Source organism: Symphalangus syndactylus, chromosome X, assembly GCF_028878055.3.
Source record: "Symphalangus syndactylus isolate Jambi chromosome X, NHGRI_mSymSyn1-v2.1_pri, whole genome shotgun sequence".
Taxonomy (NCBI): Eukaryota; Metazoa; Chordata; class Mammalia; order Primates; family Hylobatidae; genus Symphalangus; species Symphalangus syndactylus.
In genome coordinates, this window is record NC_072447.2 from 147,077,415 (window position 1) to 147,221,593 (window position 144,179).

The window sequence follows — 144,179 nt, forward strand, 5'->3', positions numbered from 1 at the left end:
TCTAGCTATGAAAGTCCTAGATGGCATCTTCCTCTAGCAGAAAGTTGTTTCATCTACATGGAAAATCTTTTGTCTATTGTAGCAGCTGTTGTCAGTGGTTTTAGCTAGATCTTCTGGATAACTTGTTGCAGCTTCCACCTCAGCACTTGTTAGGTCACCTTGCACTTTAATGTTATGAAGACAGCTTCTTTCCTTAAACTTCTGAAAAAAAAAAGTCCGCTAGTTTCAAAGCTTTCTTTTGCAGCTTCCTCACGTCTCCCAGTTTTCATAGAATTGAAGAGCCTTAGAGCCTTACTGTGAATTGGGCTTTGGCTTATGGGTATGTTGTGACTCATTTGAACTTCTATTCAGACCACTCAAACTTTCTCCATATCAGCAATAAGGCTGCTTTGCTTTTTTATCATTTATGTTTGCTGAAGTAGGACTTCCAATTTTCTTCGAGACCTTTCCCTTTGCATTCACAACTTGGCTAGCTGGCCACAGGTCCAGCTTTGGGCCTATCTTGACTTTCAAGATGCCTGCTTCTAAGCCTAATAATTTCTCATTTTTTATTTTAAATGAGACATGTGTGACTTTTTCTTTTCACTTGAACACTTAGAGACCATTATAGGGTTATTAGTTGGCTTAATTTAAATATCGTTGTGTTTCAGAAAATAGGGAGGCCCAAGGAGAGGGAGAGATATGGAGAATGGTCAGCTGAGCAGCCAGAGCACACAACATTTGTTAAGTTTGCTGCTTATATGGGCGCAGTTCATGATGCTCAAAAACAACTATAAAAGTAACATTAAAGATCACTGATCACAGATCACCATAACAGATATAATAATAAAAAAAATCTTTGAAATATTATGAGAATTACCAAAATGTGACACAGAGACATGAAGTGAGCATACTCTGTTGGGAAAATGGTGCCTATAGCCTTGCTCAATGTAGGATTACTGCAAACATTCAATTGGTAAAAAAAAAAAGTGACATGTGAGAAGCATCACAATGCAAAGCACAATAAAATAAGATATGGCTATATACATAATTTCAGTACATTAATTCATTTATTCCTCAAAGTGATTGTATTGGAAAGGTACTACTTGTGTTCCCACTTTGCAGATGAAGAGACTGAAGCATGAAGAGATTAAGCCACTTGTCCAAAGCCTCACTTAGTAAGTAGAAGAGATGAAGTTTAAAATACTACCTATAGTACCCCTTAACTTGTTACCTTTATTTCTGTCCTTTTTCCCCCACTGAGATGAGTGTGCATTATATTTCCTCAACTGTACTCAGATCTCTTTGATGTTTCGAGATTCTTTTTACTTTTGTACCTGGTGCCTAGAAAAGTATTATTGTGACATACATAGTTTGGGGAATAAAGTGATTATTTTTTAATGTCAAATATTTCCTTACTTACAAAAGAAACCTTGCATCGGTTTGGATGTGAGAAGTGTATATACTCCAAAATAGTGGTGTAAAGTATCTATCCATTACCACACCATTAAACCAGATGCTGATCTTGATGGAGAGAAGACACACAATGTTGTGGCGGTAGAGAAAAGCCTGCAGCAATGTGTAATGATTTCCAGTGCTACAAAGAAAATATTTGAAAAAAGCAAGGCTATTTTTATAAGTTAAATATTGCCAAAAACTCTGAATATAAAAGATATATTTTTTAAAAATACCTATGCAAAGACTTTGAGTTTTCTCTCTTAAAGGCATAATAGGAATAGCAAACCACAGGACGTAAGTGCAATACAAGACACTTAAATAAAGATGCAGTCTCTAACAGAAGTCTTTCCACAGCCAACCTAGTTAAAATTATTAGCAATCGCTGAATCAGAAGAAATTGTAGGTGACAAAGAGAACTCGTCTACTACCAGTTGTTGAGTTTGTGGCATATAAGTATATATTTTAAACTGAATAGTTTTTATTCTACAGTGGCGTTTTAGCTCTTCACATAAGGTTTTTGTTTGTTTCATTGGTTGGTTTTTTTGTTTCTTTTGTTATCTTTCCAATGACTCAAGTTCAAAAGAGCACTTCAATCATGTCAAGTATAAATTACTGAACTGGAGTGGCGGTGGTGGTCCTGCCTGAGGAATGAAGTCAGATGCTAGGGACCAGACAGCAAAACCAAGGAAACCATGGCACTTTCAGAATTTGCTTCTTTACCAGAGAATGTAACATGTTACCTTGATAGTCAAGAGTCAATCAGTGCTTGGTAACTAGACTTGTAGAAACTCTCTAACTGACCCTTACATTGTAGCTCATTGTTCTGGTCGCTAGCTAACATAATATATCATTCGAAACAACTTGTAATGGAAGTTGTGGTTGGAGTTAATGTCTCTTTCTACTGCTTTATTTGACAAAAAATTTTAAGCAACAAGGAAAAAGCATTGTGTTATTTATTTAAGTAGATAATAATAAGAGCTAACATTTTGTTTGAAAGTACAGATTTTATGTATCAAATGAATTAATAGCACATTCCCTTAAAATAAATTCTGTGGTTCCAGATAATGAATGAGATAGCCAGAAATAGGTTAGTGTCTTGCCCAAGGCCATTCTGTAGTCAGTGACAACCACAGCTTTGACACTTTGCCCTAAGAACTGTCTCTAAATATGCATTTGTGATCTTTAATAAAAGTCAAATTGCTGGAGAAGAAAACCTGTGCCTATTTCAAGATACTGAAACAATTAAATTAAAAAAAAATCTGCCAGATTCTTCATTTAGAACATCCAAACCTATGTTTATACCCAAAACGTATTGTTAACATTTAGTGGCATGACATTTTGTAATCTATAGGAATATATTGTGATCATGGTAAGAACATGGAGTAAATTTTCACAGTAATTACTCAATAAGTGCAGCTAGAATGCTTTCTAGTTTTTAAAAGTCAAGGTAAGACTTTTTGTTGAATTTTTATTGAACAGTAATATCATCTAAGGCATTTAGCTCAATAGCTCGATTAAGGTGAAAGGGAGACTTATACACTGGATACAGTCCCAAGTTTAGTTAACTTTAGCGTCTACACAAATATCTCACCACATCACCTGAGGCGCTTTTAAGAAAGACACTCCCGGCCAGGTGCGGTGGCTCACGCCTGTAATCCCAGCACTTTGGGAGGCCGAGGCGGGTGGATCACGAGGTCAGGAGATCGAGACCATGGTGAAACCCCGTCTCTACTAAAAATACAAAAAAAATTAGCCGGGCACGGTGGCAGGTGCCTGTAGTCCCAGCTACTCAGGAGGCTGAGGCAGGAGAATGGCGTTAACCCGGGAGGTGGAGCTTGCAGTGAGCTGAGATCGCACCACTGCATTCCAGCCTGGGCGACAGAGCAAGACTCTGTCTCAAAAAAAAAAAAAAAAAAAAAAAGATATTCCCATACCACTTCCTTGACCTAGTAAATCAGCACTTCCATGGGAAGGATATAGGAATATATAAACTTACAAAGCTCTTCCACAGCCAGCATCTCCATATTTAGATTATTCCTAGTTTTCAATAAGTTGATTATTAATTGATTGTAGTTGACTATAGAGTTCTACATGGGAGATGCAAACTACCCTTCCTGCTGAAAGACCACGTAAAAGGTAAGTCTGAGGTGTCACATTCACTTTGACTATGGGAGGAGACTACGGCAAAGTCTTCATGGGAAAAGAAAAAAGTCATTCTTTCTCTTTGTTTTCGAACAGTATGGTATAGTGGTTATAAGCGTAGACTCAAGGACCAGGCTAGTTTGGATCAAATTCTGCCTTTGAACCCTACTAGCCAGCCAGAGGACAATCCAGTGAACGTCTCTGTGCCACACTGTTTCCATTTTATAAATGGTAACTAACATTTTATTTGAAAGTACAGACAAGGATAGTACCTATTTCCTAGGGTTATAATGTGGCTCTCATTAAAATTCTTTATATGTTCCAAGTACTTACAAATATTATATTAGGTTCTGGTGTATAGCATTCATAATTTCGAGAAGTATATATATGTATATATACAAACACATATATATGCATATATATGCATGCACATATTTTCTATATAATAGGTTGTATCTATCATTCCCACTCTTGAAATAAGAAACTTTATGCAAATAAATTGTTTTTCTCATGTTACTCTAAAGTTTCATGGAAGACATGATAGTAAACACAAACATCCTGCCTTCTAGCCTTTTTCTCTCTCTGATATACACATGGCTTTCCTTTATTTCCAATTCAACATCTTTTTGGACTATGAGTTGTTACTATATAGACTATGTAGACTATAGACCGTAAGAACAATAAATTAAGTTGTTTCGTACATAACTTTTACTAGTATATACTGAAGCTCAGCTCATATTTTTCTGCCCCATAAAATAATGGCCATCATATGCAAACCCTTAGTTTGTTAGAAACATGAAGGAAAAGAGTTATATCCGGAAGGTATCAAAGAAATCCAGGAATGTATAAGTTTGTTACAAGATTTTAAAATGTCATTATTTTTCACTTTACAAAGTGAGATGCTCAAATACCAATAAAGAACATACAAAGGGGTACCTCAAACCCAGCTTCGCAACCATTAGCTGGCCACCTATCTCCAATTTATTGGAACTTGAGAGGCTGAAAGTAGAGTTGGCAATAAAAGGAAGTGAATGTCCTGCCCCTGAACTGTGTCATGGGGGGAGTCAGTCAAGGGCTGCTTCTCTGTCACCATAAGCCTTGTAAGGGGAGCTTCAGAGAACTGTATATACATCCTCTGGATACTGAAGAGCACAGGAGATCAGTTTTCAGCACAGGCCAAGAAAATATAAAGGTGAGAGGCTGTGATCAGCCGCTTGAGGTGTTAGGAATTTAGCAAAACCACATTAGGAGCTGTATTTCAACCTATGTTTGGGTCAATAATGTGTAAAGTTTTCTCTTAGACCCAATGTGGGTCATGTAAGCGAGACAAATAGTCTGAAGACATTTCAACTTCTCCCTAAAAAGACTTCCTGAAGGGACAAGGTGACTTTCAGGAGTTCTGGGGGCTGCAGATAAAACACAAATGGCCAGCCAAATACACACACATACTCATACACATACACATACACATACACATACACTCACACACACTTTGTTTTGCATGTATTTGGCCTGGTTCTCAGGAAATTCAGGCAAATATTCAAACTTGGCATTTTGGAAAAACATACCAATAACCAATATACCTAAAACATAAAGGTAGCTTTGATCACCCTCCAAATCCAGAGAGCTGCTTTAAACATATGTTATAACCAGAGGAAAATATTATCAGATTACATTAATGATGTTTATCTCTTCTTACCTCTCCTCTCTCCTCTTCCTCCAAACCTAGAGTGATCAAAAATTGAAATATATAATGAGGACTTGTCAGAGCAGGGAAGAAAAAGAATCAGCAGAGTCAAAACAAGAAACAAGTAGATTATTCTCCTCTGATTATTACTTAAAACATCCAGCCATAAGCCACTCTATCCTTGAGGAAGGGAGAAGCTTTAACATTAAAGACTGGAGTTCTGAATATTATAGAGGGCCAAATATTTCAATTAATAAAAGGTGACTATTAGGGATTGAAATAATTTGTCACTAGCACATCTACCCCAAGGAATGCCTAAAGGAAATTCTTTAATGAGAAGGGGAATTATAAAGGAAGGAATCTTGGAGAATCAGAAAGGAAAAAAGGACAATGGAAAGATGAGAAATATACGTAGTGTTTTTGAATTATATTTGATGATTGAAATAAAAATTGTAACATCATCTTATAATAAAGACATCAATATTTAAAAGTAGGAAAGGTGCAAGGGCCTAAGTGGAGGTAAGATTTTCACACTTCACTCAAGGTGGTAAAATGTTGATACTATTAGATTGTGATAAGCCACATATGTATACTATAATACATGCAGCAACCAGTATCAAAGAGACACACTCAAAAACACTCCGAAAAATCTAGATGGAACCCTTAAAAATGCTCAAGTAACCCGTAGGTGAGCAAGAAAATAAAAGAACGATAATAAAGAGAGGAAAAACATAAAACAAACATAAAATGGCAGAATTAAGCCCTAAAATATAATTACCTTAAATGTAAGTGGTCTAAATGCAATAATTGAAAGGCAGAAATCGATAGAGTGGATTTAAAACAAGAAATACCATGCAACTACATGCTGTTAAAAAGAAACTCACAGCAAACTAAACAATCTAGGTGGGTTGAACGTAAAGGGATGGCAATGATATAGCATATAAACATATTAATCACACAAATGAGAGTAGCTGTATTAATATCAGATGAAATAGACATCAGTGCAAAAAAAAAATCACTGCAAACAAAAAGGGATCCTCACAGATCCTCTTTACCTGACTGGTGGATCCACGATCTCACTGCTGTTTTAGTTGCTACCTCTCCCAGCTACTCTCCTCTCCACAGAGAAATGCTTTCAGGTGGACAGAAGCTGCTTTTTCCAGTAGATTAGGCACCTGTAATCACCACTACCACCGATACTTGAGGAGGAGCCCTCAGCAAAAGCCTGGATGACTTGGGGTACAAAAGCCTTCCCCATGGACATAAGGTAGGGCCAATTCTGTGGCACCATTTTGATTTAGAGATTCCCACTGGATCATTGAAAGGGAAACCCCAGTTGAGATTGCATTCTCACTTAGCTCTTTCTTCTGCCCTCTCCTGCTTTCTCATTCTTGTTTTCCTGAGAGCTCTCCCCCGGTCAATCAGTAAACACAATTCTACCCCAGGTGCTCCTTCTAGGCACTCTCAACCTAAGGCAGTTGGTACTCTAATTTGTCCTGGGAAGACATTAAGGATGGGAATCTAGTGCTGGATCACTGCTTGTTTGGCTGGCACTAAGAACGTCATCAGGACCTCCTGTGACTGTCATGGGCATGTCCTTAACCTTGGAAAAATAAACTTCTAAAATGATTGGGACCTGTTTCAGTTTTTTTTTTTTTTTTTGGTTTACAATTGTCATTTTTGCTTTAAAATGGTAACCAAATGCCTGGATTTTGTCATTATATTTTCTCTTTAAATTATGAACAACCATCCAGATCCATGTTTTTTTATCATTGCTATTTCTCCTAAATGCCAGAGATATTGTCAGAGACGATGCATTTTCTTCCACCTTTATCTTTACCTTGTTTACAACAGGTGAAAGTCCTAACAATTGCACTGCTACCACATGGCAGCAACTAACAGTACTCCACTATAACAACATTTCAAGACATAGACAATACAATGCAATATACATAGAAACAATGAAATGTTAAAAAGTGGGATATGATGTTAAGGTGTAGAATTTGTGTTAGTGTTCTTTTTGCTTGCTTGTTTTTGCAACAAACAAGCAAAACAAGCTGTTGTTAACAGCTAAAAAAAATTAGTTATAAGATAGCATTTTCAAGCCTCAAGGTCATCTCAAACCAAAACACAAACAAAGGATACACAAAATAAAAGGCAAGAAAATAAATTATATTGCAAGAAAAATCACTTTTACAAAAAAAAAAAAGACAGGAAAGAAAAAAGAGAAGACCACAGAACAATCAGACAACAAATAACCAAATGGAAAGAGTATTTACTTATCAATAATAGCATTGAATGTAAATAAATTAGACCCTCCAATCAAAACTCACAGAGTGGCTGAGTCGATCAAAAAGCAAGACCCATTAATCTGTTGCCTACAGAAAACACACCTCAACGATAAAGCTGAGTGAACTCATTTTTGACCATGGTGCCAAAAACAAACAGTGGGAAAAAGACTCTTCAAATAATAGTGCTGGGAGCACTGGCTATCTATATGCAGGAGAATGAAACTAGGCCCCTATCTCTAGCCATTACAAAAATCAAATCAAAATAATTTAAAGACTTAAGTAAGTCTAAGGCCTCGAACTATGAAACTTCTACAAGAAAGCTAGAAGAAGATCCCCACAAGATGAGTCTTTGGAAAATTTTTTTGAGTAATACCCCACAAGCACAGATAACCAAAGCAAAAATGAACGAATGAGATTACATAAAGTTAAAAAGCTTCTGCACAGCAAAGGATACAATCAACAAAGTAAAGGAACAATTTACAGACCGGGAGAAAATTTCTGCAAACTACCCATTTGACAAGTTATTAATAACAAGAATATATCTAAAGCTCAAACAACTGTATAGGAAAAAATCTAATGATCTGATTTTTAAAACGGGCAACCAATTTGAATATACGTTTCTCAAAAGAAAACATACCAATGGTAAACAGACACATGAAAAGGTGCCCTACATCAAATATCAATGGAGAATTGCAAATAAAAAATACAGTGAGATATCTTCTCACCCCAGTTAAAATGGCATATATCCAGAAGACAGTCAAAATGATTTAAAGACTTAAATCTAAGGCCTCGAACTATGAAACTATTACAAGAAAGCAAATACTGGCAAGGATGTGGAGAAAAGGGAATCTTCATATACTTTTGGTGGGAATGTAAATTAGTACAATCACTAAGGAGAACAGTTTGGAGGTTCCTCAAAAAAAATGAAAAATAGAGCTATCATAAGATCCAGCAATCCCACTCCTGGGTATGTACTAAAAAGAAAGGAAGTCGGTATATTAAAGAGATGGCTGTACTCCTGTGTTTATTACAGCACTATTCACAATAGCCAAGATATGGAAGCAACCTACTGTCAATTAACAGGTGAATAGATAAAGAAAATGCGGTACATATGAACAATGTAGTACTCTTCAGACATAAGTAGAATGAGATTTTGTCATTGGCAACAACATGGATAGATGTGGATGCCATTATAATTAAACTAAGCTAGGCACAGAAAGACAAATATTGCATGTTCTTACTTATTGGTGGAATCCAAAAATCAAAACAATTGAACTCATGGACACAGAGAGTAGAAGGATGGTTAGCAGAGGCTTCGAAGGGTAGTAGGGTTTGGGGTAGAGGTGGGAATGGTGAGTGGGTACAAAAACAAAAAAATTATAAGACCTACTATTTGATAGCACAACAGGGTAACTATAGTCAACAATAATTTAATTGGACATTTAAAAATAACTAAAAGTGTATAATTGGATTGTTTATGACACAAATGATAAATTCTTGAGGATTTGGATACCCCATTTTCCATGTTATTATCATTATGCATTTCATGCCTGTATCAAAACATCTCATGTACCCCATAAATATATACATCTACTATGTAGCCACAGAAATTAAAAATTAAAAGAGTATCACAAGAGACAAACACAAGATATTTCGAGAACAGACATATAATCCCTAATATAAGAATAAAGTCTAAGCCAAGAGAGAAAAAATTAAATAAACATATGAACATTAGGCACTAGTGTTCAAGTAAGATAAGGAAATTGCTGGAAGCAAACAAAAGCCTTAATTGGCAAATTGAAGAATGTCACTGAGTGAAGAGTTGATTAAAACACTCACACAGACTTTTGAATACTAGAATAATATGTCTCAATTTCAGGAATAAAGATGAAATCGTACAGCTCTTCAAAAGGAGAAAAAAAAAGAAATCAAACTAGCACCAGACTTGTCATCAGCAACACTGACAGAGGACAGAGTATGTCTAAGAAAACAATTGGAATAAGATGTATATACTGCTAAGAAAAAGCATTACGACCCAAGAATCTTGTATTCAGCTGAGATTTCCACTCACCTGTTGGGGTTATAGATAGATATTTGTAGGATTTTAATCATTCAGAAATATTTGTAGATCAATTTAGTGATTCAGAGAATATATCACATAAATAAATTTTTTGAGAAAAATACATGAGAAATTACTCTAACCCAAACTGGCCTGTGGGCACCATTGGGCCAGCCATCTGCTTTTGTTAATAAACTTTTATTGGAACACAGCCACATCAATTTGTTTCCATATGGCTACTTTCACAATACAACTGCATAGCCAAACAGTTGCAACAGAGAGCACGTGGCCCACAAAATCTAAAATATTTAGTATCTGGCCCTATACAAAATGTTTTCTGACTCCTAGTCTAAACAAATGACAGACAAATTAAAAATAAGAATTATCAGGGTAGAAGAAGATGAAGCAAAGATGAAATTGTGATTCTCAATTATACGAAAATAAGTTTATATTCCACCCACTAGAACCTTTTAGTTTATACATAATCTAAAATTTACATATATATGTGTATACATACATATATATACACACATTCATATATAGTCACACACAATGTGCATACACATACACATATACATGTGCTTATGCATTTGGTTCTACTTTCATTTCCAGTGTTTATCACTTTTCCTTTCTTTGCTGCAATTTCTGTTTTGAGGGCCAATTCTTTCTTCAATTATCTATAATGTCACATTTATCCCTGGGTGATAAGGAGGCAACACAACCACACACTTTTCTGTCTGTATATGAACAGCTGTCCAGTGAGCGACCACTGACAAACTTGAAAGAAGTGACATAATTCACGACTGATTATTATGCACGACTTTGTATTTATGTAATGATATGTGAACTGAAGGGTTATTAGTGAAGTTGTATTTTATGCAATTACTTTCAGTTAGTATATCATGGTGACTGATATTTGAACTATGTTGTTGGGGAACTAGAATTATTTAAATAAAACCATGATAACCAAAAACTGTGCATATCGGAACTGTGAAAATTGTTAATTTGTGACTAAAATTATTAACCATATCAGCAAAATCTAGATGTTGGAAGTAAGAATTGAAAGCATTTTGTAGATCTTAAAGATAGTATGTTCATAGGGTTCCAGTGGGCGAAAGAGAGCCTCAATTTCATATAATTGAAAAATATATGTTAGATTATTCAGTTCAGGAAAGGAAAAATAACAATCACTGAGATGGAAAAACAAGGTTAAATTTTCAAACAAATAAGATAGAAAGGGAAATAATTGGTTATTATTATGAGGTCAATTGGTGCATTTATTTTACAGCTATCTCTAGCTCACTTTCTTACCTTCTTCAGAGCCTTGCTCAAATGTCACTTTATCAATAAGGACTTCCCTGCAATGACATATAATTGAAACCCTAATACCTTAGTTCAGGCTGTCATAACAAAATAATATACATTTCATGGCTTACAAATAACCAAGATTTACTTCTCACAGTTCTGGAAACTGGGAGTTCAAGATCAAGATGCTAGCATGGACAGGTTCTGATGAGGAGTACCTTTTAAGTTGCTGACTGCCAACTTCTTATAACATCACGTGGCAGGGGAGTGGGAGATCTTTCTGGGGTTCCTTTTCATAAAGGCACTGATCTCAGTCATGAGGGCCCCACCCTCATCACCTGATGGTATCCTAAAAAATCACTTCCTAATATCATCACCTCAGGGGTTAGGGTGACAACATGAATTTTTGGTGGGAAACAGATATTTAACACATAACACCTAAGCCTCAGTATATTCATCTATCAATTTTGGAAAACTACCACAGAATATCTCTTGGGGATTAAATGAGCTAATATATACAAAATCTCAGCATAGTATCAGGCATATATTAAATTCCTAATAGAATCAGTTCCCTCTAGGAATTTCTTTCTAACCCTTTTCTATGTGGCCATGATTTCAACACAGAGTTCACAGAATTCACAATATTGTTTTCTGTGAATGAGAAAAACACGTTAAGATATCATTAATAAAATCTCTGCCAGGGCAATTTGCACTTTAGAATAGGAAATCGGGGGAGAGAGCAATGCTTAGCCAAAATAACTGAATGTCTATTAGTGGAAGTCGATGTGTATTCATCTGTGAGTTTGTGGAGACATCTTTGATTAAGTGTTCTCAACCCAGCCTCAAGCTCTCTATTCAAGCATCTACTCGTGATCCATGCTGCTTTCCTGTATGAAGTACTAGGAAGAGGGAGAACAGGCTGGGTGCGTAGGCTCACTCCTGTAATCCCAGCACTTTGGGAGGCTGAGGCAGGCCGATCATTTGAGGTCAGGAGTTCAGGACCAGCCTGGCCAACATAGTAAAACACTGTCTCTACTAAAAATACAAAAATTACCCGGGCGTGGTGGCAGGCGCCTCTAATCCCAGCTACTCAGGAGGCTGAGGCAGGAGAATCCAGGAGGCGGAGGTTGCAGTGAGCCGAGATCGCGCCATTGCACTCCAGCCTGGGTGACACAGGGAGATTCCATCTCAAAAAAAAAAAAAAAAAAAGAGGGAGAACAAACAGGAGAAAAAGAAAAGAACAAAGAAACACGGCAAGGCAAGACACTGATAAATGTAGCTAATGAGAGACATAAGTAGCAGTAAAGCCATTGGTCATAAATGTTACGAGGAAATGATTTGTTCATCACTTTAGACATAACTTGTCATATATTTCTTTGGAGAAATATGTGTTTAGTGAAATTCTTTGTAAGCATGCCAAATTATGCAATTTCTGTAATTTATTATGTTCTTTTAGATTTCAATCCCATTATATTTTTAAAATCTACCCCAAGAGCAGGGAAAAGCCTCTCAATCACACATGTATATTTTTAAGGCCAAGGTCTCCAAATCCCCTTTTAACCCCAGGGTGTACATGGAGGGAATTGGGTTCTAATTTTTAAGAGTTCTCATTGGAAAGTGGGGTTTCCAAGCCTGCCCTTTGTTCCCAGTGTTGGTCTTTACTTTTAAGTGTCATGGGAATAGCAAAAGTCACATCACCATATGTATCTTGTTATATTTTATCGGATAAACTCACAGGAATAACAGTATGTATAGATTCATGTAAATGCATAGGAATTGGGCTAGAAGATGGATTAAAACTTAAATGGTTATTTTACATTTCATTTTGAATATTTTTGCGCTGTTAAAGCTATCTATAATGAGAATAATTACGTATACTATTATTGCAATTCTTTCAAAATATAATCGGAGCCATTAAATGTTTCAGAACTTATAAGAATATTTCATGAAAAAAGAATAAGGAAGGACCTCAGCAACCAAATAGCAAAACTGGTAGGTCAGCGTACTGGCAAAGGAAGAAACAAATAATCTATCCATGTTGCAGAACTAAGACCCCAAACTCCATATATATTTAGAAATAAACAACGTAATAAGTCTGATTATACAAATATTTAGGGGTAAAGGAGAATACAATACATAGCATTCAAATAATTTGATATCCATTTAGGAGGAAAAAAAAACTTTGAAGAGTACTAAAAGGAAGTAAACACACACACGGAAACACTGTGCTGTAGCTTTGTCATTTGTCCTGGGGAGAATGTACTATTATGTAGGACAATTTCGCAAATAAGAAAATGGAGCAACAGAAAAGTTAAATGATTTGCTCAAGGCCATACAGCCAGGCAATGGGGTACAAAAACTTTGAAACCAAGTTTTCACCTCTGTATTACCTTTCCCCTCGAGAAGTATACAATGTGGTATCTGCCTTCAGATGGCTAACAATCTAGTTTGAAGAACTCACAACGATGTGCTAAGTATGAGAGGAGAGACATACACAGAGTATGGAATGATTACTTTTATTTCAGCAAATCACAGATGACCAGGCATTTATCAAGCAGACAAGGATTCTACAGGCATGTCAGAAAAAAAAAAAAAGAAAAAAAAAGAAAACTAAACTAAAACATTTCCACATTATGGTTTTCCTTACAGACTGGAGCAAATAGGTAAATGTACCCCAAAATGTCTTAAGCTTTGCCAAGATTTTCTCATTGGTAATCAAGTATTAGTTGAATTGAAGTTCAACGGGAAGAAAACCTGGGAAGTTAAATTTTATGGGTTATTTCCTGAGTTCTTTACAAGGCTTTGACTTTGGGGTGGTATGGAAAAAGTTTTCTGTTACATTCTATATTCTCTCATGAACGATAATAAGAGTAATAGAACCAGGTTTCTTGGTTTCTGCCTTATGTTCCAAGCTATCTACTGGCTCAATATTCATATTCAATGGGTGCATTAATGTAAAGTCTTTTCTAGCCTGCTAAGTTAGTCGATAGGATCCAGTAGCTGCATCAGATACAAGCCCACCATTTTTCTGGTAGCTATGCCCCTAATCCAAAAAAGATTCATTGATGAAGAACTTTAATATTTCCAAATCTTTTCAATTTCCTTATGAGGATTAGGGTTATAATTATTCTACTGTGTTTTTTTCCTACCTCGATAAGATAATTTTTCCTCTGAAAACAAAGCACCCTCCAATTCTGATTATTTGACCATTGATCTCTATTACATTGCTGTGGCTGAACCTTCAGTCTGGTTTTCTATAAACTAAAATAAAGATCATGTAAGGAGGTGGTTTCTATAGGTTCAATCTAGAGAGCTGAAAAGAGAAAAAACAAATTTATACCAAGAGTAAAATGCTAATAAATATAAGACTAAGTGAGAGGGGAGCAATTAAGACCTTACTAGGCTGTGGTGTGGTTGATTGGGGGCCAACTTAATCTAATATGGGAGAAGATATTCTTTGATTATTACAAATATTTTATTTTGAATATTTGCAGCTATGTTTCTAAGTGATATAGGACTCATTTTCCTCTTTATTAAGATCTGTGTTTGATTTGTTTATCAAGTTTTATAAAATTAAATAGGGTGTATTCCCTTTTTCTATATTTTGAAATCGTGTAAGAATGGGCTTACTTTCTTTCTCTGATTATTTGGAAGAAAGCTGTTTTAGAATGTCTGTGTCTGCTGTTTCCTTTGTGGGAAGATTCTTAATTACGGATTCTTTTTTAAATGTCTCTTTTGTAAAAGTGCCATATAATTAACATATCATAAAATTCACCTATTTAAAGTGTACAATTTGATGAGCTTTCATGTACTCAAAAAGTTATGTAACCATCACCATTATCTAATTCCAGAATATTTTCACCACCAAAGGAAACTCTGCACATATTAGTAGTCACTTTCCATTCCTGCATTTACCCCACCACTGCTCAGTCCCTAGCAACCACTAATCTGCTTTCTGACTCCGTGGATTTGCCTAGTGTTGACATTTGAAATAAATGGAATTGTGCGATATGTGGCCATTTGTGTTTGGTTTCTTTCACGTAGCATAACATTTTCAAAATTCACTCATGTTGTAAAATATACTAGTACTTTAGTCTTTTTGACATTTAAATGATATTCCATTGAAGGCATACACGTGAGCTTTTTATACTTTATAGAGCATGGATAATGCTGTCGTGAATACTTTTGTACAAGGTTTTATATGCGCATATGCTTTTATTCCTCTAGGGTATATGCCTAGGAGTGGAATTTCTAGATTATATGGTAGCTTTATGTTTGACTTTTTGAAGAATGGTCACACTGTTTTCTACAGCAGCTGTACCATTTTCCATTTCTACCTGCAATATATGAGGCTTCTAATTTTCTCACATGCAAACACTTCTGAAATTATGTTTTTGTTTTTTGTTTTGTTATAACCAGACACGTGGATATGAAGTATTATCCTCATTGTGGATTTGCTTTTCATGCCCCTAATGACTAATGATGTTAAGTATCTTTTCATGTGCTTACTGCTGTCCATTTGTATATCCCCCTGGAGAAATGTCTATTCAAATATTCTGCCTGTTTTTATTTGGGTAGTCATTTTATTATTGATTTCTAAGTGTTCTTTACATTTTAGATAGTAATCCCTTATCAGATATATGATTCGCAAAAATTTCCACCAATTACGTGAGTCATCTTTTCGCTTTCTTGATAGTATTCTTGGAAGCAAAATGTTTTCAAATTTGATGAAGTCCCATGCAATATGTCTGTATACATGCATGCATGCCTATATGCATGTGAGTGGGTTTAATGTGCATGGGTTTCTAATGATTTTCTATATATAAGATTATTTCACCTGAAATACAGATAGCATTACATTTTTCTTTTCCATCTGGATGCTTCTTCTGCTTGCCTAATTGTCCTGCCTAAAACCACTAGTAAAATGTTGAATAGAAATGGCAAAGGTGGGCGTCTTGATCTTAGGGAGAAATCTTTCAGTCTTTGAACATTAAGAATGAAGTGAGCTGTGAGTTTTGCATAGATGCACTTTGCTCCAGCTGACAAAGTATGTTTTTCTATTCATAATATGTTAATTGTTTCACTATAGAATGCTGTTGAATTTAAAAAATGTTTCTGCAGTTAGAGGAACATGTGATTTTTTCTATTAACATATTTTATTATATTGATTCATTTTTATGTGTTGAACCAGCATGCATTTCTGTGATAAGTCCCATTTGCTCATGATAAATAATCTGTTTTATATGTTTGCTGGATTTCATTTGCTAATAAATATTTTCTGACGAATTTTATGTCTATACAGATTAAGGATACTGGCAGAAACCACCGAGTTTCTTTTCTTATGATTTCTTTGGTTTTGGTATCAGGCTAATACCGAAGATTAGATTAGATTTCACCCTAATATCAAGATGCTCACCTCTGCCATTTCTATTCAACATTTGACTAGTGGTTTTAGGCAGGACAATTAGGCAAGCAAAAGAAGCATCCAGATGGAAAAGAAAAATGTAACACTATCTGTATTTCAGGTAATCAGCTTGGAAATGCTTCTTCTCCTATTTTTTGGAATAATTGGGAAGGATTAGTGTTAATTTTTAAAAACATTTAATAGAATTCACCAGTGAAACTATCTTTTTAGAGAATTCAAAACCACAGCCCTTAAATATCTTCATTCCCTCCATCTTTGTGCTGTTATTGTCATATAACTGGTCTTTTAAACTGTATAAACCTTAAAACAGATTTTTAAAATATATCGTTCCTAGATGTGGGATTTTTGGTTGACATTTTCTGTTTGCTTTTATTTAAGCACTTTGAATTAGTTATCGCACTGCATCCTTCTGCTCTCTCTCTCTGCTGAAGAATCAAGTGTTTGTTAAAATTATCAAGGTTTCTTTGTAAGTAAAGAATATTTTTTCTCCAGCTACTTCAAAGATTTTCTCCTTGTTTTTGGCTATTGGCACTTTTACTATGATATGTCTGTGTGTGGATCTTTTTATATTCATTCTACTTGGAGTATATTGAGCTTGTTGAGTGTGTAGAATAATGTTTGTCATTCAATCTGGATTCAATCTGGTAAGATTTTGTCATTACTTCCTCAAATAGTCTCTCTCTTTCTTCTCTATCTTGTCTTTTTTGAATTCTAATTTTAAATATGTTTGCACGTCTGATGGTATACCAAAGCTTTCTGAGGCTCTATTTATTTATCTCCTCTTTTTTCTTTCTATTATATCTCAGTCTGAGTAATCTCAATTAACTATCTTCAAGTTTGTTGATTCCTTCTTTTCAAATTCTTCTGTGCTCACTAGGAATATTGTTAGAGAAGAAAATGAACATTCTGTAAACTCCCCCAAGTTGCATGACAGAAAGCTGAAGAATAAAATGACATGGTATGGATAAACTTCAATCTGAAATCTTCACATATCCGAATTTGACTCAGATATTTTTATTAATAGAAGTGCATTTCCACAGTGTTTAACTCTTGATCTGTAGCTATTAGCTTATTTCAAAGACAATAGTATTTTTGAAAGCATTAACACGACAATGTGAATAAATTAGCCTAACAATTAGTTCTGTACAGGTGGATCTCATAATTAAGAACAAATCTCATGCCTTCCGCCCAGCTATATAGCTGTCATTCTGAGCCCTGTAGTAATCATATTGGTAAAGATTCCCACAGTAAGATGGAAATATATATAACTCATAAAAAAGTCATACAAAATTTAAAGCTGGAATATAGATAGATAGATAGATAGATAGATAGATAGATGATAGATAGATAGATATTCACTCATTTTTATTGATGTGCCTTGAATCTAAATCTACTGGATGAATGTACCATGTTGAAATACCTGATCAAGCAAATGTAACAGGCATGTGCTGTGTTTATTTGCTTCAAACATTAACTTGAAACTGTGTCCTTTTTTCCTTCCCTACAAACACTTCCACTTGGATAGGGAAGAACAAAGAAGGTAGGTTTTAAATTTCTAGATTCAGGGAACATATCTGATTATGAGAATTAGAAACAGAGAGATGTGAACTGAGAAGAGAAAATACATAAACCGAAAAGTAGGAAATACAGTATTTTTAAGATAAACAGAAGAAAAACTGCGATGCCTTTTAGCATTTTTTTTTTCTTCTCTTTCAAAAGAAGTGATGGCTGTACAGTGAGAAGGAAAGACATGTGGTATTCCGGCGAAGTTTAAGAGATCAGAGGTATAGATCCCTATTGCTAATTTCATTACTAATTAAATTAACTGTTACTAATTTATCTCATGGCTGTAGTGTGTGAAAGAGTAGCCCTAAGAAACTCTCTATTACATTAACGTATGGGGAAGTCAACAGAAAGCTGAGGAAGTTATACACTTAATTCACAGGGAAAAATCCGGCTTCCTCTCCTGTTCCTTAGAGAGCTCATTTTGAAATAATAAGCAGGCAGTAGTCTTTAGCTGGGAGTGTCAGCCCTCAAAACATCATAGAGATGTGAATAGGCCACTTGTTCGGCATTGAGAAGTAGAAAACAGCTGTGTCTTTAAAAGATCATCCATTAAAGGACATCCTCCAAGAGTTCTGTTTACTATCCACATATTACCCAGTGCCACTTAAAATATCCAGCCTACGGTGCTTTTGTGAAGATGAACGACTGTAAGTTCATCAGGACTGTGTAACAGAGACCTCTAGGTCCCAGGATGAATGTTCAATTCCTCTTCCTATCAGGTAAGATGAAGAACACCTGAAAGCATCAAGACTCAATTTGCTGTTGTTGGTGAAATCGCAGGCAGATAAAGTAATTTAAAGCTAGTTTTATAAATAAAGAGATTCCATATATTAACTCCCAAGTTTTTGGGGCTGTTGCCACTGTGAATCATCATATAGGTTACAGGTACACATACATATTTCAATATTTCTCTCAAAATTATTGAGTAGATTTTTTTTACTTTTACCACATGAATTTCTAGGCATATATACTTATATACAATTACTTTATTCATTAATAGAGAAATTTTTGGCAGAAAATGTTGTGTACTTGAGGAGAGATACTTTAGTATTATGGAAAGAACATGCTAGCAGATAAGCCTGGCTTGGGCTTATGTCTAACCTTGTAATTTATTTGCTTGTAACTTGAGCAGGTATCCAGTTCTGGTTACCTCTCTTCTCCTTTTATTTCTTTTTTTTTTTTTTTTTTTTTTTTTTTTACTGTTGAAAACAATAATAGCAACTTATTGCAAACAACTTCTGTGCCAACCATATATAAGACTGTTTAACTTGTGTCAATTTACTTAATCCCCACAGAAAATCTATAAAATTGATGTTACTCAATTTTAAGATGAGAAAATAGGCTCAAAAAGTGAAGTAAATTGTCCAAAGTAAATGATTGCATTACATCTTAAGATCAGGTTTGCCTTATCCTGAAGTCCTTGTTCTGAAGTACTTGACCTTTCCAAACGTCAGTTAACTCATTGGTAAAATGGGCATAGTTGCACTCCTCACAAGGCTTTTACACATATTAAATACAAGAATGTATGAAAATATCTAGCACATAGAGAGTTTCAATAAATGTGTATTTCTTTTTACTATGTGTCTTAATCTATTTGAGCTGCTATAACAGAATACCACAGAGTTGGTGGCTTATAAACAGTACATTTATTTCTCACAAATCTAGAGGCTGTGAAATTCACAATTAAAGTGCCTGATGGTTGGGTGCCTGGTGAGAGCATACTTGCTGATTCATAGATAGCCCCTTCTTGCTGTGTGTTCACATAGTGAAAGGGGAGAGGGAGCTCCCTGAGGTCTCCTTTATGAAGGCACTAATCCCATTCATGACGACTCCTCCCTCATGACCTAATCATCTCCAAAAGGCTCCAACTCAAAGGTGAGGAATTTAACATGAGAATGTGGGAGAATCACAAACATTCAGATCGTAGTACTGTCCCCTTCCTATAGGAAATCAGTTAAATGAACATTTTGATTGGAGGGGTTTTTTTAATTTATCCAGGCAAACAAAAATGGAATTTTGAAAATTGCAACAAAATTAGCCAGGCATGGTGGCACATGCCTGTAATCCCAGCTACTCGGGAGGCTGACGCAAGAGAATCGCTTGAACCCAGGAGGTGGAGGTTGTGGTGAGCTGAGATGGCGCCATCGCACTCCAGCCTGGGCAGCAAGAGCAAAACTCCGTCTCAAAAAAAAAAAAAAAAAAAAAAAAAGAAAATTGCAGAGGGTGATACAGCTCATAACAAGCATAAGAGCACTTTACTTCCCTAGAAACCCCTTATCTAACAAGTTCAATGCTCTGGAACACAGGCAAGAGCCAAAAGTTAGTAAATAAGCCTTATAGTAGTTACAGAATAATATTAAAATGTGCAGACATTTTTATATGGCCCTCTTCTACATGACATTAGTCAGTATCATTTTATTATATTTCTATTGTTTTACTTCTTTTTTAACTTTCATTTTAAGTTTAAGGGTTTGAGTGCAGATTTGTTTTATAAGTAAAGTCATGTCATGGGGCTTTATTGTACAGATTATTTCATCACCGAGGTATGAAGCCTAGTAGCCATTAGTTATTTTTCCTGATCACCTCCCTCCTCTCACCCCCACCCTCTGTCAGGCCCCAGTGTCAGTTATTACCTCTGTGTGTCCATGTGTTCTCATTATTTAGCTCCAACTTATAAGTGAGAACATGTGGTACTTTGTTTTCTGTTCCTGTGTTAGTTTGCTAGGGATAATGGCCTGCAGCTCAATCCATGTTCCTGCAAAGGACATGGTCTTATCCTTCTTTTGTGACTACATAGTATTCCATGGTGTATACGTATCACATTTTCTTTATTCAGTCCCCACTGATGAGCATTTAGGTTGCTTTTATGTCTTTGCCATTGCAAATAGTGCTGCAATGAACATACGCATGAATGTGTCTTTATAATTGAACAATTTATATTCCTTTGGCTAAATACCCAGTAATGGGATTCCTGGGTCAAAAAGTAGTTCTGTTTTTAGGTTTTGAGGAATTGCCACACTACTTTTCACAATGGTTCTACTAATTTACACTACTACCAACAGTGTTTAAGTGGTCCTTTTGCTCCACAACCATGCTAGCACCTGTCATTGTTTGACTTTTTAGTAAAAGCCATTTTGACTGGTTTGAGATGGTATCTCATCGTGGTTTTTCTTTGCATTTCTCTGATGATCAGCGATGTTGAGCTTTTTCTTAATATGTTCGTTGGCCACATATATGTCTTGTCTTGAAAAATATTTGTTTATGTCCACTGCCCACTGTTTAAGAGCGTTGTATTCGTTGCTTTTTACACTACTATAAACAATGACCAGAGCCTGGGTAATTTATGAAGAAAAAAGTTTTAATTCACATGCAGTCCCAGAGGGCTTGGGAGGCCTCAGGAAACTTACAATCAGGTGGAAGGCAAAGGGGAAGCAAGGCACATCTTACATGGTGTCAGGAGAGAGAGAGCACTAAGGGGGAAGTGCCACTTTTAAACCATCAGATCTTGTGAGAACTCACTATCATGAAAACAGCATGGCAGAAGGCAACCCCATTATCCAATCACATCCCACCAGGTCCCTCCCTTGACATAGGGATTATAGTTTGAGATGAGATTTGGGTGGGGACACAGAGCCAAATCATATCAGGGGTTGTTTGTCCTTTCTCTTATAAATCTGTTTAAGTTCCTTACAGATGCTGAATATTAGACCTTTGTCAGATGCATAGTTTGAAAAAAAAATTTCCCATTCTATGGGTTGTCTGTTTATTCTTTTGATAGTTTCTTTTGTTGTGCAGAAGCTCTTTAGTTTAATTAAATCCCATTACTTAATTTTTGCTTTTGTTGGATTGCTTTTGTTATCTTTGTCATGAAATCTTTGCCTGTTCCTATGTCCAGAATGGTATTGCTTAAGTTGTCTTCGGGGTTTTTATAGTTTTGTGTTTTACATTTAAGTCTTTGATCCAATGTGGGTTGATTTTTGTATATAGTGTAAGGAAGTGATCCAGTTTCAATCTTCTGCATATGGCTAACCAGTTATCCTAGCACCATTTATTTAATTGAGTGTCATTTCCCCATTGTTTGTTTTTGTCAGCTTTGTAGAAGATCAGATGGTTGTAGGTATGCAGCCTTATACCTGGGCTCTCTGTTTGGTTACATTGTTCTGTGTGTCTGTTTTTGTAGCAGTATCATGCTCTTTTGGTGACTGTAGTCCTGGAATATAGTGTGAAGTCAGGTAGTGCGCTGTCTCCAGCTTTATTCTTTTTGCTTAGAATTGCTTTCACCATTTGGACTCTTTTTTGGTTCCATGTGAATTTAATTTCTTTTTCTAGTACTGTGAAGAATCTCAATGGTAGTTTAATAAAAATAGCGTTGAATCTATAAATTGCTTTGGGAAGTATGGCCATTATTACAATATTGATTCTTCCTATCCACTAGCATGGAATGTTTTTTAATTTGTTTGTGGCATCTCTGATTTCTTTGAGCAATGGTTTGCAGTTCTGACTGTAGAGATCTTCCACCTTCCTGGTTAGTTGTATTCCTAGGTATTTTATTGTTTTTATGGCAGTTGTGAATGGAATTGTTTTTCTGATTTGGATCTCAGCTTGACTGTTGTTGGTGTATAGGAGTGCTAGTCATTTTTACAGGTTGATTTTCTCTCTTGAGACTTAGCTTAAGTTATCAGCAGAAGGAGCTTTTGGGCCAAGACTATGGGATTTTCTAGATATAGAATAATGTTGTCTGGAAAGGGATATAGTTTGACTTAGTAGCTTCCTATTCAGATGCCTTTAATTTTTTTTTTCTTTTACCTGATTACTCTGTGCAAGACTTCCAATACTATGTTGAATAGGAATGGTGATCTTCATTTTTATCCATATTCTGATTTCTATTTCTGTCAGTCATTTCAGCCGTCTCAGCCTGCTTCAGAACCCTTTCTGGAGAAGTGGTGCTATCATTGGGAGAAAAGAGGTAACACTGGCTTTTTGAGTTTTCAGAGTTTTCTTATGCTGGTTCTCTCTCATCTCTGTAGGTTGATGTTCCTTAAATCTGTGAAGTTGCTGTCCTTTGAATATGTTATATCCATTTGATGACCTTGAGAATTTTATTGTGATATAAGCTGTATTCGGTTGACTGGCTTCATTTCTGGAAGATTTTAGGCAGCTAAGGCTCAGGACATAACCGTGTACTGCATGCTCTGACTCTGGAAACTTGTATTGGGCTCCAATTTTTTTCTCTGGCTCCCTGAGTTTAGAAACCCACTGTGATGGGGATGCTGAAGAGCTGTCAGACTTCTGGTCAAGCACTCTGATGGGTTGTGCTGGGCAAAGAATGTTGTAGGGTGGTGGTAGCAGGATTGATTCTTGTTCACACATGCCAGCAGCAGTGACAGCCTCATAGTGGCAGGGTGCATGCTCATTGGCTGCAGCAGAGTTGAGCGGATGCTGGGGTTCCTGCCTCTGTGCAGGTGTTCAAAACAGCAAAGGAGGCAACACAGCTGGGGGGAGGCAGTGGGGACTCCTATTGGTGACTGTGTGTCCTGTGTGCTTGTGGTGGTGTTAGTAGCGAAGCAGGTCACTGGCAAATGCAGATCTGTGTGCATCCTCTGTGAATATTTATGCAGGCAAGGGTGACAGCCCAGGATAGGGGAGGTTCCATTGTTTTCTTTGTCTAGTTTCCCTTTGGCTGCAATGTTGGCACTGGGTGGAGACATTGGCGGGGGCAGTTCTGGTGGCCTTTGTGCCTGCCTTTGTTCTTGTTCACACACGCCAGCAGCAGTGGCAGCATCATTGTGGCAGAGTGCACACTCATTGGCTGCAGCAGGGTGCCAGCAGATGCTGGAGTTCCCGTCTCTGCGCAGGTGTTCACAGGAGCAATGGAGGCAGCACAAATTCAACGTGGCCAAACTCCATGTTTTGAAAAAACAATGTATAATAAGACTACTCAGTTTTTTAATAAGTTACTAATATGGTTTGGATGTACCCCTGCCCAACCACACCTTAAATTGCAATAATTCTGACATGGCAACAGTGGGGCCAGGTGGAGATAACTGAATCATGGGGGCAGTTTCCCCCATACTGTACTCCTGGTAGTAATTAAGTCTCACAAGATCTGATGGTTTTATAAATGGGAGTTCCCCTGCACAAGCTCTCTTGCCTGCCTCCATGTAAGACATGACTTTGCTCCTTATGTGCCATCCACCATGATTGTGAGGCCTCCCCAGTCATGTGGAACAGTGGGTCAATTAAAGCTCTTTTCTTTATAAATTACCCAGTCTTGGCTGCATCTTTATTAGCAGTGTGAAAACAGACTAATACAGTAAATTGGTATGAGTAAAGTGGGATGCTGCTGTAAAGATACCCCAAAATGTGGAAGTGACTTTGGAACTGGGTAACAGGCAGAGGTTGGAACAGTTTGGAGGGCTCAGAAGAGGGCAGGAAAATGTGGGAAAGTTTGGAACTTCCTAAAGACTTGTTGAATGGCTTTGGCCAAAATGCTGATAGTGATATGGACAATAAAGTCCACGCTGAGGTGGTCTTGGATGGAGATGAGGAACTTTTTGGGAACTGGAGCAAAGATGACTCTTGCTATGTTTTAGCAAAGAGACTGGTGGCATTTTGCCCCTGCTCCAGATATTTATGGAAATTTGAACTTGGAAGAAATAATTTAGGGTATCTGGCAGAAGAATTTTCTAAGCAGCAAAGCATTGAAGAGGTGACTTGGGTACTGTTAAAAGCATTCAGTTTTATGTATTCACAAAGATGTGGTTTGGAATTGAAACGTATGTTTAAAAGGGAAGCAGAGCATAAAAGTTTAGAAAATTGGCAACCTGACAATGCAGTAGAAAAGAAAAACCCATTATCTGAGGACAAATTCAAGAGAGCTACAGAAATTTGCATAAGTAACTAGGAGCCAAATGTTAATTGCCAAGACAATGGGGAAAATATCTCCAGGGCACTCAGAAGTCTTCAAGGCCATCCCTCTAATCACAAGCTAGGAGGTATAGAAGGAAAAAATGGTTTCGAGGGCTGAGCCCATGGCCTTGCTGCTTTGTGCAGTCTCAGGACTTGGTGCCCTGTGTCCCAGCCATAGCTAAAAGGGGCCAATGTAGAGCTCAGGCCGTTGCTTCAGAGGGTGCAAGGCCCAAGCTTTGGCAGCTTACACTTGGTATTGGGCCTGTGGGTACACAGAAGTCAAGAACTGAGGTTGGGGAAGCTCCGCCTGGATTTCAGAGGACATATGGAAATGCCTATATGTATAGGCAGAATTCTGCTGCAAAGGCAGAGCCCTCATTTTAACATCTCTGTTAGGGCAGTGCAGAAGGGAAATGTGGGGTGCAACCTCCACATACAGTCCCCACTGGAGCACTGCCTAGTGGAGCTGTGAGAAGAGGGCCACTGTCCTCGAGACACCAGAATGGTAGATCCACCCACAGCTTGCTATTATTATGGTGGATCTATAATGGTAGATCTGTGCACCTGGAAAAGCCACAGACACTCAATGCCAGCCAGTGAAAGCAGCCAGGAGGGGGGCTGTACCCTGCAAAGCCAAAGGGGCATAACTTCCCAACACTATGGGAACCCACCTCTTATATCAGCATGACCTGGATGTGAGAATTGGAGTCAAAGGAGATCATTTTGGAGCTTTAGGATTCGACTGCCCTGCTAGATTTTGGACTTGCATTGGGCCTGTAGTTCCTTAGTTTTGGACAATTTCTCCCATTTGAAACAGGTGCATTCACCCAATGCCTATACCCTCATTGCATCTAGGTAGTAACTAACTTGTTTTTGATTTTACAGGATCATAGGCGAAGGGACATGCCTTGTCTCAGATGAGACTTTGGACTGTGGACTTTTGAGTTAATGCTAATACAGGTTAAGACTTTGGAGGACTGTTGCGAAGGCATGATTGGTTTTGAAATGTGAAGTCATGAGATTTGGGAGGGGCCAGGAGTGGAATAATATGTTTTGGCTGTGTCTCTACCCAAATCTCACCTTGAATTGTAATAATCTCCATGTATCAATGGTGGGGCTAGGTGGAGATAACTGAATCACGTGGGTGGTTTCCCTCATACTGTTCTCATGGTAGTGAATAATTCTCACAAGATCTGATGATTTTATAAATGGGAGTTCCCCTGCACAAGCTCTCTTGCCTGCTGCCATGTAAGATGTGACTTTGCTCCTCATTGACCTTCACCATGATTGTGAGGACTCCCTAGCCATGTGGAACTGTGAGTCTATTAAGCCTCTTTCCTTTATCAATTACCCAGTCTCAGATATGTTTTTTTTAGCAGAATGAGAACAGACTAATACAGTTACAAAATCTGAGATAAGGGTTACCCATAAGATTAGTAGCAGACTCATCAATGACTTCGAGAGTTCTTATGTTTTGACTCATCTATTTAATAAGGCAAGAATAAATATTATAAGATTTATTTCTTAAAATTCTGTGAAGTAGTTAAAACAAATTATTGACACTTAATAGGGCAAGTTTAACTTATCTGCAAAATTTAGCTAATCACAAATACATATTTTCCAGCCATGTGATTCAGGGAATATTTTCAAGCTTCACTATGGAAAATCACTCTATTATTAATCTAACATTGTATTAAATTGACAATTTCTGGGGCTGTATTTGACAGATCATTGGCATTGGCCAGGCAGGTATGACCTTAGATAAGTAAAGGAGATTTGAAACAGATTTTGAAAAGTGAATCTCAAACTGTCCTTTCCCTATAGTGTTGACCTTTACCGAGAGTTAGTTGGAAAATAAATGAGTTAATATCTGTCTTCCAACTACAGTCTGACAGCAAGTCACTGTCTTCAACATTGCTCCTGCCTGTGTGATCAATGCCATTGTCTTAAATAAGTTCCTGACTTTTACCCTATCCAGAACTTGGCTAGATTACCAGGAGGGTTGGGCAGTTCCATTTAGTTCCATCTGAATGGGGTCTTACAGCAGTGTAAGTTAGCCAGTTAGAAACTTCTCTCAGGTTGGCTCTATTGTCAACCCAGTGCTCCAGAGGACAACAGACAAACAAAAACATTAGATGTACCTACATACAGAGATCTGCCCAATCAACTGGGGACTACAGGACTGGCAGAAATGCTTGTCTCAGTTTATCTATAGGCTACCGTTTTTATCCCTTCAATTGTAATAACTAAATTAATATAACCTTATTTAAAAATATTTTGTCATTGTTACTCAGAGTTTTTAGTTTACCTAGAATAGAATTTTTTGTAAATTTAAGGATATATTTAAAATATCAACATGAAGGAAACTTTCATTTATAGCTTGCCTATAACAAACATACACACTGTCCATTTAGAAATCTTATACTAACAGATACATCAACATACACAGCAATGAAAGAAAACTACGAATTGAATACTTATCAGTGTTAAACAGATACAAAGAGGTGAGAAATATTCAAAAGTCTCATTTGTTGAAGATGAATATGCCTAAAAGATTCATGTCAAAAAACCTAAACTTATCCCGGCAGACCACTTTTCTATGTAGCTGCACTGACAGTCTTCAAAGAACTAAATGGATCAAACAGAATATGACTAAAAGGAAATGAAATTCATTATTTTGTTCAAAGGAAATGCAGAGTAAACATTACTAAAGGCAAATGTAAGGGTGTCCGTCTGAAAAGAAAGTATCATCTAATTATGCTAGTCAAGATATGAGGGAGGGGAAAACAGTGATACAATCCACTGCTGCTTTTCAGCCACATTCAGTCCTGACTGACAATAGAGAGAAGCAGTACAGATGTTTACCAGATTCCTCAGTAATGTGGCCAGCAGCACCTTTTTTTATCCCCATACACAAATAAATTCATATACTTCCAGCAAAGTGCATTCAATCAAATAATCAGGTGCTACAGTGGATGTTATGGAAAGGTAAATGTGCCACTTCAAGCAGCAAAATTTCCTTAGAAGAACCTTTTTGAAAACTGCAAGCCAGTCTGTACATTATTTATGAAGATGTACAGTGTTTTACTGGACCAGCTATTTTATATCTTGGTTCCTGAGCTTCAGCCTTTCAGTTTGTAAAATACAGTATAAATTCAGGCCAATTGAATTAATATGTCAGTATCACTTCTCCTCTGAATAGCATGCAGATTGAATATGTTGTAGTATGAGCTACCAAGAACAAGGTACTTCTCACTGGGCTTAGAACAGATTCCCATTGCCATTTACTTCTAAATTAAGATGGGGTAGAATAAGACTTAGGCAAAACGTATATACCTGCTTTAACGGCAGTAAATGTTTTTGAGCTTTAGTTACAAATAAGAACAGGGATAAACTATACCTCTGAAGGAGCATAAAACAGATAAAACTATTAATTACTTAAGCAGCCAGAAGCCACCATGAAATTTCTATAAGTGCTTTTAATCATGACTCTAGTGTAAGAGAGAAAAGAACATAAACATTTGTTTGGGCCTTGCTGTATATGTTTCAAATACTAAAGTTTCAGTGAATGGTTATCACTATCTCATTATTCCTATGACTAGTTCATTCAGTTCTTACAATCACCCTGTAAACAGGTCAGTAGGTATATTTATCAAATTTATTTTGCCATTATCTACCACAATAAGTGTACAAAGTTGTATGTACAAGGATTCACTCACACATTTATTCTGTCATTTACAAAATGATGCTCCAAATGACATGTGATCTATGCTACAATTTGAGTGATATAGATAATAGATACACTTCATACACATTTAACATTCCTAAAAAGATGATACACATGCACACACACACCATCAGGTGTGTTGTGATGTCTACTTTCCATTCTTCTAACCACCACCACAGAGGCAAACAGGAAGCCACTATTCTTATTTCTATTCCTACAATCCCTAGATTAGTTTTGCCTGGTCTTCAAATTCACGTAATTTATTTTTACAGAATGTACTCTTTTGTGTCTGGCTTCTTTCTTTCAGGATAAAACTAAGAGTAATTAGTATTGTTGTATGTGTCAGTAGCATATTCCTTAAAATTGATTAGTAGTAGTCTATTGTATAGATACACTAATGTTTGTTTATCCATTCTCCAATGGGCATTGAGGTGTTCCAGTTTGGGCCTATTATACATAATGCTGCTATAAACATTCTGATAAAAGCCTTTCTTCAGTATATGTTTTCATATATTTGAGTTAAATGTCTAAGAATAGAAGTGCTGGGCTCAACAAGTAGCTGTATGCTTAGTTTTAAAATAAATAAGTTTCCAGACTACATCCTAAAGTAGGTGTACTATTCCACATTCCCACCAGAAAAGTATAATAATTACAGGTGCCTCACATCCTGGCCAACACTTGTTAAAATAAGTCTTTTGGAATATTTCATCCCAGTCTTTGGCTTACCTCCTTTTCATTTTCTTAATGGTGAATAATAGAACTTCTAAATTTTGTAATGTCCAGCTTATAATCTGTTATTCATTTATAATTATTGTTGTATTCTGTCTAATAAATGTTTTATTAACCAAAGTAGCAAAATGTTATCTTAAAATTTACTTGTAGGAACTTTATAATGTAACTTTTACCTTAATTATGTCTAGAATTAATTTCTAGTTAATTTTTGCGTGTGGCGTGACATATGAGTGATATATCTTCCTTATGAGTATCAGTTCTTCCTAAGCCATTCCTTGAAAATACTTCCCTCTCCCTGTTGAATTGCTTTAGTGCCTTTGTCAGAAACGACTTATCCATATATGTGAGGGTCTCTTTTTGGACTTTTCTTTCTCTTTTACTTATCTATTTGTCTGTCCTTGATGTCAGTGCGTAGCTACTACTATTGCTATTTTTTTAACTACTATTGCCTTATAGTAAGTGTAATCTTAAAATCAGGTAGCAAAATTCCTCCAAGGTTGTAATCTTCCAGGATTGTGTTTTCTATTCTAGAACTTCTACATTTGCACAGCAATTTTAGCATATTCTTGGAAATTACTATAAAACAATAGATATTGGGGTTTGGATTGTCATTGATTTCAATTTATAGATGAATTTGGGGGAAATTAACATGTTAAAGATGAACCTCTAATGTGTTTATGTAGATTTCTTTTATTTTTCTGTTCAGGTTGTTGAAGTTTTGGGGTAGAGGTCTTACACATTTTTGTCCTGTTTATCCCTAAGTTCATTATTTTTTGATGCTGTTATAAATTACATTTTAAAAGATCATTAATATTTGTTTTACTGTTAGTAAAAAAGAAATGCATGCTATATTTATATATTGATCCTGTGTCCTGAAACCTTGCTGAGTCCATGTCATAGGTATCATCTTTTGAATTTGCTATACACACAATCATATTGTCTGTGGATAGTGACGGGTTTACATTATCTTGCTCAATAATCATGCCTTTTATTTTTATTATTTCCTTGTTATTTAGGCAAGGACCTTCGGTACAATTTTTAATAGATATATGAGAATATTCATTGACATTGGTGTCTGCAGTAGGCTTTTTAATGGATGCTCTTTGGAAGGTTGAGGGAATCCTCTTCTATTGCTGTATTACTGAGTGTTTTTTCATAAAAAGGTATTGGATATTAGGAATAAATGTTTGCATCTATTGCTATAATCATATACTATTTCTCGTTAATTTTGTTAATGCTATTAATCACATTGTTTAATTTTCTTTTTCTTTTTTTTTTTTTTTTGAGACGGAGTCTCCCTCTGTCCTCCAGGCTGGAGTGCAGTGGCGCAATCTCAGCTCACTGCAAGCTCCGCCTCCTGGGTTCACGTCATTCTCCTGTCTCAGCCTCCCGAGTAGCTGGGACTACACGCCCGGCTAATTTTTTGTATTTTTAGTAGAGACGGGGTTTCATCATGTTGGCCAGGATAGTCTCGACCTCTTGACCTCGTGATCCACCCGCCTCGGCCTCCCAAAGTGCTGGGATTACAGGCATGGGCCACCGCACCCGGCCCGTTTAATTTTCATATGTTACATTAACTTTAAATTCTTGGGGTAAGCTCACTTGGCCATAACTCATTATCCTTTTTTATACTGTTATATTTGGTTTACTAATATTTTGTTAAATATTTTTGCAACTGTTGTCACAAGAGATATGAGTCTGTAATTTTCTTTTCTTGTACTATTACCTTCAGGTTTGGTATTAGGGTACACTGACCTCTGTATAACAAATTGGATCTTTTTCTTTATGTAATGGAAGCGTTTGTGTAAAATGGTATTATTTTTCATATACTTGATAGAATTATGCAGTTGTGCCTTCTGGATCAGACACTTTATTATGGTAAAGGTTTGCAATTTTATAGCAGCTCATGTGTCAATTTTAATAAGAAGAGAATAATGACAGAAATATTCTCTATTTCATTTTATATGCCTAAGAAAATCTTGAAACCAAAATCTAACAATGATATTTTAGAAAAGAAAAATATAGGCCAATGACATTCATGCTCATAGATCTAAAAATTATTTTAAAATAGCATACCAAATCAGCAATAGAAAAATAAAATATATCATGACTTAGTTAGATTAATTCTAGGAAACAATTTGGCTTAACATTAAATAATATTCATCATACTAACCAGTACAAATGTAAAAATATGATTACCTCAAAAATAGAGATAAACTTATTATTTTAACCCATTTGTGGTAAGTACAAATAATTCTTAATAACCTAATAATGAAAAAGAACTGCCTTAATTTAATAAAGGGTATCTACACAAACCTAAAGATAAATATTAAATTCAACGGTTAAGTGTTGAAAGCTTTCCCTTGACATCAAGAACAAGACAAGCATGCCCACCACAATTATTTCTATTCAACATTATCTTCGAGTCATTAGCTGTAGTAATTCGTTTTCATGCTGCTGATAAAGACATACCTGAGACTGGACAATTTACATTTAAAAAAAGTTTAATGGACTTACAGTTCCATGGGGCTGGGGAGACCTCATGATTATGGCAGAAGGCAAGGAGGGGCAAGTCACGTCTCAGATGGATGGCAGGAAGCAAAGAGAGACCGAGCTTGTGCAGGGGAACTACTCTTTATAAAGTCATCAGATCTCATGAGACTTATTCACTATCACTAGAACAGCATGGGAAAATCTTGCCCCCATGAATCAATTACCTTGCACCAGCTCCCTCCCACAACATGTGGGAATTCAAGATGAGATTTGGGTGGGGACACAACCAAATGATATCATTAGTCAACACAGTAAAGTAAGGAAAAAATAGTTTAAGAATTACAATTTTTTTAAAAAGTTAATCACTTGTAAATGACATTTTTGTCTACACAGAAAACCCAAAATACTCTACAACTATATTTGTACATTTAACAAGTACATATAGCAAGTTCGGTAGATTAGCAATTTACAAAATCAACTGTATTTTTCATATCTGGCACAAACTGTTAACAAATCAGTTTTTAAAATGTAACTATTAAAAGACATCAAACATATAAAGTGGCTTGGAATAAATCTAGAAAAAGATGTGCAAAACTCTAGGTAATATTAGGAATCTTATTGAATGAAGACTTAAATAAAGGAGAGATCCACTATATTCTTGAATCGGAAGACTCAATTTTATCAACATTATCTCTCAATTAACCTAAATATTTGATGCAATTTTCATTAAGATTGCAACACATATTAGTGTATTTTCAACTAAAAAATCTAACTCTAAATCTTTAACACAATGCAAAGCATCTCAATATGAATTTTCACAAAATTCATGCATTTCTGCACTAGAAGGTACATACAGTTACACATATAGCAACACATTTTTAACGCCCCTAATTTGAAAACAACCCACATATCCGTAATATGGATAAATAGTTACATATTTGTAATTAAAATATCATATAGAGATGAAAATGAATTAACTACAGCTACAAGTAGTAATATGTTTCAATCTCACGAGCAACACTGAAGGAAAAGCAACAGAAAATTATAATTTCGTTTATATAAAAAGTAAAACTAGCTAAAACTAAACTGTATTTTAAGATGTTTGAAAAAATAGTTAAGTTAGAATAAGCAGGGAACTAATTAAACACTGTGATTTGAGAGACCAAAATAGATGTCCCCTTATTAATTAAGACTTACCCTAATGTTAAGGGAAAAAACATTACCTAAGATTAAATGGTTCAAGGCTTGGCTGGCATGGCAACTTCCTAAACTCTTACTGCTGCAAGAAAACCTACACTCTTGCTAAACTCTCTAACAATTGGAACTGTCAGGCAAATTATCAGACACCTCCTCACTCCAACTTACAACCCAGACTGCTATAACTGTACTTAAACAGGCAACCAGCCTTACATTCGTTTCTGGTAAGCAGCTTGCAGACCTCAAGCCAGTTTCAACCAGCTCATAGAGACTGTGCACAAACTGTCTGTGTCCTCTAGTTCACCTATTGATGTAAAGAGCCAAATTCCACCTCATTTCAATGCTAAAACCCCACCTCAAACTGAATATTGGATATATATTACATAAATGTTTGCCCATTGCACATGCACTTGACCACCCTCATAAATATGTATAGCCTTTCCATAAAACCTGTTGAATATGTATGACTCTATTGCATGATACAGGCCCTGTGAGGCATAGAACCCGACCCACCATTTACTTCCAAGACAGAACATCTTTGGCACACACCAGTGACTTAGTTTCCAGTTTGCAAGCTGTTTCCAGTTTGCAAGCTGATTATCATGAGTACAACTCTCCTTTCTATTACTTAGCCATCCTAGTGGTCTTTTGGACAACATCAGAAAAGTTAGGATCACAGTTATTTCTAGGACTGAAGGATTGGATTGTAATCACGGAGAGACATGCAGAGTGTTGTGATATACTACCAATGTTCCCTTTCTTGACCGGGGTAGAGGTTAAATAGATTTGCACTTTATAACTGTATTTTTTTAACTTTTATTTTAAGTTCAGGAGTACATGTGCAGGCTTGTTATATAGGTAAACTTGTGTAATAGGGGTTTGTTGTACAGATTATTTAAACACCGAGGTATTAAGCCTAGTACACGGTAGTCATTTTTCCTGATCCTCTCCCTCCTCCTATGCTCCACCCTCCAACAAGCCCTAGTGTGTATTTTCCCCCCTCTATGTGTCCATGTGTTCTCATCATTTAGCTCCATTTATATTCACTTTATAACTGCATGTTAATTTGCACTTGTGTTTTATGTATCTATCTGCTTGTATATTACATTTAAATTTAATGCAAATTGTTGTAATATTAAATATAGTTACATATATATTATTTAAGAGATAAATACATTTATATCATGAAAGAACTAATTACATTAAAAGACATACATTAATAGAAAGATAGAATGCAATAATATCACAAAGATTTATATTTTCCCTAAATTAACCTATAAATTCAATTTAATTCCAACCAACATTCCAAAAACAAATTTCTGGTGCTACTCACTGATTCCCAACTTCTATGGAAGAGGAACAGTTCAAGAATAGCTGAGACAATTCTAAAAAAAAATGGAGAGATTGTTTCTATCAGGTTTGGGATATATAATATACATCGTATAACTATAAATGATTGAGACACAATGGTATTGGTATATAAATAAAGACAAAGAACACACAGTACAACAAAAACATAAGTTAGAAATACGTCTAAACATATATGGTATTTTGATAGAAAAATTGTATGACATAGAGGCTAAACATAAAGGAATCTGCAACCAAACTGCTTTGTTTTCAAAATCGACTCTGCCATTTAATAACTATGTAGTTTGGGGCTACTTAGTTTCTCTTCTGTGCTTTAGTTTACTCAACTACATAATGGAAATAATGGTAGCATCTATCTAACGTATTATTGTTAATACATATATAAAGTATTTAAAACAGCGTCGGTATTTATTAAATGGTTATTATTTATTATGACGGTTGTTTTTTATTATTTCTATTATTAAAAATCAGTGGAAACAGAATGAATGATTCAACTAACGCTTTTACAAAAACAAGCTTTCCATAAATTAGAGCTCTAATCAAGGTAGATTAAAATGTAAACATTAGAAAAGAATCTATTAAAAAATATAGCAAATATCAAACTTTGTAATATGAAAGGAAGAGTTAAATAAAATGCAAAAACATCAAGAAAGTATATCCATGATAGAGAGTAGAATGTTCCTTCAGGAACTGGGGTAGTGAGGGATGGGGAGTGTTGGGGAGCTGTTGGTCAAAGGATACAAAGCTTCAGTTAGATAAGAAGAATAAGTTCAAGAGATCTTTCTACAACACGGTGACTATAGTTAATAACATTGTACTGTATTTTTGAAAATCACTAAGAGAGTAGATTTCAGGTGTTCTCACCACTAAAATAATTTCGTGAAATGGTGTATATGTTAATTAAGTAAATTTAGCCATTCTAATGTATGCATTTGTGTGCATATATATTTCAAAACATCATGTTGTACACAATAATCACATACAATTTTGTCTGTCAACTAGAAAGAAAATATTGATGTGTTTTACATTTAATATAACTATATTTATGTATGATAATGGACATCATAGCAAAGTCAAAAAAAACAATAGTCTTGGAGAGTGTACTCATATAACCAAGGAAATATCAGCACTCAAACCATATAAACATCTTCTACAAATCACACAGAATAAGACAATCAATCCAACAGGCAAATGCCTAAAGGACACGGGCATGAAATTCATACAACACTACAAAAGAAAACACATAGAGCTACTAAACGTATGAAAAAGTCTAGTGTTCACTAATAATCATGGAAACAAAAATTAAGCAACAGTAATATAATATTCACACATACTACATTAGGTGAAATATGATGGCTTTTTTATGAAGTGATTGAGTGTGTTGCCAAGAATGTAGGAAAATAAAATTATCCATGCCATGCTGGTGTTGTTTACGCTTTAGAGAGGAATTTGGTGATAGCTAGTATATTTGGAAATATGCATATCCTATCAACCATCAGTGTCTCACACTAGTACACGAGACAGGCAGATCAGTGTTTGTTTATTGCACTATTGTTTATGCTAACAAAAGTACCAAAAACAAATGGCTTTCAGTAAGACATTGAATAAACTGTGGTATGCATTTACAGTTAAATACTACATAGTGATTGAAACAATAATCTATCTCTCTGTCTCTCTCATATGTATGTGTATATATATGTATGTGTATATGTGTGTATCAACACAAATATACCTCAACAATTATATTGAATGTGAGAAGCAAGTTTTGGAACATATGGCATAGAAGTATACATGTCAAACAAATCATAATACTTTATATTGTCTATAAAGGTACAATATGTTATACAATGATAAAGACATGGATTAGATAGACACATCGTAAAAGTATGGTTATCTCATGGAAAGAAGGAAAATGGGAAAGAAGAGAGAAACAAAGAAGTATTCAACTTTATAACATTAATTTTCTACCTATTTTAAATCATTTCAAAATATATTTTAAAAATTAAGATGTCAACTTTGGGGAATAAAACTGAGAAATAGGGAAGAGATGTTTTATGTCTATGTCAAAAATCTTTTTGCCCTTTTTTGGTTTTTTGCTATGTTACTTTGATTAAATAAAAACTTAAGACAAGAGCAACACTGAAATTTTAGAAACAGGAATTTCTGCTTTGGCCATAATGTAGTAACAGGGATCAGCTTTGTCCTCTCACTTTAAACAACTAAAAAAAATGACAAACAAGACCAAAAAAGTACATACTGCAATATTAAATTTATATGTATTTATGGATTTAAATTTATATACATTTGAGAAAGTAATTTATAGTGACAACAGGTCACTGATAGCCTTGAGATGGGAGTGGAGGGAGGCATGGAATACAAACAGACTTGAGGAAAATTTTAGTGATGTGCAAATATTGGTCATTTTGATTGTAGTGATAATTTTGTATACATATGTCAAAACCAATCAAATTGTATAAGAATTTCAAATCATCCAAAAACTATTAACTATACTGTACCAAGCACTATGATCTACTTCTTCTCAATCATGTATGACCTTATGAAATCTTGCTGTTTTACTGCAAATCACTTATGCCAGTTTCTAATTATGTATTTATTAAACAATATGATTAATATCTGCCACTACCACTAGTCTGTAGAATCCATGATGGCAACAAGCCTGTCTTCTTTTCCTCATTATCATTTCCCAGTGCTAGTATATTGGCTGGCAAATTTCAGGTATTCAATAAATATTTACCAAAATAATACTAGCGCTGGGTTCTCCAAGATGTACAGGACACAGTCCCTGACCTCAAGAAGCTCATAATCTTAGAGGTCAAGTTTTACTGAATCCACTATTAGTAGTAAGAAGAGTAAGGTATAAAAGTGACATTTGAATTTGTCAATAAGTTAGACCTTCATGACCTTAAAAAAGAACTGTAATATGACAGATAGATACTTAGATACCTCAACTGTTAGGTTGGGAGGATGCTACTAGATTGAAATTAAGTCTACGTCTTCACTTGTGCAAAACCAAAACAGCTTTGATTGGTGATTACAATACCATAACAATTCAAAGCGGCTGCAGCATTAAGAACAGATAACTACAAGTTTGAAAGTTCAGGAGGAACTAGTTTTTGCTCCTGCATTTGTTTTCTTAAGCCTAATCTGTCACGATACTGGCACGATGTTCTCACAAATATAATGATAAAAATGGTACTGTCAAAAAAAGAACAAGTAGAAATAAAAAGTTGCCCTATCCTAATATACTTCAGAGTCAGCATAGACTGTTAGTCTATGAATAGTTGATTTCTCCATAAACACAAGAACACAGTGTATATGAAGCTTTATTTCATCATGTCATCTTGTACAAAATCCTGTCTCTGTAATTGCATTTTACATTTTTTCTGGCACTGGCTCATTTTCTATTTTTTACTATTTTTTCAACCTTTCTGGATGTATCTGTCATAACATACTAGGTTATGCTTTAGTAGCAAACATTCCTACCCCAAAATCTAAATGGCTTACATCAGAAAATATTTATCACTCACACAATATATCTCTAGAGGGTTAAATATAGCATTCTGATCCTCTATGTTGTATCAATGTCATTATTAATCAGAGGACAGGCTAATGGCACAATCGTCATTTTGAGCATTGCGGTTATCAATGACAGAAGAAAACACAAACTTTGCTTTATCATAGCACAGCTAATACTGTTTTAAAGCTTCCATGTTAAAGTGGTAAACATTGCTTCTACTCACATTCCACTGGCCACATCAAGTGATATGACCACATCTGAGTTCAATAGGGTAGGAATGTATAATCTTTCCAGAGAGGGAGACACTGGATATTGGTGAACATAAATAGAGTCTACTACACTGAATTTTCACCATGCTTAATCAGGTAAGTTTACTAAATGAGCAGTTATTATAGTTGTAAAGTAGCAAGAGGTTGTGTAGAATAAGAACTCAGGCTCTGTAGTATATCTCCTCAGGGTTAAATCCTGCCTCTGCCATTTAGTAGATGTCTGACCTTTGGCTAATTGCCCTTTCTGTACATCCAGTCTTTAATTTTGCAAAACAATGATTATAAAAATAACACCTGGCCGGGCACAGTGTCTCACGCCTGTTAATCCCAGCACTTTAGGAGGTGGAGGTGAGTGGATCGCTTGAGGTCAGGAGTTCAAGACCAGCCTGGCCAATGTGGTGAAACCCCATCTCTACTAAAACTACAAAAAAAAAAAAATAGCTTGGGGTGGTGGTGGGCGCCTGTAATTTCAGCTACTTGGGAGACTGAAGCAGGAGAATCACTTGAACCCGAGAGGCAGAGGTTGCAGTGAGCCGAGTTAGCACCACTGCACTCCAACCTGGGTGATGGAGTAAGAGTCTGTCTCAAATAAAAATAAAAATAAAATACCTGCCTTGCAGGACCATTGTTTTAATTTAGAGACCAGGTATCATACATATAGAAAACATATTTCAGATGTGATAAATGCTCAATAAATTTTCTTCCTCTTCCTCTTCCTCTCTTCCTTCTCCTCCTCCTCCTCCTCCTCCTCCTTGTTCTTCTTCTTCTTTTTCTTCCTCTAACTATTCGTGTTAGGTTATTCTCATATTGTTAAAAAGAAATACCTGAGATTGTGTAATTTACAATGAAAATATTTTAATTGCCTCAACATTTAGTAGACTGTACAGGAAGCATGATGCTGGTATCTGCTCGGCTTCTGGAGAGGCGCTGGGAAGCTTACAACCATGGGAAAAGGCGAAGCAAAGCAGGCATGTCACATGGCCAGGGCAGGATCATGAGGGAGATGGGGAAGGTGTCACACACTTTTAAATGACCAGATCTCCTGAGAAGTCACTCACTATTATGAGGACAGCAGCATGGGAATGGTGCTAAACCATTAATGAGAAACCTGCTCCCATGATTTAATCTCTTCCCACCAGGCCCTACCTCCAACATTGGGGATTATAATTCATCACGAGATTTGGGTGGGGACATACATTCAAACTATATTATTATTATTATTTCGTATCAGGTATTGGTAAACATATCTCATTTAATTTCCAAGATTCCCAACAATTCTTTGAGAGAGATATTCAGATGCTAATTTGAAAGATGAGATGGCAAAAGTTCAAGGTAATGAAGTAAAATATCTAAAGTTACACATTTGGCAAGACTACAATTTGAATACCATCCTTCCTGACTACAAACTCTTTGCTGGTTTCCACAACTTTTATCTATTTGTTGATATTCTGTTGTTCTATAGTTTTACTTGAAACAAAATTCAATTTAATATTGGTGATTTCTCCAGCTATCACATAGGTAGTGTTATCATTCTTTGCAAAATTATTTTTATGGCCAATATTTCTAAGCTCTACATTTTCACAGTTGCCATTTACAGCTTTTGGTTATAAACACACGGGACAGATTTTCTTGCCTCCAAACCTGGAGAGAGCCATGACATTTCAGGGATGGAAACTGGAAGCACCTCTCCACAGCTCCTTCTAATCAGGCACTTAGTACTCTAATGGCTTAAAAGTACACTTAGGTTTTTTTTTTTTTTTAAATGATTTTATGCATCCCTTCAATCTTTGTTATTGAGATCTCCTTATTGAATAAGTTAACTTTTACAGACATTTATTTTTTTCACACATATCAACAATATTCATTATGTTGTGTAAGGCCATAAATTTGTCTATACATATTTATTGAATATATGTATATAAATATTTATATGTTAAAACCAACTGTAACTCAATGTTGTTTTGATTGTTATCTTGTTACCATACTAGTAAAACAAATTAATCCATTTATTCATTCAGCAAATTATAAAGTAGCTACTCTGTATTTACAATGTTACATAATATATATTCCTTGCCCTCAAAGAGTTTATAATCTAGGGCAATCTAGGATTATCAACAACATAGTTATTGGAAGTGCTTGTTAAAATGTAGAACTCTGGGCTTCACCCAGATCTAGAGAATCAGAATCTCTAGGAATGGGTTTCAAGAATCTACATGTCAATAATATTCCTCAAGTAATTTTGATTTAGAATAAAGTGCACAACCTGTGGGTTAGTGTCTAATTCAAATTACATCAAAACACAAGATCAAACATTAGCACTTATAAGTGAAAAATAATTTAGTGATCTTTTGGTGTATCATAAAACTACATTTTACACATGAGAAAACTGAGATATAGAAATTAGATTGTGCAAATTTGCTTATCCTGTAGACATATCTGTATCTAGAAACTAGATCTCTTCAAATTGAAAAGAGAAAATATGTACTATTATTAAATACATTGAGAGGAGGAGGCTGAGCAAGATGGCAGAATAGGAGGCTTCACTAATCATCCCTGTCCGTACAAAGACACCAATTAAAAAACTGTCTACACGAAAAAGCACCTTTATGATAACCAAATGTCAGATAAGAACTCACAGTACCTTGCTTTAAATTTATACCACTGAAAAGTCACTGAAGAGGTTAAAAAAAAAAAACAGCCTTGAAGCACCAACATCATCCCTCACCCAGGACCCTATAGCAGGGGCATGGGGCAGAGAGCGTTTCTGTGTGCTGGGGGAGGGAAAGTGCAGCAATCATGAGGCATTAAACTCAGTGCTGTCCTGTGATAGCAGAAAGGAAAACCAGACTAAACTCAGCCTATTCCCACCCATGGAAGGAGCATTTAAACCAATCCTAGCCAGAGGGAAATGACCAATTCCAGCAGTTGGATTTTGAGTTCCTGCAAGCTTTGCCATCATGGGTCTCTAAATAAACATGAAAGATAGTGTAGGTTGCAACTCCGAGTGAGTCCTACTGCTGAACTAGGCCCAGATCCAGAGGACTTGGAGTGGGGGCGGGGTGTAACCTACTGAGACACCAGCGGGGGTGTCTAAGGAAATGCTTACATCACCTCTCTCCTAATACAAAGCTTCAGAGTCCACTTGAGGAGATGAGAGGCAAGAGTAGGGAGGACTTTGTCTTGCATCCTGCCTACCAGCTCAGCCACCACAGGATAGAAAAATGGTCAGAGTTGTGGGAACCCCTCTCAAGGCCCTAGCTCCAGGATGACATTTCTAGATACACCATAGGCCAGAGGGAACCTGGTGTATTGAAAGGAAGTGCCCATTTCTGGCAGTATTCATCTCTTGCTAACTGAAGATCCTTTGGACACTGAATAACCAGCAGTGATACCCAGGTACTACGTGGAGGGCCACGAAGAGATCCTGAGACTCGTTGGCTTCAGGTGAAACTCAGAACATTCCTATCTCTGTTAACTATGGGGCAAGACTCCATCTACTTGAGAAAAGCAGAGGAGAAAGTAAAGGAGAATTTGTGGTGCACCTTAAGTAGCAGCTTGGCAACAGAGTAGTAGAGCACCAAGTGGGCTCTTCAGGTGCCTGATTTCAGGATGTGGCTCTTGGATAGAACTTCTGGTCCCGCACTGGGCCAGCGGGGAGCCCGTTGCCCTGAAGGGTGAGTCGCAGACCAGGTAACATTTACCACAAGCCGAGTGCAGGGCCCATAGGCCTTAGGGGGACCATCAGTGGTGGTCTGACAAGACTCCTCATGGGCCTGTGGTGGCAGTGGCCACAGATGAGGCTCCTAAGCCTTTGGAACAGGGAGGTAAGAGTAGGAAGAACTGCATCTTGTGGTTTGAGTTCCAGCTCAGCTGCAGTGCCATAGAACAGCAAGTAGACTTCTAAGGTTTTTGACATGAGTCCTTGGCTCCTGGACAGCACCTCTGGAACTACCCTGTGCCTGGGGAAACTCACCACCCTGAAGGGAAGGACATAAGCCTGTCTGGCTGTGTCACCTGCTGAATTTAGAGCTTCAGGGCTGTGGGCAAACATATACAATAGCCAGGTAATAGTTCAAGCAAACATTAGGCAAGACCCAGTGTTGTGCTCACTTTAGGTCTGACCCAGAACAGCCATAGTGGGGCTGGTCGCATAGGTGGTTATGTCACATCACCCTAAACTTCAGGAGGCTCAAAAACAGAGAGGGAGAGAGACTCTGTTTGGGAGAAAGTAAAAGAAGAGAAAAAGAGTCCTTGCTTGGTAGTCCAGAGAATTCTCCCAGATCTTGTCCAAGATTATCAAGGTGATATCTTCAAATGTCTGCAAGAACCACAGCATTACTGGGCTTGAGGTGCCACCTAAAGGACATACAGCTTTGATCACAATATTCAAGTGCTTTTGAATATCTGGAAAGCCTTCCAAAGAAGGACAAGTACAAACAAGCCCAGACTGTGAAAAATGCAATGAATACCTAAATCTTCACTTCCCAGACACAGATGAACCCCTGGAGGTATCAAAAGACCAGTAAAACATGACCTCACCAAATGAACTAAACAAGGCACCAGGGACCATTCCTGGAGAAACAGAGCTATGTGACCTTTCAAATGAAGAATTCAAAATAGATACCTTGAGGAAACTCAAACAAATTCAATGTAATACAGAAAAAGAATTCAGAATTCTATCAGATAAATTTAACAAATAGATTGAAATAATTTTTAAAAATCAGGCAGAAATTTCAAAGATGAAAATGCAACTGACATTCTGAAAAATGCATCAGAGCCTTTTATTAGCAGCATTGATCAAGCAGAAGAGTTAGTCATCTTAAAGACAGACTATTTCAAAATATAGTCAGAAAAGACAAAAGAATAAAGAATATAAAACAATAAAGCATGCCTACAGGACCCAAGAAAATAGCTTCAAATGGCAAATCTAAGAGTTATTGGCCTTAAAGAGGACGTAGAGAAAGAGATAATGGTAGAAAGTTTATTCAAAAAGATAATAACAGAGAACTTCCCAATCTAAAGGAGATATCAGTATCCTGGACAAGGTTATAGAACACTAAGCAGATTTAATCCAAAGAAGAGTATCCCAAAGCATTTATGAATAAAATTCCCAGAGATGAAGGATAATGAAGGAATCCTAAAAGCAGCAAGAGAAAAAAAACAAATAACATAAAATGGAGCTCAAATATGTTTGGCAACAATAATATGTCTAGTAAAAAGATTTATTGAACACAAAGTTGAAATAAAAACTTTTCCAGAAAAACAAAGGCTGAGGGATTTCATTATCACCAGTCCTATTCTACAAGAAACACTAAAGGAAGTATTTCAATCAGTAAGAAAAGGACATTAATTATCAATAAGAAATCATCTGAAGGTACAAAACTCGCTGGTAATAATAACTACACAGAAAAACACAGAATATTATAACATGGTGACTGTGGTGTGTAAACTATTCTTAAGTAGAAAGACTAAATGATGAACCAATAAAAAATAAATACAACAACTTTCAAGGCATAAATAGCAAAATAATATATACAGTTAAAAAGCCAGGAGATGAAGTTAAGACTTCATTTTTCTTAGTTTTTTAGTTTGATTAGGTTTTTTGTTTTTTCTGGCTTGCATGCTTGTTTGTTCATGCAAACAGTGTTAATTTGTAATCATATTGAAATAATGAGTTAGAAGATAGTGTTTGCAATGTCATGATGACCTGAAACCAAAAAACATACAATGCCTACACAAAAAAAAAAAGCTACAAACTAAATCAGATCACTAGAAAAAAAAAATAATAACTTGAACAGACCAATAACAAGTAGTAAGATCAAAGTCATAACAAAAAGTTTTCCAGTATAGAAAAGCATGGCATCCGATGACCTCACTGCTGAATTCTACCAAACATTTAAAGAAGAACTAATACCAACCCTAGTTAAATTATTCCAAAAAATAAAAGAGGTGAGAATATTTCCAAACTCATGTATAAGGACAGTATTACCCTGATATAAACACCAGACAAAGGCACATCAAAAAAATACAAAAGACGTATATCTCTGATGAATATTGATGCAAAAATCCTCAAGAATATACTAACAAACTAAATTCAACAATGCAATAAAATAGTATTTATCATGACAAAGTGAGATTTATGCAAATCAATCAATTTGATACATCATCTCAACACAATGAAGGACAAAAAATGTATGTTCATTTCAAATGGTTTGACACTTATTGATGATGAAACTCTTCAAAATCTGGGTAGAGAAGAAACATAACTCAACCTAACAAAAGGCCATGTATAACAAAATGTTGTACATTTTCGCCTCTGTTAGTGTCATAATGAATTGGGAAAAACCGAAAAGTCTTTCCTCTAAGATCTGAAACACAACAAGTATACCCACTTTCACCACTGTTGCTGAACATAGTCCTGGGAAGTCCTAGCTAGAGCAATCAGACAAGAGAAAGAAATAAAGGACATACAAATTGCAATCAAAGAAGTCAAATTATCCTTATTTGTGGCTGATACGATCTTATAATTGGAAAAATCTAAAGAGTCCACCAGAAAACTACTAGAACTAATGAACAAATCCAGGAACTGTGCAGGATTCAAAATAATTATATAAAAACCTGTAGCATTCTTTTAAGCCATCAGTGAACAATCTGAAAAAGAAATAAAAAATGTAATGCCATCTACGATAGCTACAAATAAGCAGGAATTGACTTAAGCAAAGATGTGGAAGATCCCCATAATGAAAACTTTAAAATACTGATGAAAAAAATTGAAGAGGTCACAACAAATTAAAAATACATTCTATGTTCATGGATTGGAAGAATCAGTTTTGTTAAAATGTCCATACTACCTAAAGTAATCTATAGATTCAATGTAATCCCTATCAAAATACAGACAACATTCTTCACAGAAATAGAAAAATGCCATCCTAAAGTTAATATGGAATCACAAAAGATCCAAAATAGGCATAGCTATCCTGAGCAAAAAGAACGAAACTGGAGGAATCACATAACCTGATTTTAAATTATACTACAGAGGTATAGTAACCAAAACAGCACAGTACTGACATAAAAACAGACACATATGCCAATGGAATGAGATAGTGAGCTCAGAAAGAAACCCATACAGCCATAAATGAACTCATTTTTGACAGAGGTGCCAAGAACACACAATGAAGAAAGCACAGTCTCTTCAATAAATCGTGCTGGGAAAACTCTATTCATACACAGAACAATGAAACTAGACCTCTATCTCTTTCCATTTACAAAAATCAAATCAAAATCGATTGAAGGCTTAAATCTAAGATCTCGACCTATGAACTACTACAAGACAACATTGAGGAAACTCTCCAGGACATTGATCTGGACAAAAATATCTTGAGTAATACTGCACAAGCATAGGCAACCAAAGCAAAACGAACAAATTAGTTCAGATCAAGTTACAAAGCTTCTGCACAGAAAAAAAAATCAAAAAAGAGACATTCCACAGAATAGAAGAAAATATTAGCAAACTACCCACTTGATAAAGGATTAATAACCAGAATATATCAGGAGCTCAAACAACTCTGTAGAAAAAAATCAAATAATTCTATCAAAAATGGGGCAAAATTTTTGAATAGACATTTCTCTGAAGAAGACATACAAATGGCAAAGATCCACATGAAAGGGTGCTCAACATCATTGTTCATCAGAGAAATGCAAATCAAAACTACACTGAGATATCATTTCACCTCAGTTAAAATGTCTTATATCCAGAAGACAGGAAATAACAAATGCTGACAAGGATGTTGTGAAAAGGAACTCTTGTACACTATTGGTGGGAATGTAAATTAGTACAACTTCTAAGGTAAACAGTTTGGAGGTTCCTCAAAAAACTAGTAATAGAGCTACCATGCAATCCAACAATCTCACTGCTGTGTACATACACTAAAGAAAGGACATCAATATATCAAAGAGATATCTGCACTCCCATGGTTGTTGCAGCACTGTTCACAATAGCCAAGATTTGAAAGCAACCTAAGTGTCTATCAACAGATGAATGAATAAAGAAAATGTGGGATATATACACAATGGAGTACTATTCAGCTACACAAAGAGTGAGATTCTCTCACTTGCAAAAACATGGATGGAACTGGAGATCCTTACAAGTGAAATAAGTCAGGCACAGGAAAACAAACATCACGTTCTTACTTATTCATGGAATCTAAAAATCAAAACAGTTGAATTTATGGACGTAAAGAGTAGAAGAAGGATGGTTACCAGATGCTGCAAAGGTTGTGAGCATTGAGGGGAGAGTAGGAATAATTAATGGATACAAAAATAATTCAAGTATTGAATAAGACCTACTGTTTGTTAGCACAATAAGGTGACTATAGTCAGTAATAATTTAATTGTATACTTTTAAATAGCTAAAAGCATATAATTGGATGGTTTCTAACACAAAGGATAAATGCTTGAGGGGATGGATATCCCATTCTCCATGATGTGATTTGTATACGTGCATCAAAATATCTCATGTACTCCGTAATATATACATCTACTATTTACCCACAAAAATAAACATTAAAAAATACACTTAGACAACAAGTATAAACTGGAACCCTTCAATTTACCTAGTCCTCAGGGAATGTTTCATAATCCCATAGTCACCATGCAGGACAAGCTAACATGAAATGTTTTCCTTCTTTTATAATTAATTTCTTATCATGCATAGCCACTTATATGTCACACCATTTTGTCACCTTCTGTCCTTTTTTTTTTTTTTGACAGAGTTTCACTCTGTCACCCAGGTTGAAGTGCAGTGACTCAATCCCAGCTCACTGCAGCCTCTGTCTCTCAGATTCAAGCTATTCTCCTCCTCAGCCTCCTGAGTAGCAGAGGTTACAGGCGCCCACCACCACTCCCAGCTAATTTTTGTATTTTTAGTAGAGACAGGGTTTCACCATGTTGGCCAGGGTGCTCTTGAACTTCTGACATCAGGTGATCCACCCACCTTGGCCTCCCAAAGTGCTGAGATTACTGGCATGAGCCGCTCTGGCCACTTAATCTTGGTGAAAACAGATTTCCCCTCTTCTAACACAGGAAAGATGTAGTCTTTACCTTCTCAGGTTACATTAGTAATCCATAGTAGAGTACAGGTGTTAAGATTTTAGAATCTGGAGTATTATAGACCCAAGTTTTGATTATGGCTATATCATATACTAGATATCTGACACTGACAAACTCACTTAATTGTTATGTGACTCAGCTTCCTTACCTGAAAAATCTATTTTTGAAGGTTAAATGAGCTAATGTAAGTAAAGCAATCAGTAGGGTGTGTAGCACATAGTAAGCACATATATGCTTTTAATCATTATCATTATTAATGAAACTCACCACGCAGATCATTTTTAAACAGTTTTGGACAGGAAATACATGTAGGAAGACTAATTAGATCATCAGACATTTTAGAACAAAGGCCATTATTTGTATTATCCTTGTGGTTTGGAATTCAAACCAAAGTTTGAATTCTGACTTAGCTACCAATTAGCTGTATGCCTTTGGGCAAATTACTTCACAACCTGTAAACTCCAGTTTTCTCAATTGTACAACATAAAAATGCTAATAACTGCATTATTTTCATGTTATAATCTTTAAAAGTCATCAATGGAAGTAATTTCAATAGAATCTTGATTAGTAGGCATTCAACAAATATCAGGTCCCATTATTACTGTTACTAAATATATTATAGATCATCAATGTTTGTTATTTGATTGGTTTTAAAAAGAATAAAATTAACAAAAACATAAAGTTTTGAATGTTTGATAAATATTCTTATTTAAAACCAAATTTTAGACTGGCTGGTTTGATACCCATATTTCTTTGTTCTGTTGCATTTCCATAAATACAGCTTCTGGCTCTCCCATTCAATTTTTTTTTTTTTTTATAACAAGTGAAATTGGACAAATTCAGAAGTTGAATTTTCAGAATTAGTGAATCAAAATAAATAACCAAATGTTCATCCTCAAATAAGCAGTGATTCCTTTTTTCTGTCTTTTTTTCTTTTTCTTTTTGGTAAAATTGATCCATAAGGTAAAGTTATTTTTAGAAGTACAAGCCAAAACGTGCATTCCTTCGAAAATGGCTAATCCTTTCATTTCAGTGGATATCAGAATAACCCACTTGCAATCAACATTTTATCCTCTGAATATTTTAGCAACACTAATGAGATAATGAGAACTTAACTAGAGATTATAAATTTTTGAAACGTGTATTTTAAAAAATGTGACTACAACTCAAGGTCAATGAATGAAATAATTAACAAACCCTCATTACTTAGCAGTGACCTCTAATAACATTCATTTTAAATTTGCCTTTGGGAGTTTTAATTGTTCTTAGGAGCCTGTGATTAGTCACTGTTTAAATATCATACATGTCACTATAATCATTAAAAGTATCATTCAATGGAAGATTTCAAGGGTGACATTATAGTTGAGACCTGACCTTCGAATGCTATGTTGTGCATTTGATGGCTTGGATTGATGCACTTCTCATAAGAGAGGGTGTGGGCTATGTGCGTGGGCATGTATGAATGCATGTGTATGTCCAATGCCCTACTGTACGTAAAAGACATTTTAACCTCAAACACTGAGAAGAAAAGCTACATTTGAATAACTACATTGATAATGATCAGTTTGGTATATAAAAATTCTACTGCTTATTCATTCTCAATAATATATGAGCTCAGAGTTGCTTTTCTAGAATGAGGATGATTTTTCACAAATCCATGGCTCTGGCAGGGACCTTATAATAGCAAATATTTTTCCAAGATACCTGGCTCAGAATAGAAGTTGTGTCCCTGCTCTAAACTGAAGTTTTGCCCAGTGCAAAGTTAAAAGCTCCATAGGAAAATTTCATATGTGCTCCCATGAAAGGGAGCACAGAGGCTTAGAATTTCTAACTGCAAACATAATTTCATAAAAGGTGCAGTATAGAAGCGATGCATTAGAAATGGCATTGTTTGAGGTTTCTGTAAAACGTAGCTGCCATTTCCATTGTATACCCTTCAGCCATTAATTGGAGTAACCAAGAGTATCATTCATTCCAACAATTCTTAAATACCCATTATATGGCTATTTCTTTTCTAGGAGCTGAGAAAAGAAAGATAAATGGGAGATAATAACAAGCCTTGAGGGTATTTCTACTACAGTTTAGATTTCAACAGTATAAAATATTGTAAATCTCTTGTAATAAGGAAGCATTGAAAAGTCATATGATTATATGGCAGTTGTACTTTCTCTCCCTTCGGGATAGAATTCCCCTTAAATAAAGTTAGGAAAGTTATTCCAAAGAAATAATTCTGTAAACACATAACATTTCTTTAAAAACTTAAGTTTTAGAAATATAGGCTGGATTTAAACTTGTGTTTCTTCATCTGGCGCCTGCTTTCTGCCAGTTAATGTTTTGCTCTTATTATAATAACTTTATCTGCTTCTTCTTCCTCTTTCACCAGCACTGCTGTAAGCATGGCCTCCAGATGAACAGCTTCGGCATACTTCACTTGTTCTTGAGAATTCCAACTTGGCCAGTTATTTCCTCAGCCTGTCTTTTGGACTCTGGGTTGAAGTTCAATTCAGAATTCACACTGAGTATGTCACCCAGAAAATGTGCTAGCATCCAATTCAAAATAATCAGCTGATCATCACACAAAAGGCAAAACGAAAAAGAGCATGACACAAAATGTAATTGGTAAATTCCCTCCCTCTGTTTCAAAACTTACTTTGCTTTTTAATTATAGCCTTTGTACAGTAGGAAAAATCTTGCCTTTGGATTAGTGTTTTGTTAGTAAAATTTCAATAAAAAATTACCACCCTGTTATGTAGTTAATACGTTCACATTGTTGAGTCATGTAGATCTTTAGATAGTAAAAGCTGTCATAAGACTGATAATACATAAACATCAAAAGATACAAAAGGTTTGTACATAAAACATATGAAATATGTCTACATTATTGAAGCATCTGGTACATATAATTATCTAAACCTCTGAAGAAAATCAAATAAGTTACAACATAGAACTTATTTGGCTGTCAAAAATCATTTGTTTCTGGAAAAAAAAAAAGGCTGCCTTAGAAGCAGCCACGTACATTTCAGGTTTAAGATGACACAGGCACATAACCAAGAAGGTAAAAGACCTGTATACTGAAAACTATAAAACATTGAGGAAAGAGATCAAAGACACAAATAAATGGGAAGATATCACATGTTCCTGAATTGAAACAATACCAGAACAATATTAATTAATTAATATTAGTATTGCCCATGTCAATACTACTAAAAATAATCTACAGGTTCGATGCAATTCCTGTCAAAATACTAGTGCCTTTCTTCAGATTTTAAATACTAAAATTTCCGTGAAACCATGAAAGAGCTTGAATAGCCAAAGCAATCTTAAGCAAAAAGGACAAAGCTGGAAGCGTCACATTACCTCATTTCAAAATCACCTATAAAGCTTTAATAACATATTTTTACCCACAACTCAAACAGAGCTGGGCTTACTTGGAGCAGAGAAAGCTTACAGTGATTATCAACACTGTCATAAAAAGCAAAAGATGGTTTAACCTACCATTTTGGCAAAGACCAAAGAAATAGACCAAACACAAGGTAAGTAAATGTTGGCAAGGGGATAAAAATTTGTAGAACCTTTCTAGAGGGCAATTTTTAATATTAAAATTATTTAAAATCCACAAACATTTTGACCCTACAACTCACTTCCAGAGGTATAACTAAAAAAAAAAAAAATGTCCTTCAAATGAGATTCCCCATATGCCAGGAAAAGAATCCTAACAAACATTTTTCTTTAGATACTTGCTCCCTTTCTCTGTACCCTGGGAAAGGAGTGTGTCTTAAGAGATAAGAGACAGAAGGGTATGCACCTGTTGAAAGCTATTACCTGCTTTGAGGCTCCCCAGAAGTCCTTTCCCTAGACAAGAAATTTATTTTGTTGTCAGTGTTGCCAGTGGAACTTTGCGCAAAATGAAATAAATTAATCCTGGTTTATTTGATTATTGCTCTAAAAATCATATTGAGTGTGTTGATGGTTACAGTTTAAAGAACATTTATATCATTCTAGTCTAACCCACTCACTTCATCAATAGGGGAAATCAAGCACGGAGAAGAGAAGATTTTTTTTTATCAAGAATACACAGTAAATTAGTAATCAACCTGAGAATTGAATATATGTTTGTTTCAATTCTAATCAAGTACATTTGCTTCCACTATGCCGCATTACCTGTATTTCTTACTAATTTTAATCATTCACCAGCTTGTATACACCATAAGGGCAGACACCTGGTTTTAATCACCTTTACAGAACTACATATTATAGTACAGTACGGATCACAAAGCAGATGTTTGCTAAAATGTTCTCTAAACAAAGTAGTCACCACCAGAGAGGTGACAACCGAAAGAGATGATACAGAGACAGAGAGATAACCAGAGTTTGAGGTTTGGGTATGTTCCCAGTTGGAAAGTAGTGTGAACAGAAAGAGCTAGTGAATAAGTGTTCAAAGAACTAGAAAAAAAGTTTATCATTGTCTCAAGGAAACCTAGTTAAGAACTTGAAGAACTAGTTTATATAGCCCTGGAGAGCAGGGACCCTATTAACTTGTTTTTTTGCAATGTTGTCATATTTGATTCATATAACCCTAAGCCTCTGGATCTAGGCCACGTCCAATTCATATTTTGAAGAATTTTTTTCTTAGTACCAGCAAATATTTGACCTATCTAATAATTAACAGAACTGTAAGTTGCAAAGATTTTTTTAAATGTAAGCAACTCAGGAACTTTCCTCCATGCTGCCAATGCTATGAATGAGTTTAGTCAGCATTTCTTGATGCTGCTTATAAAAGTTGTCTGGGAATATTGTGCTCTTAAGCAGAGATTACCTGAATGAGCCTTGGACTTACAATAATCAAGATACCTGTAACCAGAAAAATAACTGAGGCAGCAGAATCCTCACCGAAGCTCTGAAGTACCACATCAAATAATAGATTCCTTTCAGGAGTAATTTGGCCTTGGCCTTAATTACTGTGTAGTATACAATATATTAAGTAGTGATACTGATATTGCTGCTGATAATAAACCAAGTAAGACCCCTATGTGAGTGTATTATTTCAAGATACAGCAATTAGCCTCCAACTAATAAAGATACTTAGGATGATTATTTCTAGGTTCTGAAATTTTACATTATCTGTAAAATGAATTGTTTACAAAAAAAAACTGAAGTGGTAAAATAAACATTCTTGACCTTCCCCCAGAAGTACAGTGATATGGTTTGGCTGTGTCCCCACACAAATCTCATCTTGAATTGTAATCCCCATAATCTCTATGTATAGAGGGAGGGACCCAGAGAGAGGTAATAGGATCATGGGGGTGGTTTCCCCCACGCTGTTCTCATGATAGTGAGTGAGTTCTCACGAGATCTGAGAGTTTTATAAGGGATTCTTCCCCCTTCACTATTTTCTGTCTTTCACCTGCCACTATGTAGGACGTGCCTCTTCCGCTTCCACCATGATTGTGAGTTTTCAGAGGCCTCTCCAGCCATGCAGAACTGTGAGTCAATTAAATCTCTTTTCTTTATAAATTACCCAGTCTCAGGTATCTTAATAGCACTGTGAGAACAGACTAATACATAAAAGAAGGAATCTAGGAAATTCTTATCCTGTCTACTCCTCATCCTCTATTGCTGCTAACAAGCTTTACAGGAAAGCAGTTCCCCGATGCTAATAAATTGAAGTTGAAGGTAAAGCCTATAAACTACTATATTTCCAAGCCTAATGTAAGCTGTATGAAATTCAAGAATACTGCTTCAAAGAGCTAACAGTATAATGAATATGCATCCGTTTTTCATTATTTTTATTTAAACACCATTGAAGTAAAATGTTTTATTAATACATAAAAGGAAACCCACGTAATAAACATGGTATAAATTACTTGGATAGAGACTTATATAATTACATAAACTAATTACATTTCCAGAGACATGCAATCTGATAGAGTGGTGAAATAATGCTTGCAGCAAACATATTCCACAAGCATTTGGGTAAGTCATATATTATTTGACACTTTGGAAATAAATTTCTTGTTAAGTGTAAAGTAGTTATTTAGTTTACAGTAATTATACACAGACCATGTAATTAAAATGTAATAATATTTCAACTCTTAAAAATGGGTTCTGTTTGGAATTTAACATTGTAGAAACCTGTAGATAGCATAAAGTATAAACTTATTTTTAATCATTTTTTTAAAATTCTAATTAAAGAGAGAACATGGTTCTGAAGACAAAAATACATCAATAATGTAATAAAAATCTCAGGTGACTGAATAAGGAATACGTAACAGAGAGATAAAAGAATTTTCAATGCTATAAAAATACCGCATTCTGAATCGTATCTCCTGTATATTACATAGAGCAGAAGACCTGCAAATATAGTTCTTTAAAATAACAGTTAAAAAATAATACACATTTGCATTCTGAGAGTTCACAACTTTTTAAGTAAAATATTTATAGCTTAAAGAAGACCTTTATGAAGAGTATCAACTTAATTCTATTTAACAAGTATTTATTGGATGCCTACCCAGAGCGAAATAGACTCTGGAGGTATGAAAAGCAGGAAGAACAAGAGTTCTGGCCCTGAGACTAGCTGTGTCAAATGGAAGCCAGATGTATAAACAAATATTTTTAGAAAATAGGATGACTGCTATAGTGTACCTATGCACACAGTGTTGTGAACGTACAGATTATGGTTTAAGGGTTCCAAGGGAAGCTACAGAGAGAAAACACCTTATATCAGTCTTCAGAAAAGAGATCACTGGGTAGGGAAGCATGGAAAGGACATTCTAGAAATATGACATCATGATCAAAGACATAGCAGGATTTTGTGTGCTTGAAGAAGAGCTTGACTGGAACTTACGACATTGATTCTCCAACTGAGGAAGGGAGAGAGTCAGTCCCATCAAAATATCTTGTGGAGTTAAATGAAAATAAGTGATTCTTAGGTTCTACTTCTAAAGATTCTATTTCATTATGACTAGGATGTGGCTTAATCATCTGTTTGAAATTTTCTCAACTAATTTTGATACTCAGAATTTTTAATTCAGTAGCTCTCGATTGGTGACATTTTAAAGAAGAATTATATTTTATCTTGATGAAGATGGTCCCTGGTCCATATCACAGCAAAATAGTCTTAGTGTGTTAAGAGATAAAATGACTTAGATCAAGGCTAAAATGCAGAATATTTCATATTTTATGTTAGAGAGTTTGATCTTTATTTTTGGTTGTATTTTGGTCTTTATTCAGGCAATAAGAAATTAGAAAAAAACGTGGCCTAAAATAACAGTACATTATTTGACTCGCTATGCTGTAGATTTGCTCTGCTAGATGTTTTCTCTGATCTTGGCTAGAATTCCTCGTGGATCTGTGGTCATTTGTGCGTCAGGTATATAGCTTTGCTGATCTGTGCTAGCTGTGCCATCTCTGGTGCTTCAACTAGGACAATTGGGCTAACTCAACTCTGACCCATGTGGTGTCTCATCTTATAGGTAGGAGTCAAGCCTAGCTTATTGAAGTTACAGGGATAGGATGCCAAAAGAGCAAGTGGAGGCACCCAGAAACTCTGGAAGATGAACTCTGCCACTTTCTTTCAGTCAAAATATGCCACAAGACCACCCATAATCAAGGGGTGAGGATGTTCTACCTCTTGATGGAAGAAGCTGAAAAGCCATTGATCATGGTCACCATTGCCTCCCAATTCACCACAGAAGTCATCTCAGGTCTCTGTTTGTTTTTATTTATTTGTTTTTGAGGGATCCATGACCTTGAGTATTTATCATTTCTACCTGTTGGGAACATTTTAAGACCTCTCTTCTACCTACTTTGAATACAATAAATTGTTGATAATTATATTCACCCTACTCTGCTATAGAACACCAGAACTAATTTCTTCCTTCTAACTGTATGTTTGTACTCATTAACCATCCTCTCTTCATCGCCCCCTACCCACATACACACACTCATCCTTTTCAGCATTTCTTAATTATTATTGTACTCTTTATCTCCATAAGATCAACTTTTTTAGCTCCCACATATAAGTGAGAACAAACAGTATTTGTCATTCTATGCCTGGCTTATTTGACTTAACATAATGACCTCCAGTTCCATTCACATTGCTGCTTTGAGGGTTTTCATCATGGAGGGATGTTGAATTTATCAATTCTTTTTCCCCATCAGTTAAAATTATCATATAATTTTTATCCTTCATTCTATTAATATAATGTATCCCATTGATTGATTTGCATATGTTGAATCATTTTTGCATCTTGGGGATGATGAACTTGATAATGATGAATGATCTTTCTGTTGTATTGCTGAATTAAATTTTGTACTATTATGTTGAGAATTTTTGTATCATCATTCACCAAACACATTTGCCTACATTTTTATTTTTTATATGTCTTTGTCTGGTTCTGTTATCAGTGTAATATGGGCCTTGTATAATTAATTTAGAAATATTATCTCTTCCTCTATTTTTTGAAACATTTGAGTAGGCTTGGTGTTGGTTATTCTTTAAATATTTGGTAGAATTCAGCAGTGAATCCATTGGGCAACAGGACTTTCTTTACTGAGAGACTTTTTGTTACAGCTTCAATATTACTACTTGTTATTTATTTGTGAATGTTTTGGATTTCTTCATGGCTCAGTCTTTGAAGGTTGTATGTATCCAGGAATTTATACATTTGTTTTCCTGACTTTTCCATTTATTGGTATATACTTGCTGATAGTAACCACTAATGTTCCTTTAAATGTCTGCACTATTAGTTGTAATAGCTCCTTCTTATCTCTGATTTTACTTATTTGGGTCTTCATTCTTTCTTTCTAAGTCTGGAAAAAGTTGTTTAACTTTTCAGAAGACAAACTTTTTATTTAGTTGATCTTTTGTGTTGTTTTCTTTATTTCAATTTTATTTGTTTCTGCTCTGATTATTATTATTTTTTCTCCTAATTTGGGGGTTTGTTTGCTCTTGCTTTTCTAGTTATTTCAGATGCATTGTCAGGTTATTTGATTTTTTTTAATTTTTTTTATGTAGGCACTTAAAGGTATAAAATTCCCTCTTAGTGCTGCTTTTGCTGTATCTCAAAAAGTTTACTTTGTTACATTTTCAGTATCATTTGTTTAAAAAATTTTCAATTTTATTTTTAACTTTTTTATTGACCCACTGGTCTTTCAGGATCATATTGTTTAACTTCCATGTATTTGTATAGTTTCCAAAATTTCTCTTGTTATTGATTTGTAGTTTTATTGCCCTGTATTCATAGAAGATGCTTGATATTATTTTATTTTTTTGAATGCTATATGACCTGTTTTGTGTCATAATATATGGCCTGTCCTTGAGAATGATCCATGTACTCGGGAGAAAAAACTGTGAATTCTGAAGCATTTAAAAAAGTTTTCTGTAAGTATCTATTAGGTACTTTTGTTCTATACCGCATATTAAGTCCAATGTTTCTTCATTGTTTTCCTGTCCAGGAGATGTGTCCAATGCTGAAAGTTGGGTGTTCAATCTCTAGCTATTTTTTATTGGTGTTGATCTCTCTCTGTAGCTCTAATAATGTTTGCTTTGCATATTTGGGTGCTCCAAGGTAGGGTGTCTATATATTTACAATTGTTTTATCCTCCTGTTGAATTGATCACTTCTTCATAGTAAAATAACATACTATGTCTCTTCTTATATATTTGTCTTGAAATATGTTTTGTCTGATGTAAGTATAGCTACTCATGCTTTTTTTGTTTTTGGTTTGCATTCACATGGAATACCTTTTTCCATCCCTTTATTTTTAGTATGTACGTATCCTTATAGGTGAACTGTGTTTCTTGTAGGCAGCAGATCATTGGAGCTTTTCTCTTCCCCCCCCATTCATCCACTCTGTGTCTTTTGATTGGAGAGTTTAGTCCATTTATACTCAAGATTATTGACAAGTAGAGACTTACTCCTGCCACATCGTTATTTGCTTTCTGGTTGCTTTTCCATCTTATTTTTCTTCTGTCTTTTATTCCTTTCTTTCTTTAGGGAAGGTGATTTTCTATGGTGGTATGCTTTAATTTCTTGGTTTTTATTTTTTGTGTATCTGTTGCATGTTTTTCATTTTGACATTACCCTGGGGCTAGCAAGTACTATCTTAAAACCTGTTAAATTGATTACAACTTAACACTGATTGCACAAAAAACACGCAAAGAGAAAAATGCAAACTCTAAAAGTTAACGCTTTTCCCCTAATTTCATGCCACTCTCTCCTGGCCTGTAAGTTGGTCCCCTGGTCTGTACGTTGTCCACTGAAAAGTCTGCTGCCACACGTGTTGGATTTCCATCGTATTTTTTCCTTTATCTTGCTAATTTCAGGATGTTTTCTTTATCCTTGACCTTTGTGAGTTCAATTATTAAATGCCTTTAGGTAGTCTTTCTTGAGTTAAGTCTGCTTGGTTTTCTATAACCTTCTCATACTTTAATGTTGATATCTTTCTCTAGGTTTGGAAAGTTCTCTTATATTATACCTTTGAATAAACTTTCTACCCCTATCTCTTTCTCTACCTCCTCTTTAAGGCCAATAACTCTTAGATTTACCTTTTTGAGGCTGTTTTCTAGATTCTGTAGGTGTGTTTCATTGCTTATTATTATTTTATCTTGTGTCTCCCCTGACTGTGTATTTCAAAATAGCCTATCTTCAAGCTCACTAATTCTTTCTTCTGCCTGATCAGTTCTGCTAATATAAGACTCTAGTGCAGTCTTCAGGATGTCAATTGCATTTTTCCACTCTCAAATTTCTGCTCTATACTTTTGACTTATTTCAATCCCTTTGTTAAATTTATCTAATAGAATTCTGAATTCCTTCTCTGTGTAATCTTAATTTTTTTGAGTGTCCTCAAAACAACTATTTTGAACCCTTTTTCTGAAAGGCCCTATATCTCTGTCTCTGCAGATTGGACCCTGGTGCCTTATTTAGTTTATTTAACGAGGTTCTGTTTTCCTGGATGATGTTGGTGCTTGTAGATGTTCTTTGGTGTCTGGGCATTGAAGAGGTGTATTTATTGTAGTCTTCAAAGTCTGGGCTTGTTTGTTCCTGTCCTTCTTGGGAAGGATTTTCAGGTATTAGGAAGGACTTGGGCCCCAAGCCCAATAACACTGTTTTACAGACTTGAAGAGGCAATGCCTTGACGGTCTTGGGTAAGAAATACAAAAAAGATTATCTGGATTACAAGCCACAGACTCTCGTTCTTATATCTTACTTTCTCCCAAACAAAGAATTGCTCTCTGTGTCTTGAGCCAGCTGAAACAGCTTATGGTGATGAAAGCACCCCTGTGGCCACTACCACTGGGACTGTGCTGGGTCAGACCTGAAGCTAGCACTACAATGGGCCTTACCCTATGCCCTTCCGTTCAGGGTGTTGAGATTTCCCAGGCCCCATGCATGTCCGGAGATTCTTTCTGGTAGCTAGATATTAGATTTAAAAACCTTAGCAGTTCTACTGTGGCTGTGCTGACACTGAAACCACAATACACTTCCCAGTCTTCTCTCTCCTTACCACAGGAAGAGGAACCCCTTCCTGTGGCCACTAGCACCACCATTCCACGGGGATTTCTTCTAGGCCACTGCATGTGTTCACTTAAAGCCCAAGTGCTCTTCCATCAGCTTTTGATGAATGCTGCTAAGCCCGGTGCTCACTTTTCAGGGCAGTTGGCTCCCCTCTGTGCCCTGACAGATCCAGAAATGATTTCCAATATCCTAGGACTGAATTCAGAAACCCCAGGTGCTTGCTTATTGCTCTACTCTATTGTGCCTGAGCTGGTACCTAGTGTACAACGCAAAGCCCCCTTTACGTTTCCCTCTGCTTTTCTCAAACAAAAGGAGTCTTTTACCATAGGGTTCACAGTTGGCAACGTGCTCGATCTCCTCTGAAGCCAGCACATCTCAGAGTCCAAAGATCATAGTATATTCTCTGAGTATTGCTGGTGGTTATTTGGGGCCCAAGGGCTCCTTAGTCAGCAGGTGATTAATCCTGCCAGGACTTTGTCCTAACCTTCAAAGCAGTTGGTTACTTTTTGGCCCAGGGTGTGTAAACAAAATGTCATCTGATAGCTAGAGCCTGGAATGGGGGTCTCAGCACTGCCCAGTGCCCTATCCTACTGTTGCTGAACTGGTACCCAAGATGCAAGGCAAAGTCCTCTTTACTCTTCACTCTCCTCTCCTTATGCAGAGGATGGAGTCACTTTTACTACTATGAGCTGCACTACCTGGGTTTGAGGAAGGGATGGAACAAGCCCTCCCTTAGCAATGCCAGTTGGTTTCTTTCTACATAATATGCCACCCTAGTTCATGGTCTCTAAACCAAGCTAGAACTCGGAGTTGCCTAGGAACTGCCATCTTTGTTTCGTAGCCTGCTTTTCAAGCTGACCTAGGATCCCAGAGCATTTCAGCCCTCGGTGGTGCGGCTTGCCAAGCAACTCAAATTCTCACCACTGGGATGTACAATTCCCCTCTGGCTAAGGCTGGTCCAAATGTTCTCTCTTTATGTGGTTGCTGACTGAGCAGCTGACTGTGATGGAGCAGCACTGAGTTCAATATAAATTTCCCCAGTCACTGTGCTACTCCTTCCCAAAGTGCCCAGATTCTCTGTGATACATGGCTCTTGCTGGGGGATGGGGGCAAAGTGGCATTGGCAATTCAAACTGTTTCTCCTGCCCTCCTTAATGTGTCTGTCTTTCCAAATTATGAAATTATTGTGATTAAATATATCACCTTATTTTTGGTTCTTCTGAAAATGCTTTTCTATATAAAGAGAGTTGTTAAAATTTGGTGCTCCACCATGGGGGATGAACAGTGCAGGCTTCTATGCCACCATAATTTTCTACCCACTCCCTTAACCATTTCTTGTAGTGTCGGTATAGTGGTGATGGATTCTCTGTGCTTTTGCTTGTCTGGACAGATTTTATTTCTCCTTTATTTATGAAGAATTATTTTGCTGAGTATAATATCCTTGGCTGCCAAGTTTTTAAAAATATTTCTGAACTTTGAATACTTCATCTCATTCTCTCCTGGCTTTTAAGGTTTCTTCTAGAAATTTCATTTTTAGGCTGATGGGGCTTCTCTTATATGTGACTACATGCTTTTCTATTGCTGTTTTTAGAATTCTCTCATTGTCTTTGACCTTTGGGAGTTTGACTATAAAGTACTATGGAGAATCCTTTTTGCTCTTTGGGGATCTCTGAGCCTCCTGTATCTGGATATCTAAATCTCTTGCTAGACATGGAGAGCTTTCAGCTATTATTTTATTATGTAGGTTTTATAAGTCTTTTGTATGAATTTACCTTCTGGGACTCCAAAAATCGGAATATGTTGTAATGTTATGGTGTCCCATACATCATATAGGCTTTGCTTTTTTTTTTTTTTTTACTCTCTTATTTATTTATTTTTTCTGATTAGGTTACTTCAGCAGACCTTTCTTCAAGTTCTGTGATTCTTTCTTGGGAATGATCTAATATATCATTGAGTCTTTCAAATGTATTGTGTACTTCCTTCAATTAATTCTTCATTTCCATAATTTCCTTTTTTTAATGATATCTATTATATCATTTTGATAAATTTCGTATTCATACTCTGAATTGTTTTTCTGATTTATTTGTATTGTCTATTAGTATGCAGTTGTATCTCACTGAGCTTCCTTAAAATTAATATTTTGAACTTTTTCCTGGGAATTTGTATATTTGGGGGGGAGGGATCTGTTGCTGGAACATTATCATGTGATTTGGAGGTGTCATATTTCTTTGCATTTTGCAATTTCCTGTCTTCTAAAAATGATATCTATGCATGCATTTTAATAGTTGCTTCCTTCTACATTTGACTTTTCTCTCATATGGGAGGACTTTTTCCTGAAAATTTATCTATGGTGTTGATTGTGTAGGACACTGTGGTTTTTATTCTGAGTACATGCCATAGTGCAGTCTCAGCATGATTTTTTACAGCGGTACATAGCATCAGTGATATCTGTGATTTCCTCAGTGGCTTCAGGGACTCGGATGTCAGATTGGACAGTCTTCAGGCTCCGATGGTTGCTGGGGTGGGCTGAATGTGCCTGTCATAGGGTCACTGGACTATGTATACTAGCACCAGTACCAGCAGATCCAGGCATGCTGATTCTTGGGCCTCCAGGTGGCTTGCTTAGAGGCCTGTAGTGACAGCATTGGGCAAGGTGGTATGTAGGTTCTTAAGTCCCTGGACAGATGGCATGGCATGGGAGATGTCAGTAGCCATGGCAAGTTAACCTTCTGAGTCATGAGTGGTGTGTGTTGGTGTTGGTGTTGGTAGTGGCTGTGATCAGCTTAGTGGGCCATTATCCAGGCCAACAGGTGGCACATGCAGGTAGGTACTAACTGTGGTGTCAGTGACAGGGTGGGTAGCCGCCACCTCAGGTCCCTAAGAGGAGTGCTCAGGTGTCAGTGGTAGTGGACTGGGCTGCAAAATCTAAAGACCTTCAGACTCCATACTCTGGCATGAGGATGGGGCAAAGCTGGTCCAGGTAGGTTTGTGCTGAGGCCCCCAGTGATTTGTGCAGATGACTGTTATGGTAGGCAGGGTTCGGGATAATCACCAGGCCCCTGGAAAATGCTCACAGCCCCAGCGATGAGTGGAATGGAGCTGCCTTCAATTGTGGCAGCCTATGACAGTAGCTGGGGAACACATGCCTTGCTCATGACTCAGCCCTGATGGTGACAGCTTGTGCCTTGCTCATACGTCAACCATGGTGCCACTGGGGCCCAGGATAGTTTGCAATCTGTTGTAGGCTGAGTTTTAAAATGGCATCTTGCTGTAACTTCATAGGTCTTGTGGGAAGTGGAGGTCCCAAGACAAGCTCTCTCCCTGGAGCAGTGCCATGCTGCAATATCCAGGAAATTCCCTGTGTTTGTTTCAGGGCTTAAGAGTTTGTAATGATTCTCCGATGGCTAGGATTGCAGGAGTCCATTGTGGGACTGTGGTTCCCTGCGAGTCTGTCACTTACCCTTTATCCACATTGAAGAGACTCTCGAAGCCAATACCAGCCAAATAGGCTGCTTCACTTTCCCCTATTTTTTTCTTTTTTTTTTTTTTGCTTTAGGTGTTTCCTGCAGTTTTTTATTGAACTCCACTATTCTTTGTTAGATGACATATTTGAAGTGTGATTATCTACTCACTATTTTGGTTCTTCTTAGTGGAGAAGATGAGTAAAAGATGCCTCTATTCGGCTATCTTGAAGCCCCTCTGAAATGAATCTTTTTTTTATTATACAGTGTGCTTCCATAGCCATTGGATCACAAATGCGCTGTAGTCACCAATTCCTTCCCTTTTTTAGCTTGTAAAGAAGGGAAGTAATCACTGTAATCCTGAAGTAATGGCAGAAAGGAAGTCTCTCCAAAGAAAAGAAAATATGTTCATAAATAGTAGAGGGATTATAGTCCATACAAAGGTATGGACATCATGAGGCAGAAGTAATAGCAGGACAATTTAAAAGCTGTCAAGCACACTAGATATTATCATTTTTTTTTTTACTTTTTATAAATCTAATATGTATTACTTGTTTTCATTTACACTTTAATTTGCACTCATATGGCTTTGATAATTAAAATAAGTTTTAAAGGAAAAAGTAGTCAACAATATTAAATGCTGCTTACAGAAAAAAGAAATAACATATAAAGTTCACAGCTTTAACTGAAATCAACCACAAATTACCTAGAACTCTTTCTGTACTGACTTTAAAATTAACCAGGCATCAAAATAATTTCCAGAGAAGTAGTAATTTCATAATGTTTATGAGAATACTCTCTGGAGCTAGAATGCTTAGGTTTAAATATTAGCTCTGCTGTTTATAAGCTATGTGATGTTAGTCAGCCACTTACTCTCTCTGAATCTTCGTGTTCTTATTTGTAAAATCTGGATGATATTAATAAATGTTTAACTTTAGTGAGAACTTTCTAAGCACATTAGCATTATTTAACCTATGTAAATCTTAGTAACCTTATGAAATAGAAAATTTTAAATATATTACCCTAGGGTGTGGTGAGGATTCACTTAGTTAATTTAAGCAGAGACATTAGAACAGTGTCTTGCATGTAATAAGCACAATAAATGTTAGTTATTATCATTATTATGATATACATAGTATTGTACTCATATTCATGCTCTCAATGATAGAAATATAATATAATGTTTACACCCTCCCCCAAATTATTAAGAGAATAACACATACACAGGAGAAAAGTGGATTCAGAATCACAGGTACTGAATTAGTTACCATATGGTCAAGTGACATATGTAATGTTTAAGTTCAGAAACTAACACAAGAACAGAAAACAAGCACCGCATGTTCTCACTCATAGATGAGAGCTGAACAATGAGAACACGTGAACACAGAGAAGGGAACATCACACACGGGGGCCTGTGGGGGAGTGGGGGGACAGGGGAGAAATAGCACTGGGAGAAATACCTAGTGTACATGGCGGGTTGATGAGTGCAGCAAGCCACCGTGGCACGTGTATACCTATGTAACAAACCTGCATGTTCTGCACATGTATCCCCAGAACTTAAAGTATAATAAAAATAAATAAATAAGTTCAGAAAATCGAGGAATCTCTCTTAAAAGAAACAAGCCATAAAGTATTTTTTTTAAATTGTTAGGATTTGGTTCCAGATAAAATTGAGAGATGAAAAATTACAAATTAATGAAACAGTGGGTTCAATAGTAAGAAATGGCATGACCAAAGCCAGTCTCTAACAACAAATTAAACAATATATATAACACAAACAGGTGCTCAGGCCTGACAGGAAAGTTCACACCAGAATATAGTTGCTCTTGATATACTGCTTTAATTTGTGAATATTAATTCATCCACATATCTTTCCTGTTACTACATATTCAGCAAAATGGTGATTTGTCATAATAAATACAGTAGCTCAATAAGAACATCAAATTCAATGCTAAATTGTATACTTATGACCCATATGAGGAAGGAAACAATTGAATGTCCTCCAGCTTTCATTTCCTCTAATTTACCATCAATTCATCCCTGAAAACCTACCTCATGCACAATACCTCCTCAGACATTTACAAGCTCCTGAAATGTCTGTTATCATTTATCGTACAAAGACATAGCACCTTGCATGTTTACATAAATATCAAGAATATAAACTGTGGTTTTCAATAAGAGGGCAGGCTCCTGACTGGGGAGGAATCCTGATTTACAGCAGGAAAAGAGATTATTATTTATTGAGCACCTCACACACTTCTGACATTATGCTAAGTGTGTTCACACATATTTGTGCATTAAACTCTCACCAAGAGCATTCACTGTAAGCCTTGCTAACAAGAATCCAGTGATCTTGCTATACTAATGATTAGAACGGTTTGTGCTGATGAAATATACATATTCTCTTTTCATTGATTTATCTAAAATATGATGACAAAAATGACAAGAAGTGGGCTTACAACTTGTAGCTCATTGTACCACACACGCACAGACAACATCACTCTTAACTCATTAAATTCCAGTGATTTAAAATGAGATGTGTACTGGATATGGCAGAAGTATGCCTCTGAGAGAATGGACACTATACTGAAAGTCAGGAAGCATAAAGCCTCCATCGAGGTTCTAAGCCTTGCCCTGCTACTCAGATAGTCCAAACAGTAGCAAAAATAAAATGTATTTAGTGAATATTTCTTATAGCCAGACACTCTTCTATGTATACCTATGAATTCATTCAATCTTCACAACTACATGAAGTAAGTACTATTATCAACGATGTTGTATATATGAGAAAACTTGTCCTAGTAGATGACAACTTAAAAGTTTCACTTCAGGGGATCTCTTTGCTTGTTTGTCAATTTGGAAATGTGATTGGTTTCTCCCTGCCCCCTGCCTTCTGCCCCATCCCTTTGGGTATTTGAGAATCAAATTATAGAAAGAAGTGCTTTATCAATAATTTTGAGTATAATACACTTAGTCATTTTTACTTGTCAACATTTCTTAATAATATGAATAGTAATGACTTTCAAAACATCCGGAATATTACCTAACTCTGTACTTCAGCCTATAAACCTAGAGAATATCAATGCAATTCTATAAATCTTTAATTTACAGGGAAATTATAATGTTATATGGTGGCTATAGAAGTGTTTTAAGAAATTTAAAATGCTCTACATGGGTAAAGATTAACCAAGTAGAATACTTGCTAAATGGAAGAACTTATTTCTGTTTGCCTTTGATTCGTTTCCTTAAAAAGTATGTTTACCTCAAAAAACAATTCTATCTTTTTCTCTTCCTATTGCCACTATATCAGACAAAAATTTCTCTACCCTTCTTTAACTGGGCCTTCCTGCTTCTCTGGTTCTTGATAATAATTCAGGTAAAAAGAGGCTGCTTTTGGTGTTATTCATGTTCATTAAAATGGGCAGTCACAGAATGCATGGAAAGGCAAGGGGAGTATGGGAGTTTAAAAAGGTAGAAAGTAATGTTCACACTGCAGCATAGCAGTTATGCAGAAGAGAAGCAAGGAGCAGAATTTGAAGAAGTCAGAGGAAAGACTTGAAGAGTAAGTCTACCAGGGCAGTCCCTCTTGTCACTGAGAGCCCCTGAGAATTCTCAGCAGCAGCAATCAAAGAGAAGAAGATTTGGCCCTATATAGGGTAAAATATTCAAGAAACTCAAGTTTAACAATAGGGAGCATCACTCCCAGAGGGGAATGTGCACTCATGCTGCTGTAACTTGAGAAAGTTGTTTTTAACACAGACAACTATACTTTCTTTGTAATTCTCAAGCTATAATTAGGCATATGTAGACAAAGCAATTGTGTAGAATGTTCAAAAATGTCAATTCATCATGTTTTTTTTTCCACAAAGGAGAAATGTTTCTTTTTTTCTCTTTTGATGTGTCTCTCACATTAAGAAACCAAGTTGTCAGGATTTCAGCTTCTCTGTAGCTTATCAGTATGTTATGAGAGACGTTGCTAAAAATAACAGGGAAGTAAACATACGTCCATGTATTGGAAATAACACTAGGCCTTTCACCATTGATTTTCTTTTCCCAAAGACAGCTATACCAAGACTTAGATATTTCACTTAGAGACTTTACGATTTGAAAGATATGGACTCTTGTCGTATCGCTTCTAAAATACATGTAAAAGTTTTATTCCGGGGGTAGGTAGCCTCAGTGGGTTGATTCAATGTTTAAGACTCAAATTTTAATAAGATGATGCCCATTTTACAGATATCAAAGCTGAGATTCAGGTTGCTTAGAAAAATTCACTTTATATACATATAATACATATAAATATATATATATATATATATATATATATACACACACACACACACACACACACACACAGCTAATGTGAAGGTCAGCACATTGTTTGAAACCATGGAAGGTTTGAAACCTTCCAAAGTTTATGTTTATGTTTCTTTTAAAACATAATGTTTATGTTCTTTTTCTACATAAACGGGTTATGTTTTTTGAATTTTATATTTTTATTTTATTTTTCCATAGGTTATTGGGATACAGGTGGTATTTGGTTACATGAGTAAGTTCTTTAGTGGTGATTTGTGAGATTTTGGTGCACCCACCGCCCGGGCAGTACACACTGCCCCATATTTGTAGTCTTTTATCCCTTGCCTCCCTCCCACTCTTCCCCTCAAATCCCCAAAGTCCACTGTATCATTCTTATGCCTTTGTGTCTTCATAGCTTAGCTCCCACATAGCAGTGAGAACATACAATGTTTGGTTTTCTATTCCTGAGTTACATCACTTAGAATAATAATTTCCAGTCTCATCCAGGTCACTGCAAATGATGTTAATTCATTCCTTTTTATGGCTGCATAGGATTCCATCATATATATATATAATATCTATCTATATATATAATATTTATGTGATATATATCAAATACATATATATATACCACAGTTTCTTTATCCACTCGTTGACTGATAGGCATTTGGGTTGGTTCCATGATTTTGCAATTGTGAATTGTGCTGCTATAAACATGCATGTGCAAGTATCTTTTTCGTATAATGACTTCATTTCCTCTGGGTAGATTCCCAGTAGTGGGATTGCTGGATCAAATGGTAGATCTACTTTTAGTTCTTTAAGGCATCTCCACACTGTTTTCCATAGTGGCTGTACTAGTTTACATTTCCACCAGCAGTGTAGAAGTGTTCCCTGATCACCGCATCCACGCCAATATCAACTGTTGACTTTTTGATTATGGCCATTCTTGCAGGAGTAAGGTGGGTTATGTAGAAAAAGGTAAACATGTCCCAAATAGAGCAATAAAAATAACTAAAAGAATGGATAATGGGTTTCATGAGAAATACTTAAAGAACCGTATGGTTTTCTTCACTATGAAAAATTAATATAAGATGTAACCTACACATCTTCATATTACCAGTAACTAAAAAAGAGAATGTTGTTTCAAGTGCAATAAAAAAATGAAACACTTTAAAACATCAGAAAAGTATATCTGCTTTTTGAGTGCAGAAATCCTAGAGAAAGGAACCAGTTGAAGTGTCTGTTTCTGAAACACCTGAAGCAAAACACGAACAGACTCCCCTTTAACCAGGCCAAAGAGACATAGCTGAAGAAGATGCTCTCTTTATGGCCTTTTCTATGTTATTATCCTGTGATTCTATTACTTAATATTTTACAAATCGAAAGTCCGTAGTACTTTATGATCACTCCATTTTTGCCTACCAGTAGAGTCAAGAGTATGCAGAATTAAAAGATCTTGCCTATTCCATGAAGTTAATCTTAATACAGTATAATGAGAAGACATGTTGATCTTTTGTTGAATTTAACAGGTCTAGTAATGAAATGTCCTCGAGCAGCATTAGTGAAACTATTTTTCTCCGAAATGACATGTAGTTAAGGAAGATCCTATTTAGACACACTCATTTATATAAACCTTTTTTCTCTTATGCCTCACAACTTCAATTCATCAGAGATGAATGGCATAATGGCTCAGTGAATAAAGGTTTCCTTCAAGCCATAGGTCACAATATGTGAAAGAAATAAAAACATGTTATTACCCACAAATATCTTCTTCTTCAATAACACCATTTTAATAGTATTTTCCCCTAGTCAACTCATCAGATTGCATTATTAGTTTGCAGCTGAATGTATTTCTCTCCTTATTCAGTTGAGATAATTTATTTGCTTTTCAAAGTTCAGAGCTTACTCTTCAAATTAGACTGCTCATCTGCTCTAAGATTCCTCTTTTCTATAAAGCTTGTAAAACTAATACTTTCACAACCCTAGGAGTCAAGTCTTATGTGAGGGCTAAATACATCCTCTATAAAATGATGAAATAATATATCACTGCAAACCCTAAAAGAAAGCAAATACATGGTATGTTGAGGCTTCAAGCATGGCTGGGACTGCTTGGGAAGAGGATAAGTGAGAAGCTAAAGAGACCTAGAAACATGCTTTGAAGAAATTCAGTATTAATGCTTTATGAAAATAATGCTGCATAAAATAAGGAGTTGGCTCTAACACTGAAGAAGAGGAATAAGAGCATTATTTGTGAAAAATAATTATCCCGGAAAACAAGATAACATTTAGTCACAATCTAGCACCTTATTTATTATTTTTTTTTGTTTTTTTTGAGACAGAGTCTCACTGTGTCACCAGGCTGGAGTGCAGTGGCATGATCTTGGCTCACTGAAACCTCTGTCTCCCCGGCTCAAGCAATTCTCCTCCCTCAGCCTCCCGAGTACCTGGGATTACAGGCGCATGCCACCACACCCGGCTGATTTTTGTATTTTTAGTACAGACAGGGTTTCACCATGTTAGCCAGGCTGATCCTGAACTCCTGACCTTAGGTAATCCACCCCACTCAGCCTCCCAAAGTGTTGGGATTACAGGCGTGAGCCACCATGCCCAGCAAATCTAGCACCTTATTAACATTAATCATAAAATAAATCCATGAATACATAGAGTATTACTAAGACATTCTAAGCTTTCTGTGTGCCTTACAAAATTACAACCTCTAAGCTTTTTCATTGTCCTGAATTTTGTGTTAATTACTCCCTCACTTTTCTTCTGTATTTTTCCAAAATATGTATGCACTGTTGAAATATCTATTTAGTTTTGTTTTTTTACTTCTATAGAAATGAAACGATAATGAACCTATTACTATGTGACTTAATTTTCTTCAATATCATTTTTTCAGATACATTCATGTTAATGCATGAAGATGTAGTGCATTGTTTGCTATTGTGATCTATTATTCCATCATACAAATATAATACATACTTATCCATTCTAAGATTAGCAGACATCTGGCTTGTTTCTAGTTTGAGGCACCTATGAACAAGTTGTTTGAGTATTCTCTACATATCTCTGAGATTATTTGTGTCAGAGTTTCTGTAGGGGCACATATATGTGTGTCTTTTTGTGTGTGTGTGTGTGTGTGTATGAAATTGATAGCAAAAGGGTTTGCTCATATTCATCTTTAACAGATAATATGAAAGAGTTTTTCAATGTTGTTGTAACAATTTATATTCTCCCCAGCCATCTGAGTTTTAAGATTCTCCATATTTGTTTTCTTTCAGTTATTGGGACATTGGAGTTCTTTATATACTCTGGAGACATTTCTTTTGTCAGTTTTGTGTCACACATACTTTCTCAAATTCATGGTTTATCTTTCCATTCCTTTTATTGTGTCTTGATGAATAGAAATTCTTAAGTGTAACTAAATTTATCAAAATATTGAGCTGCTTATATCATATTTAAGAGATTTTCTCACTAACCTACAGCAAGTGTCAGCAAACTATAGCCCACTGTCAAATTCTGGAATGTTGTAAGTTTACGGTCTGCTAAGATTGTCTTTTTAAATATGTATTTTTTATATATATATAAAAATATTTATTTGTAAATTTATTCATTTATTTATTGTATTTATTTGTAAATTTATATATAATATATATTACATATAAATATAAATATATATGAATATATTTATAAAATATAAATATATGTAAACATATATAAATATATATAAATTTACAAATAAATACAAATACACAACATATATTATATATCAAGTACAAGCCTAAAATATTCACTTTTAGGTTCTTTTCAGAAAATGTTTGCTGACCCCTGCCTTAGGGCCATAACAACAATCTTCTATACCAACACTGTCCTATAACTTTCTCTGGTGATAAAATGTTCTACAATCTATGCTATCCAGTACGTTAGCCAGTGGTCATATGTGTCCCTTGGATACTTAATGTATTCAAAAAGTGTAATATTAGTTTTATTTAATTAATTCAAATTTTAATTGCTACATGTAGTTAGTGGTTATTGTATTAAACAGTGCAGTCCTATGTTTTTCCAGAAGATTTAATGTTTTTGCCTTTCCAAATTAAATCTCTAATCCAGCCAGAATAGATTTTTGTATGTGATATCACAGGTGAAATTTCATTTTCTCATTAATTTTCCCAATCATTTTCTTATCATTGTACAAATACAGTAATACACATGTAGCACACTAGGGTAGATGTGTGTGATAGCTGGAGGCTAGAGGCCGGTGGCAGCTTCAGAAAATCATTATCACGTGTGATTTGGTAAAAAAATGATCACTTACATAGTACTTACCATGCACTAATTTTACTTCTAAGCACTCTACAAAAATTACAGAATGCTTTCCAACTTATGATGGGGCCATGTCCTGATAAACTCATTATATATAAAAAATATCATGAGAAGAAAATGTATTTAATTCTGACAGTGCAGAAGATGGTCCCCAAATTACCATGGTTCAAATTACAATTTTTGACTGTGATTACATGAAAGTGATACGCGTTCAATAGAAAACATAGCCCCATTGTAAGTAAGTTATAGTCCTCCTTGACTTACGATGGGGTGGCCTGCAGATGAGCCCGTCACAAATGAAAACATCATAAGTATTCAGTGTATCATTGATGGGCATTTAGGTTGATTCCATGACTTTGCTATTGTGAATAGTGCTGCAATGAACATATGCGTGTATGTATCTTTATAATAGCATGATTTATATTCCTTTGAGTATATACCCAGTAATGGGATTGCTGGGTCAAATGGTACTTCTGCCTCTAGGTCTTTGAGGAATTGCCACAATGTCTTCCACAATGGTTGAACTAATGTATACTCCCACCAACAGTATAAAAGCGTTCCTTTTTCTCTGCAATCTCGCCAGCATCTGTTGTTTTTTGACTTTTTAATAATAGCCCTCCTGACTGGCATGAGATGGTATCTCGTGGTTTTGAGTTGCATTTCTCTAATCATCAGTGATGTTGAGCTTTTTTTCATGTGTTTTTTGGCCACATGTGTGTCTTCTTAGAGAAAATGTGGTACATATACACCACAAAATACTATGCAACCATAAAAAGGAATGCGATCATTTCATTTGCAGGGACATGGATGAAACTGGAAGCCATTATATTCAGCAAACTAATGCAGGAACAGAAAAACAAACACCACATGTTCTCTCTTATAAATGGAAGCTGAATGATGAAAACACATGGACACATGGGAGGGGGAGGAACACACACTGCGGGGGGCCTGTTGGTTGGGGTAGAAAGGGTGGGGGAGGGAGAGCATCAGGAAGAATTAGCTAATGGAGGACGGGTTTAATACCTAGGTGATGGGATGATCTGTGCAGAAAAATACCATGGCACATGTTCACCTATGTAACAAGCCTGCACATGTACCCATGAACTTAAAATAAAGTGGAAGAAAAAAATGATTTAAATAGAAGCAAAAAAAGATTTTAATAAGTAAAATCATCATAAGATGAACCACCATAAGTCAGCAATTGGATGTAAATTAATTCTCATACTAGCACTATTATTAGCCATACTTTTCACATGGGGAAACTAAGACACAAAGAGTATATCTAAGAACCTATAGATAGTAAGTTCCAGAAGCAGGATTTGGACCCAGGCAGTCTGGTACCAAAGTTCATGCTCTTAAATCACTACCCTACACTGGCTTAGCAAATAATGACTTCCCTTCCAAAATATATTCATTTAATTTATTTACATTTTTCTTTATTGTCTAATTGCACTGGTTTAGTCCTCTAGTAACTATATTAATGAGACTCTTTCTTGTCTTATGCCAGATTTTAAATGGAATGTTATTACAGTATGACATTTGTTTTATTTTCATCAATATACTTTATCAAGTAAAGGACTTCTATTTTCTGTTTGCTAACATTATCATCATGAAGTATGAAATTCATGAAGTTGAAATTGAAATTTTTAAGCAAAAGCTTTTTCTGCATCTGTTGAAATTATCATATGGTGCTTCAACTTTAATCTCTTAATTGATGAATTACATTAATCGTTTTTCTAACACGAATGCAGTCTTGCATTCTTGGAATAAACATAATCTTACCATAATGCTACATGCACATAAATATTAATATATATGATATATATGTGAATACAGGTGGGGAAGAAAGAACTGAGAAAGGGAGGGGCACAGGGGGAATATGAGTTGGAGTTTGCAATTTTTTTCAGATTTTAGCATTCATGTTTATGACAAATACCAGCATAAAACTATCTCTTGTTATAATGTACTTATCTGGTTTTGTTATCAACATTATATGAGCCTAAATAAATCAGTTGAAGGGTACTATATTTTATTCTCTGAAAGTGTATATGATTAAAAGTATTTGTTCATTGTTTGAAGGATTTTTATTCAATTTTGTTTATTTATTATCTTTTATTTTAGGTGTAGGGGTACATGTGAAAGTTTGTTACACAGGCAAACTCGTGTCATGGGGGTGTGTTGTACAGATTATTTCATTACCCAGATATTTAGGCCAGTACCCAATAGTGATCTTTTCTGCTCATCTCCCTCCTCCCACCCTCCGACTAAAGTACACCCCAGTGTTCGTTGTTCTCTTCTTTGGGTTCATGAGTTCTCATCATTTAGCTCCCGCGTATAAGTGAGAACATGCAGTATTGGATTTCTGTTCCTGTATTTGTTTACCAAGGATAACAGCCTCTAGCTCCATCCCTGTTCCCACAAAAGACATGATCTCATTGTGTTTTATGGCTGCTTAGTATTCCATGGTGTATATGTAGCATATTTTGTTTATCCAATATGTCATTGATGGGCATTTAGGTTGATTCCATATCTTTGCTATCGTGAATAGTGCTGCAATGAACATTTTTGTGTGTGTGTCTTTATGGTAGAATGATTTATATCCCTCTGGGTATATACCCAGTAATGGGATTGCTGGGTTGAATAGTAGTTCTGTTTGTAGCCTTTTGAAGAATTGTCACACTGATTTCCACAATAGTTGAACTAATTTACACTCCCACCAACAGTATATAAGTGTTCCTTATTATCCGTAAACCTCACCAGTATGTTATTTTTGACTTGAATAGTAGCCATTCTGACTTGTGTGAGGTGGTATCTCATGGTGGTTTTGATTTGCATTTCTCTAATGATGAGTGATATTGAGCTATTTTTCATATGCTTTTTAGCCACATGTAAGTCTTCTTTTGAAACATGTCTGTTCATGCCCTTTGCCCACTTTTTTATTGAACTTTGAGTGCATTTATTGCATATAAATTAACCTCAAAAATGTTTTTAAGAAACTCTAAACGGCCACACAGAATCAAAAATTGTAATACTTCAGGTTCTGTTTCTTATCTTTACAATTATGGTGCAATCATCCTTTATGTGAAATCTATCATTTAAATGAAAGAACTCTTTTTTTTATGTATAAGGGCCAGATAGTAAATATTTTAAACTTTGTAGCCCATATGTCTCTGTTGCATTGAATCAATTCTGCATTTGTTGTGGGAAGCAACCATAGATAATACTTCAACAGTTATAGCTGTGTTTCAATAAAACTTTATTTACAAAGACAGGCAGAGGGCTGTATATGGCCCATGTACCATCTACAAGAGTAATTGACCATTTTCTACACTAATTTGATCACAGATATTTTTTCACCCAAATCTCAATTAATAACCAAATGTTTTTAAATAAAAAGAAACTAAAATCATGGATAAATCTTACTAGATAAGCAAAGATAATTATGTTTAAATGTGATTTTCTATTTTTTGGCTTTACATAAGTCTTACAGAAGATTTATTACATATTATCCAAAAATATCGAGATAGTAGAATAGCAAAATGAATTTTTAAACTGTTGTTTTCTATTTTATTACACATGGACTTTAACAATATCCTGTCTTGTGATTATCCTAATGTTATGGAGAATCAGTTGAAAGGCATGGTATCCAGATCTGGGGATAACCAAACAGAAAATATTAAAACTGCAATTACAAATTAAACAGCTATTGTAAACTTTATGTATTTTCTATTTTTTTCTGTGTTAAACACTTTTTACCTTTTGTCAAAATTTCCAAGTCAAATACGGTAGTTTCTTATTTTTTACTCATACTTCAATATCCTATTGTATTTCTCTAAACATGTTAAATATTCTCACTCATTTCTGTGAGTGAGTAGATTTTTAAAAAATACTTATTTCTATAAGCGAGAATTTTTAAAAACATTCTGTGATGAAATAAAGCAGGAAATGGTCAACTATTCTAACTTATGGCACATAGGCTATATGCAGTTCTCTGCTTGTGTTTTTAAATAAAGTTTTATGGAAACACAGCCATGCCTATTTGTCAAAGTATTTTCTAAGATGCTTCTCACAACAAATGCAGAATTGATTGGATGCATCAGAGAACTACAGGCTGCAAAGTCGAGAATATTTACTATCAGGCTGTGAAAGGAAAATAAATCTCTGGACTCCCAAATCACTAAGCCAAATGGAAAAGTCAATCTGGGAAATGCTTAGGGCAAACCTGCTTCCCGTTCTATTCCAAAAAAAAGAGAAAATATCTACTAATATAAAAAAAGCTACATATCTCCCTCACTATTTGACCACAAGGAAATTCCTTGTGGGCACAAAAACAGAACTCAAAGTCATCCATCTGCTCATGTGAGACAAATGCATATGTGATTGCTTCCTTTTTCCTATTGTTTCACTAAGCCAGACTAAAACGAAAATGACTATTCCTCGAAATTGTTTATTCACTGAAAGGCTAATCAGAAACTCAAAAGAATGCAACTATTTGTCTCTTATCTACCTATGACCTGGAAGCCCCCTCCCTGCCTTGAGTTGTTCTGCCTTTCTGGACTGATCCAATGTACATCTTACATATATTTAGCAATATTTTCTGTCTCCCTAAAATGTGTAAAATGAAACTGTGCTTCAGCCACCTTGGCTACTTTACGTCAGGACATCCCGAGGCTGTGTCACAGGCATGAGTGTGTCCTTAACCTTGGCAAAATAAGCTTTCTTAATTGCCTGAGCACTGCCTCAGATATCTAGGGTTCACAGGGCCATTGTAGAAAAAAAAAAAAAAATGGACATAACATAGGTCCAAGAACTGAAAAGCCAACTTTGTGCTGACCCAAGGAGGTATTTAACTAATATTTGATAAATGTTGACAACATGGCTACCAGATCACATATGTGGCATCCTGTAGCCCATACCTCATAATTACCTTTTTGTCATTTGTTAGGAACAACGCTCAAAATCCTAAGGAAATTGAACACTCGAACAAAGGATTCTTAGCAAAGCAATTTTACTTCTGCGCAGAGAGGTGCCTCCTTGGCCAGTCGCCATGAGAGCACACCTGAACAAAGGGGCATGAGAGCCTTTATTCCTGACGCAAGTCCTGCCCCTCTACCCTTTCACTATTGGCTGGGGTCGGGTCGTACAATCTAAACTAATGCCGGTTGGCTAAACATTTGATTTTTTTAAATGAGGTGGGCACGTAAAGGAAAGCAGAGAGGAAAGGGGAAGGGGTGTCTGTAATGAGCTAGAAAGTTAGTCCTCTTTCCAAATAAGGAAAGGAATGTGAGCTGGTACTGATAATCCCTGGTACTGTGGCGTGCCTGGGTATCTAACAAAGGCAAAAAGAAAATAAGGAGAAAAGGGGAAAAAGGTGGGGGGAGGGTACTATGAATTAAAGAATAAAAGATTGATCAGGTTATTTGAAGAGAAACCTCATCATATCCCACATCACTGTATTTGATACTTTAGTATTATCAAGCAATCTATCAATGAATCCTAAAAAAGGTACTATGAATGAATTATGAAGATTTTCTCTTTCTACTGTCTAAATATAATAAAAGTGTTTTCATTCTTTTGCTTGGTTGGTATACCCTAACTGTATGATTTTCCCTTCATTTCTTTTTTTTTTATTTTACTATTATTATACTTTAAGCTTTAGGGTACATGTGCACAATGTGCAGGTTTGTTACATATGTATACATGTGCCATGTTGGTGTGCTGCACCCATTAACTCGTCATTTAGCATTAGGTATATCGCCTAATGCTGTCCCTCCCCCCTCCCCCCAACCCACAACAGTCCCCGGAGTGTGATGTTCCCCTTCCTGTGTCCATGTGTTTTCATTGTTCAATTCCCACCTATGAGTGAGAACATGCGGCGTTTGGTTTTTTTGTCCTTGTGATGGTTTACTGAGAATGATGGTTTCTAGTTTCAACCATGTCCCTACAAAGGACATGAACTCATCGTTTTTTATGGCTGCATAGTATTCCATGGTGTATATGTGCCACATTTTCTTAATCCAGTCTATCGTTGTTGGACATTTGGGTTGGTTCCAAGTCTTTGCTATTGTGAATAGTGCCACAATAAACATACGTGTGCATGTGTCTTTATTAGCAGCATGATTTATAGTCCTTTGGGTATATACCCAGTAATGGGATGGCTGGGTCAAATGGCATTTCTAGTTCTAGATCCCTGAGGAATCGCCACACTGACTTCCACAATGGTTGAACTAGTTTACAGTCCCACCAACAGTGTAAAAGTGTTCCTATTTCTCCACATCCTCTCCAGCACCTGTTGTTTCCTGACTTTTTAATGATGGCCATTCTAACTGGTGTGAGATGGTATCTCATTGTGGTTTTGATTTGCATTTCTCTGATGGCCAGTGATGATGAGCATTTTTGCATGTGTTTTTTGGCTGCATAAATGTCTTCTTTTGAGAAGTGTCTGTTCATGTCCTTCGCCCACTTGTTGATGGGGTTGTTTGTTTTTTTCTTGTAAATTTGTTTGAGTTCATTGTAGATTCTGGATATCAGCCCTTTGTCAGATGAGCAGGTTGTGAAAATTTTCTCCCATTTTGTAGGTTGCCTGTTCACTCTGATGGTAGTTTCTTTTGCTGTGCAGAAGCTCTTTAGTTTCATTTGATCCCATTTGTCAATTTTGGCTTTTGTTGCCATTGCTTTTGGTGTTTTAGACATGAAGTCCTTGCCCACGCCTATGTCCTGAATGGTATTGCCTAGGTTTTCTTCTAGGGTTTGTATGGTTTTAGGTCTAACATGTAAGTCTTTAATCCGTCTTGAATTAATTTTTGTATAAGGTGTAAGGAAAGGATCCAGTTTCAGCTTTCTACATATGGCTAGCCAGTTTTCCCAGCACCATTTATTAAATAGGGAATCCTTTCCCCATTTCTTGTTTTTGTCAGGTTTGTCAAAGATCAGATAGTTGTAGATATGCAGCATTATTTCTGAGGGCTCTGTTCTGTTCCATTGATCTATATCTCTGTTTTGGTGCCAGTACCATGCTGTATTGGTTACTGTAGCCTTGTAGTAAAGTTTGAAGTCAGGTAGCATGATGCCTCCAGCTTTGTTCTTTTGGCTTAGGATTGTCTCGGCAATGCAGGCTCTTTTTTGGTTCCATATGAACTTTAGTTTTTTCCAATTCTGTGAAGAAAGTCATTGGTAGCTTGATGAGGATGACATTGAATCTATAAATTACCTTGGGCAGTATGGCCATTTTCATGATATTGATTCTTCCAACCCATGAGCATGGAATGTTCTTCCATTTGTTTGTATCCTCTTTTATTTCACTGAGCAGTGGTTTGTAGTTCTCCTTGAAGAGGTCCTTCACATCCCTTGTAAGTTGGATTCCTAGGTATTTTATTCTCTTTGAAGCAATTGTGAATGGGAGTTCACTCATGATTTGGCTCTCTGTTTGTCTGTTATTGGTGTATAATAATGCTTGTGATTTTTGTACATTGATTTTGTATCCTGAGACTTTGCTGAAGTTGCTTATCAGCTTAAGGAGATTTTGGGCTGAGACAATGGGGTTTTCTAGATATACAATCATGTCATCTGCAAACAGGAATGATTTGATTTCCTCTTTTCCTAACTGAATACCCTTTATTTCCTTCTTGTGCCTAATTGCCCTGGCCAGAACTTCCAACACCTTGTTGAATAGGAGTGGTGAGAGAGGGCATCCCTGTCTTGTGCCAGTTTTCAAAGGGAATGCTTCCAGGTTTTGCCCATTCAGTATGATATTGGCTGTGGGTTTGTCATAGATAGCTCTTATTATCTCAAAACGTGGCATTCCTGAAGATATTAAGGAAAATATTTATATGGAAGAGAATAAGGTTCACCTTTGGTTTAATCCCTGTGTGGATGCAAACAAATCACTTTACTTCTCCAACCGTCTGTTTAATCATTGGTAAAATAGAATAATTAAACATTTTTCTCAAGGTTATTATGATAATTACATGATATCATTTATGTGGAAATCTGAGTAGAGTTCCTAGCTCTTAGCAGGCATCTGAGAAAGGATAGTTGCATCTGAAGGAGAAATGACTCCCTATTTTATTAACTTTATTCACCATCACTTATTCCAAATGTGTTTGGAAAGCAGATTTCGTCCTTTAGAAGGCTCACTTAAGGGAATCGATAGAAAAATAAAAATACATGTTATCCACATTTCAAAACAAGATATGGTAAGAATTCACCACATGGTTTGGAAGTAGTTTCTACCACAGAGTAGTGTGGTAATAGAGTTCTAAACAGTGTACTAATTGCAAGATATCATTATTCACTCTGATGGCAATTTCAGAGCAACAGCTTGGTAAAGGCCACACTTGCATTACTAATAGTTCTAAGACTTTGCTCATTTTAAAAGCATTCAATCAGGAAAACCTTCCTTTCCACCACTGATTTCCAATCATAAGCCTCTCTCAGCAGACTGTAATGCATTTCTCATTATGATGCTCTATCCCACCTGGCTTGCTGCTCAGCCACCCCTCACGATTTTACTTCAGATTAGAAATACACTACCTCTATTGTACAGACTTTCAAATATCAGAAAAGAAACCTAATTTGAGTCTACACAGAATGCCAAATCACTACATAATAATTTATCAAAAGACCATGTGATACCAAAATATTAATTTGAATCAAACTTACTTTTAAAAAATAGCTGTCATAATGTGTGTATGAGTCTATTCAATGTCTTATTCAATTTTTTAAAAAGATAGAAACTCCGAACTACATCACGAGATGATTTTTGGCAATCACTGTCTAACATAAGCAAAGCTATCTGAATATGTCCATCGTGGAATCTGGTTTGCTGCCTATACACCTCTGTACATAGCAGTTTCAATTAGGGAATCTTCCTTATTCCTTAAACGGCCCCAGATGACATAATCTAATTCTAAGCTCCAATTTTCATTAGTGCGCCATAGTCTCAAGCATTAACACCTACCTCATTTAATCCCATTCATGTATAGTTTTCTAGTCTGACTTTAATAATACCAACTTTAAGATTTTCTTTTTTGCAGTATTACAAATATCAGGCCTGGGAGAAGCATATTCTAGGATTTCAGTCAGCAAGCTAGAGGACAAGTTGGCGGAACAATTAGCTATTCCTCCAGCAACTCACAGACATCCAAGTTTTGGCTTTTGTTTTACTGTTTGTGTACCTGAATCACCCTTCTTTTCCTTTTTCCCTGAAAAACTTATGTTTCTTTTTTCCACTTAAGCCACCTCTGTCTTTCCCACAGCAATTGCCTCTATAAGTTGTTTTATTTTATCCTTCACTAGACCAAAAATTCTTCTAAGGCAGAGACCTATCATTTATTTTTTTCTTCTACACTTTGCACATTAGGGATGGGGGAGCTGAGGTGCTACATAAGGATTTGCTTAAATTAGAAGAATATATTGTGAATCATAAAGTAAATATTCACACCTCATTAGAATCCGAAGACCTAATGCCTTTCACTTTCCTTCCAAGTTATCTACAACTGGCCTTTATCCTCCACTTTGGCATGTATTTAATAGCATTGAGCATTTCTCTGATGTTTTGTCACTTGTTTTCTAATTCTAGTTTCCATGCTCCCCAAGTCATATTTACAAAACTGATCACTCCACCATTCCCTTGGGAATTTTATAGACCTGATGGTTTTTGACTCATACCTGAGTTCAAAGCTCAGTTCTAATCCTCAATAATCATGTGATCGTAGGCAACCCACTAACTCATATTTTTCATTGACCATAAAAATATGTATCTTTGCACACCTGTTTAACACCACGGTTATAACTTCCTCAAAAACATAGGTATGTTTTAGTCTCCCACAGCTAGTATCATGTCTGATATAGGTGTGCTCTGAGGGATGAATTCATTCATTCCTTTATTTATTCTCTCATCGATTCATTGTATTTTGTTTGAGAACACTTTTATTTTACTTCGGTTATAGCATCTTGAAGTGAGGCAGTCCTGGGATCAGTTTCTGGCTTTGTCACTTATTACCTGTGCCTTTTCATATTTAGTTTTTATTTTTTAACATGTCCAACTTTCCCACTTGATTATGGACTCCTTAAGGGCAAGGAATGTATACTATTTATCTTTATGTTGTTCTCCTTCATTGGTTGTCACAATGTTTCAAAATTTGAGTTTGTTTGTTTTTTGAGATTTTTATTTGTTTAAGACTTCAGATTGTTCTAAGGAAATTCAGGCATGAGAGTGAATGATCTGTAGTGAAAAGATTTTAGTTTGTAAAATCAGATAGAGTTTGGGAAAATCCCACCTCTAGCCTCCACCTACCTGGGGGACTTTAAACTAGATTCTTAAATATTCTGAGCCTCAGATTCCAAGTGGTAAACTATAGGGTGACAAATTAATGCTGGTTCATCCCAAAATTTTCTGGGATAGCTGTGAAAAGCCTCACATCTGAGGAAATGCCTCAGTTCCAGGAAATCCAGGATGGTTTGTCACCCCTAGTACAGTAAGAGTACTAGATCATAGAGTTAGTTTATTAATATCGTTATTATTATTGAGACAGGGTCTAGTTCTGTCACCCAGGCTGGAGTGCAGTGATGTGACCTTGGCTCACTGCAACCTCTGTTTCCTGGACTCAGGTGATTCTCCAGCCTCAGCCCCCCATGTAGCTGGGACTACAGGCGCGAGCCACCAATGCCTGGTGAATTTTTGTATTTTTTGCAGAGTTGGGTTTCTACACGTTGCCCAGGCTGGTCTAGAACTCCTGAGCTCAAAGTGATCTGCCTGCCTCAGCCTCCCAAAGTGCTGGGATTACAGGTGTGAGCCACCGCACCCAGCCAAGTTAATATATTATTAAGAAATGTTTTCAAAGTGTCCAGCACAGTGCCTAGCACATGGTATATCTCTATCCTAGACCATTTATTTGAGCTCCAAACATACAAATTAATCTCTGTTGATCTTTACTCCTAGATATCTTAAAAACTCCTCAAACTCAGAAGTGGACACCAAACTATAATATTACACATTGTATCTATCCAAGTCCCAGTAGTTACAGATGACTCCTTGGAAAGAGATAAATAGAAAGACTATTTACAAATATTGTGGTCAGGTTTATAGAAACCAACAGGGGATCTTGAACCACCCTAGCACAATCGCAGTGAGAAGACGTTGCCATTCAGAGGCCCGAAGGGGACAGGAGAAAACGATGTAACTGGAGTCTTTAGCCAATAATAGCTTAGGAGTGCACTACCCTACAACAACAGCGGCCTTATGTCATAGGAATAAAACCACTAATAGACTGTGGACGAGCAAGAAGTGCAAGGGAAATAATACATCAGTTTCTCTCTCCAACTGCCCAGTGATGTCCTGCCAGAGGCTCTCATTGGCTGAATACATCAAGCATCCAGACAGCAAGGAGGATGATTCTATGCAGAAACAGGTTGGAGAAGAGTAAAGAAAGAAATCAAGAAAGGTAAATGGAAGGTATCTACCATATCTGCAAAACCTAGTCCTCTTCCAAAGTACCCTATCTTGAGGGAAGAGAGAGACCCTCTCGTATTGTTTTATATTGTTTTATACTCAGAAAAGGAAAGAGAAGCGAAACTAAAGACAGGTAGCCCGGCACCTAGGAACCAGACCCGAAACCAGGGCCTGCCTGACCTAAGCCTGGTAGCTAAAATTCGACCCCTGACCTAGCAACTGTTATCTATAGATTCCAAACATGGTAAGGAAGGACACTGTGAAACTTCCCGTTCTGTTCTGTTCCACTCTGACCACCAGTGCTCGCAGCCCCTGTCACGTACCCCCTGGCTTGCTCAATCGATCACGACCCTCTCACGTGGATCCCCTTAGAGTTGTGAGCCCTTAAAAGGGACAGAAGTTGAGCACCTGAGGAGCTCGGATTTTAAGACGCTAGCCTGCAGATGCTCCCAGCTGATTAAAGCCACTCCCTTCATTATCTCGGTGTCTGAAGGGTTTTGTCCGTGGCTCGTCCTGGTACAATCTCAAGAATCAATACTATTCGCCATGAAGTTGCAGAAGCTATGTCCCTGGCACTTACCCTCAACAACTGTTTCTTCATCATTCCCCATACACAATTCAGGAGAAACTTCTTAATTTTACTTTCAAAATTATTATAGAATCAGTTCACTTTTCTCCATCTCCACCACCACCATTGCCAAGCTCTCCTTACATTTTGCCTTGATGAATCTATGAGCCTCTTAACTCATCTGCCTGTTCCTGCTCTGGACTCCTTCCAATATGTTCTCTGAGGAATGAGGAATGCTGAGAGAGAAGGTGAACAAGATAGGTGCATTGTACCCAAAGAAGAACCTCAGCACTGATCAGAGAAATTGACTGTTTATTAACTGTAACACATGTGTGTAACACATTCTGTTATTACTTACACATTAGTGTTATTACTAACACATACTTAAAATAAGTAACAAATTCTATGTAACACATTATGTTATTCCTTACACATTCTGTAATTGACAGTTTACTTACTGATCTTTACCATTACGGTTTAAGGCTTGAAGGCAATTATCATGTCTTGTTCATCGTCATATTCTCAGCACTTAGCCTAGTACCTGACATATGGTAGATGTTCAATAAATATTTATTAAATATTCATATTGTTGGCTCAGCATTTTATTCATTAAAATCTCCCAACAAGGAGATACTTCAGACTCCAGAAATAAATGTTTTCATTGTTTCTGCAGCAACCATGCTCAAAATCTCTGGGAGCACCACTTGCTGTAGCTTCCCGGTAAAGTCTAAACTTATAGTACCTTGCAGTATTCAGGGCATAAGGGAATCTGTCTTTTGGGGCTAGTCTTATTTCCTGGATATTTTGTATACATTCATTTGTGTATGTGTGAGTGTGTGCGTAAGAGAAATAGAGAGTGAGGGAGAGAGGAGGAGGAGAAAAGGGAGTAGTAATAGTAGAAGAGTCACAACAAACATTCACTGAGCATTTATTATGTGTCTGGCTAAGCACTTCGAATACGTTATCTCATCTAATTCTCACAATCACCATACATGAGGCTGAGAGGCTTGAAATGACTTATCTCTTACCATATGTAAATTACCATATTACACAGTAAATAAAAGAAGGAACCAGATTTTAAATCTAGTTTTATCTGACTTCAGAGCCTATATTCTTCCCTACATGACAGGGGCTATCAAACTTTCTCTGTAAATGGCCAAATAGTAAATATTTATGGCTTTGCAGTTTATAAAGTCTCTGTCACAACTACTCAAGTCTGCCATTGTAGCACAAAATCAGTCACAGACAATACATAAATGAATGAGCATGGCTGTGTCCCAACGAAATGATATTTGTAAAATCAGGTAGTGGGCCCACTTTGACCCTTGAATAACAGTGAGCTGACATCTGCTCTATGTCAGGTGTTTCTCAACCTTGGCTACACCAAAAGATCACCTGAGAAGCTTTACAAATGAACACGTCTAGATTATACACCAGAGCAGTTGATCCTGAAAGGCTTTTGAGACAAATGTATCTGAGTTTGACATTGAAAGTTGCTTTACTGTTCTAAACATACCGATGGGGAAACCAAAGTCCAAAGAGGGCAAGTAAATTGTTCAAGGCTATCGATATTATATAAAAGAGGGAATGAGCATGTACCTGTCTGCCTTCACATTTGCATTCCATTCCCATGTTCTGTTCCAACAGTGCATGGCAGCAGGTCAGTTGTGAAAGATTTGTTGCCTTGGGTTGGTTAGACTAATCACTCATAAGCCTTTAACCAGTTAGAAGCAACTTGACTCCACATTCATTATTTCCCCCTTTATTAATGGAGGGGAGAAACTTAAAAGGTAGTGGGGAATACTGCTATTAATAAAGATGATTTCATTTCAATAATCCATTTTATCTTTCATGTCAAACATTGCATCACATTATTCTGAGTCAAATTTGTTATTCCAAATTAATAATTTTTTCTTTTATTTTTTTTGAGATGGCATTTTGCTCTTGTCACCCAGGCTGGAGTGCAGTGGTGCAATCTCAGCTCATTGCAACCTCCCCCTCCCCGGTTCAAGAGATTCTCCTGCCTCAGCTTCTGGAGTAGTGGGGATTACAAGTGCTCACCACCATGCCTGGCTTTTTTTTTTTTTTTTTTTTTAGTAGAGACAGGGTTTTGCCGTGTTGGCCAGGCTGGTTTTGAACTCCCAACCTCAGGTGATCCACCCGCCTTGGCCTCTCAAAGTGCTGGGATTACAGGCGTGAGCCACTGTGCCCAGCCCAAATTAACAATTTTTTTTAAGTGTTGAAACTGAATAAAATTTCTGAATCTCACTCTGAAAGCTCAAAACAAAAATAACAGCTTTTAGTAGGATTAACTATATCATTTCCCTCTTAAATAGAAGTCATTTATTTTTCACACTAAACCAATGGTAGTAGATGACAAAGCTTATTCTGTTTGACGTGAGATTATACACAAGACTTCTGGATCAGTAAATCTGTAAAGAATGCCACAATCATGGAATATTAGTATAAATTGCCATGAATTTAAAACTGCTATTAAAAGAAAACACTTAAGGGTCCTATTTAAAAAGCTGAAGTATGCTCATCAGATTTAAATTCACAGTATGGAGAACCTGACAGTTTGAGACATTCTAAAATCTACAATATTCGCATGTATAATGTCTAGGTGGACAAAATTGATCTTTTAAAAAAACCTTATAAATTCTTATGGTCATTCCCATATTCCTCAGATTCCACTTGAAATTTAATATAAACAGGCTGCAAATTATTTTATAATCTCAGATTACATAAAAACAGAAAAATAAGTCGCATGACTAATAGTGTTTTACAAAAATTAGTATCACAAAAATATAACCAAAAATGTTAATTAACATACAAGTATATCCATTGGTTTATTTTTCATTCCTAGTGATCTTTAACTGCTTCTTATCATTAAAGAGAAAAAGTGTTTATTAATTGGAGTTGTTTTATGGTGATTTGCAAACTGTAATCACTCAATATATATTTACCAAATGGGTTCTTTTGATTTACCAATTGATAATTACACAAAGGCAAACATGGTTTAACGGAGAAAAGCAATATGAAAATAAGACTGCTAATTCACAAAATAATAGCAAATGACCTTTGCGTATTTTCCAAAGCTGCGAGGAGCATATAAAGGACATTGCACACCCTTTAGTCGTTCAAAATCCCCCTTACTGCTGCAGCTCCAGCAAACAAGTGGCTGCTTAGCACTTCTGAGTAACCAGTGTTTTCAATCATGTGATAAGCGAGAGCAGGGGAATTGGCACATTTGCAGAACCAAATATACTTTTGTGGAGTCAGAAGGCTTTTAAACCCTTGCGGTGGCTCACGCTTGTAATCCCAGCACTTTGGGAGGCCGAGGCGGGTGGATCACGAGGTCAGGAGATCGAGACCACGGTGAAACCCCGTCTCTACTAAAAATACAAAAAAATTAGCCGGGCGTGGTGGCGGGTGCCTGTAAGTCCCGGCTACTCGGGAGGCTGAGGCAGGAGAACGGCGTGAACCCGGGAGGCGGAGCTTGCAGTGAGCCGAGATTGCGCCACTGCACTCCAGCCTGGGCGACAGAGCGAGACTCCGTCTCAAAAAAAAAAAAAAAAAAAAAACCCTTACTCCTGTAATTAGCCAAATCTGTCTTGAGTAAAGGGAAGCAGGTATAAAACTATCAAAAATTCAGGTTACTGGAACATTTCCTTATTTCCATTCACAGTTTTCACATTCTACTTTGTTAGCACATAAATAAATATCGTATCATTCAACCTGAGTGTCTGAAATGCTTGTTCCCCAGTGCCGTAAAGAAATAGCACTTGAATGTAAATTTAATTTCCTCAGCAAGGCCATTTTTATACTTGCTGCGGAAACGGTACACTCGCCAGCAGTTTCGCCAAGAGAGTACAGCGAACAAAGGAGACAGGGTCATTTATAAGCTGACGCGTCCGCCCTACTGCTGTGTCCGGTTTCCATTGGCTGGAACTGGACCTCGCATTCTGTATTTGTCCCGATTGGCTAGCAACTTAGAACTTTTTAAAGGAGGCAAAGGCACAGGAGAACAAAGGAATGAGGAAGTAACTTGTGGAATGCTGAGAAAGGTGAAAAAACACCTTCACATAAGGAAGAGGCACAGGCTATGACCTGATGCTTGCTTGGACCAGTATAAGCATGCCAGGGCAAATAGTTAGGCTAAATTGTGGGAGCTAAGAACATAAAGTACATTGATTTCTTTATTACAGCTAGCAGATATTTAAGAACGTTAGCACAGGTCTCTGAATAAATTTTGCTTCTAAGAGAAAGTTACTATTTATTCCTAATTAGACGGAGAGGAAAGTCTTTGAAGAGGAACCTCCACTTTTTACATGAGGTTACTGAAAATGTGTGTGAAATGTAGATGTTTGCTACTAAATTCTATTTTCAATACACAAGGCAAGTTAGCTTTGTAAGAGAACCATAGAGAAACCTTCACTAAGAAGAAAACGCCTGTCAAGGAAAGAACTATACATTCTCTGACTGGGTCATTCTTAATCTTTCGGGGTTATTGGACAACTTTGAAAATATATGAAAAGTCAGACGTTCTTTCAAGGGAGAAAAATAGGACAGATAAAGAAAATTTTGCATTCAGTTTTAAGAAGTTCAAAGACCCCTCCCTAAAACCTCAGATTTTAAAAAGAAATTCTGCTCTTATTCATCGCTCCTGAGAGCACATTAGAGCTTAAGGAAGCAAATGTGAAGCAAAGGTAACATCCCATTATATCTACCATCAGGTTAAAAATACCTTTTAATCTTGCTTTGAATAATACTGATTGAATGATTAATTCATTCATGCATTTAACACGTTATTTAGTATGTATTATGTACAAGTGTCTGTTTTAGGTGCTAGGGAGCAACGAATAAGACAAAAACACAGCTCTAATTAAGTTTATATGTTGAAATGCTATTCAAGCTACCCAGAGTGTATGTAACAAGGTGAAAAAAGAATCTTAAGCTGCTATACCAGAATTATGGGTTTTTTTTTTTAATTTATATTTATTTGACTAACAACAATTGAAGCTATTTATGGGGTACAATATGATGTTTGATATGCATACATTCCAGAAACAATCAAGTCAATCAACATATTCATCACCTCACTAACCCACTGTTTTTCTGTGGTGAGAAAGTTAACAGTCCTCTCTTTTTTAGCAATTCTGAATTACGGTAAACAATGATTGGCAATCCTAGCTGTATATTAGAATCACTGGGGAACTTTGACTCTCAGTGCTCCAGCTCCATGGCTGAAATGTCACCTGCCTTCTTTCTCCTGTCTCAGAAACTTTCTATGGAGAGTATTACACTAAGAAATGCTTTGTGTATTCTGTTTGCCTTTTATGTGTGCATGTGTGCACACATGATCATGGGCACATGTGCGTGCATGTGTGTGTGTGTGTGTGTCTGTGTGTGTATGGTGTTTGAGGATAGGAAAATATCTGAGTTGCACATAGGTATAGATCTATTGCAGAGGTGGCCCAGCACATGTAGGATGGGGAGATAATCTATGAGCAGAGTAATTAACTTGACGTTACTGTGATAGCCTGAGGTACCCTTGGGGAAAATGAGCAAGACTTCCAGAGGATACTAAGTTCTCACAGTACGTATCTTAAATGTTAGGGAGACCCTAAAGTGTATCTGGGTCATACTTTGGAAGATATTTGTGCTGGCCGTGGCTATAAAATATTGTCGTACTTTTCACCTGTTTTGAGTACAACTAAAACCAAAGGAGTAAGTGGCTGCAGATTTGAAGCAACCGCTATAAAAAGGTAGCACTCATTTAAGTTATATTGTACTTATTATTTTTCTATTGTTTTATTTTTCTTTCTTTCCTTCCTGTTTGTTCTTTCTTTTTTCTTTTCTTCTTTCTTCCTCCCCTCCTTGCTTCCTTCCTTCCCTCTCTCCCTTTTCCTCAGAGCTTTCCTCCCTTTTTTCTTTCTTGTTTTTACACTTTTAATCAGTTATATATTAATTTGACTAAAGGAGATAAGTAGTACTTCATCTATCCAACCTAGTATACTCAACAATAGACCTTGTAACTAATCAAGAGTGCTACAATTCTGGAACTACGTAAAAAAATACAGTAAATTCTATAAGCGCTTTTTGGCCCTGAATATAATCTATGCTGGGAAGTGATGTGTTCACCTGGTTACAAGTATGACTCAAAAAGAAAACAACTCATTCATGGACTTCCCTCAATGTAAGCTAATTAATTTTCTACGTTTTCTATAGTTCTAAGTTTACTTTGATGAATTACTCACAAGCTACAAGAATGTAACTCAGAAATGGTGCTGAGAGAAATAGTGGAACTTTGTGAGCCTTGTTTGCTGTCGTATATTTTTTAGAAGATTTGGCTTTTTTGAATCTACAAAGGACCTAATTTTAATAATATAACAAGGTCCTATCTGACACATACTATTTCATGGTATCTAACATTTTATTACCAAGTACTAATTTCTCTTAAATTTCACAATTTATATTTGTTTATTAAAATATTTATATTCTAGGCCAGGTGCAGTGGCTCACGCCTGTAATCCCAGCACTTTGGGAGGCCAAGGCTGGTGGATCACCTGAGGTCAGAATTCAAGACCAGCCTGGCCAACATAGTGAAACCTCATCTCTACTAAAAGTACAAAAAAAAAAAAAAATTAGCTGGGCGTGGTGGCAGGCGCATGTGATCCCAGCTACTCAGGAGGCTGAGGCAGGAGAATCACTTGAACCCGGGAGGTGGAGATTGCAGTGAGCCGAGATTGCGCCATTGCACTCCAGCCTGGGTGACAAGATCAAAACTATGTCTCAAAAAAAAAATTATATTCTATATTAGTGTTCCCTCAACCTCAGTAATACTGACATTTTCTGCAAAGAAAATATCCCTTGTGAGTTTCTGTCCTGTGCATTGTAGGATGTGTAGCAGCACACGTGACCTCAATCCACTAGATGCCAGTTGTACCCCTCCCACGAGCTGTGGCAACCAAAAATGTTTCCATATAGTGCCAATGTCTTTTAGGGTGCAAAATTATCCCCAGTTGAGGACCATGGACATATAACATGCCATAAGGAATTCAAATTAGCTTGTAAAATACACACAGTAAAATAAAAACAAAGTATAAATAAGAATCAAGTTTCACAAACAAATGTATATGTTGATAGAAATCCAAAATCACTGGGAGAGGAAGGGAATAGAGGTATGTAGATCTTAAGGGCTGAAAGATCTGATGTTATTGAGCCTGGCCTGTCAACTTAAGAATTATAAAGTCTACACATTTGGAAAGGAGATTTTATTCTTATAAAGTGTTGCAGCCTACAAGGTGGCCATGCTAACAGGCCGGGAAGCATAGACTGTGTGACAGAGACCATGTATTAGTTTGTTTTCACACTGCTATAAAAAACTGTCTGATACTGGATATTTTATAAAGGAAATAGATTTAATTGACTCACAGTTCTGCATGCCTGAGGAGGCCACAGGAAACTTACAATGGTGGCAGAAGGCACCTGTGATTCATAATATTGAGTATCAACTTGGTTGTATTGAAAGACGCAAAGTATTGTTCCTGGGTGTATCTGTGAGGTTGCTGCCAAAGGAGATTAACGTTTGAGTCAGTAGACTGGGAGAGGGAGACCCACGCTCAATCTGGGTGGGCACCATCTAATCAGCTGCCAGCATAAAAGCAGGCATGAAAAGAGCAGACTTGCTGAGTCTTCTGGCTGCCATCTTTCTGCCATGCTGGATGCTTCCTGCTCTCGAACTTCAGACTCAAAGTTCTTCAGCTTTGGACTCTTGGACTTACAACAGTGGATTGCCAAGAGCTCTAGGGCCTTTGGCCACAGACTGAAGACTGCACTATCGGCTTCCTTACTTTTGAAGTTTTGGGACTCGTAAAACAGCCAGAAACCAGCTCATGGTCGGTGGTTTCTTATCAAGAGAAAGTTACTGAAATCAGTCTGCTGTCCAGTAAAGCTGTAGTTTTGGCTTGTGGAATAGAGGGTCAGTTAGTCAGTGTCTATTGGTGGATGAGCTGAAATTGTTTTATTTTTGCTCATCTGCAGGTCAGTGCTTGTTTGATTGCTAAGGAAAAAAAAAAACCTTGTGGCAGTTAGAACATAGTTTATTCTTTAAGTGTAGTAGGTATATGGCTTAACCCTTGCTTGGCATGAGCTTAGATCTTGTTTATAATTTGATATCTTATTGCTGAAAAGTACATTCACACAGTCTGTGATCTCTATTTTAAGAAGTCTCACACATTTTTTTTCTTAGCTTTTCTGTAGACAAAGTAAAGAGACAGGGAATAAGAGAAACAGAGACAGAGGCAAAGACAGAGAAATTGACTTAACATGTATACATGAACTGTTTATGTATCCTATGATCGTATTTTGTTATGAACATACAAAACACACACGCAAACAGGCACATAGATGCCCCTTCTCCATCTCAGTAATAACTCCAATCATTTATATTTATTCAATTTTTTCAAAAGCGTGAAACCCAATGATTGTCTTGGTTCCTCTCTTTCTCTTACCCACCTACCCCACATTCAATCTATTATTAGCAAATCTTGTCTATTATATTGCCAAAATCCATCTGAAATCCGTCTGTTTTGTTCCATATTATTGGCCATTTACCTTAATCCAAGCTTCTATCATCTCTTGCCTGGTTTACACTAACAGCCTTCTAATTTGTCTCTTCATTTCTATTTTTTACCCTTTCAACCACTTCTCAGAGGAATCTTCTTGAATGTACATCAAATCATGTTACGCTCCCACTCAAACACTTCAATGGCTTATAACTGAACTCAGAGTAAAATCTGAACTCCAAAATCCAGATCCTGCCCATTACTCCAAACTGTTTCCTATTTCTCTCCCATGGAGCACCATGAGTCAACAAGATTGATCTTCTTTCAGTTCTTCCAATACAGAAGACTCTTCCTCCACACCAGGTACTTACTGCACATTATTTCCAACTTTTGACAAGGGCATAATTTCATGACTTTCAGTTACAATAACAATATACACACACACACACACACATATATATACATACACTTATACACGAATATGACTTGTTATAGGGATTTAACTTTAGGCAATTGTAGGAGCTGCATAGGGCATCTTTTTAATGCCATTATTTACATTAATGATTTTGCAACCTGACGTTTACAGGGAAGGCATTGAAGAAAGAAGATGAATGTAAAATGGGGAGAGCAAAGACAAGCTGGAACCCCAGGAACATGAGCTGCAGCCCAGGAGCATGGTCAGGAATCAACAAAGATTAACTGGAGTTGTGTCAGTTCTTATTGTCTTCAACCCTGGTTAAGTGGGAGTTTTGCAGGAAAACTTGGTGCCCTTTGTCATGAAGCTTACAACTCATACAAATGAGAGGAGTCAGCACATAAGAGACAAGATGTGGGCCGGGCGCGGTGGCTCACGCTTGTAATCCCAGCACTTTCGGAGGCCGAGGCGGGGGGATCACGAGGTCAGGAGATCGAGACCACGGTGAAACCCCGTCTCTACTAAAAATACAAAAAATTAGCCGGGCGTGGTTGCGGGCGCCTGTAGTCCCAGCTACTCGGAGAGGCTGAGGCGGGAGAATGGCATGAACCCGGGAGGCAGGGCTTGCAGTGAGCCGAGATTGTGCCACTGCACTCCAGCCTGGGCGACAGAGCGAAACTCCACCTCAAAAAAAAAAAAAAAAAAAAAAAAAAAAAAAGAGACAAGATGTATAAACTGCAGAATCACCTGCCCAGACCTCTTGTACGTGGGGAAAAAAACCACCTTAATCAGTGCTGCTTCTCTTTCATCCACCAAATCTTATGCAAAAATGTCTCTTATGGCCCAACCTATCGATCAGAAACATACATACGGGAAAGAAGAATTCTGGGGAAAATGCTTTAGTCTAGCCATGCTGGCAAATTGCAGAGCCACCACATCCTCCAAATTGATTGCAATTCTGGTATAGAATATAAATGTGTCTATTCATTTTGAACCAAATGCAACAAAAACTTAGAAAACTTACATGCTGAAAAAATTAAGCAACATAGGACACTTAGGTTGATTTATCAGTAGTTCTTTAAAGGTTCAAAATTTCTAAAATTAAATTGATCATGGGCAGCAAACATGTCTAAACTATTTGGATGACTTTTTTGTTATTATACAATACTAGTTTCTTCACAAAATATTATCACTGAAATATTTTGTGTGCATATAATATTTTTAAACATTTTGAAAACCAGGACTTCCGTTTGGATTCACAGAACATTGTTACTTTTGTAGATGTAATTGTAAATTATGTATGCACTGCTACCAATTTAAGGTACATTTCTGCCCTATATCTTTCTTATTTTAGTGGAAATGTTGTTTTACCATAAACTGGGACCTCCCAGTATCTGAATTATGACTACAGTTTTGAATTGTTAAAGAAAATTTTAAATGACATTTAAAATCACATTGGATATTTCATTTTTGACACAATGATTTTTCAAAAGCTTTGATTTCATAAATTTGACTTCTTAAAATAAAATAAATTGAACTAAATTCAATTATTATTGAAATAATATTGAGAAAATTTCATTTTTATCTGAAGTATCTGATAATACTGACATAAAATCACCTTTTTTGGCCATCTTCGAATATTATCTTCTGCAAGTATAATCTACACATTACGAGATATTATGTAGCTTTTCCTGTGTGTGGTAGCATATTGAATTTTAAAATGAGTGACATTTATTTAGAACAACAATTTGATCTAAAGGACATGTTGTACTTCATAAAGTAACATGTAAACTCAAATTCTGCAGTTGCATGTGTTAATGGTAAGTCTTCAGTCACAGTCTTCGTACATAATGAGTAACATTTAAAGTAGTTGCCAGGCCGGGCGCGGTGGCTCACGCTTGTAATCCCAGCACTTTGGGAGGCCGAGGCGGGCGGATCACAAGGTCAGGAGATCGAGACCACGGTGAAACCCCATCTCTACTAAAAATACAAAAAAATTAGCCGGGCGTGGTGGCGGGCGCCTGTAGTCCCAGCTACTCCGAGGGGCTGAGGCAGGAGAATGGCGTGAACCCGGGAGGCGGAGCTTGCAGTGAGCCGAGATCGCGCCACTGCACACCAGCCTGGGCGACAGAGCGAGGCTCTGTCTCAAAAAAATAAAAAATAAAAAATAATAATAAAAAAATAAAGTAGTTGCCAATGCTTTTTCAGCAGATTTGTGATTTTCTGGTTTCCATACGAACAGCGATAGCCCTATGACCCCAATAAGGACAGAGGATGGGGGTAAATATACAAAATGTTTTTCATTGTTAATTTCCTTGAGGGACAAAAATTGAGCACTTAATTTTTTCATTAAACATGAACTTTCAGTTTTTGTGCTCATAACTACAAAAAATTACAAAATTCCTTAAATAATAAAGAATAAAAAAATTTGTCCATTTACAACTGGTAAAAATGAGAGACTACATTTGAATTTGAAGACATTTGAATTACTCTTTTACTGATTACAGCATGGCTGCTCTGCCCAAATTTCCTACATATATTTCTTGGACACAACCTGTAATTTTCTATGTTTCCCAGTGCCCCTGACAAGTGGTAACCTAGAGTTCTATGAAGTTTTCAGTTCCTGGTATAGATCATAGCACAACTGACTTATAGAGAGGCAGCAGAGTCAATTACTTCTCCCATCAAACTCTGAGACTAGAATAAGTAGCTGTCCCTAGCACCTTGCATCAGACACTCCATTTTATCTGCAGACATCTTGCATGCTCTTTGAAAATGCAGGTCAGAGAAAAAGAAATGAGTTATCACTGTTCACTGTACAAGCATAACACATTACCAAATGAGACCGAGTCAGAAAATGGAAATATAAATTTCAGATCTGCCAAAGCAACCCTGGCATACTTTAATGTAACAATTAATATTAATACTCTATTAAAAATGAAATATATAGAAAAATGCAAGATTGGACTGGATTCCGAGAGTACAGGAATAAACAAGGAGCCGTCTAAAGCAAACTGGGACTTACAATTACTCTACATTTAGGTAACTATGACTCACTTTAAGTTTCAGAACTTATTCAAAGCTTTTCTCCATCTCCTAACTTGGGCTTTGGGATCTGCCTTTGAGAACAGGGGTGAATAGGTTATGCCTGGTCTCTTCCTTCACTCTTCTCTGAACTGTACTTCTAGCCAGACAGATGGAGCCAGCCTTTAAAATTACCTCAAATAATTCTCATATTCTGGTATTCACAACTTTGTTTATCCCTTCTCACACTGTATAGGGCTGACCTGTATGACCAATAGGAAATTGAAGAAGTAACAGAGTGTTATTTTTATTTATTTATTTATTTGAGACAGAGTCTCTCTCTGTCGCCCAGGCTGGAGTGCAGTGGCGCGATCTTGGCTCACTGCAAGCTCCGCCTCCCGGGTTCACACCATTCTCCTGCCTCAGCCTCCTGAGTAGCTGGGACTACAGGCGCCCACCACCACGCCCGGCTAGTAGAGACGGGGTTTCACCATGTTAGCCAGGATGGTCTTGATCTCCTGACCTCGTGATCCGCCTGCCTCGGCCTCCCAAAGTGCTGAGATTACAGTTGTGAGCCACCGCGCCGGGCCAACGGAGTGTTATTTCTGATAGTTAGTCATAAAAGATGCTGGGACATCTTCTTTGTTTTCTCTATTAAATCACTTGCTTTTGGAGAAGCCAGCTACCACATTGTGAAGGCATTCGAGGAGCCTTATGAAGCAGTCCATAAATTTTTGCAATCTACTCATCTGACAAAGGGCTAATATCCAGAATCTACAATGAACTCAAACAAATTTACAAGAAAAAAACAAACAACCCCATCAACAAGTGGGCGAAGGACATGAACAGACACTTCTCAAAAGAAGACATTTATGCAGCCAAAAGACACATGAAAAAATGCTCATCATCACTGGCCATCAGAGAAATGAAAATGAAAACCACAATGAGATACCATCTCACACCAGTTAGAATGGCGATCATTAAAAAGTCAGGAAACAACAGGTGCTGGAGAGGATGTGGAGAAATAGGAACACTTTTACACTGTTGGTGGGACTGGAAACTAGTTCAACCATTGTGGAAGTCAGTGTGGGAATTCCTCAGGGATCTAGAACTAGAAATATCATTTGACCCAGCCATCCCATTACTGGGTATATACCCAAAGGACTATAAATCATGCTGCTATAAAGACACGTGCACACGTATGTTTATTGCGGCACTATTCACAATAGCAAAGACTTGGAACCAACCCAAATGTCCAATAATGATAGACTGGATTAAGAAATTGTGGCACATATACACCGTGGAATACTATGCAGCCATAAAAAATGGTGAGTTCATGTCCTTTGTAGGGACATGGATGAAACTGGAAACCATCATTCTCAGTAAACTATAGCAAGGACAAAAAACCAAACACGGCATGTTCTCACTCATAGGTGGGAATTGAACAATGAGAACACAGGGACACAGGAAGGGGAACATCACACACCGGGGCCTGTTGTGGGGTGTGGGGAGGGGAGAGGGAGAGCATTAGGAGATATACCTAATGCTAAATGATGAGTTAATGGGTGCAGCACACCAACATGGCACATGTATACATATGTAACAAACCTGCACATTGTGCACATGTACCCTAAAACTTAAAGTATAATAAAAAAAAAAGAAAAGAAACTGAAGCCTTTTTCCAACAGCTAACAAGCAATTGAGGCTTCCTGCTAACAGCTATGTGAGAGAACCATCTTGGAAGTGAATTATCTTGCCTCTGTCAAGCCTTCAGATGACTGCATCTGCAACCAACATATTGATTGCAAACTCATGAAAGATCTCAAGTCAGAGCTACCTAGCTAAGCCACTTCTGAAATTTTACCCACAAAGTCTAAGACAATTTTGGTGGGAATAATTTGTTACACAGCAATAAAGAGCTAATAGACTCCCCCAGCATGAAGCAGTAGTAGGGTAATTACAGGAGTGGGACAAGTCTTGTATTGGCTGCTGTATTTATAAATTCAGCCTTTAGGGCTTCATTTTATAATATGTGCCTACATGCTGGGTGATTTTCGAGGGGCTCATTAGTTATTCCTTTTCTTTTTTTTTTTTTTTTTTGAGATGGAGTCTTGCTCTGTCACCCAGGCTGGAGTGCAGTGGCACAAGCTCGGCTCACTGCAAGCTCCGCCTCCCAGGTTCACACCATTCTCCTGCCTCAGCCTCCCCAGCAGCTGGGACTACAGGCGCACAGTGCCACGCCAGGCTAATTTTTTGTACTTTTAGTAGAGATGGGGTTTCACTGTGTTAGCCAGGATGGTCTCGATCTCCTGACCTTGTGATCCACCCGCCTCGGCCTCCTAAAGTGCTGGGATTACAGGCGTGAGCCACCGCGCCGGCCCTAGTTATTCCTTAGAGCATTGTTTTATTTTGTTTTGTTTTTGTTTCCACAATGATTTTTTTTTTTTTTTTTTTTTTTTTTATGCAGGCAACACATTCTCTGGAAGACTTCTTGCAACACCCTTTAATCTTCTGCCCTGGGAAGCATAGCCATAGTTTATTCTTGTTCCAGTCCTTTCACCCTAGCAGGATGCTTTCTTGGGCATAGTCCCATCAAAGTTTCAAGATGACTCAAACAGACGACCTTCTGAGATGCCCACTTAGCCAAAAGGAAAAATCACTCATTTTAGACACACCTAAGGATAAAAATGCAGTTTGCCCAACTGCCAATCTCTCTGTCCTTACACTACCATCTGGAGCTACTCCGTCCACTCAGTTTTTATGTTCATTTATATTCCTAGACTTCTAAAGACACTGTCCAGTTCTTCCAAAGACTCTTTCTCTACGCTCCATCTGGGTAGGCTCATCACTTGAGCCTATGAATGTCTGTAGCTTGGGAAGCTTCTTTCTGGATAATGCAATACCTATCTTCTCTTACAAGGACACTGAATTTGTACAAGTCGATATTAAGGAATCTTCTCACAACTCTGGTTTACTGGGAAAGATTTCAAAAGGCATTGCAGTCTTTATTCCTATGTGTCCCCTTCAACAAAATATCCCTTAAAATGTATAGTATTACCTTATGAAGGCTGGACGTAGCATACATCACTGGACCAATTTTGCTAGCTTTTAGTATGTCCTGCATAGATGTGTCGTGCATTACTCTCCTCAGCTCTGAGATTTTAGCCAAAATAGCTAGACAACTGAAAAAGCCACAACTTATTATCTTGTCATAATAATCCTCAAATTTATATTCTCCTCACTAGCTAGAACATAGATGAAAGGTACATCATATGTTTTCTTTTTAAATAAAGAGATGAAATAAATTAAATCTTATTATCAGTGACATAACTACTTATGTTCTAAAATAAGTTTTCCATATAAAGCATCCTATAGCAGTTATTTTGTAACATAATGGCTAATTTTCAACTGTGTAAAACTGAGTAATGACTTCTAAAAACCAAGGATATAACAAAGCTATGTTTCTAAAAATAATCAAATTCAAAGTCTTCACACAACTCGAGAGGAGAATACCTCTAGTAAATGAGATCAAAACTTAGCAAAGAAGAAAGAGGAAAAATGTGAAACAATAAAAATATGGAAATCACAGTTGCCAAACAGTAAACTACGATAGCAACAATTAATTTCTGACTCACTCTGAAAAAATCCTATGAAGAAATGCTTAGGAACATGTATTCTGGAGTTAAAAGTTACCATCTGTATGACGTTGTATAAATTACTTAAATTATATAAGCATTAGTTATTTCATTTTTCAAAATAGATGAAAATCGAACCTCACAGGGTGGTTGGAAGAATTAAATTAGATAATGCATATAGAACACATAATGCATAGTCAATATGTAATAAATGTTAGCTTCTATTACTAAAGATGATTGAATAAAGAAAAGTAAGACAAACTTAGCAAGTTACTTTAGGCCATAAAGGACAGAGATTAAAAGATTAAACATTTTATGATAAATACATGCTCAATACGCAAGGCGTATTCCAGAGAAGTAGTTTACAAATATTTGGTGATCTTGAAAGAGAAAATAATAGAAATAGAAGAAAGTCAGTATTCAAAGATGTAATAGTAAACTTTTAGTCTCTGGACAAAACATTTTTTTCCTGAAAATTGGAAGTGCTCAAAATGTATTAAGGAAAATGGACAAAATTAATTCTACACCTACACTCATGTTAGTGTATTTTTTTTTTTTGGTGAAAGTTTTAGATTTCTGTTATAAAGAAAAAGCTCTGTATATACCCATTAAAAATATAAATAATACAATAATAACAAGCAGAGGAAGAAAAGCTATTCCATGAAAGACGTAGACTTAGGTTGACCTCAATCTCCTCTGCAACACTAAACCCTGAAAGAGATTGAATCAAGATCCATGGTAGTTTTACTCAGAAAAAAAATGTTGTTTATATGTGAAGACATTTTTAAACATGCTATCATTCAAGAATTATGCCAACGTGTTGTTCTTCCTCAATAAAGTATTTGAAGTTCTTCCTAAATTAAGTTATTGGAAAAATGTGCTCTAGAAAAAGAGAGAGAGAAATTTTCAAAGGATACACAATTACAAATGATGCAAATAGCAGGATTTTCTTTTTTTTAAAGCTGAATAATATATGTATGTGTATGTATATATATATATACATACACATACACATATACATAATTTTCCTTATTATTCATTTTGTATCCCTTTATCTATCTATGGACACTTAGGTTGTTCCTGTATCTTGGTTATTAATGATGTTGAAATGAACATGGGAGTTCAGATATTTTTCTGGTCATGATTATTTTCTTTGGAATATATACCCAGAATTGGGATGGCTGGATCATACACATGAACCCGGAGGACATTATACTTTGTGAAAGAAGTCAGAAGCAGAAGGACAAATATTGTATGATCTCACTTTTCTACGTGGAATTTAAAAAAAAATCAAATTCATAGAAACAAAGAGTAAAAGTGTGGTTACCATAAGTTGAGAGTGGGAAATGGAAAGATGTTGATCAAAGGTTACAAAGTTTCAGTTATGCAGAATGAATACGTTCGGGAGATCTACTTGTATACTATGGTGACTATAGCTAATATACCGTATTATATACTTAAAGTTTGCTATGAGAGTAGATCTTAAATGTTCTCACCACACACAGATACACAGCGCGCGCACACACGCACACACACGCGCACACACACACACACAGTAAACTATGTGAGGAAATGGGTATGTTAATTAGCTTGATTGTGGTAATGATTTCACAATGTGTTTAAATATCAAAACATCACGTTGTAAACTTTAAATATATATAATGTTTATTTGTTTGTTATCCCTCAATGAAGCCAGGGGAAAAAAAAAAGATGAGAGCTATAATAAACGTATGGACAAAGTGCTTTAGGAACACCAGAAGAGGGACAATTGATTCTACTTGTGAAGGTATAACAATTAGGGGAAAGAATTTAGCTTCTTAAGAAGAAAAGTAGAATTTACCAAACAAGGATATTCTAAATAAATAAGTGTATTGTGAAGGCATTAAGTCAAATAAGTGCTTGGCATTTTCAGGATTTAAGTGTAGGGCAGTTCATTGTCACTATCTCTGTGTGTTCAAGAAGTATATTCTTTCACTGAAACCAACTTTCAAGACAATAAAACTGCACAGCAATTAAAATTCTAGGCAATTTTGGAAAAATTGGAACAAGCCGATATATAAATATATACTTTAAATAATTTGCTTCAGTATCACTAAAAGTTATTTTTGTATTTAACTAGAAATAAGAACAGGATATTGTAAAAACCAAACAAAATAAATGTAAATGTAAGAAACAGATTCTACCACCCCAGATTTTATTTGCAAAAACTTAGAAAGAAAACCTACATTTTCTGCTGATTTGCTGACAACTTTGTAATGACTAAGAATTAAAACTCATAATTCATAAATTATCATTTATTATTTATTTATATTAATTCCCTTGTCCTTATTTCAGGAAAATCACAAATCATGCTGTAATATATTTATCACATAATTTAGGTTCTTTTGATAGGGTTATCAGATTAGACAACCATCTTTACTGATTTCGGTTTTCACGTTTTTTATCAATATGAGTCTGGAGAAACTTCATGCTATTAAGGCAGTATTACTTGGAATTCTCAATAGCGTTATGTAAGTAATACTTAGGTTCAAAGATAAAAGTATAATTGTTACCTATGATGCCTATATATTTTAATGGTGTAGTATACGATAAATCATTGTTATCACAGAAAAGCATAAATATTTAAATTTAATCATATATCACTATCACTCATAATATAAATTTCATCAACTTTTAAAGCAATGTCTAGATCCAATTACTATTTCTAAAGTTATTTAACATTCTACAATGGTGGTACATTTTTTGAGAAACAAAAGAGCAGCATATTTGAAATTCGTTCAGTTCTCTCATCAGGTCAATTTATTTCTGATCTATAATAAGCAGAAAATATTTCTATATTTAAACGTGTATATAATATTTAGAAAATAATTTAATATTTAGAAATTAGTTTGGAGATTATTTTTATTTGAAGCTTCTTCATAATATTGAAAATGTTTTTTATTTCTCTTTCTAATTACCTTGTTGTATTGAAAGGCAAATTTTGTTGTATATTTCACAAGCAGTTTTTTCAATTAATACCTTTCTTCCAAAATTTTATATTATTTTAAATTCTATAATAATATGTATGCAATTTTTTGGTAACATTATTGATAGTAGGGAATCTTACATACAAAATAACTGAATGTTACCGTTCAAAATAATTGTGTTTTCTACCAAAGATACAATTTGTTCTTATTTAGAGGATATATGTTCTAATGTATCTCACATCATATCTAAATTAAGTTTAATTGCTCTCATGGTATTTAGTCAGCATTTGCATTGTACATTTGAAAAATTTTAAGGAAAAATCTGATATGTATTTTTTTAAAGATATTCCATTTGGGGACAGATCCATAAAAATGATACGCAACTTTTTAATTGTTCCAAAGAATGTCACCACTATCAACACTGTTAAGGCCATCTCTTTGAAGAACAAAATCAAAATATGGTACAAATATGGCTTCTAGATTTTTGACTAAAATTCTGGTTTGCACACCATTATCTTTGCCATATGTATTAGAACCATTTACACAGACTTCTCCTCAACAATATCTTAAATTATTTCAATACAGATTATTCATATTTTTTGAAATTTTGTTTTATAAAATATTCTTATACAAATATTTTAATTATATTAATCAGTCCATATCTGTCTTTTTTCCAATATACATGAAACGGTATCATGTTTTACATACTTTACATCTAAACATGCATCACTATACAATTTTTATTATTTGACAAGTAATATTTTATTGAAAAAAAGCCCCTCACCTACCATGTGTAAATGTTGCAAATGCCATACTACTTTGTGAGTACCAGCTTGTAAATACAAGGAGAAGCAAGAGAATGAATGCTTGTCACTACTGAAAAATGATATTTCCTAATGAAAGGATTACTACAATCATGCTATTTGAGAGGAGGGACATGAGAAGTTAATTAATTTCCTTTTTTTTTTTTTACCTAAGCACTTTCACAAATCCTCCCTGAACTCTGAAGGAAAGTGTCTCCAATATTGTCAGAGGCATACTCTATGAAATTTGCTGGCATTGATACATAGTTACCTTTTCTTTGAAGGGCAACACCTTTGAAGAAATGTATCCCTGAAGGCTGAACAGTGTTGATGATATTCAAGGTGCTCATGTGTCCATGATTAAGGTAGTGGGTCTACTTACTACTACTGGCTGCCAACCAAGAATAATGGGAAAATAGTGGGGAAATTTGTGACAATGTACCTAACTAGTATTTATTTAAACCATGTTTAGGAATGCCATAAGCAATTGAGTTTTAGTATTGTAAAATATATAAATCAGTTTTGTAAAAAATAATACAATATTCCCTATGATTGAATTAAATTCAAATCGAATTTAAGAGCTGAATAGATCATTAGAAACCACTTAGTTCATTCTTTTCATTTTTCCTATTAGAAAGCTTCTTGTAGCAACATGGATGGATTTTGAGGCCATTATCCCAAGTGAACTAATTCAGAAACAGAAAATCAAATACCACAAGTGGGAGCTAAGCAATGGCCACACATGGACATAAAGATGAAAATATTAGATGAGACTCCAAAAGGGGAAGAGGCTGGGTGGTGGGGCGAGTGTTGAAAAATTACTTAATGGGTACAGTGTTCACTATTTTTGTAGTGAATACACTAGTAGCTCAATCCCCACCAGTATGTCATATAACCATGTAACAAATGTACAAACGTACCAACTGAATCTAAAATAAAATTAAATTTGAAAAAATTTATAAGAAAAAAAGGAAACTACAGTTTCGAGAAAGAAAATGACTTGCCCAAAGCATCAGAACTTAAAATCAACAAAACAGGACTACATTGTTGGTCCTTTGACTTCTGCAGTCATTATCAGTGTTGATCACTGATACATTAGGCTGGTGAAAGCAAATGGAACCTGTAGGAAAATGCAAGGATTTCTATCAAGTGATAAGAATTAGTACTTGAAGCAAAAGTGATTTCCACAATTTAACTGTTTTATTTTCTCAGTTTTTCTTCATCTAAATGTGTCCTTAATATAATCTGAGGAAGCAATATACCAAAGGGATGCATTTACTAAAATTTCTTAATAAATAAATGACAGCACACTCTAATGAGACACAAAATAAAATGAAATCATAAAATAACTCCAAATGCTAAAACGTGCTTAGATAAAAAAGGAAATTTACAGCTGAAATTCCGTATAGAATTTCAATTAAGTTTGACAGCTGTTTCATTACCAGATTTGATACATTGCATTATAAAGTGATAATCCTTTTATCAGCATAAGTTTCCTATAATTTAGGTAATAAGATCCTTATATAAAAGCTACAAGTTTTAATATCACAATTTCCTCAATTTTGCAGTGACTTTCATATAAAATGTTAAGAAGAAATATATTACTAAAACACGAGAAGAATAAGACAACTTAAAATTGATGAATAACCAAATTACATAATAACTGTGGTGGGAGAAGTTTAACTTATATGTACTCTCACTCTAATTTGAACTCATGTATGGCATCACAAAGGTTTTCCAAGGCAAAAGGTAATTAGTCTGAATAGTTTAAAAAAATCCCATTTAACCTCAGTTTCAAGAGAATGCTTAATGGAATAATAACAGCAGCCTAAACTAACGATTGGATGGAAGTTATTAGCCTAAATACACAAGAATTTACAGTTCAGACAGCAAAACATGGCACCACAATCACAGAGGATTAGAAACAAAAAGATCATTAGTGAGGATAATTTTAAAGAAACAGAATGGGAAAGTCATTTATCCAAGGGCAAAAATCAAAACAGCAATAACACTAAGATTATTAAATTATCAAATGGGGAAAGGAGAACTTTTAAAATACAACAATGTAGGGAAGTAGATATTCACACGGCCTCAAAGTAACACCCCATATAGTATTTATTACAAAGGAATAAAGTAATATTACAATAGAGAAATATGGCAGACACTATTTTAATCAAGTGATCATACTTAACATGACTAATAATGGGACAAACTGACATGTGGCTTTTGATGGAGTGCAATGGGAAGGACACAGCTTCATTTATGTGGTTCTTGCCAAAAATATTTGACCTGGATCTAATAAAGATAAATTCACCAGAAACATTTCTATTTTAGGATGTCCCACCATTGACTAACAGAGACTCTAACAATGACAATGTTTGAAATAAAACAAAAGGTGTTTGTGTGCAAAGGGAATGTTCTAGATCAAAGGAGATCAAAAATATTTGACGATCAAATGCAATGTTTGATCTCAGATTCGATTGAGAATTGGAAAAACGAACAAAGAGATGTAAACAATATTATTGGTACAATTGGGAAAAGTTGAATATATAACATATATTGAATAATAATTCTGCCAATTTCAAATTCCTTGGGTATCATAATGGTATTATAGTAATATGCAAAAGTGCCATGATACCTGATGATGTATATAGAGTTGAAGTGAGAAAGAGAAAAAAAAAAACACTTACATGTGATAAGATGTTAATTAATTTATCTATGTGAAGATTATACAGATGTTCATTCTACCATTCTTGCAACTTTTACATAGGTTTAATATTTTAAAATATTAAATCCAAGCAACAGCAACTCCTAGTGTAGATTTAGAACAATGTATATGCTTATAACTGTTATCTCAATTTGGCATGAAGTTAACTTTACATGTTGTTAAGCTACCCTGGACCAAATATGCATATACCTTGCTAGTAAAAGGGATGTGTGCTTTCAAAACCCAAATATTCATAAATGAAAAACTATAATGAATCTTAATCAATCCATGTATGATACCACAATTGTCAAGTGCACCAAAATTAAATGTGTACTTTATGATATTACCTGAATTATCAACAAAATATAAGAAGATAAATGGATTACAGGATATCTAGAGATGGCTTTGTAAACCAAAAATAAGATCCTAACTGCCCAACTGACTGAATGGATCCCCCCTTGGCTAAGAGGGCACCAGAGAAACCTTAAAACTGAGTTTCTGGCCATGACAGCATGGGAGGTCAGACATGCCTCGTTATATCCCCTCCATTTTGCAGTTTAGACAAAACTGGCCGGCACTAATGTTAAAATAGAGATCCTAAGACTAATAGAACAGACTTTTTTTTTTTTGGCAATAAAATACCAAATTATAAACAGGACCTAAAGCCAGGCCAGGCAAGGGTTAAGTCAGGAACTTTTACACTTAAAGAATGAACTATGTTCTAATGGCCATAAGGCTTTTGTTTTTCCCTAGCAGCTAAACAACCACTGTCCTTAAGATAAGCAATGTTAAAACAATTAGAAATTATTTAGATCACAGGTTGACCCCCTGTTCCACCAGTCGTGACTACAGCTTTAATTGAACAAGAGAATTATTTCAGTAACCTTCTCCTGACAAGAATAACATCGACCATTGAATGGTTCTGGCTGGTTTACAGAGATTGTGCACTTGCGGGCTTTTGTGTCCTGCAAATACAGTTTGACTCATGGAGCCTAATTATAATACATTCAAATATTAAGTCTTCACTCTAAGATGAACATGAATTGTATGTTACATGCATGTTTGTTCAATATACATTGGTCAGGAACAACTTTCATGAATACTTACAGTTCCTCCTGTAATCTGTTGAATGTTTATGTTTAACAAACTTGTTAGCATAAAGCACCTACCCCAACTCCTCTTCCTTGATTGTGCTTGTCTCTGTTCTTGGCTGGAAGCATGCTTCCCAGCCTGTGGGAAGTCTACCTTGCACCTTTATAAGAAATAAAGTCTCATTTCTCCTCTTCTTTTCTAAATTTATATATTATTTTTTAAGTTAACATTGTTAAAGACTCAGCAATATTCTGTAATTCATTTTTGAGCTTACAATATTTTACGTAAAACCTTAATTCTAATATGTTGTTAAAATTGTTTCTCATTGAGTAATATATACTAGGTCTTATACAAGTTTACATGTCTTCTTCATATTGCTCTGGTAACCCATGGTAGTTGTAGTTTTAGCCTGCACACTACTCTAGAATCCAAAAACTCCAAGAGAAGGATATTTTACATATTGCACCATGAGGATGAGGAAAACAACCACCATAACTATGACCCTCAAAACAAAAAAGCCCTGTTCCTGACATTATGCATTGAAATCATCAAAATATGTTCTACACTCCTAGTTCAGACTTTCATATGTCAGTTAACGAATTCACATTTAAAACCAGAGCATGGTGGTGTCACCATTCAGCCAACAATTCAACTTCTTGTGTAACCATCTTTGTCTACTCGTCAATGTTTTTGGAATTAAAAAAATAGTCAAGTATATTCCTATTCCATTAAAAAAGCAAAAATTTAAAAATAATAAAAGTTTACTAGTACTAAGAAACCTACAAAAATACAGTTAGATAGAATGAATAAGTTTTAGTGTTCAATAGCACAATAATGTAACAGTGGTTAATAATAATTTATTACATATTTCAAAATACCTAGAAGAGAAATTTTGGAATGTTTCCAACACAAAAGAGATGATACACGTTTGAAGTGATGGATATCCTAATTACCATGAGTTGATAATCACACATTGTATGAATGTAACAACATATCACATTTACCCATCAATATCTGTAATTTAATGTATCAATAAAAAGTAAAATAATAAAACATGTTCAATGTATGTCAAATAAACACCTGAAAACCTACAACAAAAATAACCCAAATTTATTACTTAATAAAATTGATGTAATAAAATAATCAGACCTGCTGAAATCTATGATTCTGCAGTTATACTTGCTTATATTAACCTGAGAAAAAAATAAATGCTTTATATGAAAATTAAAAGAACTAAAAGTATAAATCATATATAAATAAGAAATTTCAAACTATGAAGATTCTACACAAAAACATGGGAGAAACTCTATGTGATGCTGGGTTGGGTGACAAATTTTTAGGTACAAACCAAAAGCATGATTTATGAAAGAAAAGTTAGGTGAGTTGGATTTTATTAACATGTAAAAAATTATTCTGTGTAAAAGATACTATTAAGAAAATTAAAAGACAAGTCAATAAACTGGAAGGAAATATTTGCAAAACATATATTTTATAATAAACTCATATCTAAAATATATTTTAAAAACCTCTTAAGATACAGGGGAATAATGCAACCAAGATGGCAGACTAGGGGATACCAGCCTTCATCTTTCCACAAAAACAAACAAACAAACAAACAAAAACAAATAGAGACAGCTATCCTAAAACCAAATAGTGCTGGAAAGATTCAAGGATTCATTTATGAATCTGTAGAAACAAAGTATAGCAAATAAAAACAAACTGGAGAAACATAAACACAGAAAGGATAGCTAGTGAGATCAGCATACCTGAGATGTCAGGAGAAGGCTAGAACAATAAAGAAAGGCAGAGGCTATTGGTATAAGCCACGTGGTGGAGAACCACTGTGGTCTCCAGTAGTCTGCTCCACAGAGAACACCAGCATCTTTTGCCACTGATGTCACCAACAACTAGTCCCTCTGGGGAATGCTAGAGAGGGAGATGTGACTGCACACCCTACCCCAAGAAGAAGTTGCAGTTGTACTGCTTCAGAACCAAAACTACTACCTCTCCTAAACCCATGCATGCCTCTAATACCCAAGCCACAGCTTCCCTGCAACTGTCTACACTCTAGAGCATGGATTTGTGATTGTACTGCACCTGCCGACACTTCAGACATTAAAGCCATTGCCATAGTAAGCTAGCTCTCACCCCAGGCCCAGTAGACAAGGACTCTGCACATGTGCACTCTGGGCACCAGCTCAGCCACCGTAGAGAGCTGCACCCTGCCCCAACCCCAGAGACATCATAGCTCTGAGCATGCCTGTGTTTCATCTTTTGGTCCCAGGCTGCTTCCTAAGCACTCATGTATGGTACACTATTAGTAATGCAGTAGAAGGTGTACATGTGTCCTAGGCTCTTATGCCATTATAATCCTGCACCCCAGCGCCATAATCCCTCCACATGGGCTTATGCTTCAGGCTTTTACTCCATGCCCACCTCATGGATGCCACTTATCAGCCATCTGTGCCATCACCACTGTTAGCAGAACAGTAAGCCAGAATCAATGCCAAGACTAAAAGAGGAATCCCCACATCCACAACTTCCCAGGTGGAAAAAGAAAACGATCAGGAGGTACATAGCAGTCATCACTAACAAAGACCCTAACAGCCCTCATTGCCACTGTAATCATCCACAGCGTTTGTTGCTGAGGATCCCAATAACCATCAACATTGACCTCAATTGACACATCTGCATGGATCAGCAGATAGCTGTTCCCTTACCAGTGCCAGAACTATTCCACACCACCCAGCCAGCACTCTCACACCTCCTAATAGGTAAAGTTATTTCCCCCTGAAACCAGACTGTAAGGTATGAAAGAGGTGATTGCTCCACCAAATATGCAGACATAAGACAACAAAAAACACAAAAAAATCAAGAAAAATTTTGACGCTGGAAAAGCAACATAATTTTCCAGTAACAGACCCAAAAGGAAAGGAGATAGAGAGTATTTGACCAAATTCAGAATAATTGTTTTAAGGAGGCTCAGAAAACTTCAAGAAAATATAGATAGGTAATTCAGTTAAATCAGGAAAACTACAAACAGAGAAAATGTCAAATTTAGCAGGATTGAAATACACACACACACACACACACACACACACACACACACACACCCCAGAAATGTGGAGCTGAAAGCTACATGAATTAAAGATGCAATGGAAACTATCAACAGCAGATATGATCAAGCAGAAAAAATAATCTGTGAACTAAATGACAAGTTATTTAAAATAAGAGTGTCAAAGGAGAAAAAATGGAAAAGAATGAAAAGGACTGGACAAAAACTATGGAATTTATTGGATATCATTAAGAGCTAATATTTGTATTATAGGGGTTCAAAGGTAGAAGAAAAAGGGGAAACAAGCTTATTTAAAAACACAATAGCTAAAAATTTCCTAAATCTGGACAAAGATATAAACATTCTTGTACAGGAAGGTAAAGACTTTCAATCAGATTAAATGTAAAGAAGACTACACCAAGATATATTATAATCAAGCTGCCCAAAATAAAAGATAAAGAGGATTCTTACAGAAGCGCTAGAAAAGAAACAGATTACACATAAGGGAATTACAATAAGGCTGTCAGTGAATTTCTCAGAAAAAAAAAAAAAAGATCACAGGACAGCAGAAATTAGGCTGATATCTTCAAAGTGCTGAAGTAAAAAAAGAACTACAAAAATACAAAAATAAACCTGCCAACAAAATGTAATTTACAGGCAAATGGTCCTTCAGAAATTAAAGAGATAAAAACATTCACAGACAAATAAAAGGTGAAGCAGGTCATCACCACTAGACCTGCCTTACAGGAAATGATAAGGGAGTTCAACAAGCTGGAAGAAAAAAAATGCTAATTAGTAATACAAAGACATATGAAAGTATAAAACTCACTAGTACATAGTAAAATGCAGAATACACTAATACTATAATATTGGTGTGTAAATAACTTATATTTTTTAGAGAAAATTAAAAGGCAAAGCTATTAAAATAATATAAAAATTATTTTTATTTTTTATGTTTTTTATTTTTAATTTTTGTGGGTATATAGTAGGTGTATACACTTATGGGGTACGTAAAATGTTTTGATAAGGGCATGCAATGCATATGATCACATCATGAAAAATGGGGTATCCATCATCTAAGCATTTAATGTTTCCAGGTGTTAAAAATAAAAATATGCTTTTAGCTATTTCAAAATGTACACATAGTATTGACTATTGTCACCATGTTGTGCTATCAAAAAGAAGATATTATTTATTCTAACGGTGATTTTTGGAACCATTAACCGTCCCCACCTCCCTGCTCAGCCACTCACTACCCTGCCCAGTGTGTGGTAACCATCCTTCAACCCTCTATGTCCATTAGTTCAATTGTTTTGATTTTTAGATCCTACAAATAAGTGAGAACATGCAATGTTTCTCTTCCTGTTCCTGGCTTATTTCACTTAACATAATGATTTCCAGTTCAATCTATGTTGTTAGAAATGACAGAATCACATTCTTTTTATGGTTGAATAGCACTCCATTGTGTACAAATACCATATTTTCTTTATCCATTCAGCTGTTGATGGACACTCAAGTTGCTTCCAAATCTTGGCTATTATGAAGAGTGCTGAAACAAATATGGGAGTACAGATATCTACTCAATGTAATATTTTCGTTTATTTTGGAGATCTACACAGCAATGGGATTGCTGGGTCACAGGGTAGCTCTGTTTTCAGTTTTTTGAGGAAACTCCAAACTGTTCTCCATAGTGGAGGTACTAACTTACATTCCCATCAACAGGTTACAAGGGTTCTCTTTTCTCCACATCCTCAATAGCATTTGTTATTGCCTGTTAAAATTAAACCATTTTAACTGGAGTGAGACGATATCTCATTGTAGTTTTGATTTGCATTTCACTGATGATCAATGATATTAAGCACCTATTTCTATGCCTGTTTACCATGTGTACGTCTTCTTTAGAGAAATGTCTATTCACATTATTTGTCCAGTTTTTGATCAGATTATTAGATTATTTCCTATAGATTTTTTCCTTATATATTCTGGTTATTAATACATTGTCAGATAAGTAGAGAGATCATTTGGCTGTGTCACCACCTAAATCTTATCTTGAATTTTAGCTCCCATAATCCCCATGTGTCATGGAAGGGACCTGGTGGGAGGTAATAGAATCATGGGGGTGGATTTTTTTCCCATGCTGTTCTCATGGTAGTGGATAAGTCTCAAAAGATCTGATGGTTTTATAAAGGGTAGTTTCCATGCACATTCTCTCTCACCTGCCACCATGTAAGACATGGCTTTGCTCTTCCTTCACCTTCTGCCGTGATTGTGATGCCTGCCCAACGATGTGGAACTGTGAGTGCATTAAACCTTTTTTTTTTTAAATAAATTACCCAGGCTTGGTATTTTTTTCATAGCAGTATGAAAATGGACTAATACATGTAGTTTCCTAATTTTCTCCCATTCTGTGGGTTGTCCCTTCACTTTGTTGATTGTATCCTTTGCTTTACAGAAGATTTGTAACTTCATGTGACCCTGTTTGTCCATGTTTGCTTTGGTTGCCTGTGCTTGTAGAGTATTATTCTTTTGCCCAGACCAATGTCCTGGAGAGGACATTGCATCTTTTCTTGCAGAAGTTTCATAGTTTGAGGTCTTAAAGTTAAGTCTTTAATCCATTTTGATGTGATTTTTGTATTTTGCAAGAGATAGGAGTCTAGTTTCATTCTTCTGCATATGGATATCCAGTTTTCCAAGCACAATTTACTGAAGAGACTGTCTTTTCCCCAGTGTATGTTCTTGGCACCTTTGTCAAAAATGTGTTTACTGTAAAGGTGTGAATTTGTTTCTGTGTTCTCCATTCTGTTTCATGTGTCTGTGTGTCTGTTTTATTGCCAGTACCATGCTGTTCTGGTAACTATAGCTATGTAGTATAATTTTAAGTCAGGTAATGTGATTTCCTCAATGTTGTTCTTTTTGATTAGGATAGTTTTGGCTATTCTGGGTCTTTTGTGGTTTCATATAAATTTTGGGAATTATTTTTGCTATATCTGTGAAGAATTATCTTGGTATTTTGATAGGGATAACACTGAATCTGTGAATTGCTTTGGGTAGTAAGTACATTTTAACAATATTGATTCTTCCAATCCATGAACATAAAATATATTTCCATTTCTTGGTGTACTTGTCACTTTCTTTTATTATTGTTTTATATTTTTCTATATGGAGATCTTTCACCTATTTGGTTAACTAGTAGGTATTGACTTAAACAAATACTTATTGTAAGTGTGTCTATTGTAAATGGGATTACTTTTTAATTTCTTTTTCACACTGTTCACTGTTGATATATAGAAATTCTACTGAGACTGAGTTTTGTATGCTGATTTTGTATCCCACAACTTTACTGAACTTGTTTACATTTCTAATAGTTTTTTGTAGAGTCTTTAAGCTTTTCTAAATATAGGATTATATCGTCTGCAAAAAAACGGATAATTTGAATTATTTCATATCAATTTAAATAGACTTTATTTTGTTCTCTTGTCCAATTACTCTAGTTAGGACTTTCAGTACTATTTTGAAAGACAGTGGTGAAAGTGGGAATTCTTCTTGTGTTACAGGCCTTAGAGGAAAGGCTTGTAGTTTTCTCCATTGAGTATGAAGCAGGTCTGTCATATAATGCTTTTATTATGTTGAGGTATGTTCCTTCTATACTCAGTTTTATGAGGATTTTCTCATGAAGGGATGTTGAATTTTATCAAATGCTTTTACAGCATCAGTTCAAATGATCATATGATTTTCGTTCTTCATTTTGTTGTTGTGATCTATAACATCAAATGAATTGCCTATGTTGAGCTGTCCTTGCATCTCAGGGATAAATTCCACGTGAACACGATGAATGCTCTTTTTAATGTATTGTTTAACTCAGTTTGCGAGTATTTTGTTGAGGATTTTTGCATCAATATTCACTAGAGATACTAGCCTGTAGTTTTCTTTTTTTATTTGATGTGTCTTTGTCTGTTCTTTGTATCACAGTCATACTTGCCTCATAGAATGAGTTTTGAATTTTTCTCTCCTCCTCTATTTTTTAGAATAGTTTGAGTAGGACTAGTTTTAGTTTTTCTTTAAATATTTGGTAAAATTCAGCAGTAAAGTCAGTAGGTCTTGAGCTTTTCTTTACTGGGAGGTTTTTTTACATCTTTGATGTCATTACTTTTTATTGGTCTGTTCCAGTTTTGAATTTCCTCCTGGTTTAATCTTGGTAGTTCATATGTATCTAGGTATTTGCCTATTTTTTCTGGATTTTTCTATTTTGGGGCATATAGTTATGCATACTAGCCGCTAATAATTGTTTGAATTTCTGCAGTATCATTTGTAATGTCTCCTTTTCTAGCTCTGATTTTATTCACTTGGATATTATCTCTTTTTCTCTTAGTCTGACTAAACATTTGGCAATTTTGTATAACTTTTCAAAAAAAACTTTTTGTTTTATTGATATTTTGTATTGTTTTCTTCATTTTAATTTCATTTATTTCTGCTTCTGGTTTTATTAATTGCTTTCTTCTGATACTTTAAGATGCACAGATTGTTTATTTTGATGTTTTTCTTTTTTTTTTTAATTTAAACCCTCATAAGCTATAAACTTTCCTCTTAGTACTGCTTTTGCTGATTCCCATAGGTTTTGGTATGTTGTGTTTCCATTTTCACCTGTTTCAAAAAATGCATTGATTTCCTCCTTAATTTCTTTTTTAACCCACTGGTCATTCAGGAGCATATTGTTTAATTTCCATGTATTTTTATAGTTTCCAAAATCCTCATGTTGTTCATTTGTAGTTTCATTTTATTGTGGTCAGAGAAAATGCTTCCTATTATTTCATTTTTTACCTCCCAGTAAAGCTCTTTTTTTTTTTTTTTTTTTTTTTTTTTTAGTGTTTTAAGACTTGTTGTGTAACCTAACATATGATCTCTTCTTGAGAAGTAGCCGTGTGCTAGGGAGAAGAATGTGTATTCTTCAGCCATTGGATGAAATGTTCTGTAAATATTTGTTATATCTATTTTGCCCATAGTGAAGCTTAAGTCCTAAGTTTTTCTTTTCTGTCTGAATGATCTGTCCAATGCTGAAAGTGGGGTAATGAATATCCAGTTATTATTGTATTGGGGCCTAATTCTCTCTCTAGCTCTAATAATATTTGCTTTATATACCTGGTTGCTCCAGTGTTAGGTGCATATATATTTACAATTATCATATTCTTTTGTTGAATTGACCTTTTATCACTATACAGTGACCTTTCTGTTCTCTTTTTATAGTTTTTGTCTTGAAATCCATTTTGTCTGATATCAGTATCCCTACTCCTGCCCTTTTGTTGTTTCCATTGGCATGGAATGTACTTTCTCCATTCCTTTATTTTCAGTCTAAGTGTGTCTTTAAAAGTGAATTTTGTTTCTTGAAGGCAACAGAACAATGGGTCTTATTTTTTCATACATTTAGCCAACAGCCAGTCGATTTCTTTTGATTGGAAAATTTAGTCCATTTACATTGAATGTTATTATTTATAAGCAAGAATTTACTCCTGCCATTTTGTTATTTGTTTCCTGGTTGTTTTGTGTTCTTCTCTTCCTTCTTTCTTTCGTCCTTGTCTTCCTTTAATGAAAATGATTGTCTCTGGTGTTATAATTTAGTTCCTTGCTTTTTAATTTTTGTGTATCCCTTATATATTTTTTAATTTCAGGTTACCATGATACTTCTAAATAGTATCTTATAACCAATTATTTTAAACTGATAACTACTTAAAACAGTTTGCATAAATGAACAAACAAGCAAAATGATAATAAAAATTCTTTGCCTTAGGACAAAAAACCAAACACCACATGTTCTCACTCATAGGTGGGAATTGAACAATGAGAACACATGGACACAGGAAGGGGAACATCACACACCGAGGCCTGTTGTGGGGTGGGGGGAGGGGAGAGGGATAGCATTAGGAGATATACGTAATGTTAAATGCCGAGTTACTGGGTGCAGCACACGGACATGGCACATGTATACATATGTAACTAACCTGCACGTTGTTCACATGTACCCTAAAACTTAAAGTATAATAAGATAAATAAATAAATAAATAAATAAATAGACAAAAAAAATTCTTTGCCTTAAATTCATGTCCCTGGATTTTAATTTTTTGTCATATCTATTAATGTATTTACTGTATTGTATATGTCTTCAAAAGTTAGTGTAGCTATTATTTTTGATTGGTTAATCATTTAATTTTTCTACTTAGGATAAGAGTCATTTATGCGCCAGCATTACAATGTTATAATATTCTGTATTTTTCTGTGTACTTAGTATACCAGTGAGTTTTGCACATTCAGATGATTACCTATTACTCATTAAGGCCCTGTTTTTCTGATCAGAGTACTCCCTTAACATATCTTGTAGGAGAGGTCTAGTGTTGATAAAATCCCTCAGCTTTGGTTTGTCTTGGAGTGTCTTCGTTTCTTTTTCTTACTATTGTAAGATAAAAGTTGTTTTTGTTTGTTTGTTTTTTCTTCAGCACTTTAAATGTGCCATGCCACTTGTATTATTCCATTTTCATGCTGCTGATAAAGGCATACCTGAGACTGGATAATTTATAAAGAAAAAGATGTTTAGCAGACTCACAGTTCCACGTGGCTAGGGAAGGCCTCACAATCATGGTGTAAGGTGAAAGGCATGTCTTACATGGTGGCAATGAAGAGAGAATGAGAACCAAGAGAAAGGGGTTCCCCCTTATAAAACCATCGATCTTGTGAGACGTATTAACTACAATGAGAACAGTATGGAGAAAACCGCCCCGGTTATTCAATTATCTCCCTGGCACAACATGTGGGAATTATGGGAGCTATGATTCTAAATGAGATTTGTGTAGGGACACAGCCAAACCGTATCACCACTCTGTCCTCCCTGTAAGATTTGCACTGAATGTCTGTTGCCAGAGATATTGGAGTTCCATTGTATGTCATTTGTTTATCTTATTTTACTACTTTTAGAAACTTTTCTTTATCCTTGATTTTGGGGATTTGAGTTTCCTCTAAACTCTTACTTTGTGTTATCTGTTTAAATGGTCACATCTCTGTTTCTTCAGGATTGGTCCCTGTGATGGTTAATATTGTCAACTTGATTGGACTGAATTATGCAAAGCATTGTTCCTGAGTGTGTCTGTTAGGGTATTGCCAAAGGAAATTAACATTTGAGTCACTGGACTGGGAGAGGCAGACCCACCCTCAATCTGGGTGGACATCATCTAATCAGCTGTCCACATGGCTAGGATAAAAGCAGGCAGAAGAAGTTGGAAGGAGCAGACTTGCTGAGCCTTCTAGACTTTATCTTTCTTCAATGCTGGATGCTTTCTGCCCTTGAACATTGAACTCCAAATGCTTTTGGACTTTTGGAATTACGCCAGTGGTTTGCCATGGGCTCTTGAGCTTTTAGACACAGATTGAAGTCTGCATTGTCGGCTTCCTTACTTTTGAGATTTTTGGACTCAGACTGGCTTCCTTGCTCCTCAGCTTGTAGAAGGCCCATTGCGGGACTTCAACTTGGGATCGTATGAGTCAATACTTCTTAGTAAACTCCCATTCACATATACATCTATCTTATTAGTTCTGTCCCTCTAGAGAACCCTGACTAATACAGTCCCTGATGCCTTCTTTAGTTAATTTGGTAAGCTCATGTTCTCCTGAAACGTCTTGATAGTTGTAGATGTTCATCTGTGTCTGGACTTTGAGGAGTTAGGTATTTATTGTAGTTGTTACTCTCTGGGCTTTTTTTGTACTTGTCTTTCTTGGGAAGGCTTTCCACATATTTGAAAGGACATGGGTGATGTGCTGTAAGCTGTATTCACCTTAGGGGAACCCAAAGCCCAGTATCACTGGGGTTTTTGAAGTTTGTACAGTTAACATCTTGTTCGTCCCTTCAGGACTGTGGTCTCCACTGTGGCCCAAAGCAGGTCCATAAATGCCAACAAAGCGCCAAATTCTGGAATCAGAGACTCCGAGAGCCTGCTTGATGTTCTACCCCTATGTTGCCGAGCTGGTAACTGAAGTCAGCAAGTCTAAAAGGCCCACCCAAGGCCCTCTATATATTATGCATGTATTGCTGCTCGTTATGCAGGGCCCGAGGGCTCCTCAGTTAGCAGGTGATAAATCCTGCCACATCTGTTTTTGTTTTTCTATCAAAGAAGCAAGTTAATTTCTGACCCAAGGTGTGTCAAAAAATGTCCTCCAGGGTCTAGGTCCTGGAAAGTGTGCCTTTTGACTTTGACTGTTGCCCTATTCTCCTTTACCCAAGCTGATATCCAAAATGCAACACCACGACGTCCCCACTCTTCCCTCTCCTCCCCTTCACGCATAAGGTGAAGGGGTTTCTTTTGGAACCACAAGCTTTGTAGCCTTGGGTAGGGGTAGGGGTAATGTCAGCACCCCTTTAGCCACACTGGCTAGTGTCTCAGTAGGTTGTGTTTCCCTTAAGTTTCTGGGTCCTATTCAGCACTAGTTCTCCTATAAACATTGCAGTTATTGTGACCTAGACTGTGTTTCATATCTTTAGGACCTCAGGGTACTTTAGCCCTTGGTAGTGAGTCTTGCATGAACTCAAGTTCTGGATACTGGGATTGATAATTTCCTTCTGGTTAGGGTTGATTTAAACTCTCCCTCTTTGGGCTGATGTCTGCTAGGTTTGGTCTGGTTTTCCTTTGCTGTAACAGGACAGCATTGAGTTCAGTGCCTCAAAATTGCTGCACTCTCACTCTGCCAGCACACAGTAATGCTCTCCACAGCATGCTGCTCTGCTGAGGCTGAAGGAAGAGTGGTGTGGCGTCAGTGATTCAAGACTGTTGTGCCTACCTCTTCAGTACCACTTCTTTCAGCAATATGAAGTGAAAACCAGATATTTTAAGTGCTCACCTGAGCTTTAATTCTTATGAAGGTGCTTATGTCTTGTGTAGACAGTTGTTAAATTGGGTTCCTTGCAGGATGGATGATCAGTGGAGCCATCTATTCCACCCCCTTACAAAACCTCCTCTGCTTAAAATAATAACTACAATAATGTTAAGGAATACTCACAATATAGAACGATATAAGTTATGACATTAAAAAGAACATATGTGTAGGGGGTGGACATAGAATGATATAATTTAAGAAATGGAAATTAAGTTGTTATTAGCTTAAAATAGCCTATTACAACTCCAAAATGTTTTATGGAATTCTCATGGTGACCAGAAAGAAAAAAAAAAAAGTAGATATACAGAAGAATAAAATTAGGAATCAAACATACTACTAAAGAAAATCACTTAACTACAAAGAAAGACAGCAAGAGAGGAAGAAAGGAACAAATGATCTACATAACAACCATAAAAATGTTAACAAAATAACAGAAGTCCACACCTATCAATGAATTCATTCTCCAAACAAAATAGTGTTTAAATGAATAAAACACTACTGAATTGTATGCTACTCATGAGAGACGCACTTCACAGTGAAGACACATATACATTTAAAAAATGATAAAAAAGATATTTCATGCAAATGGAAATGAAGAGAACAGAGTTAGCTATACTTATATAAGACAAAATGGACATTAAGTCAAAAGCTATACAAAGTGAAAAAGAAGGTAATTAAATAATGATGAAGGAGTCAATTAATCAAGAAGATAGACTGATTGTAAATATATATGCACCCAATATCAGAGCATTTAAATATGTAAACCAAATATTAGTATATCTGAAGGGAGAGATAGACTGCAATATAATAATAATAGAAGATATTTATACCCAACTTTCAACAATGGCCATTATTGCCATTATGCATGTATTGCATGCATAATGACAGAAAATCAATAAGAAAACATCGAACTTGCACTATAGAGTAAATGAACATAACAGACATACAGAACAGCCCTTCCCACAGCACTAGAATACACACTCTTCTCAAGAAAACATGAAACATTCTCCAGGACAGATCATGTTTGTTAAGCCACACAACATGTCTTAACAAATTTAAGAAGACTAAAGTCATATGAAATATTTTTTCTGACCACAAAGTTATGAAGCTAGAAATCAATAACCGAAGGCATTTTGGAAAATTCACACATATATGGAAATTAATACACTCCTGTACGAGAAATGAGGCAAAGATGAAATTAAAACAAATTAAAAGAACATATTGAGAAAAACAAAAAGGGGAAAAGAACACACCAAAATTTAAGGGATGCAGGAAAAGTATTCCTGAGAGGGATGCTTATAGCAATAAATGCCTATGTCAGAAAAGAAGAAAGATCTCAAAAACACTAATGTTACATCTCAAGGAACTAGAAAAGGCAAAACAAACTAAGCAAAAGTTAGTAGAAGGAAGAAAACACTTAAGGTCAGAGCAGAAATGAAAACAGAGACCAGAAAAACAATAGAAAAGATCAATGGAACAGAGTTCTTTTTTTTGAAAAGATACACATAACTGACAAATCTTTAGCTAAAGTAAGAAAGAAGAAGATGCAAGTAAATAAAATCAGAACTAAAAGAGAAAACATTACAATTGATACTACAGAAATACAAAATATTGTAATTACACCAAAAAATTGTGTAACCAAGGTGAAATGGACAAATTCCTGTACACATACAGCCTGCCCAGACTGAATCACGATGAAATAGAAAATGTGAATAAACTAATAATAAGCAAAGAGATTGAATCAGTAATAAAATGTCTCTCATCAAAGAAAAGCCCAGGACCTGATAGTTTCACTGCTTAATTCTACAAAACTTTTAAAAAAAGAATGAATATTAATCCTTCTCAAACACTTCCAGAAAATTGAAGAGGAGTAAACAGTTCCAAATTCATGTTACGAGGCCTGAAATACCCCAAGACTAAAGTCAGAAAACAACACTACAAAAAAAGAAAATTATAGGCCAATTTTTGTGATGTTAATAGATCCGAAAATTCTCAACAAAATACCTAGCTACCAAATTCAACAATACATTAAAAAGTTCATTACTATGATTGAGTGAGATTTATCAAAGGGATGCAAGGATGGTTGAACATACATAGATCAATAAATATAATACAGCAATATAACAAAATGAAATACAATCTGCATCTCAATAAATGCAGAAAGAGCATGTTATAAAATTTAATATTCATTCATGGTTAAAAAAGAACTCTCAACAAATTATGTACAGGATAAATATACCTCAAAGCTGAAGAGTTTCTGCACAACAGAGGAACTAATTAACAGAATGAAGAGATAACATATGGATTGGGAAAAATATTTGCAAACCATACATCTGATAAAAGGTTAATATACAAACTACAAAGGGAACTAAAATTAGTAGCAAGAAAATTAATAGCCTGATTAAAACATGAACAAAGGAACCAAATAGACATTTCTTTAAAAAAAAAAAGACATACAGGCCGGGCGTGGTGGTTCACGCCTGTAATCCCAGCACTTTGGGAGGCCCAGGCAGGCGGATCACCTGAGGTCCAGACCAGCCTGGACAACAGGGAAAACCCCCCTCTCTACTAAAAATACAAAAAAAAATAGCCAGGCGTGGTGGTGGGCACCTGTAGTCCCAGCTACTCTGGAGGCAGGAGAATGCTTGAACCAGGGAGACGGAGGTTGCAGTGAGCCCAGATCATGCCACTGCACTCCAGCCTGGGCGACAGAGTGAAACTCCATAAAAAAAAAAAAAGACATACAAATGGCCACCAGATATATGAAAAACTGCAAATTAAAACCATAATGAGACCATTACATCATGCCTATTAAAATTGTTTTTATAATAAAAGATGAAAGTTAACAAGTTTTGATGGTGAGGATGTGGAGAAAAGGTAACACTTGTACACTGTTATTGTAAATATACATTAATACAAATATTAGGAAAAACAGTATGGAGATCTCTTAAAAAACTAAAAATAGAGCCATCATGTGACCCAGCAAACTTATTTCTGTGTATATATTCAAAGGATTTGAAATTAATGTGTAGAAGAGACATCCGTACTTCCATGTTCATTGTAGCATTATTTACAATACTCAAGACAGAGAATTAACCTTAGTGCCTGTGAAAGGAAATTAAATCTTGGGACCCCAAACTCATTAAGCCAAAGGGAAAAAGTCAAGCTGGGAACTGGGACACACAAACCTGCCTTCCCCTTTTGGTTTATAAAAAAGATGGCTACAAGATGAAAAGCTACACGTCACCCCTATTTTTGCCCGTAAGAAAATTCCTAGTGAGCTGCAAGATCTTTTAAGGTGTTTCTGTTAAAATTTCACCATGGCAATGTAAATTGATAACTTACCTTTATAGGTGCAGTCACCCATGTCCCACCAGACACAAATGCATATCTGATTTTTCCCCTGCTCCATTTTGTCTGTGTTATCTTATGTAAAATGTGGATTTCCTGCATTTTTCCTGTGCCCCATTTGTCTATGTCATCTTGTGTAAAAAAAAAACTAAAGATTCACTGAACCAAAGGCATTAATGACTATTTTTCCCTACCCGCCTCTTACATGAAAACTGTGTACTTCTCAATATCCACCCTTTCCCCTTTAAATTTGGAGCCCTCAAAATCATCTTTGTAGAAAGGCATAGACCTGTCTCTCGGACACAAGTCCTTAACTTTGACAAAGAAATCTCCTAAAATAATTGAGACTCTCCTTCTGTCTTGTCATTTTTCTCCATTGGCATGCCTATCAATGGATGAATAACAATGAAAATGTCATATGTGTGTGCATATATATATATATATATATATGCACACACATATACAAAAATTGGTATTATTCAGCCTTTATCAAGAAAGAAATCCTTTCATTTATGACAACATGAGTGAATCTGGAAGTCATTGTGCTAAGTGAAATAAGTAAGGCCAAAAAAATTACAAATACTGCATAATTTTATTTATATGTGGAATCCAAAAAAAGACAAACTCACAAAATCATAGAGTCGCTTAGTGGTTACCAGACCCTGGAGTTGAGGTAGCAAGGATTGGAATATGTCAGTCAAAGGGTATAAAGTTTCACTTAGGCAGAAGGAATAAGTTCTCAAGGTCTATTTCACAGTAAGGTGATAATAGTTAATAATAATGTGTTGTATATTATTTCAAAATTGCTGAGAGTAAATTTCAAATGTTTTTACCACAAAAAATGATAAATATGTGAAAAGACAGATATGTTAATTAGCTTGATTTAATCTTTCCAAATATATACTTAAAGCATTACATTGTACTTCGTGCTTACGTACAATTATAATTTGTCAATTAAAAATAAAATTAAAACATCATACATTAAGTAAAAAAGAGGAAAACATTCTTAAAACTCTGCAATAAGAAGACTAATTTTTAAAAGGACAAAAAGTTTTAATAGAGATCTCACCAAAGAAGATACATAGATAGCAAATAAGCATCTAAAAATATGCTCAAGATGGTGACACTAATCAAGCTGAATTGTTGGCTGGATTTTTCATTAAAGAAATGCAAATTAAAACAACATGAAACCCCAGTACTTACCTAAGATAATGACTAAACTTTGTAAAACAATAAAAATTGTAATAACTGTAATAACAATTCCTATAGAGTGTGGGGAGCAGCAACAGCTCCCATTTATTGATTAGGGAAATTCAAACTGAGACTGATACTTTGGAAGACAATTTGACACATTTTTAAAAGCTAAATGTAGCCTTATCATACAATACATCATTTGCACTCCTTAATATTTACCCAAATGAATTAAAAATCTATGTCCACAGAAAAACCTGCACTCAATGTTTATAGCAGCTTTATTTGTAATCAGCATAACTGAAATTAACAAAGGTGTTCTTCAATAGGTGTATGGATAAACAAACTGTAGTATAACCATACAATTAAATATTATTCAGCAAAAAACGAATGACCTATCAAGTCAGGCAAACAAATGGATGAATATTATATCCACTGTTCTGTGTGAAATAGGCCAGTCTAGAAAAGCTACATACTGTATGATTCCAACTATATAATATTGTAAAAAAGTTAAGAATACTGACAGGGTAAACAGATCATGGTTGTCAAGGGTACAGGGTGAGGAGCTTGAGTAGGTGAAGCACAAGAAATTATTTTTAATGGAGGTAAAATTATTTTTGTGTGATGCAGTAATGGTGGTTACAAAATACTGCATTTGTAAAAATTCTTAAAACGTAACAGCACGTAGTGAACCATAATGTATGCCAATTTTCAAAGATTATTTAAGAGATTGGAGGATCCCATGCAGACTCTGACAAGAGAACCTAACTGTATTGTAAATGTCTGAAACAGCCTCAAAATGAGGGTGAGAGGAAAAGGTGAAATTTGAAAATAGAGGCAACTACATTTGCAACTATATTCACTGACTAAACAACTCTGAAAAAGAATGGAGTCCATAAGACAAAAAGAAGTGAAAGGAAACTATAGAAACTCTGTATTTTAGCCAACAAAATTGTTTCCTAATAGGTTATGAGTTAACAATTCTTATAGTAGTATGTATGCATTAAACAATTTATTAAATGCATGGTGGATGATTGGAAGCCAGGTTTCTAACTGTTGGAATTCAAGATAAGGAAGAGAAGCAGGCTATAGTAATCTATGTGTAAATGAACTAGAATTAGAGACATCACTATGAACTCATGTTTAGCTTATGAGAGATACAAATAGCTATAAATGGAAGGATTTATAGATATGTATATACACAGGAAGCAATATACATACTTATGTTTCCTTGTACTGTTAGCTGACAGTGTCTAGAAGCAACGGCCCAGCGGCAATGTGCACATCTCATTTCTAAATCTAACGTCCCTGTCCAATAAAAGGAACCAGGACCTTTTGTAGAAATGGCTAATTCTAAGACTGAAGCAGGAAATATATAAGATGAACCTAGAGTATCTTGCAGTGCCAGAAAGAAGTTACTTAAAAAGAAAGCTCACAAAGAAGTATGTCAATGGAAAAAGATGGGAGTCAATTGAAGAAATTTCCAGTGCCCCAAACTGAACAACTGGAGCAAAAAAAAATGAAGCAATACTAAATCATAACCCAAAGTATAAAATAAATATCCATAATATCATATTTATGTAAATAAATGACTAAATCAATAAATTAAGGAGTAGAGAGACACATGCCTTGTAATGAATTCCAAATAATTTATGTAGATATTCAGTCCTCAAAGAGGGAAGCATAACTACCCATTCCTTAAGTACAGGCTATGCACAGTGACTTTATTTCAAAAAGTAGAGTAAGGAAAAGGGTAATAAAAGAATAACTTTATGGTGGAGAAACCTAACACCATCTCGGCTCGACTACCAAGCTTAACATAAACAGTCATAGGTCTTGTTGATAGCCTGGGCCCTTGATATGATAATTGCACTCTGTATCTATGGCCTTCCTGTCTAGATCTCATAGCCCCAGTCTACGCGACAGATATCCGGCAAATCTCAACAGAGAGACATCTTGCAAAATACGTAACCAGTACTCCTGATTTTCAGTTAAGGGCATCAAAAACAAGGAAAGTCTGAGAAACTTTCAGAATCAAGAGTAGCCTAAGGAGACATGTCAACTAAATATAATGTGGTATCTATCCTGGTTGGGATCCTGGAACAGAAAAAGGATATGACTTAAAAAAAGTGACTACATCTGAATAAATCACGGACATTAATTAATTATAATTTATTGATTATAAATTATATTGAGTTCTTGAGTTGTGACAATTGTACCATACTAATATAATGGGTTAATAATAGAGGAACTGTGTATGTGCTTTTTAATATTTTTACCTAAATAAAAAAAAGCTTATTTAGGGAAAAATACATATATTGTTGAAACCTGCATCTAGCTTCAATTTCTGACAAGGCTGTTAACTTCCTGTCAAAAACTCAACCCTCAGATTGCCTCAGAGGCAAAAGTGGGTTAGAGGGACTGAAAAACTATCTAAAAATAGTGAGAAAAACCTGGAAAGACAGAGGTAATTGGATTCCAGAGTGGGAGGCAATAGGAACATAGAGTGGGAAAGAGCCAGGTGCTCCAGACTGGGAATGTCACTGTAGAACATTTTTAAATAAATTAATAAGTTATGTTATTTCCTACTTCTCCACACTGCCACAGGTGAATCATTCCCTGCTCTATTGTCACGGAGAATCAGAGAAACAAGAGTATCAGCACTCTTTACCAGGTTATGACCAGGGCAGCATTTAAATCTGGCTTCAATTCTGAGAAATCATTCTATTTCTTTAGGGTCTAGTATGTGCCAGATACTGCTAGACACTGGATATAAAGTAGTAAAACAAAGAGAAAATAAATTGCTTTAATAGAAAGTACACTCCAGAGCACAAAGCCACCTAATATACTGTATAAATAAGTGAAAGTTATAGTATGTCATGTGACAAACAGTCCTAATGAGAAAAATAAAACAAAAAATTACAGGTGAGTCAGGATATTGATTTTAGTCAAAATAGCTAAGGGATATCACAGCGGTGTGATGTGTGAATAAGAATTTGAAAGAAGTGAGGTACTGACCTTTCTAGACAGGGGAAATTTTATTCCATATAGAGGGAAGGGAAAGTGCAAAGGCTCTGAAGCGTATTTTACATTTGTGGAAATAACAAGAATGCCAATGTGACTGGATCAAAGTGACTAAGAGTTAAAATAGCAGGAGGTAAAGTCATAGCGATAACAGCAAAGGGGACAGATTATATAAAGCTTTGTAGGCTGTGGTAAAGACTCTGGGTCATAGGAAAAGCCATTGCACGGTTCTAGGCAAAGAACAGACATGAACTGACTTATATTTTAACATAACCATTCTAGCTTCTGAGTGAAAATATACTGAAAAGAAAAAAATGATAGAATTAGGAAGACTTTATATAAGGCTATTTTAACAATCTGGTAAAAAAACAATGAAAGTAGCTTTGACTAGAGTGGTAGCTATGTGGATAGTGGGAAGTGGACATATCCTGGAAATAATTTGAAAATAGAGGCAACTATATTGGCTGACTAATTGAATCTGAGATATGAGTAAGAGATATCAAAGTTTTTTGCCTGAGGGTCTGGGAACATGGAGATGTGATTTCCTCAGTTGGGGAATAGTGTAGAAAGAGGAGCTTATGGAGAGCAAGTTCCAATAGAGATTCATTAAGTTTACAATATCTATTGGGAATTCAAAAAAAGTTGTTGAATAGACAGTTGATACAAAAACTTGGAGTTCAACAGAGAAATCATAGCTCAATATAAATTGAGTCAGTGTATTGAAGAATTACTAGCCAAGAAAATGAATGAAACAACCAAGGGAGTGTGGAGATTGAAAACAGGAAAAGCTGGATGTAAGGGTCCTGAAGAGTTAGCATTAGAGAGCTTTAATATAAGAGGTCAGAGATATAAAAAGAAACCAGCAAAGCAGACTGAGAAGTAGTAGCCAGCACAGTAGTCAGAAAGCCAGGAGAGTGTGATATACAAACAACCAAATGACAAAAGTGGAAACTAATAACTGTATCAAAAACTGTTTATGTATAAAGTAAGAATAAGTATGAGAATTAAATATTGGCTTAAACACTGTGTGAGGCACATGATGATCTTGACAATAACAGTTTTGGTGTAACACTGGAATCAAAACATGGCAGCTGGGTGCGGTGGCTCACGCCTGGAATCTCAGCACTTTGGGAGGCCGAGGTGAGCAGATCATGTGGTCAGGAGATCGAGACCATCCTGGCTAACGCGGTGAAACCCCATCTCTACTAAAAATACAAAAAATTAGCCAGGCGTGGTGGCAGGCACCAGTAGTCCCAGCTACTCAGGAGGCTGAGGCAGGAGAATGGCATGAACCCGGGAGGCAGAGCTTGCAGTGAGCCGAGATCACACCACTGCACTCCAGCCTGGGCGACACAGAGAGACTCCGGCAAAAAAAAAAAAAAAAACAAACAAACACAAACATGGCTTACTTGTGTTTAATAGAACATAGATAAATGAAACTGGAGATATAGTGTGTAGGAGTTTTACTAGAAAGGAATGGAGAAAAAAGAAATGGCATGTGTTTTAGTCCATTCTCACACTGCTATGAAGAAATATCCAAGACTGTTTATTTTTTAAAAAGGTTTAATTGACTTACAGTTCAGCATGGCTGGGGAGGCCTCAGGAAACTTATAATCATGGGAAAAAGGGGAAACGAACACTTCCTTTTTCAGATGGTGGCAGGAGAGAGAAGAATGAGAGCAAAGCAAAGGGGGAAGCCTCTTATAAAACCATTAGATCTTGTAAGAACTTACTCACTTTTATGAGAACAGCATGGCAGAAACCATGATTCAATTATCTCCACCTGGTCCCTCCGATGACACATGGGGATAATGAGAACTACAATTTCATTATGGTCTTGATCTATTATGAAGATGAGATTTGGGTGGGGACATGGCTAAACCATATCATTCTGCCACTGGCCCCTCCAAAATCTCATGTCCTCACAATTCAAAACACAATAATGCCCTTCCAACAGACCCCCAACATCTTAACTCATTTTAGCATTAACTCAAAAGTCCAAGTCCAAAGTCTCATCTGAGACAAGGCAAGTCCCTTCCACCTAGAAGCCTGTAAAATCTAAAGCAAGTTAACTACTTCCTAGATACAATGGGGATACAGGCACTGGGTAAAGACACTATTCCAAAATGGGAGAAATTAGCCAAAATAAAGGGCCTACAGGCTCCATGCAAGTCCTAAATCCAACAGGGCAGTCATTAAACCTTAAAGTTCTAAAACGATCTCCTTTGACTCCATGTCTCACATCCAGGTTGTACTGATGCAGGAGTTGGGATCCCACAGCTTTGGGCAGCTCCACCCCTGTGGCACTGCAGGGTACAATTCACCCCTGGCTGCTTTCACAACTGGCACTGAGTGTCTGCAGCTTTTCTAGGTGCACTGTGCAAGTTGTTGGTGTATCTACCATTCTGGGATCTGGAGGATGGTGGCTCTCTTGTCACAGCTCCACTAGGCAGTGCCCCAGTAGGGACTCTGTGTGGGGGCTCCAATCCCACATTTCCCTTCCACACTGCCCTAGCAGAGATTCTCCATGAGGCCTCTGCCTCTGCAGCAGACTTCTGCCCAGACATCCATGTGTTTCCATACATTCTCTGAAATCTAGGTGGAGATTCTCAAACCTCAATTCTTGACTTCTGTGCACCTACAGGCCCAACACCACCTGGAAGCTGCCAAGGCTTGGGGCTTGCACCCTCTGAAGTCATGTCCTGAGCTGTTCCTTGGCTTTTTTTTAGCCATTGCTGGAGCAGCTGTGATGTAGGGCACCAAGTCCCTAGGCCATGCACATCAGGGTGTCCCTCGGCCCAGCCCACAAAACCATTTTTCCGCCTAGGACTCCAGGCCTGTGATGGGAGGGGTTGCTGTAAATGTCTTTGACATGCCCTGGAGACATTTTCCCCATTGTCTTGATGGTTAACATTTGGCTCCTCATTACTCATGCAAATTTCTGCAGCCTGTTTGAATTTCTCTCCAGAAAATTGATTTTTCTTTGCTATTGCATCGTCAGCTGCAAATTTTCCAAACTTTTATGCTCTGCTTCCTCTTGAACACTTTGCTGCTTAGAAATTTCTTTCACCAGATACCCTAAATTATCTATCTCACGTTTAAAGTTCCACAGATCTCTAGGGAAAGGGCAAAATGCCACCAGTCTCTTTGCTAATATACAGCAAGAGTCACCTTTATTCCAGTTCCCAAAAAGTTCCTCATCTCCATCTGAGACCACCTCAGCCTAGACCTCATTGTCCATATCACTATCAGCATTTTGGTCAAAACCTTTCACAAGTCTCTAGGAAATTCCAAACTTTCCCACATTTTTCTGTCTTCTGAGCCCTCCAATCTCTAGAAAGTTTCAAACCATCCCACGTTTTTCTGTCTTTTTATGACCCCTCCAAACTGTTCCAACCTCTGCCTGTTACCCGGTTCCAAAGTCGCTTCCACATTTTCAGGTATCTTTATAGCAGCATCCCACTACCTAGTGCCAATTTACTGTGTTAGTCCGTTTTCATGCTGCTGTGAAGAAATATCTGAGACTGGATAATTTATAAAGAAAATAGATTTAATTGATTCACAGTTCAGCATTGCTAGGAAGGCCTCAGGAAACATACAATCATGGTGGAAGGGGAAGCAAACATTTACTTCTTCACGTAGTGGCAGGAGAAAGAAGAATGATAGCCAAGTGAAAGGGGAAGACCTTTATAAAACTATCAGATCTTATGAGAACTTACTCACTATCACAAGAATGCCATGATGGAAACTGCCCCCATGATTCAATTATCTCCACATGGTCTCCCACAACATGTGGGGATTATGGGAACTGCAATTCAAGATGAGATTTAGGGGGACACAGCTAAGCCATATCAGCATGTCATTACATTGTTGATATAAATTATATGATCAAAAATAGAATATTGATGATGCAGGTTATAAAGAGAATAATTGTTGGAAATTATGGCTGAAAGTAGACAAGAAAAATGAAATTTTCTTTACAAGTGCACATGTTGGCCTTAGCAATAAGCACAGATTGTTCATCCACAGTTAATGAAGGAGAAGATTCTGTGCATACAGATACCAGCTTCTAACGATGAAGATATTTCTTTGGAGAGATCTCTTGCCCTACTGAGAGTCTCCATCCTCACCTTGGGAGAAATATATTATTTTCCTCAAGCCTCAAGAGAGTTGGTAAGCTTGATATGTGTGTCCTATTGCTGAGGTCCACCATGAACAGGGATACAGTTGTTGTTCTTGGCAATCTAGAGGGCTATAAGGATGAGCTAATTTCTTTGGTGGTAGAGCCAGAAAAATGTTGCCTAATTAGAATCAGCTAACTCGACTAGGATGGAGCAAAAGTTGCACAGCATTTCCCAAGGTTGTGATGTGGGCCCCATTTGAGAAGAAACCAGAGTGGAATGAAATACTTATATTGAATAGTTATCATTAACTTTAAAATGTCTGGGATATGGATAAAGTAGTAGTCAGAGAAAACCTTATAGATGTAAATGTATTTATTTTTTAAGAAAGAAGTGAGTGAAATTTAAGTAAAGAAAGTAAAGTACTTCAGTTATGTAAATCCAAAGATAAATAATAAAGTGAATCTATAACATTAAATAATATTATTACAATAAAAGCTGGGGTATTTGGAGACATTAGTAAGATAGAAAAATCACTGACAAGTATAATCAGAAAAGATGCAAGACATACACATATAAATGGCAGAAGGAATGGAAAAAGAAAAATAAATATAAATACCTACAAACAAAACCAAGATTTTTAAAAATTCTAAGATAATAAGAGTATTACGAACAACTTTATGTCAATACATTTATAAACCAAAAGATAAAAGTGCATTTCTGAAAAGATACAAAATCTTCAAAGTGGCAGAAGAAACAATTTTTAAAATTATGATTAGACAAGTAACCATTAAAAATTTAAATGTTGATAAAAGATGCTCCATTAAAAAAAAAAAAAACTTTAAGTTAAACTTCCACTACCAGCCATGACAGAATAAGTGTTACTAAAATTGCTATTTTGCCAAAACAGTTTTAAAAGTGACAAAATAAATGAGGCACTGGTTTTCAAGCATTGCATATCAGGCAGTACTATAATTATCAAGAGAAGGAAAAGATACAAAATGACCCAACCCCCAACCCTTTAGATTTCTGGATTTCTTTCTGGGAGAATTTTCTTTCTACAACACCAGGAGGTAGATCCAAAGGGAAGTAATGGGAAAAAATGACCTTAGGAGGCTGCTATGGTCTGAATATTTGTATCTCCCCACAATTCAGATATTGAAACTAACCCCTAATTTGATGGTATTAGGAGGAGTGGCTTTGGGGAGGTGATTTGGTCATGAGGGTGGGATCCTTATGAATGGAATTGGTGTCCTTATAAAACAGACATCAGAGAGCTCCTTCACCCTTTCTACCATGTGAAGACACAGCAAGAAGGTACTATCTATAAACCAGGAAGTAGACCCTCTGAATATCCCTTCAATGTGGACTTCCCAGCCTCCAGAACTGTGAGAAGTAAGTTGTTGTTGTTTATAACTACCCAGCTTATGGTATTTTGTTATAGTAGCTCAAATGTACCAAGAGACAGAGATAAGAGTTCAGGTCTGCTGAAGCACCTGGAATTTTTGAGGCAAAGTACTAGAAAACAATAAGATATTCAGAAAGTGGATTCCTTATGTCTGAGTGGGAATTTGTCATGAGTCCTTGACTAAGATATGGACTAGACATGTACTGGATGAGAACTCCACAAAGCCTAGGAAATACTGTCTGCTGTGTGCCTACCAGCTGAAACACATGTTTGGCAAGGCTGGGAGATGTAGTTCTGACCCAAGTAGAGGTGTAAGACCTTATTGAATACCTCTGGAATTCAGCTGAGACCATTAAAAGACTACTATTTTGGAACAATAAATCAAAGTATGTTCCGTGATGTAGGACTAAGTTGAAAACAGAAATAGATTAGGGAAATCACCAATGTGACAGGACCAAAAGGCTCTGAAAGTAATATAACTGCCTGCCAGATTAAATATCAACACTGTTTAAAGAAAGTGCCATGATCTAGATGCCCTACAACATGCAAGTAAATCAGAGACGGCCTTGCATAATACTTTGTCTTGAATTGAGGAGTGTTACTCAATCAACTCTCTGTATATCAAGAAAATTATAATCAGTGGTGTTTCATACACCTTTTTTCTTTGTTAAAAAAAGCTTTCTGATGGAAATGTGAGGTGTGACAAAACATCACCCATGATATACAGTTTACGATAAAAATTACTAGATATATGAAGTAGGAAATTTGACAATAAGTAGCCAAAATAAATAGATATCGATGTGCTACACATGTTAAAATTGGCCTATATTTATATGTATGTGTGTTTGTGTTTTAAGTAGCAGTTACAAACAAGTTTTAGTGATATTAAAGAAGACGTAGCAATGAGTTAATAGATTGTGAATCACGGCAGAGAAATGAAAACTCTAAAAAAGTATCAAATGGAAATAAACATGGAAAAGTTTACTATCTGAAATGAGAAGATAATAAAATCAAGTTATCTAGATCATGAATAGATCTAAGAAGCTCATTATCCTCAAAGCAGGAAAAGTGCACTGAAAAGCACATGAGGGCACATCGTGGTGAAACTTCTAAAAAGCAAAGACAAAAAGCAAACCTTTGATACTACCAGAATAAAAAGACACACAGATAAGAATAATGATAAAAATGAAGACTGATCAACAATGCATAAGGAAACAATGGTCTTTTCAATAAATGGTGCTGGTAAAACTGCATAACTGCATGCAGAAAATATGAAATGAAATTGAATCCTTATACACATAAATCAACCCAAAATATATTAAAGAGTAATTGAAAGCATAAAATCCCTGGAAAGAAATATAAGGGAAAGGCCTATGACATTGGTCTTGGCAATGATTTTTTTATATGAAGCCAAAAGCATAGGCAACAAAGCAAAAATAAACATGTGGAACTTAAACAACCTGAAAAACTTTCTCAAGGCAAAGGAAACAATTAGTAAAATAAAAAGACAATCTATGGAATGGGAAAAAAAAACTTGCAAACCACATATCCACTAAGGGGTTAAATACCAAAATATTTAAGCAATTCATTAACTCCATGGCAAAAAAGCAAACAACTCAATTTAAAATGAGCGAAGGACCTGGATCAACATTTCTCAAAAAAGACATACGAATTGCCAATATATATATGAAAAAGTGTTCAATATTACTGAGCCTCAGGGAAATGCAAAACCACAATAACATGTCACATCTGTTAGAATGGCTACAATCAAAAAGACAAAAGATAACAAGTGTTGGTGAGGGTGTGGAGGAAAGATAATCCTTGTACTCTGTTGATGGGAATGTACATTAATACGGGCATTATAGAAAACTGTAAAAGTTCCAGAAAATAAAACTAGGACTACCATATAAACCAGTGATGTCACTTCTGGGTATATATCCAAATAATTGAATTCAGTGCCTCAAGACTAATGTGCACTCCCATGTCATTACAACATTATTCACAACAGACAGGATATGGAAACGAGCTAAGTATCTATCAAGGAATGGATGGAGAAAATGTGGAGTGTGCATGTGTGTTTATGTATACATACAATGGAATATTATCCAGATTTCAAAAACAAGAAAATCTTGTATTTGTAAGAACATGCATCTACCCGGAGGCTGTTATGCTAAGTGAAATAAGCCAGGCACAGAAAGACAAACACTGTATGCCTGATCCCAGTGATATGTGGAATTTTAAAAACTGAAATACGTAGACACAGAGAGTAGAACCCTAGATACCAGGAGTTGGTTGGTGACAAATAAGGAGATATTGGTCACAGGACACAGATTTTCAGCTATAAGTAAAATATGTTCTGGAGACCTAATGCATAGGGTGACTATAGTGTATGCACGAAATTTGCAAAGAAAATAGATCTTAAGTATTCTCATTGCACACACACAAGTGTAACTGTGTGAGATGGTAGATATGTTAATTAGCTAGATTGTTATAATCGTTTCACAGTGTATGTATGTCAAAACATCACATCATACACCTTAAATATATATGGCTTTTATTTGGCAATTAGGCCTCAACAAAGCTGGAAAACCCCAAAATATCCACAATACAATACTATTTATATAGCACTTAAAACATATAAATGAAGACTTAATCAGAAATGAGTATTTCTCAGAAAGAAATAAGTGTGGGAATCAGAGACAAAGATAAAGAAATAAAATAGAATAAGAGAAGGGTTTTGCATGATCCTGTGCCTTGAAATGAGGAGTATGATTAAATCAACTCTGTGTACATCAATAAAGTTATAATTAGCAGTCTTGCATACATCTATACACACATATATCTATAGATACACACACATATGTACACACATATATATTTTGTTTGATGTTTTGTTTTTGTTTTTTAATTTTTTAATGTTTAAATTATGTGGGTACAAGGCAGGTGTATATGTTTATGGGATACATGAGATATTTTCATACAGGAATGCAATGTGGAAGAAGCACATGGTGGAGAATGGGGTAGACATACCTCAAGCATTTATTCTTTGACAATCTATTTACATTATTTGGGTTATTTTAAAACAAACAAGTTATTATTGACTATAGTCACCCTGTTATGCTATCAAATAGTAGGTCTTATTCATTCTTTCCATTTTCTAGTACCCATTAACCACATCCACCTCCTCTGAAGCCACTCCCCCACTACCATATGAGACCTCTGATAACTGTCCTTCTACTCTCTATGTCCATGAGTTCAATTGTTTTGATTTTTAGATCCTACAAATAAGTCAGAAACATGTGCTATTTGTCTTTCTGTGCCTGGCTTATTTCATTTAACATAATGATGTGCAGTTCCATCCATGTTGCTACAAATGACTGGATCTCATTTTTCTTTTTAAGAAACTTTCTGGGAATATACACACACATTATAACATTGCATGTTGTTTATTTTCTCACACATTCAAATGTTTCAGGTATTATTTCTGCATAGAAGCGGAAACCTCACCCAAGTCATTTAATCCTTATGATACTCCTCTGACACACAAGCCTTTCTACACTCCTTTTAATGATTATGAAACACTGGGACTCAGACATATAAAATAATTGGCCATGGTCTCTCAGAGAATAAGTGGTGAAGCTGAAGCGTTAAAGCACAGTCCGTGTACTTATCCATTAAACAACATATTTTCTCTCAGCACAAAAAATCCTGATATTATTTATTTATTTATTGGTGTTATATTCAGTTCTGTATGTTTATGTTTTTCCGCATGTCTTATAATATGCTGTCTTCTCACATTCATAAACTAAATTCAAGCAGTTGCTTTCATAAACACTTGGAGAAATGAACAAAGGTGATCTTTTAAATTTCTATTTTATTGTTGAAGAAGTAAACGCTTAGTGTTGGAGGAATGAAGTAGTCTTAATCCCTAGTTCTTTGATAAAGAAAGTCAGTGTGAAGCAATGTTTGTAAACGAGAAATATATATGCAGAAGAGTCTCACAGTTGATGTGCATTTGGTACATAAGACGTTCAAGTTAATTAATTTGCTTTGTATATTTGTTAAATTTGATAAATATGGTGCTTATCCTGTAGAAATTTTGTTACCAGAAAGTGACAAACAGCGAGCATTTAATCAGTACTAAGTCCACACCTATAATTTGTCTATTGTTCAGATCAGCAGCTTCCAATCAAGTTTAATTGTGAAATACAATTCCTGTGATATTTTCGGGTTCATTTCACTAAAAATAAATTTCAGTAAGTGTTTTCTGGTGAGACTAATTGTCCTTTACAGAATCACTCTCTTGATAGTCACCATTACACATGCAATTTCATTAGTAACTACAAACATTTGGGCAGTTAACATTTTTCTCTGCTTAAATTTGTATAGTATTCAATATTTTATTACCTACAGTCAGCCAAAAGAAAGATAAATGAACATGTTGGCTATTTACACTTCTAGAACACATTCTCAACTGCTTGCCACTTTTTCTAGAAAAGCCTAGTAGAACAAAATATTAATGTCACTCAGCCTGTCGGAAAACTTGAAGAATATAAAGATAATAAGGTGACCAGAAAGTAATGCCAAAAATTGTCCAATCAAGTTATACCAAATAAAGTACAGTCTGTGGGAAGTCTTGTGACACTATGAAATTCACATAAAAAAAACTGAGACAAAATTAACTGTAAAGGAAAGCAAGTCGAAGCCCAGAGACACAACTTAAGAAATCCATAAACTAGGTGGGTCTAAGATTCACATCAGCCAATGTGAAGAGGGGATGTTATTACGCACAATATTCCCAGTATTCAAAACTTAAAAATTAGTTTCTCAGAAGAATATACAAACCATGGATCCTCAAAGATAAGACATTGTATTGTTAACAAGTATGCTTTTCCAAATACAAATCTTATTAATTAACTTTTAAGAACAGTATGCAATCTGAATATATAATAATAAATCGGCAATCAACTATATCCATTCACTAATATTTTCAGCCAATTAAAAATGTTACTATAAAACTATTTATGATATTTGAAAATGTTCATAAATGTTCTCAATATAAGTGAAAAGGTAAAATACGAGAGTATGTATACTATAATCCCAATTTTGTTTTTAAATTATATACATGCATACTTATGGATAAACAAAATATAAAAAGTTAAACCAAAAAATTGTATAATGTGTAATGTTCATAGTATAATTGTATAATGGTTATCTCTGGGCTATAAGAAAACAGATAATTTTTATTTACATCTTTGGAATTTTCTGTCTTCAAGAAATTATTGCAATCGACCTCTAATATTTCTAGAATTAAAAGTAACTTAAAAAATAGTTCTTTATATGTAGACAGTGGTACCTTGACTCATTTAAGTAAATACTGAGGAGTGCAATTGCTGCATGGTATGGAAAAACAATGTTCAGCTTTGTAAGAATTTGCAAAAGTCTTCCAAAGTCATTATATCGTTTTGCATTCACGTGAGCAATGAACAAGAGATCTTAATGCTGCAAAAAAACACATGAAAAAATGCTCATCATCACTGGCCATCAGAGAAATGCAAATCAAAACCACAATGAGATACCATCTCACACCAGTTAGAATGGCCATCATTAAAAAGTCAGGAAACAACAGGTGCTGGAGAGGATGTGGAGAAATAGGAACACTTTTACACTGTTGGTGGGACTGTAAACTAGTTCAACCGTTGTGGAAGTCAGTGTGGCGATTCCTCAGGGATCTAGAACTAGAAATACCATTTGACCCAGCCATCCCATTACTGGGTATATATCCAAAGGATTATAAATCATGCTGCTATAAAGACACACGTATGTTTATTGTGAAAGTATTCACAATAGCAAAGACTTGGAACCAACCCAAATGTCCAACAACGATAGACCGGATTAAGAAAATGTGGCACATATACACCATGGAATACTATGCAGCCATAAAAAGGATGAGTTCATGTCCTTTGTAGGGACATGGATGAAACTGGAAATCATCATTCTCAGTAAACTGTCACAAGGACAAAAAACCAAACACCGCATGTTCTCACTCATAGGTGGGAATTGAACAATGAAAACACATGGACACAGGAAGGGGAACATCACACTCCGGGGACTGTTGTGGGTGGGGAGAAGGGGGAGGGATAGCATTAGGAGATATGCCTAATGCTAAATGACGAGTTAATGGGTGCAGCACACCAACATGGCACATGGATACATATGTAACAAACCTGCACATTGTGCACATGTACCCTAAAAGTTAAATAATAAAAAAAAAACGCTACAGTAATTGATATTGTCGGTTTTTTTAAGTTTAGCCATTCTCATAATTGTATAGAGGTATCTTGTCGTTTTAATTTACTTTTTTAATGGAAATTATGTTGAGCATATTTTCATATACTTATTTTCTGTCTATCTTCTTTGATGAGGTGTCTGTTCAGATCTTTTACCCTATTTTAAGTTGGGTTGCTTGCTTTCTTCTTGTAGACTTTTATGAATTCCTTGTATATTTTGTGTACAAGTCCATTATCAGATATGCGTTTTGCAAATGTTCAATGTTCTCTGACATTTTTCCATTATCTTAACTGTTTTTTACACAGAAATTTTTTGTTTTAATAAAATTCAACTTATCTATCTCTTTTTTCATTAATCAGTCTTTTGGTGTTACATTTAAAAACTCATAGTCCAACCCAAGATTAGGTAGATTTTTCCACATTATTTTTTTCTAGAAATGTTATAGTTTTGCATTTCACATATAAATCTATGATCCATTTTGTGTTAATTTATATGTAACATATTGATATTGATTTTCTCCAAGTTATGAGTTTGTCTCAGTTAACTCAATGACCATCTAACTAAAACAAAGAATCACAGTTTTCAGAAGACCTCATGACTTTATTAATTTTATTAAATAATGAGATCTAGGCTTCTTATTACTTATCAATAGTTTCATTTTTATTTCTATATTTAATAAAGTAAGAAAACATGAATATTTTATTAAATAATTACACAAATCCTGCAGATCAAAGATGGTGACACTAATCAAGCTGAATTGTTGGCTGGATTGTGACCCACAATGTCATGGCTTTAAATGTTAATGTGTTAGCTGAGGTGGAAAAGTCTGAAGTAAGAGTTGAGATGTTTTTTGGTTTTTAATTTTAATGAAGTCCAACTTACAATTTTTTTCTTTCATGAGTGGTGCTTTTGGTGTTCTATCTAATAAATTTTCCCAAACCTAAAGTCACCTATATTTTCTCCTATGTTAACTTCTAGAAGTTTTTTGTTGTTGTTGTTTGTTTGTTGTGGGGTTGTCTGTTTTGTTTGTTTGTTTGTTTGTTTTTTGACGGAGTTTTGCTCTTGCCGCCCAGGCTGGAGTGCAATGGTGCGATCTTGGCTCACTGCAACCTCAACCTTCTGGGTTCAGGCGATTCTCCTGCCTTAGCCTCCCAAGTAGCTGGGATTATAGGTGCATGCCACCACACCTGGCTAATTTTGTATTTTTAGTAGAGATTGGGTTTCACCATGTTGGCCAGGCTGGTCACAAACTCCTGACCTCAGGTGATCCACCCACCTCGGCCTCCCAGAGTGCTGGGATTACAGGCCTGAGCCACCACACCTGGCTTAACTTCTAGAAGTTTTATAGTATGACACTTTATATTTAGGTTTATGGTTTTGAGTTAATTTTGGAAATAATTCATGTCAGTGTCTAGATTAATTTTTGTGTGTAGATATCCAGTTTTTATGGTGCTATTTTATGAAGACTATCCTATTAATAGTAATTATATATATTTAATATTTAAATAGAAAATATAATTTATTTTTAAGGTCTGCATCAAATAACTGAGTATTACAACCATCTTCATATCCTGGAAATCATACTATTGAAGTTGCCAGTTTCTCTTCTTTCACATTAAACTCTGAGATAAATAGGAATCCAGCATTTTCAGAGTGATAAACTCAGCACCTAGCACAGTACCTCGGGCATAGCAGGAGCTCAATACATATTTTAAAAATGCATGAATGTTACATCCAGAGCCATGTAAATTTAATATCAGCTTAAAAGTTGTGATTTAATCAAAATTATTCAACATTTAGGTATTTCTAAAAATCCATGTGCGATTGTGAGTTGTGATGTAGTCAGCAGGTGGTACATAGTTTAATCTCTTTACCCATCCTACCTGAAAATACTAAATTCAAGATAAAAAACAAATATCCGCAAAGTTAAAACAGCTTTGGAAAGTAAGGATATCAATGAGTAATATGTTAATCCTCCAGAAGGAATTACCCTTAGAACAGATGGTCCCAATTGAAATAATTGGAAGCAAACCCATGCTTAACTTTCAAAAACATGACTGCACAAAGAAGAGGGAAAGAACTTTCCACCTACATCTCATATACAGTGATCAGAGAGTTGGAAGCCTGAGCTAAAGGTCCTAAGTGTGGACTCTTGTATTCCTTGTTCTTGGAATCCACTTTACAAGCCACTCAGAATCTTTCTTGTACACTCCATGCCCGCTCCTAATGTGGTGGAAATTAAAAATAAGATAGCAAGCAAAATTTTACCAAGCAAACATACGCCAAAGGCAGGGCTAGCAACATTATTTGAAAGAATATTCCAAGGCAAAATGTACTAAATGTGTCAAAGACTGTTATTTTATAGAGATTGCTTTGACTTTTGGTGGCAAATATATAAAATCAAGATCTATTTGATAATAAGTGGAAATTGACAAAAATATAATAACTAGAGCTTTTAAAAAATATTCCTACTGTCACAAATAAATAAACAAAAGTAGAACTGGAGCCATTGAACTTTTTTGGTAAAGGGGGCAATAGTAAATATTTTATGCTTTGCAGTATGCTATGCAACTCCACTGTTATAGTATGAAACCATTCATAAGATAATGTGTAAATGGATGGGCATGGCTGAATCCCTATTAATACTTACAACACAGGTGGCTATCCAGATTTTTCTTGTAGGTCATAATTTGCAAACCACTGATAAAGAAGATCTGAATAATATAACTAACATGGAGGAATAGAGCGCAAACATGTTTGACCTATTTTTTAGAATATAAATGATAGAAATATTTATTTGTATAAATATAAATATGCTTTTTTATGAAAGCATTTATGGTACAATAAGATGTTAAATCACTTAGTAGGTCCCCAACAAAATAACTCAGTAAACTTGAAAATTGTAAAAATGGGTAGGCCAAATTCTATGACCATAATACAATAAAAATAAAAATAGCACATTTAAAACAGAAGTTACTTACCATGTTTGGGAAATACAAAACTCTCTAGTGAATACATATTTAGTTAAAGAGAAAATCAAAATTACACTTTAAGAATGTTTAAAATATAGCAGAATATGAGTATTTGTGCTCCAACAATTATGCCAGCAATTGGGTATATCAGTCCGTGATGGTTAATATTAAGCATCAACTTTATTGGATTGAAGAATGCAAAGTATTGTTCCTGGGTATGTCTGTGAGTGTGTTGCCAAAGGAGATTAACATTTGAGTCAGCGGACTGGGAAAGGCAGACCCACCTTCAATTTGGGCAGGCACAATCTAATCAGCTGCCGGCAAGGCCAGAATTAAAGCAAGCAAAAGAACATGGAAAGACTAAACTGGCTTAGTCTCCCAGCCTACGTCTTTCTCCCGTGCTGGATGCTTCCTGCCCTCCAACATTGGACTCCAATTCGTTTAGCTTTGGGACTCTTGGACCTGAGACCACAGACTGATGGCTGCACTGTCAGCTTCCCTACTTTTGAGGTTTTAGGACTCAGACAGGCTTCACTTCTCCTCAGCTTGCAGGTGGTCTATTGTGGGACCTCACATTGTGATCGTGTGAGTCAAAACTCCTTAATAAACTCCCCTTTATATATACATCTATCCCATATCTTCCCCTTTATATATACATATATATTTCCTATAACTTTGTCACTATAGGTAAGACACTGTGCTTATAGTTTTAACTTACATTACTTTATTCATGAGGTTGACCATCTTTTCCACGTTCATTAAGCTTGGTTATTAGGAAAATATGTATAAAATAACATTTTCTTACTGGATTTTGGCATTATATTTAATGGTGAAAAAACAGGAAGAAGAAAAGCACCGCTTTGAAAACATAGGCAAGACATTAACATATAAAACGGTTAAAATAAATATAATTATTGCAAAAGAGGATAAATTTTTATTGACAGAATTTATTATCATAATCAGAAATTAATTGAAAAACTATTAAAACGAATATTAGTTTCTATAGGTTCCACATATTTCTCACTCATACAGTTACAATAACAACTAGGGATTTATCTAAAGAGATATTAAAATATAGTTTTTGGTAAGAAGTTTGAAAAGCTCATTTAAAAGAACAGATGACCCTGAGACAGATTGAACTGCTCATTCATGCATGTGCTATTCTTCAGTCATATCGAACTTCTTTCCTTCTTTCTGTCCCTCTAAGAACACACAAGCCCATTCCAATCTTCACACATTTTTACTTTTTTCTCCTCTACCAAAACCTCTCCTTCCTCTTTGTTATTGTCTGGCTTTTCCCTCATCTTTTCATGTCTCATTTTATCTCCTCATTATACTTCCTTGATCTTTTTTTAATATTTATAATATAAATTACTATTAGTCCCCTATTCCAGCGATTCTCAAAATAATTCATGGATCCATAGCATGGGCAACATCTGGCCACTTGTTAGAATTGCACAATATCAGGCCTCATCCTAAATTTACTGAATTAGAAATTATGGCGGAGGCAGAGCAAGTTGGCAGAATAGAAGGCTCTGCCAATTGTCCCCTCTGCAAGGACACACATTTAGCAACTATCTATAGAGAAAAAAAACACCTTAATAAGAACCAAAAATCAGGTGAGCCCTCTTAGTACCTGGTTTTTACTACATATCACTGAAAGAGGCACCGAAAAGATGGAAAAAATAATCTTGAATCACCAATGCTACTCTTTCTCTACCCCTCAGCACTGGCAGCTTGGTGCAGAGAGCATCTCTGGGTGCGGAGGGAGGAACACAGCAATTGCAAGGCATTGAACTTGGTGCTGTTTTGTTAAGAGCACAAAGGAAAACCAGAGAAAACTCAGCTGATGCCCACCCATGGAGGGAGCAGTGAAACCAGCTGTAGCCAGAGTGGAATTGCCAATCCCTGTGGCCCAAACTTGTGTTCTAGCAAACCTCACCACCAATGGCCAGAGTGTTCTGGGTCTCTAAGTAAACTTGACAAGTAGTCTAGGCCGTAAGGACGGTAACATTAGGTGAGTTCTAGTGCTGAACTGGGCCAGGAGTCGGTGGCCTGGGGTGGGGGGGCACGTAATCCACTAAGATACCAACTGGTGTGGCTAAGGGAGGGATGCCATCACACCTCCCCTGAGCCCAAAATGCACAGCTTGTGACACCAAAAGAGATCCTTCCTTCCACTTGAGGAGAAGAGAGGGAAGAGTGGGGAGGACTGTGTCTTGCATCTTGCATACCAGCTCAGCCACAGCAGGATAGAATGCCGGTCAGAGTCATGTGGCACCTATTCCAGGCCCTAGCTCCCAAAAGACATTTCTAGACAAACCCTGAGCCAGAAGGGAGCCCCATGCCTTGAAGGGAAGGTCCCAGACAGGGTAGCATTCATCAGACGCTAACTGAAGAGCTTCTGGGTTCTGCAAAACCAGCAGCAATACCTAGGTACTATGTGGATTGCCTTGGGTGAGCCTCTGAGAACTGCTGGCTTCATGTAAGATTCAGCAAATTACCAGCTGTTGTGACTAAGGGCTGAAACTTCTTACGCTTGAGAAAAGCAGAGGAAAAATTTAAGGGGACTTTGTGTTGCACCATAGGTATCAGCAGGGCCAACGTGTGTAGTGAACCAAGTGGACACCTGGGGTCCCTGATTCAGGATTTGATTCATGGGCAATATCTTTGGATCTTGCCTGAGCTAGACTAGAGCCCATTTCCCTGAAGGATAAGTCCTAGGCCGGGCAGAATTCACCCCAAACTTACTGAAGAGCCCTTGGACATTAAAGGAACTTCAGTGATGGTCTGGAAGAACGCCTCATGGCCTGTGGTGGTGGTGGTGGCTATGGGGTGAGCCTCCTCTGCCTTTGGAAAGAGTAGGAAAGAGTGGGAAAGAATACATGCCTTGTGGTCTGAGTGCCAGCTTAGCTGCAGTACAATAGAATACTAGGTAGACTTCTAAGGTTTTTGACTCTATGTGCTGGAGTCCCAAACAGCAGCTCTAAACCCACCTGGGGCCTGCAGGAACTCACAGCCCTGAAGGGAAGGACACAGGCCTTGCTGGCTGTGCCAGCTGCTGATTGTAGAGCCCCAGGAATTTGAGCAAACATAGGCAGCAGCGTAGAAGTGGTTACAGCAGGCCTTGGGTGGAACCCAGTGCTATGATGCCTTCAGGTTTGACTCAGCACAGTCACACTGGTGGTGGCCACAGGAGTGCTAGTGTCACTCTGCCCTCAGTTTTAGGTGGTTGAGAAAAGAGAGAGAGACTCCATTTCTTTGGGAGAAAGTAAGGGAAGGGAACAAGAGTCTCTGCTTGGTAATCCGGAGAATTCTTCTATATTTTACCCAAGACCATCAAAACACTACCTCTAAAAGTCTGCAAAAGCCACGTTGTTACTGGGATTGCGGTGCCTCCTAATGTAAATATGGCTTAGGTCATAATACCAAAGTCTCTTTGAATACCTGGAAAGCAGTCCCAAGAAGGATAGGTACAAACAAGCCCAGATAGCGAAGACCACAATAAATACATAATTCCTCAATGCTGAGACAAAGACAAAGATCTGCAAGCTACTAGACCATCTGGGGAAATGTGACCTCACAAAATGAACTAAATAAAGCAACAGGGACAAATGCTGGATAAACAGAGGTATGTAACCTTTCAGAGAGATAATTCAAAAAAAAAAAAGCTGTTTTGAGGAAACTCAAAGAAATGCAGGATAACAAAGATGGAATTCAGGATACTATAGAATCAATTTTACAAATAGTTGAATTAATTTTAAAAAATCAAAC